Source organism: Microcaecilia unicolor, chromosome 2 (assembly GCF_901765095.1).
Source record: "Microcaecilia unicolor chromosome 2, aMicUni1.1, whole genome shotgun sequence".
In the NCBI taxonomy this organism is placed as follows: domain Eukaryota; kingdom Metazoa; phylum Chordata; class Amphibia; order Gymnophiona; family Siphonopidae; genus Microcaecilia; species Microcaecilia unicolor.
In genome coordinates this window covers 537125815-537245087 of record NC_044032.1, presented here as the reverse complement: position 1 = coordinate 537245087, position 119273 = coordinate 537125815, and the positions used below count along the sequence as shown (strand labels likewise).

The following is a 119273-nucleotide window of genomic DNA, read 5'->3' as shown; positions in this document are numbered from 1 at the left end:
AAGGCAGGAACCGAGCTCAGCCTGCTGCCTTCGCTTCAACGCTGGCCGCCTCGAGGGAAAATTAATTTTTTTAAGGCAGGACGGCGGCGGCAGCAGCGCAGAAAGGAAACCAGCAGGGCTACTATCGGGGAGCAGAGGGCAGATGGAAGATGGACGACCAGGGGAGCGGAGAGGGCTGGAAGATGGCGGAGAGGAGGGCAGGGGGGAGACAGGATTGCTGGACATGGTGGATGGAGGGGAGAGGAGGGTTACTGGACATGGTGCATGGAGGGAGAGGAGGGTTGCTGGACAGGGGGTGGATGGAGGGCAGGGAGAGGAGGGTTGCTGGACATTGGTGGAGGAGGGGAGAGGAGGGTTGCTGGACATGGTGCATGGAGGGGAGAGGAGGGTTGCTGGACATGGGTGCATGGAGGGAGGGGGGAGAGGAGGGTTGCTGGACATGGGGCATGGAGGGCAGGGGGGAGAGGAGGGTCGCTGGACATTGGTGGAGGGGGGGAGAGGAGGGTTGCTGGACATGGGTGCATGGAGGGGAGAGGAGGGTTGCTGGACATGGGTGCATGGAGGGCAGGGGGAGAGGAGGGTCGCTGGACATTGGTGGATGGAGGGGAGAGGAGGGTTGCTGGACATGGGTGCATGGAGGGGAGAGGAAGGTTGCTGGACATGGGTGGAGGAGAGGAAGGGAGAGAGAAGAAATGCTGGATATGGGTGGAGGGGAGGGAAGAGTGAGGAATGAGATGAGAAGAGGGAAAAGGAAGAGAGGAGAATAACTGCAAATGGATGGAGAAAATAGGCAGAAGCTGAGGACCAGAAATGAAGAAGAAAGGAGGTAAGAAATAAATGGAAAGAAGCCCTGGAAACGGAGTTAAGAGGACAGATAGCAGCAGAATCGGATACTGGGCCAGCATGAGCAGAAAAACAGTCACCAGACAACAAAGGTAGAAAAAAAACTCATTTTTCATTATAGTGTTTGGAATATGTTCACCTTGAGAATCAGGCTCAACATTAAAAGTTATATTTATTTACTTATTTATGGCATTTTATCCCACATTAAACATGAATTAGATTGGAACCTGGGATCATTTAATAGTTTTTTCCTGGAGAGAGTAATGCATTGCCCCCCCCCCCGGCTATAGCCAGCTCTGCAATTTGGGGGGGGGGCACAGAGGTGGAGGGGGGGGGGGGGGCGCCGAGGTGGAGGGGAGGGGAGAGAGCCTGTTGTTAAAAATTTACCAGCATACCACTGAGATAGGCTGATTACAGCATTTACTAGCAGATTTTCACATTCACCAAACACTTTTGACTAGTTGTCATTATGTGCACTGCCTCAAAGTTATTGCTTTTTTTTTTTTTTTAATTGTTAACATGATTTCATACATACAACGGTAAATTCTATATATGGCGCTGAAAAAAGTGCTATTCTATAAGCCGCATTTAAAGTTAGGTGCAGTTACAGAATTTTTATTATTTTTGTTACATTTGTACCCCGCACTTTCCCATCGGCAGGCAATGGAGGGTTAAGTGACTTGTCCAGAGTCACAAGAGCTGCCTGTGCCGGGAATCAAACTCAGTTCCTCAGGACCAAAGTCCACCACCCTAACCACTAGGCTACTCCTCCACCTAATAGTGCTTATGCCCAGGAATCGCACCTAACTTTAGCACAGCCATTTGCACCAACTAAAACATGGTAAAAATGTACACGCTTAAACTGAGTGTGTATCTCCCCTTATTCTATAACGATGCACGTAAATGCTAGGAATGCCCCCGTTCCACCCATGACCCTCATTTCTGCACCCTTTTTTTACATGCATAAATTCCAATTAAATCTAATTAGTGCCAATATTGCTTGCTATTCAAGTAAATTGCATGCATTTTTTTGGTGACTTATAGAATTAGGGGGACAGTGTGCGTGAGCTCATAAAAACTTTTTTATACCAACAGATCGTCCTAGATACTAGGTAGATTTAAGGACCATACTTCACAGTTAACATTCCTTACCAGATAAAATCTGCTTTTCTTATTTTTATTTAGAAAACATTTGAAGGCTTTTATTTATTTATTTATTTTAGTTTGTTGCATTTGTATCCCACATTTCCCACCTATTTGCAAGCTCAATGTGGCTTACATTATGCCTTAGTGGCGATCGCCATTTCCGGAGTGAGAAATACAAAGTTCATAGATGATAGATTAAGTTAGACAGTAACTTATAGAGTAAGTTAAACAATCAAATATAGAAAGTTCATTTCAGTATGAGAAATAGAAGAGTGGTAGTGCGTTAACGTTCATTAATGACAGAGTGGCTGAAGCAATCATGTGTAGAGAGTTCGGTTTTTGTCAAGTTTTGGTAGAGTTTCGTTATCTAGTATTTAGGATGGACCCTTGTGGTATGCCTTTTGAACAGGTTGGTTTTCAGTAGTTTTCGGAAGATTGTTAAGTCGTGCATTGTTTTTATGACATTTGGTAGTGCGTTCCATATTTGCGTGCTTATGTAGGAGAAGCTAGATGCATATGTTGATTTATATTTAAGTCCTTTGCAACTGGAGTAGTGGAGATTCAGGAATGTGCGTGCTGACCTTTTTGTGTCACTGGTTAGTAAGTCTATAAGGTCTGACATAAAGGCCGGGGCCTCGCCGTGAATGATTTTATGGACCAGGTGCAGATTTTGAATGCAATTCGTTCTTTTAATGGGAGCCAGTGTAGTTTTCTCTTAAGGGTTTGGTGCTTTCATATTTCGTTTTTCCAAATATGAGTCTGGCTGCTGTATTTTGGGCAGTTTGGAGTTTCTTAATGATTTGTTCTTTGCATCCGGCATAGATGGCGTTACAATAATCTAGGTGGCTCAGTACCATTGATTGTACCAGGCTGCAGAATATTTCCCTTGGGAAGAAAGGTTTTACTCTTTTGAGTTTCCACATTGAGTGGAACATTTTCTTTGTTATATTTTTCGCATGGCTTTCTAGTGTGAGATTTTGGTCAATTGTAACTCCGAGAATTTTCAGGCTGTCCGAATCAGGGAGGGTGTAATCTGGGCTGTTTATAGTGGTGGGTTTGTTCGTGTTATTTTGTGATGAGAGGATGAGACCTTGTGTTTTTTCTGCGTTTAGCTTTAGTTGGAATGCATCCACCCATGAATTCGTTATTTGGAGGCTGTGTTTGATTTCTGATTGTTTTCTGTTAGATCATGTTTGAACAGGATGTAGATCATGACATCGTCTGCGTAGATTTATGTATTTTATGTATTCATTTTATGAATTCAGATCTTGATTTAGTCTGATGTTTGATATGTTTTACATTTTTATATTTGTTATTCTGTAATTCCATTTGATTGAGACGTTTTTCTTTTTGTAATCTACAATAAATCCCTTTGGAGATATGGCGGAATGTAAGTTTAAATGGAATGGAAAAGGATATTTGACATATTAAAATGCAAACATTTATAAATGTACTTCTGAACATAACTGTTATCAAGGGATGACTAGGAGATTAGTAAAAATATTTTAAAAGGATACCTTATTGAGCTTGTCAGGTGTGGCAGCAACATGTAATTCAAATAACAGCTCAGTAAGCCTGCTAACAAATTCTTCTGTCTCGCCTGCAAAAGAAAAGATCTTGTTATGATTCCTGCTCTAATAAGTAATACACACAACTTAAACAGTGTGCTACTGGATGTCATTATCGTTTGGCCTAGTATGTCCATCAGATATTTTGCTTGCAGGTTTCACGATTAAAGTTTCACATCAGATTCATAATCTGGGGGTCCTTCTGGACTCTTCTTTGCCTTTTAGGCCCCAGATTCATTAAGCAAACTCTGCGAGTTATCAAATCAACACAGGCACAAGTAGCCCAGACTTGCAGTTCTCTGTCCAAAAGGTGCTGTGTGAACTTCCAGAGCAGGACAGAACTTCACTGGTAAGCTATTTGCTGGGAACTTGATTTAAACTTGGGGAAAGGTAGACTTAGGGCCCTGTTTACTAAGGTGTGTTAGTGTTTTAGTGTGTCTACACTTAGCGTGCGCCCTAACCATGAAGGCACCTATAGGAATATTGAAGGCATGTACATGATTAACGTGTGTTAAAAACAGGGCCCTTAGAGTTAAATAGGTAACCTCAGTGTCTTTATTTTTAAGTTTCTCTATTTAAAGGCAGTTTAAGTAACAGGTTTTTGGTTTTTTTGTTTAGCATTTAGGACTAGATTCTATAAATCATGCCTAAAACTTCAGCGCCAAAATGAAATTCACCTAAGTACATTCTATAAAGTATACCTTTAGGCGTACTTTACAAAATAAGCCTAAAGTTCCATGTGGTTTATTAGAATACACCGACTGCTGGTCCACATAACTAAATTTAGCCATGGGAAGTTATGCCAACTAAAACCTGGTGTAAATGCTGATGCCTGGACCGGGTGTATTCTATAACATGTATAGATTGTAGGAATGCCCACGGCCACAACCCCTTTTCAACTATGCGATTTAGAATTTGCACGCATCACGTTACAGACTATGCTTAGCAAGTGGTGCACGTAAATTCTAAGTTATGCCAATTGGTGCTGATAATTACTTGTCAACATCAATTATCAGCACTGATTAGTTGTTAACCAATTAGGTTATGCACATTGTTATGGAAAACGCTTTGAGTTCCGTGCAGAAATCTCAGCATGATATATAGAATCCAGGGGTTAAAGTCTCTATATAGTTCCATAGGCTAGCAGTTAAGGGACTATTCTAGAGTTTATCATTGCATCAGTGTAGAGCAGATCTGATAGCCAAAGGAAACCCCAATCTAGAGTTTGAATTTTAGCTTGCAGCACAACTTAGTTTCCAAACTGTAAAACCCTTTCCCACTTAGTGTTAAAACAAACTTTCTGCCAAAGCCTACAGCATTAACAGATAACATCTAGAAGGCACCCAGGTAGTTTTTGTTATCAGTAGTTTCCAGGGGAAAGGGGAAACCAGACCAGTTTATCTGATTCTGTCCCAATAAGTCTTTGCAGCTGTATTTTTTAAAATATATATACATTTGTATCTGATCCATCAAAATCAAAAACTCTGACAATTAAACTCATATCATGCTACAGACAGTACAGACCTCTATACTGAGACCCTTGTTCAAAGACTGTGAGCAGTTAATTTTCCTAAACTTCCCAGATACTACTCAGGTAGTGAATAAGTGTTTAGTTAGTTTAATGTTGATTCCTGTTTAATTTACCTGTTATTGTCTGCTAATTACACCTTATTCATCTGTTCACTGTTCTAACTTGTTATGATAATAAATCAATTCATTTAATAGCTCTGTTTGTCCTGGACTGAGGTCTAGATGCACTAACAAAAATGTTAAAGCCCTTCCCTTACTGATTCCTTAGTGAATCAGTAAGAAACGGGCATGCATCAAGGAAATTGCATGCAAATGAGCTGGTCGCTGCTAGCTCATTTGCATGGGATTTCCTTCCAGGCCAGTCTGCCAGCTGAGCATGTGCAGAGCAGCCAAGCGTTATGCTGGCTGCTCTGGGCATGCCAAGAACATCCTTTAGCTCAGTTAAAAACTAGCCCAAAAACAGTCGTGGCGGTAGCGGATTCAGGTGGCGGCAGCGGGGCTGGGGTCCTGTGCGGCCGCAGTGAAGGGCCCGGTGCTCGGCAGCTGTGAGGAGGCCAGAATTATTGTTAATGTCAGGGAATAAGTTGTTCACACTCCCCAGACACGTGCAGGGATCTTCCTCCTATGATCCCCAGTGTCTCTCTTCCCTCCCAGCTAAATTTGGGACAGGAGCAGGAGAGAGTAACTTGTGCCAGTCCCAACGTACATCCCTGCCCTGTGCAGCTTGCTAGGAGCTACCTTGCTGAGCTAAGGGAGTGCTGAAAGCAACTTCAAAAGCCAAAGGGCAAAGAGAATAAAAAGGAAGAGAGGAACAACAGAACTGGATGTTAGGAGTCAGAACCTTCGTCTTGGAGCACAGTTGGAGTTTATCAAGGGCCAGGAGAGCCCTGTGTAGCGTGGCGAGCCGCGGATCTGCCACTGGGATGCGTGGAAAGGCGTGACGGCTCAGCGGAGCTCTCCTCCGGGCGCTGCTGCCGCTACTGCTGCTAACCAAACCCGTTTACAACGCTGCAGGTAAGGAGGCTCCCAGCCGTCGCTTTATGCAATATGTGAAGGCTGATTTTTATATTATTGTGGTTTGCAAAACGATTAGTGTACCTAGTCTTTTTTTTTGTTTATTTTTTGCATTGGATAATGTTAAGTTGTACCGGACCGACTTAAGAATTTGGTGCATGGGGTGGGGGCAGTGCTGCCTTTAAATACCCACTTTTTTACCCACTTTGCTGCCATTTTTAAAGGTATGAAATGTAAACACACACCCCACCGCCTATCCCTATAGAGTAGAGATGCCCCTTGAACTTTCGCCGGCAAGGCGACAGGAAAGCGGTGATGCTGTCAAAAAAGCCACTTTCGATTATACTAATTTCGCCGCTTTTGAGAAATCGCCGGACATCTCCAGATTTATGTCGGGAAATGGCCGGCGATCACTTTTGAAAATAAGCCTGACAGACATCCCAGCAGAACAATGGGGCAGCCTAGGTGGGCACTGTAGTGAACTTCAAATAAGGTCCCAGGTACACATCACATCATAATTCCCTTATATTGTACGGTGAGCCCCCCAGGAATAGCAAATAATGTACTCTACCCAACTGTACACCATTACAATAGCCCTTATACCTGCAGGTGTCACCTATATGGTTCAGTAGGTATTTGTAGGTTTTGGGGCACACACTTTTCACTCGGCTACTCTAGGGACCTGCCTGCTGCTCTAAGAGGAATGGCCATTATATCTGCAGCTGTCATAGAGCCTGGTATGTACTGGTCATGGCCTGGTATGTACTGGTCATTTTCACTTCTTAGGGGGGTGGGAGCGGGTCAGTAACCACTGCGGGAATAAAGGGGGGGGTCATGCCTTTATCCCTCCAGTGGTCATCTGGTCATCTGGTCAGTTGGGCACCTTTTTGGCACTTAGTCATTATTGAAACAGGTCTAGCAAAAAAGTCCCATTTTTGCTCTGGACGTTTTTACAATGTTCCATAGCCCGCCTTACTCCTTTCCAAAACATGCCTCCAACACACCCCCTTGAGATTTAGATGAACAGCACTGGAAAACATCATAAAAATTAGTTTTGAAAAACGTGTCGATCTGCTGCTTTGTGTTGTTTTCCTGTTTTGAAAATAAGCCCCATCATATTTTTTAGGCTTCTAGCATTTGTATACAGACATTTCAAAGTGTGATTTTGTTTGGAATTTATTTAGCAGTTGACAGGGATAATTTGAAAATATTTACCCTGTTCTCTCCTTAAAAGCTCTTGACTTACTTTTGCCTTTCCTGCAACCACTCTATTGGAATGCTCTAACTTCCTTGTTTTGATAGCACCCTTCAAAGATACCTCACTCCAAACCATGCGCTCCTGGAGCTTCTCCCCCCCCCCCCCCCCCCCAGGTTCTAGTTTAAAAGCTACTCTGTCTCCTTTTCAAAAGCACTGCAGCCTGGTTCCATCTTGGTTAAGGTGGAACCCATCTTTTCAAATAGCCTCCCCCTCCCCAGAATGTTGCCCAGTTCCTAACAAAACTAAATCTCTCATCCCTAAACCATCGTCTGACCCACGCATTGAGACTTCAGAGCTCTGCCTCTTGGGTCCAGCGTGTGAATGAGGAGCACTTCTGAAAACGCTATCCTGGAGGTTGTGGGTTTCGATTTTATACTTAAAGAGCTTAAATTTGGTTTCCAGAATCTCTCTCCCACATTTTTCCTCAGTACTGTCTAAAATCTTATCTAGGTGATACTAGAAGGTCTGCCACCTTCACACCAGGTAGGCAAGTGACCAAGCAATCCCCAAGTCCACTACATGCATAGTAATTTAATTTTCAACTAAAATGGCTATCCTAACCCTTCCATCCTGGGCAGAAACCCCTGGAGATACATCCTTACATCCTCAGTATGAGATATCCCCTAGATGCAGGTCTTGGCTACAGTATTACTTCTAGCCACAGCAAGGTGTGTTCTCCCTTAAGGTACCTTTTTCCTCCATAGCAGCACAGTGGCCGCCAGATATAATTGTCTGCTCCAACTCTTCCAAATCTGCTACACTAGCCTCCAGGGATCAGACTTGTTCACTGAGCGCTAGTAGCTCTTTAAACTGAGTACACACTGACCAGCTGGGAGATAATCAAATATGTGACACTTAGTGCAAAATACTGGACAGTCACCATTTCACTGCTGAATTCCTGTTTGTATCTTAGTATTAATAAGTTGTTAAGTCCTTGCTGTTGTTATTTAGGTCCTTTAAGATTACTAGTTATGTGCTATGCTTTTATTGTTTAAGGTTTCCCTGAAGGATCTGAAAACACTATTGCTGTATTACTGGCTGATGAGGATGCCCTAATTAAACCTTCTATCCTCCCAATTGGCTCAGGAGTTGGAGTAGGTGGGAGTCAAACTGAGGCTTCTTTTATCTGCTAGCTAAGCTTTAAACTGATGTTACACTACGCTATAAAACGTAACAGTTTTTATATGAAACTCTAGCAGAGGCTTTAAATGCTAAACTATAAACTGCCTTTGTTAAATAAGCAGAGTAACTTAAAAAAAAGAAGACACTGAAATTACCTTTTTAACCCCAAGTCCACCTTTTCCCAAGTTTGAATGCAATTTCTCAGTGAAGTTTTCCTCCCCTTAGCAGGTCCTGTCTCTTCAGTGATGAGAACTGAAGTCATATTTAAGTAAAACCTCTTGGAGGTACAGTTCTCAGGCATTTTGAACAGAGAGCTCATTTAGAGGAAATCAGTTACCTGAAGCCACCTGATTAGACGGTTTGAATTCTGCATTCAGCAACAGGTGGCAGAGAGAAGGAGAATGCTGCCTAATATGCAACCAAACTCCTGCACCACTAATCAGTGCCAGGGCAAGAGAGGAGGACAGCCACAGGTGAAAGGAGGAGGAGAAAAGAAAAGAAAGAAAAGGAGGGCTCATGTGCATTGGCAGCACCATTGGGTGGCATGGTTCCTGTGCAAATTCTGCAACGCCTAGTAGCACAGAATTTCCCAGGAGTATACCATTAAAGCCAATGATGAATATGTTTCCAAATTTAGGGGCCGTTTTACTAAGCCGTGTAGGCGTCTATGAGTGCTGAATCCGCACCAAATTAGAGTTACCGCCCGGTTACCACGTGGCCTTTGCAGTAATTTCAATTTTTGTGCACATCCACTACGCGCGTCTGAAAAATATTTCTTATTTTCTTGGCGCGTGTAACGGACGCGCACCAAGTGACATTTGACGCACGTAGGTCCTTACCTCCCAGATTCTTTACTGTTTAGTTCAATGGCTGGCAGTAAGGCCTCAGACCCAAAATGGATGTGCGCAATTTTGATTTTGCAGCAAGTCCATTTTCAGGAAAAAAAAAAAAAGGAGGTCTCTTTTTTTACAGGCGCGCTAAAAAATGGATTGGCGTGTGCCCAAAACCCGCGCCTACACTACCGGAAGCCATTTTTCAGCGTGCCTTTTGTAAAAGGACCTTTTAGTACAGTATTTGTGAATAGTTTTGAGAAAATGAAAAGGATACCATTAACACACTCTTATTATACACATCTGTGCTTAAGTAATCCTTTCAGAAATTAAGTCCCAGCTGAAGGCTTATTATTTTGCCTTGGCTTTCCCTGCTCTGGATACCTGACCTGAGGCCCTCTTCTTGTTATTTTACCCTACCATGCTAATACTAGACAGCACCAAGCTCCTCTCCTTCTCTTGCTTTATGTTCTTTCTGAACAACTGTAAATTTTCCCTTGGTCCGATTTCCTCTTGTGTTCTGTTTTGTGTTCTGTTTATTTATTTGTTACATTTGTATCCCACATTTTCCCACCTATTTGCAGGGTTCAGTGTTCTTTGTGTCTTCCCCTTTTTCCTCCCCTCCAATAGTTTTTTTCAATATTGTAAGCCACTTAGATTTCTCTTTGAAAATTTGTGGTATATCAAATAAATGAACTTGAACTTTAATTACCTGGATTTGGCTCTGCTTGCTGTGTTTCATTTTCTAATTCTTTGTGAAGGAAGATCTCTTTGATTGCAATAAGGTTAGTTTTGCACGTTTTCCAGCTCTTCCCCAGTAAGTGCAGTTAAAAATGACTGAACCGACAAATAAAACATATTAACATTCATATTAACATTTTGGGGGGAAACTCTACCACCTCCTTGAAATGTCAAAACAATACCAAAAACATCAATCATAAAAGAAGCAAAGTTACTTATCTCCACAGATTTTAATGTAATCTTATTAATGTGCGAGACTGCACATGCAAGGTATTAGATGAGAACATTATTTAGCAGAAGGGTTATGAGAAGCAGAAACTATACTGGGAAATGCTTTCCACCCTACTAGGTTTCCTTCCTTCTGAAATCTAAGGAATGACATTCCATTATAGATTATTCAAATACACTAACCAATTACATATGATAGATTGTTTTCTTTTCTTTCTTAAAATGTGATCTCATTATAAAGTACTAATGGGCCCTTTACTAAGATGTGTTAGGCACTAATGCATGCCTAATGCAGCTTAAAATGATATACCATGGGATGTCTGCAGTAAGTGCGAACTAAAAGCTTTTTGTTTGAGGGGGTGGAAAGTGGGTGTTCCTGCAATAATTAGTTAACACATCATTATTATACATGCTAAATGATTAGCGCATGGCCATTACTACAAAAATTAAAAAAGGCCATTTTTACAAATGTGGTAAGCTGGCCTTAGTATGTGGGAAAAACCTGCTCAAGGTGTGCGTTAAGGCCAGTTTATAATCGCAGCTTAGTAAAGGTCCCTAAAAGACTTAGGGGCCGATATTCAGACTGCGGGAGGCAGCCCGGCTAACTCCTTGGCTTGGTGGCGAGACCGGATATTCAATGCTGAGCCGTTTCCGCTGACCAGCATTGAATATCTCGTTTAATTTTGGCCAATACTCAGTGCTGGCTGGTTAAGTTTAAACCAGCCAAAGACAGGCCTGCTATTTTGGAGGCCCAATTTAGCAGCCAACTTAGCTGGTGATGCGCTGAATATTAGCGGATAGCTGGTTATATTGCACTGGCTGGGAATATTCAGCAGCAGATAACTGGCTATACCCTGCTGAATATTTGTGGATATCCAGTTTTTTATTTATTTGTTGCATTTGTACCCCACATTTTCCACCTACTTGCAGGCTCATGTGATTTACACAGTACAGTAAGGCGTTTGCCAAATCCGGTAGAGAACAGATACAAGGTTATGTTGTGTTCGACTAAGGTACATGTATTCCAAGCTCCATTAGGGTCGAAAGGAGGAAGGTTGTATATTGTCCAGTATGGTCTTTGGTTTAGTTGTGTGGCTGAAGTGGGGATTTACACTGGATCTGTAGTGTAGGCCGTTTTGAAGAAGTTGGGTTTTAGTGATTTTCTGAAGTTTAGGTGGTTGTGGATTGTTTTCACAGCTTCTGGGAGTGTGTTCCATATTTGTGAGCATATATAGGAGAAACTTGATGCAAAGGTTGTTTTGTATTTAAGTCCTTTGCAAGTTGGGTAGTGAAGGTTTAGGTATGTACGAGATGATCTGGATCTGTTTTCTGGTTGGTAGGTCTATGAGGTCTATCATGTATCCTGGGACTACACCGTAGATAATTTGTGGACAAGGGTGCAGATCTTGAAGGTGATCGTTCTTTGATTGGAAGCCAGAGTAGCTTTCTCGGAGGGGTTTGGCACTTTCGAAACGTGTTTTACCAAATATCAGCCTGGCCGCTGTGTTTTGGGTTGTCTGGAGTTTTTTGTGAGTTGTTCTTTACATCCCGCGTAGATTCCGTGCAATAGTCTGCATGGCTTAGAACCATTGATTGTATTAGGTTTCAAAATATTTTCCTTGGGAAGAAAGGTTTTACGCGTTTGAATTTCCACATTGAGCTAGAACATTTTCTTTGTTACAGAGTTTATGTGGCTCTCAAGAGTGAGGTTGCGATTGATTGTGACGCCCAGTATTTTGAGGCTGTCTGAGATAGGGAGGGTGTGTTCTGGGGTGGTTATGGTTGTGGGTTTGTTCTTGTTGTGTTTAGATGAGAGGATGAGGCAGTGTGCCTTTTCAGTGTTCAGTTTCAATTGGAATGAATTAGTCCATGAGTCCATGGTGTCCAAACCTGCTTTGATTTCATTGGTTATTTCTGACAAATCATGTCTGAAGGGAATGTAGATTGTAACATCGTCTGCATAGATGAACGGATTGAGGCCTTGATTGGATAATGGACTTGGCCAGTGGGATCATCAATATGTTGAAGAGTGTTGTGACAGTGGTGATCCTTGAGGTACTCTGCAGACTGCTTTCCACGGTGAGATATGTTTGTATGTGATTTAACTTGGTATGTCTGGAGGTTAGAAAACCCTTGTCCAATTGAGTATATTACCATCAATCCCAAAGTGGGCAGGAGTCCTTATTAGTATATTGTAGGTTTACCTGATGTCGATGCGCTCAACATGTCGAATTGGAGGAGAAGTATGCTTTTACCTGTACTATTCCTGCTTGCATTTGGCCAAGAGTGACTAGTACAGTTTCAGTACTATGGTAGGAATGGAACGGAATCCTGATTGTGAGTTCTTGGAATGGTTAAATAGCACTGAATATTGGGGGTTAGACCTTAACGAGATGCTCCACGGGCAAATCGCATATGACTACATAGGTTTTATCCCACGAAATTTGGAGGCATACGAAATATGTATGGACTAAACCAGATACCCAAGTTAGCCTAAACAATCAATCTGTAATTTATAATCTGAGTATTTACAATATTCTTCCATTTAGCCAGCCTTTTGCAGAATAGAAACACATATACCGCATGTTTGTTTGCATGTGTGTGAGTTGTCATTAATTCTCACTGTGCACAGCAACTATTCAGTTTTGTCACTAGAATATAGAACAAAGAAAATGAACCACTAACAGCCATCCAGCAGGAACAGGGGAGTTGCAGTGGGATTAGAAAAAATGCAGAGCATACCCCATGGAAATAGTCTAATATGAGCGTTGTCAGTGTTTTCAGTATGTGTTTGCGGGAAAAGGGGGGGAAGTGTATTATGGATGTTCACCAAACATTTTCAGTTCATTTTTTTCCTGTTCATTTCATAATTTATTTTATTTAAACAATTTGCACACATTAGAACATATAAAGAGCAATTTGCATCCCTTGCTTGCATCAAAGCAAGAAAAATTAGCATTTATTCTATGAGGGCATGTGTAAGAGGTACAGCGTGAAAGTACAAGGAGGGCCTGCACATAGGTGAAGCATGGGGAGGACATGGGCACACATTACAGATTAAGTCATGCACACCCTTGGCATATTTAGGTGCCTGCAATTACACCAGGTTTATGGTTGGAGTAACCACAGATGCCTAAATGTAAGGTGCACCGATATTGGGCTATACTAAATATTCTGTAACAACACATGGGTGCCCAGAAGTCGTTACATACAGAATACACTCCTATTGAGCATTACCAGGGCGCCTATATAGAGTCAACCTCTTGTGGAATTACCACCTTAAGACGCATTAATTAATGCACATTAACTCAATTTAGCACACACATCCAAACAAGATGTATGTGTACACACACACACGTGTACATGCCTGGGTTGTGTGGGCATTTGTTGGCTCTGTCTGTGTCCATGGTCAGAATGATATCTTCTGTTTTATTCTCTACTCCTTTTCTAATAATTCTTAATATTCTATTTGCTTTGTTTGGCAGTTGCAGTATACTGAGCTGAACATTTCAGTGGTGTGGTAGCTGTTAGTCCACTTTTAAAAGTAATAAACAGAAATAAATCAAAATATAGGAAAGAAAATAGGTGATATCTTTTTTATTGGACTAACTTAGTACTTTTTTTGATTAGCTTTCAAAGGTAACCCTTCTTCTTCAGATCGGAAATAAGCAAACGTTGACAAATATCAGAATATATAAGTGAAACATAAAAATGTTCCAATGACAGTCTCACAGGAAGAGGGTGGGGTGGGTTAATTGAGAAACAGGGGTAGCTGGGTGGATGAGAGACAGGGAGAGATGGATAGCTGATAAGAGAGTGACAAAGCAGTACAATTTTATGGTTTATAGTGGGATAGAAAGCCCACAATGACTTCATGATCTTTTCTTGGGTGGTGAGCCCTAAGTCAGAACCCAGCATTTTGTACCTGTAGTTAAGATTATTCTTCCCTATATGCATCATTTTGCACTTATTTGCATTAAAAATGTCATCTGACATTTAGATGTCCAGTCTCCTAGAATTAAAATTAGCTTTTAAAAAGCTGTGAATAATTTGTGTCATCTGCAAATTTGATCACCTCACTCATTGCTTCTTTCTCCAGACCATGTATTTTTTTTTTACTTTCATTTATTAGGCAGAATGATACAACAAACAGAAGAAAAAGAAGTATCAAAGAAGACTGTATGCAGTGGTTTCTTATCTGCAATCTATTGCAAAAGGGGACCTTACTAAAGCTTAGTGTGTGCTAAGCGACACACAGCCAACAAGTATAAAATAGGATGCACAGCATTTAGTGCACCACTGTCCATTAGATTTTAGCAAAGCCTTTGACACAATTCTGCATAGATTACTAATAAATAGCGTGCCTTCGGTATGGGCTCTAAAGTGATTGACTGGGTTAGGAACTGGTTGAGGAAGGTGACAGAGGGTAGTGGTAAATGGAACTCATTCTGAGAAAAAGGATGTTACCACTGGTGTTCCTCACAGCTCGGTTCTTGGGCCAATTCTTTTTAACATTTTTGTAAGCAATATTGCTGAAGGGCTGTCTGGTAAGGTTTGCCTCTTTGCGAATGATACCAAAATCTACAATAGGGTGGACACCATGAGGAAAGACCTAGCGCGATATAATGCTAAAAAATGCAGGGTCATGCATTTGGGCTGAAAAAAGATCAAGATTAGCCTTACCCCGTCTAAAAGCTGTTGGAGTACTGCCGCCTGCTGGATGATTTAAAGACAGCACTTACTGTGTTCCAGTAGAATGTATGCAAAATATGCTTATGGAGCCAAAACCTCTCAACTTCCACTTCATTCCCACAAAAGACTGAGAAAGGGAGAGTGTCTCCCCTCTAACACCGGGCTCTCCCTCTGAGGTCTGCATACTTCCTTTACAGCCTGATTTACTAAGGTTGTTTTCCCATTCTGATGTGCTATCTTTATAACAGACACCTCCTTTGATACATCCGAAGGAACTTAGGGAAGTTCTGATGAATTTACTGTCTGAATTTTCAGTGCTTCTTTAGAGTTAGGAGAGGTGCCGGAGGACTGGAGAAGAGTAGATGCGGTCCCTCCTCAGAAAGCAAAAATAAAGAGGAGGTTGGGAACTACAGGCTATAGTGCACATTCCATCTCCGGTCCTGCCATAAGGTGATGTCACATCTCCTCCGCTATTTTAGGGAACCCGGTGCAAGGCATCTGCGCCACAGGTGCGCCAAAGATGCGTGACCAAGGAGCAGATCGTGCGCCTTGTGCGCTCCCTGGGAATCTCTTGACTCGGCACTCTCTTCCTTTTTAGCCATTTCCTTTCTCAACTTCTCATTTTCCCCATAAACCACTTCATCCTACCATATTCCCCTCCACCCAATCTCGCCTCCCCTCTCAACTTATCCTGGTCCTTCTCCACCCCAGATCCCTCTCCCCCCCATGCCCTCATCCTCTATTTTGCCACTTTTTTTCCCATTCCTCTATCCCTACTCAGCTTTAGGGGCACGAGGTTTCTTTGCCTACTTCAAGTGTAGGAGTTGTTTGTACCTGTGGATAAAAAGAAATGGAAGGCCTACAAAAGTCCCAATCTCATTTTTTCCTTCATCTCTTCTGTAAGTTACAGGAAGCAGATAATTTCTGTACCTCTGGACCAGCGCTGGAGAAGGGGAAGCAGTGCTGGACCCGTGCTGGAGAAGGGGAGGCAATGCTGGACCCGTGCTGGAGAAGGGGAGGCAGTGCTGGACCCACTCTAGAGAAGGGGAGGCAGTGCTGGACCCACTCTAGAGAAGGGGAGGCAGTGCTGGACCCACTCTAGAGAAGGGGAAGCAGTGCTGGACCCACCCTAGAGAAGAGGAAGCAGTGCTGGACCCACTCTAGAGAAGGTGAAGCAGTGCTGGATTCACGCTGAAGAGGGGAAGTGCTGGACCCACACTGGAGAAGGGGAAGCAGTGCTGGACCCACACTGGAGAAGGGGAAGCAGTGCTGGACCCACACAGGGAAAAGGAGGCAATGCTGGAGAGAGGGCTAGAACTGAGGGTGGGGTAGGGCTGGAGCTGAAGGGGCAAAGGCAGAGCTAGAGGGAGGGAGGGCTAGAACCAAGTGAGGGGCAGCACTGAATGGAGGGAGGGTTGGAGCTGAAAGGGACAGCGTCAGCACTGGAGGGAAGGCTGGAGCTGAGGGGATCAATAGCAGTGCTGGACCTAAAATGGAGAAGGGGAGAAGTGATGGACCCATGCTGGAGAAGGGGGACAGTGCTGGACCCATGCTGGAGAAGGAGGGGGCAGTGCTGGACCCATGCTGGAGAAGGAGGGGGCAGTGCTGGAGAGAGGGCTGGGAGGGGCAGGGCTGGAGCTGAAGGGGCACAGAGGGGTTGAACTGAGAGAGGGGCAGCACTGAATGGAAGGAGGGAGTGCTGGAACTGAAGGGAACAGAGACAGTGCTAGAGGGGAGGGAGGGAAGGAAGGGAGGGTGAGATGCTGCTTGCGGATGGGTATATGGAGTGGACACAGAGGGGACAATGCTAGACATGGGAGGATAGGGACACAGGAGTGATGGCTGGACACATGGGGTGGGGATGGGGACAGAGTGGTGATGATGAATGCAGGGAGATGGTCACAGGGGAGATGCTGGGCAGGGAAGTATAGGGGAGACAGAGAAGTGATATGCTGAACATGGGGAAAGATAGGTATAAGGAAACAACAAGTCAAGCGGAAGATATTCAGAAGGACCAGACTGAAGTCACAGATGTTAACAGTCAAATATGATGATTTATTAAGACCCTACACGGTCCGTGTTTCGGCCAAGTGAAACACGAGGCAATATCCTGATTCTGGTTTAAAAACCCCTGAAGAAGGCCTCTTGGCTGAAACACGGACCGTGTAGGGTCTTAATAAATCATCATTTTTGACTGTTAACATCTGTGACTTCAGTCTGATCCTTCTGAATATCTTCCGCTTGACTTGTTGTTTCCTTGTGTGTTTTTGCGGAAGAATTGGACTCTCTTTGTTGTTCTTCGAAAGATAGGTATACACAGAAAGAAATGGGTGGTGAACATGGAGAAAGAAGAAATGTCAAATGGGCAGCAAATCTGCTGCTGCCTGTAGCGCTTTCACACGGAGGCGAGAGGCGCTGTCAGGTCAGTGCAGGGTGCCCGATATGGAGGGGGCGGGAGCGGTGGCGGGGATGGGGAGGGAGGGTGGAGGTCGGTTCACGCGATGTTCATTTCTAGGCGGCAGTGGCGGCGTCCGACAGTCTGACTCCGTTTCCCTCTCTGTTCCACCCTCTGACGTCATGATGTCTTGACGCGAGGGCGGGACAGAGAGGGAAGTCTGTACTGCGCATTTGCAGGTGAGTCGGTCACTTGCTGTTTATATGTTTGATGTTTAGTCGACACTGATTTCAGCGCAGAATTTTTAGGACCATATATAGAATCTCCTCCTAATCCATATCCAACATTGATCTTTTCCTTTCACTGTACTTCCATTTATTATTCTGCTTCTCTGTTCGTATTTCATTCATTCTTACTATCCAGTCTTCAACTTCCCTCTTTTCATTGCAACTTCCTATAGCTTTCCATCTCTTTCTCTCACTCCAGCTCTCCCATTCCCCTTTTTCTTATTCCCCAGTCTTTCACTAAAGCTATCCTTTCCCCTTTTCCATCTAGCATCTCCCCCTCTCTCCCACCCCCTTTTATCTGGCATCTGCTTTTTCCTCCCCTTTCCTTGGTGCATCTCCTCACTCTCTTTTTCTCTACTCTTTCAAGCTTGTGTCTTCCCTTCTTTTTTTTCCTCTTCCAGTCATGTATTTGATATACTATTTGTGTTACAACCAAAGAAGTTTGCATATTACATATAGATACTTTCTGTGTCCCTAGTTTTTTTTGTACCGGAGGCAAAGGAGAGTTAAGTGGCTTATCCAGAGTCACAAGAAGCTGCAGTGGGAATTGAACCCAATTCCCCTGGTTCTTAGCCCATTGCACTAACCATTAGTCTACTCCTCCACTCCTCCTCCTCCTCCATTAAAAAAGAAGCTGTGCCTTGAGTTTGCTTAATTTGGGTTGGATAAAGCATGTTGGATAGTAAATAGGGAATGTTGTGTTTCATCAGGAGCTTCAGCAGAGCTAAATGTGACATTTCAGGAGGGCACATGCTACAATTCAGATACATACATAAAAGCTAATATAAAGGAATGATTTACATATATAAATAGGACTGAAAGTATGTGGATCCATAAGGAATTATGGTAACACAGCCTGAGGATGAAGGAAAAGTCAGTTTTATCTCTTGAAGATCCGACATACATATCTATGTGTTATTACTGTGAATGCGTATATAGTGTATAATTAAGGCAATATAGGCGCCTATATGTCTTTATAAAATAGGCTTATTCAATCACCATCAGTAATCTCTATATATAAAAGGCACCACCAACGTTCTAATGAAGCCTCCAGCCGGAAGTGTGAAGCGCCAGAGATATCCGGTTTCCCCATGAGTGAAGGAAAACAGCACAGCACGAAATCCCTCTCTCTGTAACAGTGAAGGACTCAGAGTGGGGAGGGGAGAGAGACGCCCTCACTCTCTCTGTAACACAAACACAGCACAGCAGGAAACTTAACACTGAAGGACTGGACTCGGAGGGGGGAGGGGAGGGGACAGACAGCACAGGGGAAGGGAGAGAGGGCAGGACACACACACTCCCACATGCACACTCTGAAGAAAACCTTGCTAGCCCCTGTTTCATTTGCATCAGAAACGGGGCTTTTTTACTAGTGTACAAATAAGAGAAAAGTAGCTCCTGTAAGCAAGTACTAAGTTCTGAATGACTTATTGGGGACGTCACTTGTGTGGCAGTTTCTTGGAAGATCATTAGCAGGTGATTTACCATTGCCTTCCCCAGTCATCTTTCTTCCCCTCCCCTATGCTTGTATAAAACATTTGTGTATACCATAACCTTAATCCAGCTTCATCAAACCTCATCCCCGGGAATACTATCAGGCTTATTTTCGAAAGAGAAGGGCACCCATCTTGTGACACACATCACAAGATGAGCGTCCTTTTCACGGGGTCGCCCAAATCGGCATAATCAAAAGCCGATTTTGGGCATCCTCAACTGCTTTCCGTTGCGGGGATGACCAACATTCACGGGGGGGTGGAGGGGTGTTGGAAGATAGCGAAGGCGGGACTGGGGCATGCTTAACACATAGGTGTCCTTGGCCGATAATGGAAAAAAGAAGGGCGTCCCTGACAAACACTTGGACGACTTTACTTGATCCTTTTTTTTTTACGACCAAGCCACGAAAATGTGCCCTAAATGACCAGATGACCACCCGAGGGAATCGGGGATGACCTCCCCTTACTCCCCCCCCAGTGGTCACTAACCCCCTTCCACCCTAAAAAAATTTTTTTTAAATATTTTTTCCAGCCTCTGCCAGCTTCAAATATCATACCTAGCTCCATGACAGCAGTATGCAGGTCCCTGGAGCAGTTTTAGTGGGTACTGGAGTGCACTTCAGGCAGACAGACCCAGGCCCCCCCCCCCACCTGTTACACTTGTGGTGGTAAATGTGAGCCCTCCAAAACCACCACAAACACACTGTACCCATATCTAGGTGCCCCCCTTCATCCCTAAGGGCTATGGTAGTGGTGTACAGTTGTGGGGAGTGGTTTTTTTTTAGGGGGGGGGGGGTTGGGGGGCTCAGCACACAAGGTAAGGGAGCTATGCACCTGGGAGCTTTTCCTGAAGTCCACTGCAGTGCCCCCTAGGGTGCCCAGTTGGTGTCCTGGCATGTCAGGGGGATCAGTGCACTACGAATGCTGGCTCCTCCCTCAACCAAATGGCTTGGATTTGGTTGTTTCTGAGATGGGCATCCTCAGTTTCCATTATCGCCGAAAACCGGGGATGACCATCTCTAAGGACAATCATCTCTAAGGTTAACCTAAATGTTGATATTTGTGCGTCCCCGACCGTATTATCGAAATGAAAGATGGATGCCCATCTTGTTTCGGTATGGGTTTCCCCGCCCCTTCGCGGGGACGTCCTGCGAGGATGTCCTCAGGAAAACTTGGGCGCCTCATTCGATTATGCCCCCCCATAAGCTGATTCAGGCAGACTCTTTTTTAATAATTGGCTTTGAACTTTGGTATATTTTACCATTTGCGCTGACAGTGCCAACTTTGAAGAGATCCTGCAGGGCGGTTATAGATGCTGGTTAGATGCAAATCTGGCAGTATTATGTCCAGCACAATGCTTGTTCAAAATTTCAAGTCTGTATCTTTGTTTGCATGGAAGTTGTTGCGGTCTGAATATTGGTCCAAATATGTTCCGATGAGTCGTGACCAATTTTGATGCACACTTTGAGTCAACTTGTTTGACTGGACTTTGCATCCATAATGTTAAAATGTATTTAATCGGAATTAGCATCAAAAACTGTACAGGATTTGAATTTTGTAGCCATTCTTATAAACGTATTTGGATTTTATTAGACCCCAAAAATAGCATTTTGGTAAATGTCGCGCACTCATGCACTGACAACCTTTCAGAAAAGGGCGTCTAGATCTGCAACTGTTGCAGTTAGAGACCTCAAATTTTGGGAAACTTCGTTTAACACCTGACTCGTGCAACAGATAAAATTTGAACAAAATTGGAGACATGATGGTGGGAAGGTTTAGACCACTTGGCATGGAATGACCCTGCCAGTACTCAGTACTCCCAAGTACCCCCTCAAAAAAAGCCCTGTATTTAGGGATCCTTTCTGCTACCAGTACTCAAGTCAACATCTCAAATAGGAAGTAATTGCAGAATTATCGAGATGGGGAAAGGAGAGAAGACACCAGGTGTCTGATCAGGTTCGTGCCATCAAGTGACCCCCAGGGTTCCTTTTACTAAGGTGTGCTAATAGGATTAGCACATGCTAAATGCTAAGAAGCCCACAGATATAAAATAGGCTTCTTAGCATTTAACACGTGCTACATCTATTAGCACACCTTAGTAAGAGGACCCCTATATATTTCAGCTCAAGTACTGTCCAGCTTTCCCCTGAAATTAAATTATTAGACTATTTAATTTGCTAAATATAGGTACGTTTTGTACTGGAGCAAAAAAAAACATTGACTGTATCTGCTCCTTATAACAGATTTTACCAGTGGGAGCCTATGAAGTGACTATCAATCATTAAGGCAGCAGGTGGGCAAATACAGTAAGCCCATTTTGGGCTTTTCCATCACAACTTTACAACTCTGAAAATAAAGCAACTTTCTTTTATATGTATTCCAAGTACAGCTCAAAAGTCCCAGTGCTGACATTTTCAGTTGCATGCTGTTTTTTGTGTATCATAAAACTAGTAATTACTGCACTCATTTTAACAGCCTTTAAAATAAAGAAAAAACAAAGGCTAAATCATGCAAAAAAGCAAAGATTAGTAAAGTGCACTTAAGACAGTACATTACAAAAAAGAAAACCTTCAACATAATAAAATTCCATGGTAAGTACAAATATAAAGACAAAGAAAATAAATAAGGGAAGGAAGTCAGCAAAGAAACACAAAAATATAGTTCCTGGGCATTTTTGCCAGCTTTTGATTGATGTGAAGATACTGGATATTTCAATCTGTTAACCAGACAGCATATTTTGTTTTAGTGCAGACAGATTAAATGTGAACAGCTGGTGAGATTACTTTGTAAAGCTGGCTATGTAAAACTGGAGTGGAGTAGCCTAGTGGTTAGATCAGCAGGCTGAGAATCAGAGAACCCAGGGTTCAAATCCTGTTTCTCCCACTGATACTCACTATGACCTGGGCAAATCACTTAAACCTCCATTGCCTCAGGTAGAATGGGGATTTTAAGTCCACTTGGGCACAGAAATAACTTGTGTACCTGCTTGCAATATCACTTTGAGCATGCATTTAAAAAAAGGCAAGCAATTAAATCTAAAATGCATATCTAAAGATGATGGTATTAAATCATACACCTGCCAGCTCAAACTCATGACCATCATCTTATTCCTAAAAGGAATCAACCCAGCGCTAACCATACTTTAAATAAATGTAATAACAGGAACATTCAAAGTATGTAGATGACTTATAAGAACCTCAGCGGTGACTTGTTACATACAGGGACACAGCCCTGTGTCTCACTTACTTCATCATTGGTCCAAAATCTTTACTGATAATCTCTCAAATAAAAAAAAAATATGCAGAGATACAGTGTGCATTTTTTTTTTAATTGAGAGATTATCAGTAAAGATTTTGGACCAGTGATGAGGTAGGTGAGACACAGGGCTGTCTCTCTGTGTGAAATGAGTCACCGCTGCAGTCATCTATACACTTTGAACATCCCAGTTTAATACATTTATTTAAAGTTTAGTTAGCAGTGGCTTGATTCCTTTTAGATTTTGATACCCCTGCTATTGAGAATTGTTTGGACAGATTAAGAGATTCATCATCTTATTCCTACCATAGGTGCTTGAATTATGTGGTCTGCTAGCTTTGTGCCTCACCATGCATCCAGAGGTGAGTCACAATGATCAGGTAAAGCACTTTGGGGGAAATTCCATTAAACAAACAAAAATCGCACTTAGCGTTATTTTATAAAACAGTGCTCCGAATTGTGTACCGTTTATAGAATAGCATGTACCTCTGGGATCTGCGCCAAAATTTTAGGCATGAGCAATTGCACCAAATGAAAGCAGTTATAAATCCTGGTGTGTAAATTATTTATTTAACACATTTATACCCCACATTTTCCCACCAATAGTAAGCTCAATGTGGCTTACAAAACCGTAGGGCAAACTACACTTCAATTAAATAACATAACAATGCGATATAGTTCAGTAAAATAACATAATAATGTAATAAAAAATAGTAAACGTATAGGTATCGTAAAGAACAACAGAGATAATAAGAGTGAATAATAAAGGTAAGAGTCCATGGAATTTGCTGTAACAGGAAGAGGTAAATTAAGTTGAGTCATGAAATTTAGGTGCGGATCCCCCAAATTCCATAATACTGTGCACATCTCTGGTAAATGCTCCTGACCCACCCATGCCCCTCCCATAGCCATGCCCATTTTTCAGTAGAATGCTAAAGGAATTAAGCATGTAGCTTTATAAAATTGCTCTTTGAAAGATGCACACGTAAATCCAAAGTTTTGTCAGTTAACACTAATAATTGGTTGTTAGCCCCAATTATTAGCTTTAATTGACTCAACCAATTAAACTACATGTGCAAATTGGGTGCGTGCACAAATTTGCGTGCGCAATTTTGAGCACCATACATAGAATATGGCCCTTTGTGTCATGCTACAAATTTCTGCTAAAACGTTTCATGATACACAGAGGAAGGGATAGTAATAGAACCCCTCTACCTACTATCTCACATAAACATTATGGGGTCCTGTTACTAAGGTGCGCTAAAAAATAGTTTGCAGTAGTGTAAGCATGGGTTTTGGGAGTGCGTCGATCCATTTTTCAGTACGCCTGTAAAAAAACCCTTTTTAAAATTTTTGCCAAAAAAGGACGTGCAGCAAAATCAAAATTGCTGCACGTCCATTTTGGGTCTGCGACCTTACCGCCACCCATTGACCTAGCGGTAAATTCTCACGTGATAATGACCTACGCGAGCCAAATGCCACTTGGTGCGCGTCCAATACTTGCGGCCGAAATTATTTTTGTCTGCACATATCGGACGCGAGCCAAAAATGAAATTACCGCAAGAGCCATGCAGTAGCCGGGCAGTAACTCCATTTTGGCGAGCGTTGAGCACGCATCGAGTCTTATGCGGCTTAGTAAAAGAGCCACTATGTTCCTAAACACGTTTCAGTAAACACAGAATATAGTACCTTGCTTTCACTTTCTTGTGAAAGGATTTCCAGGGCTTCTAGATGCGACAGGCCTTGGAACTCATCGAAGAGCAGTCCATAGTGTACTGTCTTCTCATCTGGGAGCTGCTGAGCCAACCTCTGTTTCTCCTTCTCCTTTGCTTCCCTTAACATCTACAAAGAGAAGGAACAGTTGGGCCAGTAAAACCACAATGTCCTGAGCAAGGAAAGCCATCAATCCTCAATATCCTCCTTGTCTTCCCCAGACCAGTGGAATCACTATTACTTTTTCTGAATAGCTGAGGGACCGGACATCATTTTACAAGGGATTTTCACACAGGTACAGAATGAAGAAATCCTCTGATAAGTCAAAGATATTTTGAATACCTGCATCCATCCATTAATCACTGATTCATGTAACACACACTGGTCATCACATTTTATACTTACTTAAAAGGCAATATTTGCTGAACCCACATATTTAAACCAGAGGCAGTCTCTTGGTTCCCTCTATCCACCGATATTCATTAAGGCAACATTACTATGAGCTTAAGAAGTAGAAGGGATAGGCAGATCTACCAAGATAGCTTTCTTGACCATGGCACGTGGGATAACACAGTGGCAAGCATTCATTCAATTTACTAATGTGACATCTGCTGGTCTGCTACTTACAGTGATATGAAAAAAGTTTTACCCCCTCTTGATTATATGTCACACTGAATTGTTTCTGATTTTTAAACTTATCAATAGAAATCAAACAAAATAAAACATGGAAAAGAAAATAAGATGATACCTTTTTTATTGGACATAACTTAATACATTTCTTGATTAGCTTTCGAAGGTTGCCCTTCTTCGTCAGATCGGAAATAAGCAAATGTGCTAGCTGACAGTGTATATAAGTGAAAACATTCAAGCATTACTATGACAGTCTGACAGGGTGGGAGGATGGGGGTGGGTAGGAGGTATGCATGGGGACATCAAAGCATATCATTGATATTCTAACAGGATGGGTGTGGATAGGTGAGGGGTGGGGTGATTTTTAAACAAATGTAATATTGGTAGTCAAAGGGAACTGGACTATACACATAAATAAATGGCTTAATAATTTAAAATTTGCGTTAAGGACAAAATTATGAACAGGGACATCGTGTAGAAGAAAATATAAAAAAGTGAAGATATAAAAAGGAAGTTTTTTGGCCAATGATGATTAAGCCTGGATTGTGCCTATTTTTACGCTGACTGCATGTGAGCACTACAGACATTTAATGAGGCCTTTTTGTTCCACATGTATTTCTCATCCTGTTTTAAAGTGTTTCCTTAAGCCTACAATATATATTAAAGTAGCAGAACTGTAGGACATGTGTGGTAAGGAAGAAGCACTGTGGGTTAAACTGGAAGAGGAAAAGGAAAATATATTTACATTAGTGTAATATATAGGTCACCTTCACAGTCAGAAGAATTGGACAGAGGCATCCACAAGACAGCCAAGAAAGAGGAAGTACTACCAATAGGTGATTTTAATATGCCAGACGTCAATTGGAGCGTCCCTGCTCTGGGGTCATCTAGAAGCAAAGGGATCTTGGATAATCTACAGGAAGAATTGTTGCAGCAGTGGGTAACGGAACAGATGTGGGATGGAGCTATTCTAGACCTGGTGCTTACAAACGGTGACAATGTTTCTGATTTTACGGTGGGAGATCATTTGGCATCTAGTGATCACCAAATGGTGTGGTTCAATATTAAGACAAAGGAGAAGAAGGCATATTTAAGATTGAAGGTCCTAGATTTCAAAAGAACTAACTTTGCTAAGATGGGGGAATTTCTCAAGAAAGAGTTGGATGGGAACAGCTGAAGAAGTAGAACAGCACTGGGCTAAACTGAAAGGGGCTATCTTAAAGGCTACAAACCTTTATGTTAGAAAACTACATAAAACTAATAGGAAAAGACTGCTCTGGTTCTCGAACATAGTAGCTGAAAAGGTAAGGGAAAGAAGATTAGCCTTCATACATTACAAGAGGACTCAGAAAAAGGAAGACAGGCAAAAATACCTGCAAAAGCTAAGAAAAGCAGGAAAAGCTGTCAGGAAAGCGAAGAGGCAAATGGAAGAAAAGATAGCGGACACTGTAAAATTGGGGGACAAGACATTTTTCAGATATATAAATGACAGGAGAAAGTGCCATAATAGAATTATGAGGATCAAAGCTGAAGGGAAGCAATACGTAGAGACCAATAAGGATAAGGCTGAACTCCTTAACAATTACTTCTGTTCTGAGTTCATGGATGAAAGGCAAGAGGTAGGACCGCAGATGGGGAGAGATATATGGTAGACCAGGACCAATTCTCAGAAGACTGTATTCGTGAGCAGCTAGCTAAATTAAAATTGGACAAAGCAATGGGCCCTGATGGGATACATCCGAGGGTACTCAAGGAACTCTGAGATGTTCTGATGGCTCCACTGTCTGACCTCTTCAATGTTTCCTTAGAGTCTGGAGTGGTCGCAGATGACTGGAGAAGGGCGGAGGTTGTCCCTCTGCACAACAGTGGAAGGAGGAGGTTAGAAATTAAAGGCCTGTCAGTCTGACCTTGGTGATGACTAAACTAATGGAAACGCTTCTAAAGTGGAGGATCGTGAGGTTTCTTGAATTGAATGGACTGCAGGACCCAAGGCAGGCCATGTCAGACAAATCTGATTGATTTCTTTGACTGGGTGACCAAACAATTGGGCATGGGAGGGATGCTAGATGTGGTGTACTGGATTTTAGCAAAGCTTTTGACATGGTTCCGCATAGGTGACTGATTAATAAACTGAGTGCCCTCGGTATGGGACCTAAAGTGACCGACTGGGTTAAAAACTGATTAAATGTGAGGAGACAGAGGGTAGTGGTAAATGGAGCTTGCTCCGAGGAAAGGGATGTTATCAGTGGTGTACCGTAGGGATCGGTCCTCAGGCCGGCTCTTTTTAACAGCTTTGTGAGTGATATTGCAGAAGGGCTGTCTGGTAAGGTTTGTCTCTTTGCAGATGTTACCAAACTCTGTAATAGGATGGACACACCGGAGGGGTCTGACAATCATCAGAATGGTCTGATAATTGGCAATTAAAATTTAATGCTAAGAAATGCAGGGTCATACACTTGGGTTACAAGAATCCAAGGGAATGGTACAATATAGGGGATGAAGTGCTTCTGTGTATGAAAGAAGAGCAGGACTTGGGGGTGATTGTGTCTGATGACCTTAAGGTAGCCAAACAGGTAGAAAAGGTGATGGTCAAAGCCAGAAGGATACTTGGGTGCATAAAAAGAGGAATGACAAGCAGGAAAAAGGAGGTGATAGTGCCATTGTATAAGTCTCTGGTGAGGCCTCATTTGGAGTACTGTGTGCAACTCTGGAGACCGCACCTACGAAAAGGTATAAACAAGATGGAGTCAGTCCAGAGGGCGGCTACAAAATTAGTAAGCGGTCTGGAACACAAAAAATATAGGGCCAGCTTATGAACCTCAACATGTATACGCTGGAAGCGAGGAGGGAGGCAGGAGATATGATAGAGATGTTTAAATATCTCAAGGGCATTAATGTACAGGAAGTGAGCCTTTTTCAACTGAAAGAAAACTCTGGAACGAGGGGGCATACGATGAAGTTAAGAGGGAATAGGCTTAGGAGTAATCTAAGAAAGGATTATTTCATGGAAAGGGTTGTGAAAGCATGGAATGGCCTCCCGGTGGAAGTTGTGGAGTCGAGGACTGTGTTAGAATTTAAAAAGGCATGGGATAAGAACATGGGATTGCTTAGGAGAAGGAAGAGATAGGGGTTACAGAGGATGGGCAGACTGGATGGGCCATTTGGCCTTTATCTGCCGTCATGTTTCTATGTTTCTGTCTTGATTGCTGTCTGCAAGGCAATTTCCAGCAGAGTGAAAGGAATTAGACAGAACCTTCCTATTAAAATGATTGATTTGGATGTTGGTACATATTTATGGAATCAGTACCGCACAACATTGCAGACCATCTTTCACACAGCTGAAAGCGCAGTCTGCTGCAGTAAAAATCCCATATTAAGCGGTCTGTCGTGGCACTTAGGAGTTGACTGAAAGTTTGACTATCATATTTTACAAATAGGATTGAAGTCATGGAGAAAAATTCAATGTGAGGGAGAAAATATTCCGCTAGTAACGTTCAACATTACCCATATGAAGGTGCCTTATAATTCTTCAGCCTTATCTCTTGCTGAGTGGTGTGGAAAGGTAAATTAGGAATGGCTGTTTACCCTTTCAAATAGTACTAAGACTAGGGGGCACTCCATGAAAGAAATAGGAAGAAGATTTAAAATAAATAGAGATTCAGCTTACGATGACCCCTAGTAGCAATACCATGGGACTACCAATAGGGATCATTGGTGTCATTTTGGATTCCAGTGCCTACCCGGGTAGCAGGGAATCGCTGCCACTTAGGGACCACTGGCCACTGATGAAAACCCTTGGGGTGAGACCCCAGAGGGGGTTGGGGTAGAGGGAGGAGGATAGACCAAGGGCAGGGTTTTGATGTTAAGGGGTGAAGTTTTCCAGGAGGGGGCAGGGTTTATGTGTTAGGCTGGATTGCTGAGGGGAGGGGCTTGAGCACTGGATCAGAAGTGTGTGGGTGTGTGTATGGGGGGGGGGATCTTGAGAAATGGATCAAAACAGTAGGTTTCTAAAGTGTAACTGGAGGGATTCTGGGGGAGGAAAACATAAGGGGGAAGAGCAGTCTTGCAACTCCTGTGCTACCAGACTGCCGGTAGCGCAGCTGAACTTACCGCCTCCCCTTGAGGTGGTGGTACGTTCAAGTGTGCTATCTGCAGTTGTAATAGCTAGCATGTGCTACTGACCCAAGCACTAGTAGCTCACCCATGTTACACCCAGATCCTGCCCACTCCCATGACAGGCTGCATAATGTGGGATTTTTACTGCAGCAGACTGCACTTCTGTCTGTTAAGTGGTAAACCCCACTTTTGATGTTTAACAGAGCTTAGCAAAAGGGCTCCTAAGTTATAGAATTTTTAGCTGGAGGATGTGGCCAAGGCAGCTAGAATAGCTGGGTATAAAAAGGGTTTAGATAAATTGCCAGAGGACAATTAGTCATGTAGGCCGGAAAAAACCCCACACTTTACTTCTGGGTGTGAGATCAACCTAAAATGGCCACTATTGGAGATGGGATTATTTGGCTTGATGGACCTTTAATCCAATCTATAATGGCACACTGTATGTTCTTATGACTATGAATGCGGGGAAGAATCTTGATTGTATTGGCTTGTTTTATACATTTTTCAACCATTAATCAAACTAGCTCATGGCACGGAAGTAAAATTTTGAGACACCACAGTCTCACTGAAAGATGGACATTTTTAAGATGTGAATGCTTTATTCGATTCGGTGACTGTATACACCAACAGCCCTTCAGGCTCTTATTCATTCACTAGTTCTCTCAGGCCTGGATTATTGTAATGCCCTGCTCCAGTGCTTCCCCACAAAGATATCCACTGCTTACAGGTAGTTCAGAACTCGTGTATACGCCTTCTCACTGGGGAAGTGCACTATGATCATATTACCTCTCTTCTTCGTGAAAAGCATTGGAAGCCAGTTTCATATCTGGCCAGCCACCTTACTTATCGTAATATCTCACACCTCACTGTCCCCCTCGGATTCTCCGTTCTTCTCAGGACAGTTTGCTCCAGATCCCCTCCCTACGTTGTGTTGGCTTCTCTTCCATACATAAACGCTTATTTAGTATCATGGACCCACAGCTCTGGAATGCTGCTCCTCTAGCCTTGCAACTGGAGACTTCTTTGCCTATTTTTAAGGCTCAGCTTAAGGCCTATTTGTTTGTGGGCACCTTCGGTTCTGGCTGCATTTTGCTGATTGTTGATTCCACTGTTGCCACCAGATAATGCTGCTCTCTGCTACTTGTCGCCTTTGTTGACTTACTGGTATTTCTCTTTTCTTTATTTCTTATTCTTATCTCTTTCCTATATTATATGGAGTTCTTTTCTGCTCTTATTATTTTTTATAGACTTAAGATGCAAACTGCTCTGATGGTTTGTGCCCTGAGTGGTATATCAAGCGATTAATAAACTTGAACATTTACAAACTCCTGTACACAGAAAACCTGAGAAGAAATGCAACTACCCACACAGCTCTATTTTTCATCCTTCACATACAAGAAAGTGCATTATAACTAGGCAAGCTACATGATATCATTAAACTGCAACTCCAAATATAAGGATAAAGACCTCCAAGTCCTAAATGAAACCATAAGATAAAAGGAGCGAACCATAACATTATCCTAAGAAAACTGTATTTTAATTGTAAACATTCAGAAAACCACTGGGTTTGTATCTCTTTTATAATAACGTATAAGAAAGAATTAGAAAAACTAAAGAAATCACGTCCCTTCATCTACTTGGTCCACCTTTACCCAAATTTCCTATTCCTCCTTAGAAAAAACACTTTCTTCAATGCAGTTCACTGTGTTTATATTTATTAAACTCTTGATATACCACCTTTCAATGAAAACAAAAAAAGTAGTTCACAAACAAAATAATCATGGAAAATGAAACGAGCTAAAATAATAAAAAGGAGAGAGAAAGGAAAAAAAGTGAAAAGTAGAAGAGGAAGGCATTGCTACTGTGTCAGCTGATCTCCAAAAGCTAAAGTAAAAAGATGGGCTTTCAAGGTGGCTAAAAATTTTGGAGATGACAGATTAGACCGCAATGGAAGAAGATGAGAATTCCAGAGTGAAGGAACGATCCAAAAGAAAGAACTAAGTGGTGTTGATTCCAGGCGGAAGCAACGAACGGGTGGAATAGCCAGGCAGTGCTCTGTTACAGAGTGAAGAGGACGTGTAGGGGTATAAGGAATAATCAAGGGAGATATGTAAAGAAAGAATCTCTGTATGTAGAACCTTATGGGAAAGTGTCAGAAGTTTATGCTGAATTTGAAATGAAATAGGTAGCCAGTGATGGCAGGCCAGAGGTGGTGGGGGTTGACATGGTCAAAATGTTTAGAATGTGACCAGAAGCAAACTGATATGCTTTGTGCTGTTTGTAGTATTTTGAGAAGAACAGAGGACAGCCCTGCATTTATAATGTTGCCGTAATCTTGTTGAGTGGCAACTAAGGCATAAAGCAGTGTTGGGCAGGCCGCATCATCAACATAACTGTGAATAGTGTGAATACGCTGAAGAGTGAAGAAGCTGGACTTCACTATTGAAGCCACATAGGCATGAAAACACAGTTTGAAGCCCATGTAGACCCCTCGATATTTGAAAGGCGGTATATCAAGATAACATAAATATATTTGATTCTGCTAATGCCACCAACAAATCATTAAAAATCTGCCTTCAATTCAGTACATGGCACAAGGGAAAAGAGAAAAATATTCATGCATCTACACATTTTGGTACAATGTGTGCACTAGCATCAACATTCTTCTAACTAGCAACGCTGAAATATGGGGTTGAGATCCTAATCGAAGTACTGATTTGTTTGTTGGGCTGTTAAAACTTCTGAAGAGCAATTACGTGATCGCTGAATCCACTGTTTGGCAGTAATACAGCCTTCGGCAGTTTAAATCTAACCAGTTGAATTACTATTACTAGCTGTGTAACTATAGTTTCAAAGGCTAATGCTGTGGCAAGTGGACTCACTTTACCTTTCTACAGCCTACACCAAACTTGTTCATACCTGTGATAAGGAAGCAGTACGTTGCATCAAGATCTTGGTTCTCTTAAATCCTGGATCACTTTCTGCGAGGACATCCATTGTCTTCTTCCCAATAAATTCCAAAGCATCCAGCCCACCAGTTAGAACAGTTTTACCCTGCACACACAGCAACACATCACGCTTATATTTTCATATTAACGAAACCAGTAGCTTTGAGAATAATGCAAGTTATTTCTCTCTGTTCTTTTGCCCCCCTCTCCCACATTTCTATTAAAAGTACAGAAAAGAGGCCAGCCTGATGATCCAACATCATTATCTCTCAGCTAGATTACTGTAACTCTTATTTAGTGTGGCATTACTAGTTCTGAAATTAAACTACTTCAGAATATTCAAAACCTATTGCTCAAGTTTGTCTGTAACATGTAAAAGTTTGACTATATCACACCAATAGTGTTTAAGAAACATTGGATTCCATTTCCTTAAAGGAGCAGACTAATCTTAAAGATCTTTTTTACAGGGATCCCCTGCTACCTATATTCGTTATTCATTTTGCTCTCTCAGAGGTCATTTTACTAAAGCTTTGCATGAGCTAAATGCTGCATGTCTTATAATGTCTGTTAGCATGCGTTAAGCTTTAGTAAAAGGGCTCCTTAGGTTGCCACAAGAAAATGTACTGTCGATTCCACCTGCTGTATATGCTTACTTTGAATTGACTAGACCAGGAGTTCTTAACCAGTGGTGTCTGCATCCTTAAGGGGTACAGGAAGAGGTCAAACAGGGTGAGGAGAAGGGTCTTGAAACCGAGGCAATTTATTGAAACTTACTAGACAGAGGGAAGACAGTTGGGGCAGTTTTGATAGTATAACTGTGTACTACTGGAATTTTAGTGACATGTTATCTGCTAGCAGTGTAAACAGTGCCATATGTAGTTGTCTGTAGTCACTGGTGGACAGGTGGTTTAAGAAGTGGGTGTGAGGGTTTTATTGATCAGTTAAAGTAGCAAGAGAATCAAAAAAGGTGAAGAACCCCTAAGATATTTTGCATTCTTATTTGTTACACCTATCTGTGGAATGCCCTACCTCCTATAAAAATGTTTTGAGGTGGCTTTAGATGGACTGAGGGTGTGGTGGCTGGCTGAAGGTTGGCAACCCTATCTTTCATTGCTGTGCCATTTGTTTTAATTCTTGTCTGGTGTTTAGTTTAATTGTTATTAGTCTGTCCTTTCTATAAACTGGCTGTCTGGCATTGCCTCATATTGCTGTGTGTTGATTTCATTGTATACTGACTTCTGCCTGTAAAAGAATAGACAAATAAACTGTGTATTGCTATGTGACAGATCTGGATTCAATTTTTGGGCCTGGTGTCTGGTCTCAGGTTGGTCAGGGGTAGGAATGCTGCACATGCAGTGTTCATACACCTGGAGAGCAAAGGGAGACATGGAGGGGAAGGACAGTGTCTTGCAGAATGGCAACACCTAAAGAACAGACTTAGACAGCATGCACACTGGATTTTGAAGGAAGATATAGGGGCTCATTTTTGAAAGAGAAAAATCTTTAAAAAGTAGCATAAAGCAGAATTTGGACATTTTCTTGCCCAAATGTTCAAATTACTACTTTCAAAACATATTTTGCAGATATGTATCTATGCATTTCGTCTGCAGTGCATCCAAATCACAAGGGAGCATGTCAGGGTGTGTTTGGGGCAGGATTAGGTCATTCCTAACACTCTGGACATTTTCCTGCCATAATGGAGCAAAACAAAAACGACCAGAACTAAAACTAAGATGTTTTGAGATAGACCTGTTTTAATAATGACTAAGCCACAAAAAATGTCCCAAATGAGCAGATGACCACTGTAGGAATAAAAGGAATAACCCCCCCTCCCCCATAGTCACCAAAGGTCATTGACCCTCTCCCACCTCTCAAAGATGTGAAAGAAGCAGTACATACCAGCTTCTATGACAGCATCAGATGTTATGGCCAGTCCAATAAGAGCAGCAAAAAGGTCCCTGGAGTAGTGGTTGGTGCAGTGAACTGTGGAGAAGGGGTCCCAGACCCATAATCCACTCTGTTATATTTGTGGTGAAAACAGTCAGCCCACCAAAAACATACTGTACCCATATATAGGTGACACCTGCAGCCATAGGGGCTACTGTAGTGGAGTATAGTTGGGTACAGTAGTTTTTTTTTGTGGGTTTTGGAGGGCTCACCACACAATATAAGGAGGTAACGGTGAGATATGTACTTGGGACCTCCTATATCCCAATGGCTTGATTTTGTGCATTTTTCACTTGGATTTTTTTTTTCCAAAAAGGGCCCAAAAAAATAAATGTACAGAGCACCAAAACTTCTAGCAAGTGGCCATTCTTTTTTTTTTTTTTGGGGGGGGGGGGGGGGGTGGTCAGCATTTTACAGGACCAGGACACTGTACCAGTGACTTCACAGTGAGAATCCTGAAAGGTAACTTTAAAACCATACAAGAACGTAAGACCTTTGAAGTCAGAATGATTGAATATTTTAACACCCAACAGAAAGGACTTAACAAGGATCTGGGGTTCCTAACCCATTATAAACCATAAAGCTGTATGTCTCTGTTGATCACCCCACCCCTCACCTATCCACACCCATCCTGTTAGAATATCAATGATATGCTTTGATGTCCCCATGCATACCTCCTACCCACCCCCATCCTCCCACCCTGTCAGACTGTCATAGTAATGCTTGAATGTTTTCACTTATATACACTGTCAGCTAGCACATTTGCTTATTTCCTATCTGACGAAGAAGGGCAACCTTCGAAAGCTAATCAAGAAATGTATTAAGTTATGTCCAATAAAAAAGGTATCATCTTATTTTCTTTTCCATGTTTTATTTTGTTTGATTTCTATTGATAACCTTAAGAGTGGACTAACACGGCTACCACACTCCTCTAGTACCTGAAGGAACTCATCCCACAGTTCTAAAGGAACTGAAAAAAGAAACTACAGATCTGTTACTGGCAATTGGTAACCTGTCATTATAAACCACTGTATCTTATAACTGGGAAGTAGCCAATGCAATGCCAGTTTTAAAAGGTATCCAGATGTTATCCTGGAAACTACAGACCAGTGATCCTGGTAGAAACGATTGTTAAGAATGCAAAAAAAACACCAAAAACATGAATAAATGGATTTTGCAAAGTGAAGTCATGTTTTTACTAATCTATTTCCGCATCAGGGTGAGCTAGTTGACATGGAGGGGCATTTTTGAAATGACGTCTGTCCAAGTTTGGACATTGTGCTAAAAACGTCCAATGTGGGGAATATAGCCATTTTCAAAACAGAAAAATGTCTAGCTTTTTTTCAAAAGTGCCTATTTGCTAGATGTTTTTTGTGCTTTATGTGTTTATCTTTTTGGACCAATTAAAAAAAATGTGAAAAAACAAACAAAATCAAGCCATTGGGATGTAGGAGGAGCCAGCATTCTTAGTAGACTGGCCACACAGACATTCCAGGAGAGCAATGAGGCACTCTAGTGGGCAATGCAGTAGACATCAGACAGATGCTCCCAGGTACACATCTCACCGTTGCTCCCTTATCTTGTATGCTGAACCCCGCAAAACCCACTACCCCCAACTGTACATCACTACAATATGGGTGAAGGGGGAACCTATATGTAGGTACAGTGGGTTTCTGGTGAGTTTTGGAGGGCTCATAGTTTCCACCACAAGGTAGGGGGAGGTATGGGCCTCTAAATGGACTCGAGTATTACATTGGAGGCTAGCATAGAGGATGGTAAGTAACGTTTGTAGTTACATTTTTGGGGGAGTGGGAGGGGGTTAGTGACCACTGATGGAGTAAGGGGAGGTCAACCCTGATTCCCTCCAGTGGTCATCTGGTCATTTAGGGCACCTTTTTGTGCCTTTAAATATGGGTCTAGTTCAAAACGTCTTAGTTTTAGTCCTGGACAATTTTGTTTTGTTCAATTATGGCAGAAAAACGTCCAAGTGTCCTTAACACACCTGACACACCCCCTTTTGATTTGAACACACTTCTGACAAACCTCACAGAAAAACGTCTAAAAATTGGTTTTGAAAATACCAATTTGGGTGTTTGTGTGAGAAGAACGTCCAAATGCAGATTTATGTCACTCTGTGGACGTCTTTCTCTTTTGAAAATGAGCCCCAGTGTACCTGTACTTTCAGAGAGCATTTGATAAGTTCTGTCATGAGAGACATCTAAAGGAATTCAAGTCATGAGATAGGAGGTAATGTGCTTATGGTGCTTGGCAAGTGGTTGAAAGGAAAGGAAACAAAGAGTTGGACTAAACAGCATTCTAGAGAAAGGCAAATAGTGGAGTACTCCAAGAACCCTTGCAGGAACTAATGTTGTTTAACATTATATATTTTTAATTGTATATGCTATGACTGACAATATTGTTTATACTATTAAGTTTTGTATTTTATAATGAATATTATAATTGATACGTTGTTTGTATTATTCATTATTATTCTACTCTGCTTAATAGATTTCTACTGGCTAAAGCAGACTATAAATGCCATTTTAGTTTAATTATCAATCTGGCCAATTTTCAAAGCGATTTAAGCAGGCAGGAGCCTATCCTACCTGCTTAAATCACGTACCATCGCCTAAGTGAGGATATTCAACGGCACTTAACTGGACAGTGTCGTTGAATATCCCCACAGACCACCCAACCAAAAAGTGTGCAGGTCAGGGCCGGCGTTGGGGGGGGAAGAGCCGTGGTTTATGCAGGTGCCAGCAGTATTCATTGCCGGCATTCGTATAGCTAAGTAAGTGAATTTAGGATAGCTCAAAAGCTGTCCTAACATCACCTGCTTAGCTATTGCACACCCCGGCATTGAACATCAGCTGGGACCCGCATAGGCTCCAGTGGCCATCCCCATCTAATTTAACCCCCAATATTCAGTGCCAGTCACCAGACATGACCTGGCACTGAATACTAGGGGCTAACCTAGCCATGACTGTAAGCATTTAAAAAACCGCTGACTGTCGCTGGCTGAATATTGGGGGGGAGAATAACAATACAAACAGCACATAAAAATGATGATAATTCTAGCACAAAATCCACACATCTCTATTAAAATTAAGAACATAGTAAATATTAAAAATTTACAATTGTTTTAAATAAAATGCAGACCATACAATTCATAGTACCTTAGAGTACAGATGTACACAGGATTTTCTTTAATATACGTACATAACATTGAACTCTACATCAAAAGGACCTTGGAAAGCCTCAGCTCCATGTGCAGCAGCAGTGAAAAAAGGTAAACAAAATTAAGCTTTGGAAAGGAAGAGAAAATAAAACTGAGAATACCATCATGATTCTGTAAGAAACTACAGTCACCACACCTTGAGTACACTGTCTGAAGTTCCGGTCAACTCATCTCAAAAATGATTTATAGAGAAAGATAAAAAAGAAAGATAAATGGTAAAGAATGATTCTCTTATGAAGAAGGCTCTTCGGCTTGAAGAAAAGAAACCTGAAAGGGGATACGATAGAGGTTTGTTAAATTACAAGTGGGGTGGAGTAAGTTAATAGGGAACAGTTATTTACCTTTTCAAAAAGTTATATGAATAGGAGTCACACCTTGAAGCTAACTGGTAGCCAATTTAAAACAAATTTTGAAATAGTTTTTCAGTAAACACTGTGGAATTTATTGTTAGAAGATATTGGTAATGCTAGTAGCATAAAAGTCACCGGATTTTAAAAACATGTTTTGGCAGTTCTATTAACTATTAGCTACACAGATATTGGGTTGCCACCTCTTGAACTGAACTGCTGGGAGCTAGGAATGAAAAATAGGAAGCGGCTTCCCTCATTAGATCTGCGAGTGCTTCTTTGAGGCATAGTTTGCTGGTAGACATTGGAACCCCCTCCCAAATTCTGCCTTGGCCTTCAGCATGTCCAAAAGTGGCTCTGGGCCCAATAGACCATTGGTCTGACTCAGTATGGCATGTCTTTGGTGCTCTAAAAACACCTGGCAAAAAATATGAGAAAGTGTGTGTTAGTCTGACACATGCCATACTGGATCCCCTAATTCCAAATATCCAATCAAGTAACGGCAAGTGGAGCCTGGCACACCCCTATATAACTTAGAAATGTTGGTGCTATGTGAGAACTTCTAATTGTTTTTCTCTTTTAGTTTTTATTGGCCTTGATAAAATCTCTTACAAAATACCTGGCTTATTTCAATTAATTAAAGCCAGCATCTCTTTAAACAAGCGTAAATTGAAATATGCTAAGCCCAAACCAATGGACAGTGCTGGTCCTCTGAGCACCTCATTTTACAATGACAGTTTTTCTTATCCATTACAAGGAATATTTTTGCGGAATGTATCCTGAGGGGTTGGGTTGGAAGCACCATGTTCTTTTGAACATAAACCAGGGTGGAACACAACAATTCTCCTTTGCTTTTGAAGTTCCTGAAAGCACCATGTGAAGATCCTCCCATCCTAGCGTTCACTCATGCATCTTGAACGCTTATTCTTTTGAAAGATTTTGGATTGATATTCAGTTGCACAGAGTGCACATAATTTTAATTATTTAACTTAGTTATACATCATACATAGATTCAGCAGCCCTATCCATTTTGGTAGTGCTGTGAACAAGTTGGTTCAAATTATAACATCTAAGGCAGGGGCGTAGCTACGTGGGGCCACGGGTGCATGGGCCCTCGTACATTTGGCCCTGCCCCCCCCACCAACTCCTTCAACCCCCCTCTCCCGCCGCCAACCCTCCCCTGCCGTCGGGTACCTTTGCTGGCGGGGCTCCACAATCCCCGCCAGCCGAAGTCTTCTTCTCCAGTGTGGCCACGTTGCAGATCAGCAACGCAGCCGTGCCGGAGAAGAGGACTTCGGCTGGTGGGGGTTGGGGAGCCCCGCCAACAAAAGTACACAGCGGCGGGGGAGAGTGAGCGGTGGCGGGAACAGGGGGTCGAAAGGGTTGGCGCCGGGGGCGGGTCGGCAGCAGCAGAGCCAAAAATGGCAGGGGGGGGGGCTAAAATGTACCCCCTCACCTCGGGCTCTGGACTCCCCTCCCGCCGAAGTCTAGCTACGCCCCTGGGTAGACATTTGGGTGGCCTGCTTGGCCATCTAACTTACCACTTACTAGTATATGTTTAGCACCTGAATATCACCACTTAGATGCCAAGTCCTGTCGCTTCTTTCTCTTTAACATCAGCAAAATTCGTCCTTTCCTTTCTGAGCACACCACCCATACTCTCGTCCACGCTCTCATTACCTCTCGCCTTGACTACTGCAACCTACTCCTTACTGGCCTCCCACTTAGCCATCTATCCCCCCTTCAATCTGTTCAGAACTCTGCTGCATGTCTTATATTCCGCCTGAACCGATATACTCATATCACCCCTCTTCTCAGGTCACTTCACTGGCTTCCAATCAGATACCGCATACAGTTCAAGCTTCTCCTTCTTACCTACAAATGCACTCAGTGTGCAGCCCCTCATTACCTCTCTACCCTCATTTCCCCTTACGTTCCCGCCTGTAACCTCCGCTCACAGGACAAATCCCTCCTCTCAGTACCCTTCTCCACCACCGCCAACTCCAGGCTCCGCTCATTCTGCCTCGCCTCACCCTATGCTTGGAATCAACTTCCTGAGCCCTTACGCCAAGCCCCCTCCCTACCCATCTTCAAATCCTTGCTCAAAGCCCACCTCTTCAATGTTGCTTTCGGCACCTAACCTTTATACCTTTCAGGAAATGTAGACTGCCCCAAAGGTCACTATTCCATCCTCATCCTCCTTGACCTATCTGCCGCCTTTGACACCGTCAATCATAATTTACTTCTTGACACACTGTCCTCTTTCAGGTTCCAGGGCTCCGTCCTCTCCTGGTTCTCTTCTTATCTTTCCCAACGCACCTTCAGAGTATTTTCTAATGGCTCCTCTTCCACCCCTGTCCCGCTCTCTGTTGGGGTTCCTCAAGAATCTGTTCTGGGACCGCTTCTTTTCTCGATATACTCGCTGATCTCATCACATGGTTTCCAGTACCATCTTTATGCTGATGACACCCAGCTTTACCTCTCCACTCCCGACATCACAGTCGAAACCCAGGCCAAAGTTTCGGCCTGCCTCTCAGACATCGCTGCCTGGATGTCCAACCGGTATCTGAAACTGAACATGGCAAAGACTGAGCTCCTTGTCTTTCCACCCAAACCCTCTTCTCCTCTTCCTCCCACTTTCCGTCTCTGTTGACAATGCCCTCATCCTCCCCGCCTCTTCAGCCCGCAATCTAGGAGTCATTTTCGACTCCTCCCTCTCCTTCTCTGCCCATATCCAGCAGACAGCTAAGACCTGTCGCTTCTTCCTCTATAATATTAGCAAAATTCGCCCATTCCTCTCTGAACAGACCACCCGAACCCTCGTCCACTCGCTCGTTACCTCTCGTCTTGACTATTGCAACCTTCTTCTCGCTGGCCTCCCGCTTAGCCACCTATCCCCCCTTCAATCTGTCCAAAATTCCGCCGCACGTCTTATCTACCGCGTGACCCGATACTCTCATATCACCCCTCTCCTCAAGTCGCTTCACTGGCTCCCGATCCGCTACCGTATTCAGTTCAAGCTTCTCCTATTGACCTTCAAGTGCACTCAATCTGCAGCCCCCCATTACCTCTCTACCCTCCTCTCCCCGTATGTTCCCACCCGTAACCTCCGCTCTCAGAACAAATCACTCCTATCTGTACCCTTCTCCACCACCGCTAACTCCAGACTCCACCCCTTCTGCCTCGCATCACCTTATGCCTGGAACAGACTTCCCGAGCCCATATGCCATGCGCCCTCCCTGCCCATTTTCAAGTCCTTACTCAAAGCCCATCTCTTCTCCCTTGCTTTTGGCGCCTAACCACCCTCCCCATTCATGATACCTACACTGACTACATAGTTTGTCACCTTTAGATTGTAAGCTCTCTTGAGCAGGGACTGTCCTTCCCCATGTTTAAACTTGTACAGCGCTGCGTAACAGAAATGCTTAGTAGTAGTAGTAGTAGTATTTTGACTGACTGTACATTTGTCCTTTAGATGGTAAGCTCCTTTGAGCAGGGACTGTCCTTCTATGTTAAATTGTACAGCGCTGCGTAACCCTAGTAGCACTTTAGAAATGTCAAGTAGTAGTAGTAGTAGAAGACACAGAAGTTAGAGGTCTCAATGGCACTACCAGTGCAATATTCCAAATCTCACCCATTTTTTAGGAGAATAATTTTAGATACCTTCAAATTTATATGTCCACAATTATCTGTTCAACCACCAAGAATTTTTATGTTTAACAATTTTTATTGATGACCACACCAACAGTACAAAGCCACCGGAACATGTCAATCTCGAAGCATTTGTATATAACTCAGTGGAACATCACTTAAACAATTATCAGTACATACAGCCATCAAATTTTGTCATATAACATTGTCCCTCCCTCCCCCCAACCCCTATTCTGTATTTATTTTAATAATAAAAGAAGCTATTGTATTGATATTACATTCAATTGCAAATATAATCAATAAACAGTTACCTGATACAACTCTTCGTCTGTTTTTTCCGTTTTGTTTCTTATCATAATCTAATCTAGAATGTCATCAAAGGTTTCATTGAATGTTCCTTTCCCCCCCTTCCCCCCCCCACCCCTCCCCCCCTGTACCTATACCATGTAATTCTATATCAACGTTAACCATGTAACATATAGAGCCATTTATCTTCCCCTACCTTCCTCTCCCATGAGTGTGTTCACCAATAAGCTGCGAGCTCTGCTTGATAAAGCCTGTATATATGGTTCCCAGACTTCCCAAAAACGTTGTCTACTTCTAGGACTACAAGTCATAGCGCGTGCTTCCATTCGCACCAAGGTATGAAGCGAGCTCCTCCACTGCCAGTAGGAGGGCCCTATGTCTTGTGTCCAGTGTTGTAATATACATTGTTTCCCAACTATTAGTACCTTATAGATAAATATGTTTTCTTTATGTCGTAGTGTTGACCCTCTTCCTCTTACTCCAAGCACTACAGTTTTAGCCTCTAACCAAAGCTTCTTGTGCAGCACGGCTTCACAGTATTCCAGCACTGGACCCCAGAACTCTTGTATGGCTGAACATCCCCAAAACATATGATACAGTGTTGCTCTCTGAAAATAACATTTACTACAATGTGTTTCTTGCAATCTACCTGCATAATAGGCCTGTATGGGAGACATATATGCCCTCAGAACAATTCTAAATTGTATCTCCCTATATCGGGCACTCACCACTTTATGTACTATCTCCTTTAGAGATTGGACTATATCTCCACTGCTGATCTCTACCTTTAAATCCTCAGACCATCGTCTTGCCACTGCTTCATAACTACGATGCTTGGCTATCAAATTTAACTGTTTATATAGTAAGGATACCGTGGTCTGTTCTCTTCCCTGTGGTAAAAACAGATTCACCAGCATCTCATATATCCCTCTATCACATTTTTCCCTATGTAGTTTCTCAATATAGCTGTGGATCTGGCAGTAATCATACCATACCACATTCTCTACTCCCACCATGCCCTCTAAGGTTCCTCTTGATATAATCTTTCCCGTGTCCTGCATAACATCGGCCACTAGTACCACTCCCTCCTGTGCCCACTTGGCAAAGTTCGGGCACGTATTCCCTGGTTCGAATGCTCCATTCCCAACCAGTGGGAGGAGATCCGTACATCATGGGTTTTTATTAAGTCTCCTCAATATGTACTGCCATATACTTCTCATTGGGTGCAATAAAACGTGATGTTTCCATTCCTTTGGTATCTTTGTACTCTCAACATGCATCATATAATAAGGGTGATATGGTCTAAACAGTGCACTCTCAATATTCCATTCCGTATGCTCTTCTGTTTCCATAATCCAATCTGCTAAGTGTCTAGCTAGACAAGCCCAATTATATTGTTTAATGTCAGGCAACCCCAATCCTCCCTCAGATCTTTTCCCATAGAGATATTCCAATTTAACTTTAGCCTTTTTCCCACTCCAACAGAATCTAGTCAACATTCCTCGAATCTTCTTTATATCTTTAGTCTGTATGACTAGTGGCAATTGTCTTAGTACATACAGCCATTTTGGGAAAAGTATCATTGCAAACAAACCCACTCGCCCGCTTAAAGTTAAGGGCAGTCCCTCCCATATTGCTAATCTATGCCGCGTATATTGCAGTAACTGGTCAATATTCTGTCTATATAAGCTACTCATATCACTTGTCAATGTTATGCCTAAGTATTTAAATTCTTTGTTCGCCCATCTCAATGGGAACCTACCCTCCCATTTCTCCTTTACCCGAGTTGTTGTGGGCAATCCCTCTGACTTTTGAAAATTCAATTTAAATCCCGAAAAGGCCCCATATTCTTCAAAAACCTCCATCAATACCGGCAGCGATCTCTCCGGTTTAGCTAGGTGAACCAAAAGGTCATCGGCGAACGCCGATATCTTAAATTCTCTGGTTCCCAGATTTATACCTTCAATCTCAGGGTTACTCATGATGTCTCTAATCAACGGGTCTAGCGTTATAGCAAACAGTAAGGGAGACAGAGGGCATCCCTGTCTGGTACCTCTATTAATTACAAAATTTCGAGAGTACGCTCCGTTAACCAGCACTCTCGCCATAGGATTCTTATATAATATAGATATTGCTTGTGTAAAGTACCCTTCAAATCCGTACGCTCTTAGTGAAGCAAACAGGAACTCCCACTCTACTCGATCAAACGCCTTTTCGGCGTCGAAACTGATCAATAAGGATTCTCCACCCCCTCTGCGCACATTCTCTATTGATGCCAGTATCAGTCTAATATTTTTCCCACTCTGTCTCCCCTGTATAAATCCCACCTGAGGGGTCGCCACTATACTTGGTAGCACTTTTGCCAATCTTGAGGCCAGAATTTTAGCTAGCAACTTAGCTTCATAACTAATCAGTGAGATTGGTCTATATGAGTCTGGTATGGTCGGATCTCTCTCAGGTTTTGGGAACACCACAATATCCGCTAATCGCAGAGATCGTGGAAGTTCACCTAATTCGACTGATCTATTAAAGAACTTTGTTAACGGGCCTCCTATGTCCTGCATTAGAATTTTATAGAATTCAGCCCTATAGCCATCTGGTCCCGCCGCTTTATGCAAGGCACTGGCTTTAATTTCTTTGAGGACCTCCTCCGTCTCAATCGGTTTATTTAGCTCCCTCTGCTGTTGTTCTGAGATCTTCGTCTTATTAATATTTTCTAAATATATATCAGGGTCTAGATCATCGTCATCATTTTTGGCATATAGCCTGGCGTAATAATCTTTAAATACATCTCTTATCTCTGTGTCATTATGCACTAGGTTCCCCCTCTGTGTCTTGATCCCCAACACTCTCCTCTGCCCCTTCATCTTCCTCACCAGCCCTGCCATGAGTTTCCCGGGTTTATTCCCAAATCTATGCAATTGATATTTATAATATTCAACAGATTTTCTGGCTCGCTGATGTATCAGTTCATTTAAATTTACCTGAGTAGCTAATAGTTGCTCTCGGATATGATTTGCTACCCCTTGTCCGTATGCCCTCCTCAATTGCACCAACTGCTCCCCCAATCTAATGATCTCTCGATCTCTCTGTTTTTTCTTTCTGACACTGTATGCTATGATCTCACCTCTTAACACAGCTTTCCCAGCCTCCCAGAACAATATTGATGTATCCCTATGTGACTCATTATTTAGTTCATATTCTTCCCACTTTCTCCTAATAAATTGCCTAAAATCCTGATCATAATACAGATCTAAGGGGAATATCCATCTGAACTCTCTGCTTTGCGAATTCAGATCTTTAAACTCAATCGATATTGCCGCATGATCCGAAATTATCGTGGGATCTATTGTTGCCTCTAAGATGTCTGCAAAGCTGTCTTCATCTATCAGTATGTAGTCTATTCGCGATTGCGTGTGGTGAGCTCTAGAATAGTGCGTAAAATCTTTAGTAGTAGGGTTAAGAACCCGCCACACATCAACCACTCCCACAGCCCCACATATCAAATTGATACCTTTATCTATCCCTCCCATCGCACCTGCTATATGATGTGATTTATCTATGGTGGGATCAGCTACTACATTGAAATCACCCCCAATTATCTTCTTCGACACATTAAATTGCTGTATCTTGCCTATGAGAGAATGGAAGAATTTCTTACTATACACATTAGGGGCATATATGTTGCTAATGAGGTAGGTAGTGTTATTCACCTTGACCTGTGCCAGAATATATCTCCCTTCGGCATCCATACATGTCTGCCCCACCTCGACCTGGAGTGATTTATGAAACAATATCACTACCCCAGCCTTCTTTCCCACCGCTGGGGTCTCCAGTACTGTTCCCACCCACCAGGTTTTAAGCTTAAGGTGCTCCTGAGACGTCAGATGTGTCTCCTGGAGAAGTGCTATATCCGCTCTTTTCTTTTTAAGACTATGTAATATTTTCTTTCTCTTAATGGGAGATGATATACCCCCCACATTCCAAGAGTATATCCTTAATCCCATCAGTCTCCTAAGTCTCGCTTATGCATCCGCCACTGTTCCACATTCACATAAGAGCAGTCGCGGTGTCCCAGCAGCACCACTCCCGCTGTTTGTACAAGCAGCCACTCCTCATTCAACTCACTCATATTTCTCTTCTGACTCCATATGTCTAATTGAGGTTCTGTTAACCTAATTTTATGTATCCCCCTATCTCTCCTCCCCCCCCCTCTCTCCCCCCCCGCCCCTATCCTTCAATGCCTCCCTCCCTCCCTCCTGTTCCTAGAACTAGTCACTTATTAACCCCTACACTCACCCTGCCGTGATTATTAACCCCTCTAACTCTTCCCAGTCTTAACCACCAACTTATTCACAAATTCACTTAACATTTTTCGTATACCAGTCTTTGATCATCTGCTTCCACCACATCCTAGCAATGGTTCAGCACCCTGTGCTGTGATTCAGTTCTGTATATTCTTTCGGTCTCATATTGCGTTCCGCCTCTCCATACACATACGACCCTTGCAATTCCATATTATATTCACAGTCCATGTCTGATTCCTCTGTTGTATATATATATCAAATCGTCTACAATATCCCATATATTCAAGCATTGATCAGGGCGTAGCTGAATCTCTGTTTCATCCTTCAATGTTCCATCCTAGAGAAATCAAAAAAAAAAAGTTTTCCGGGGAGGATTCCCCATAGCAAATTAGTTTCAAGTAAGCCCCCGTCTTGTAGAGCTCCCTCAAATGCTTCTGTAGTTATATCCTTCCCATTAGAGGATCTGTTCTCCACCATGTTGTTGAATGTATGTTTTAGCTGCTTCAACTGTGTCCAAAAATTTTGTAACTCCATTTAGCGTGAGACGCAGCTTAGCCGGATACAAGAGCGCAAATTTTATTTTTTTATTGAAAAGGTCCGTACATAAAGGGGCAAAGGACTTCCTCCTCGCCTGCACCTGCTGAGAATAATCCTGAAAACAAAGGATCTTCTTATCTTGGTAGGTGAGAGTTTTGCCTCCTCTTATCGCTTCCAGAATTTGTTGTTTATGCCGAAAGTTCAGAGCTTTTAGTATGACTACGCGCGGCCTGTTCTCAGGCTGTCTCGGAGGTCCAACTCTATGGGCTCGTTCAATACAAAAACTCTGTAATTTGTCCTCTATATGTAATGATTTCGGCAACCAATCCTCCAAAAAGGTAGGCAAATCTTTATCGATAAGCGATTCTGGCAAGCCAACCAAACGCAGGTTGTTTCGCCTGCTCCTATTTTCCAAGTCATCGATCTTTGTCTCCAGATCCTGTACTTTCCTCTCCAGTTTCTTGTTGATCTCCTTCTGCGCCCCCACCGTCTCCTCCAACTCTGTAATCCGCTGTAATCCTTCATCTAGCTCCATATTTATACTGTCTATACGCTCATGAGCCTCCTCCGCCCTATCGAGCAATTGCTGAAGCTTTTTGTCCAAAGCGGCCTCGACCGCCGCTGTAACCTCGGCCGTGATCTCCGTCAGCCATGCGGAGCCCACCGCTAATTCGCCAGGGTCTCGCTGGTCGGCCATCTTGGTTTCTGGCGGTTTCGATTTGTCTCGCTCTTTTCTCACTGATTTCGCTGCCATTCTCGATTTCTTCACTCAGTCTCTACTCGCCAATCGCTTTCCCACCTTTTAGGTTCAAAATTGTGGCGTTTCGCTCCCTGGGTAAGTCAAATTATCTGATTTCCGGGTGAGTGTGCGCGGAGCTTAGCTTTCCAGCGTCAGCCCCGCACCATGGCGTCACGTGACCCCACCAAGAATTTTTAAAAAAGGCACTTTCCTGCAACTGCATTAGTGCTTTTGAATACTGACCTCTTTATTTAATTCTATGTAAACAAAACATGATGCAGCTTATAGTCACATTTAAGTCTATTTTCTGTATCCTTTTTAAGCAGCTTTGTTAGATTTTAAAAAAATCACTGGCCAATGTTAAGCACTGGACCATAAATCAATAGCTTTAAAGCAAATCTTGCTACTAACATCATGGTGACATGGTTCCAATACAACAGTGTCAGATCAGGACCAATATTCCCTCATTCCGTAAATCAGGAAAGTGATTTCAAATTCCAGAATAACTGTCCATTACCATTTTGGCAACTCAGTTAAAAGTGGCTGAACCACCCGGACGAGAACAGGAAATGTAACCTGTGCCATACATAAAACATTATTGCTATTACCTGCAAAGTGACAGCAAAAGAATTAATGCACTTTACTCACTGTGTTCTGTACAGCACTGCTGATAGTTGAGAACATTCCACGAGATCCAGCCGTAGGCGAAGATGGAAGATGCTCTACTGTGCTTCCTTCGGTTTCAGAGGCATGTTCTGTTTTGAGAAAGAACAAGCAAGAATACAATGTGCAAGGTATGCAGTACACATACCAACTCATAAGCAGGAATTAAATGGTAGTAAAGGACGTTAACCCACACTACACTGAGCGATTTTTAATGAATGGTCTCTATTGAAATATAATGGGGTCTCCAATGACCTATTACTGGCTAAATCCAGAGGTCTCTATTCCATCCTCATTCTTCTTGATCTTTCCACTGCTTTTGACACTGTCGATCACAGCATACTCCTCGATACCCTGTCCTCACTTGGATTCCAGGGCTCTGTCCTTTCCTGGTTCTCTTCCTACCTCTCCCTCCGCACCTTCAGTGTTCACTCTGGTGGATCCTCTTCTACTTCTATCCCTCTGCCTGTCGGCGTACCTCAGGGTTCTGTTCTTGGTCCCCTCCTCTTTTCTATCTACACTTCTTCCCTTGGTTCATTAATCTCATCCTATGGCTTTTCCTACCATCTCTATGCTGATGACTCCCAAATCTACCTTTCTACCCCTGATATCTCACCTTGCATCCAAACCAAAGTTTCAGCGTGCTTGTCTGACATTGCTGTCTGAATGTCTCAACACCACCTGAAATTAAACATGACCAAAACTGAGCTTCTCATTTTTCCCCCCAAACCCACCTCCCCACTCCCCCTGTTTTCTATTTCTGTTGATGGCTCTCTCATTCTCCCTGTCTCCTCAGCTCGAAACCTTGGGGTCATCTCTGACTCTTCTCTCTCCTTCTCTGCTCATATCCAGCAGATCGCCAAGACCTGTCGTTTCTTTCTTTACAACATCCGTAAAATCTGCCCCTTTCTTTCCGAGCACTCTACCAAAACCCTCATCCACACCCTTGTCACCTCTCGTTTAGACTACTGCAATCTGCTCCTTGCTGGCCTCCCACTTAGTCACCTCTCCCCTCTCCAATCGGTTCAAAACTCTGCTGTCCGTCTCGTCTTCCGCCAGGGTCGCTTTACTCATACTACCCCTCTCCTCAAGTCGCTTCACTGGCTCCCTATCCGTTAACGCATCCTGTTCAAACTTCTTCTACTAACCTATAAATGCACTCACTCTGCTGCTCCCCAGTATCTCTCCACACTCGTCCTTCCCTACACCCCTTCCCGTGCACTCCGCTCCATGGATAAGTCCTTCTTATCTGTTCCCTTCTCCACTACTGCCAACTCCAGACTTCGTGCCTTCTGTCTCGCTGCACCCTACGCCTGGAATAAACTTCCTGAGCCCCTACGTCTTGCCCCATCCTTGGCCACCTTTAAATCTAGACTGAAAGCCCACCTCTTTAACATTGCTTTTGACTCGTAACCACTTGTAACCACTCGCCTCCACCTACTCTCCTCTCCTTCCTGTACACATTAATTGATTTGATTTGCTTACTTTATTTTTTTGTCTATTAGATTGTAAGCTCTTTGAGCAGGGACTGTCTTTCTTCTATGTTTGTGCAGCGCTGCGTACGCCTTGTAGCGCTATAGAAATGCTAAATAGTAGTAGTAGTAGTAATATCCAGTGTTAAAAGTGGGGGATGGGCTGTCAATTGAAATAAATGTCATTCACTGATAATAATGTGCACGATCGGAAAAAAGGGCACACTAGAGGGCAATTCTATAAACTGTGCCAAAATTTAGCACGTTGCGTGCAAATTTTATAACAACATCTGGGTGCGCAGATTCCATTACAGAATGCTAGTGCAAGTAAGTATTTTACATACTAACATTTAGGCACGCCCACTTACACCATGTCAATAGATGTCTCTTTATTTGGAAGGTTGACCCCTTGTGGTAGTACCACGAGACTACTGCTAAGGGTCATGGCAGCCATGTCAGATGCACTGACAGATGAGTGGGAACAGAGGGAGGCTGTCCCCACTCCAGCCCAATTTAACAAGAATTACCTCCCAGTAAGGTGCCAAGAGTGATGGGAGGTGGGTATAGGGTTCCCATGGACACACATGAGTGGGGTCTTGGTTCAAGGGAGGGATCTACTGAGTTTTGCTGTTCAAGGGGGGGGGGGGGGGGGAGGATGTGATCAGTGGAATTGGATCGGGGCAGTGAAAGTGTAAAGATGTGGATGCAGGGGAAATGGGATGGTGGGGGGCCTGCAGGGGTAGTGTGAGTATGGGGAGTACCATCACAATATCTGTCTTTTTAAATAATAATAATTTTTTTTTTTTGCAAGGGCCACACAGTATTATCTGCAGTGGCACATAGCCTGTGCTGGCACTACATATAATGCGGTTTTGTGTGGTATATCTCTGGCCTGTGTGGTAAATGCTGGGCACGTCCCCTGCAATTACCGCACAGGCTTTGCATTTACTATGCGTTACTTTTTCTCTCTAAATGCATGGTAAGTGCAAAACTTTACACTCTGGTAAAACATGTCCCATAGTGCGCACTACTAACATTTGTTTTGAAATAACAGTTAAAAAAAAAACGACAAAATGTTTCTGGTTGCCTATCCCTAGTTAATAGTTAATAGGTGGTGGCTGTAGCTAGAAGGTTGCTAGGCTGTATAGAGAGAGGTGTGACCAGCAGAAGAAAGGAGGTGTTGATGCCCCTGTATAAGTCGTTGGTGAGGCTCCACCTGGAGTATTGTGTTCAGTTTTGGAGGCTGTATCTTGCTAAGGATGTAAAAAGAATTGAAGCGGTGCAAAGAAAAGCTACAAAAATGGTATGATATTTGCGTTACAAGACGTATAAGGAGAGACTTGCTGACCTCAACATGTATACCCTGGAGGAAAGGAGAAACAGGGGTGATATGATACAGACGTTCAAATATTTGAAAGGTATTAATCCGCAAACTAACCTTTTCCGTAGATGGGAAGGTGGTAGAACTAGAGGACATGAAATGAGATTGAAGGGGAGCAGACTCAAGAAAAATGTCAGGAAGTATTTTTTCACGGAGAGAGTGGTGGATACATGGAATGCCCTCCCGCGGGAGGTGGTGGAGATGAAAACGATAACGGAATTCAAAAATGCGTGGGATAAACATAAAGGAATCCTGTTCAGAAGGAATGGATCCTCAGAAGCTTAGCCGAGATTGGGTGGCAGAGCTGGTGGTGGGAGGCAGGGCCAGTGGTTGGGAGGCGGGGCTAGTGCTGGGCAGACTTCTACAGTCTGTGCCCTGAAAATGGCAGATACAAATCTAGGTCAGGTATACACATAAAGTAGCACATATGAGTTTATCCTGTTGGGCAGACTGGATGGACCATGCAGGTCTTTCTCTGCCGTCATCTACTATGTTAATAGTTGTGTTGGTGAATTGTCTTCAGAGCTTAAGAGTTCATTATACAGCAAAAAGAAAAAAGCATACTAAGAAATAAAAATGCCAAGCACTGAATTCCAAAGGCACAGTTTTCCAGGTAAAGAATAATCCCAAATGGAATGGAAATAACACCTTGTTGTATCACTGTATAGCTTATGTCACAGTATGGTAAGCACGGTAGAGCAAGGTACATATTCTGAGATCCTGGCTTACTTGCTGCCCGATGAGCATGACTGAGATGGGAGTGGACCTTTGCCAGGTAAGAAGTGTCCCAGGGTCTGGCGACATCTTAAGCTTGCCTACCACATACCACCTTTTAAAACAAGCTAAGATGCCGACTATAGCCCACGTAAGGCACAAGCACATGGAGGGTACATGCCTTTCATTGGCCCATGGCAGCCCTCTGTTGTTAATTCTTTTGGAGTTAACAGTTTTTCTGTGATAAGTTGATATGGTCAGGTACAGGAATCCCCAGGTTTATGGTGCTACATTAACAATATCAACAGCTATATTAAATTCCTAGAACAGATAACGCAGCTTTCTGCAACAGTTAGAAAAAAGCCTTTTACAACGTTTGCTTTTAAATGCTTGCTCAGTTCAAAATAAGTCCAAATTAATTCACGATTTGGTGGCGGATTTAGTCTTGGATGTGTTGCTGTCACTGAAACTTGGCTTGCGGTAGTGAACTGGCTACTCTGCATACTTATATATGTCTGCCCTCCTAGTTCAGTCATTAGTACACTCACATGATGATAAATGAGCGAGATAGGATGCAGCTTTAACAAAATGTAGTTTTTTCGGGGGTGGGGGGTGGGAGCGGGAGTAGCACAACAGATCATTAAAGCTGCTATTAACATATTTATAAATGATCTGGAAATCGGAATGACAAGTGAGGTGATTAAATTTGCAGATGACAAAACAATTCAAAGATGTTAAAACACATGCAGACTGTGAAAAATTGCAGGAAGACCTTAGGAAAATGGCAGATGAAATTTAATGTAGACAAAAACAAAGTGATGCACATTGGGAAGAACAATCCAAATCATAGTTACCTGATACCAGGGTCTACCTTGGGGGCAGCACTCAAGAAAAACGTCTAGGTGTTGTTGTAGACAACATGCTGAAATCTTCTGCCCAGTGTGTGTGGCGTCAGCCAAAACTGCAAACAGGATGCTAGGAATTATTAGGAAAGGGATGGTAAATAAGAGCGAGAATACTATGATGCCTCTTTGTCACTGCATGATGCAACCACACCTTGAGTGCTGCATTCAGTTCTAGTCGCTGTATCTCAAAAAAGATATAGTGGAATAAGAAAAGGTTCAAATAAGAGTGACCAAAATAAGGGAGATGGAACTCCTCTCATATAAAGAAAGGCTAAAGAGGTTAGGGCTCTTCAGCATAGAAAAGAGATGGCTGAGGGGAGACATGATTGAGGATTACAAAATCCTGAATGCTGTAGAACAAGTAGAAGTGAATCGATTTTTTACTCTTTGAAAAAGTACAAAGACTAGGGGACACTCAATGAAGTTACATTGAAATACTCTTAAAACAAATAGGAGGAAATATTTTTTCATTCCACAAACAGTTAAGCTCTGGAACTCTTTGCCAGAAGATGCGGTAACAGCGGTTAGCGTGTCTGGGTTTTAAAAAAAAAAAGGTTTGGACAAGTTCCGGGAGGAAAAGTCCATAGACTGCTATTGAAAGAGACATGAGGAAAACACTGCTTGCCTTGGGTTGGTAGCATGGAATCTTGCTACTATTTGGGTTTCTGCCAGGTACTTGTGACCTGGATTGGCCACTGTTAGAAACAGGATACTGGATTAGATGAACCACTGGTCTGACCCAGTATAGTTATTTTTATGTATAGTTATTCTTATGCCATACCAAAGGTCCATCTAGTCCAGTATCTTGCTTCCAACAGCAGTCAAACCAGGGCACAAGTATTTATCTATCTACTAGTAAAAAAGGCCCGTTTCTGACACAAATGAAACGGGCGCTAGCAAGGTTTTCCTTGGAGTGTGTATGTTTGAGAGAGAGAGAGAGAGAGAGAGAGAGAGAGAGAGAGAGAGTGAGTGTGTGTGTGAGAGATAAAGTGTGTGTGAGAGATGAAGTGTGTGTGTGAGTGACAGAGAGTGAGTGAGAGACAGAGTGTGTGTGTGTTTGTGTCTGAGAGAGAGAGTGTGTGAGAGACAGAGTGTATGTGTGTGTGTGAGAGAGAGAGAGAGAGAGAGAGACTGTGTGTGTGTGAGAGAGAGAGACTGTGTGTGTGTGTGTGAGAGAGTGTGTGAGAGACAGAGAATGAGTGCGTGTGTGGGGTTCCGAGTTCCATGACCCCTCCTTCCCTCCCTCCCTCTCCTCCCCTCCGAGGTCCAGGCCCCCCCTCCCTCCCTCTCTCTTTCCTCCCCTCTGAGTTGTTGGCCCCCCTCCCTCTCCTCCCCAGCGTGCTCCATGCCCCCCTTTCCTTGGAGTGTGTATGGGTGAGAGATGGAGTGTGTATGTGAGAAAGAATAAGGGCTCCGAGTTATCATGACATCTCATTGTTTTTTCTGCTACCTCATTGGCCACTACGACTCCGTGATTTGCCACTGTGATTGACTGTCTCTAAGGTAACTTGCCTTCAGCTACAACTGGAAAGGTCTGAGCTAAATCCGAAATCCAATGCAATTATTTTACCACTTGAGCTCTTCAGCTTGGAGAAAAGACAGCTGAGGAGAGATATGATAAAGGTCTATAAAATAATGACTGCAGTGGAACGGGTAGTCGTGAATCGTTTGTTTAGTCTTTCCAAACATATGAGGAATAGGGGGCATGCAATGAAGCCACAAAGGAGTAAATTTAAAATGAATTGGAGAAAATATTTCTTCACTCAACATGTAATTAAACTCTGGAATTCGTTGCCAGAGAACGTGGTAAAGGCGGTTAGCTTAGCAGAGTTTAAAAAAGGTTTGGACAGCTTCCTAAAGGAAAAGTCCATAGACCATTATTAAAATGGACTTGGGGAAAATCCACCGCTTATTTCTGGGATAAGCAGCATAAAATGTACTGAGCTTTTTTGGGATCTTGGATTGGCCACTGTTGGAAACAGGATGCAGGGCTTGATGGATCTTTGGTCTTGTCCCAGTGTGGCAATACTTATGTATTATAAAATAACACCACTTTCCAGAACACATATTTCTTCATACAAATCAAAAAAGTATGCTACAATAACTTTGCCCACTGTACTAACCGACTTCCTCACACCACAGGATAAGAAACAAACAAGTTTTCAAATATTTCTAATACTGAAATGTTCTGCTCAGTGTGCATTGACACCTAGAATCTAGTATCAAATAGATATAATTTGGGTTATTGTTCCCAAAGGGCTAGATTCTACATATCGCTGATTGCGTCCATTTAGGCCATGTTTTACTTGGCTTAAATCCCATGCCTAAATTAGACACAGAGCGGGTGTATTCTATAATAATGTGAATAGACTTTCGAAAATGCCCACAACCCACCCATTCCACACCCATAACCACACCCCCTTTTAACTATGTGACATGGAATTTACACACATCACGTTACAGAATACACTTAGCGAGTTGTGTGCGTAAATCTTAATTAATGGCAATTAGTGCTAATTGCTTAACATCCAATTAACAGCACTGATTAGCTAGTTAACCAATTAAATTACACACATTATTGCAGAATACGCTTCAATTTCCATGTGGAAATTAAGGTACTATGCATAGAATCTGGGGGAAAATGGATCACTTTGCAATTGTCCACATTAAATTTCATCTGCCATTTGGATACCCAGTCTTCCAATCTCATAAGATCCTCCTGCAATTTCTCACAGTCTGCATACAATTTAACAACTTTGAATAGTTTTGTGTCATTTGAAAATTTGATAACTTACTTGTCGTTCTCATTTCCAGATAATTTATAAACATTGTAAAAGGCACTGGTGACAATACAAACCTTTGCAGCACTCTACTATTCACCTTCTTTCACTCTGGCCATTTACCCTAATCTGTTTTCTACCTTTAGCCAGTTCCCAATTTACAACAGAACATTGCCTCCTATTTCACAGCTTTTTAATTTTCTCAGGAATCTTTCACGAGGGCCTTTGTCAAAAGCTTTCTGAAAATATAGATACACTACATTAACTAGTTCACCTTTTTCCACATGTTTATTCACAGCTCCAAAAAAAAAAAAACTGTAGCAAATTGTTGAGGCAATATTTCCCTCATTAAGGGCCCCTTTTACTAAGCTGCGTAGGCGCCTACGCGCACCAAAGTGGAGTTACTGCCCTACTAACGCGTGGCTCTTGCGGTAATTTCATTTTTGGTGCACGTCCGATACGCGTGTCTGAAAAATATTTTTTGTTTTCTGGCGCACGTCCATCTGATGCGCGTAGGTTATTACCACCCAAATTCTTTACTGCTAGTCGATGGCTGGCGGTAAGGTCTCAGACCCAAAATGGACATGCGGCAATTTTGATTTTGCCACACGTCCATTTTCGGCAAAAAAAACCCCGAAAAGGGCATTTTTTATAGGTGTACTGAAAAATAATTCTGTACGTGACCAAAAAACGCGTCTACACCACTGCGGGCCATTTTTCAGAGCACCTTAGTAAAAGGACCCCTTAGTCTCGCCACTAAGCCTTGTCTTCTCTTTTACTCCTCGATGATCTAACGGTCCCCACTGACTCCCTCACTGCTTTCCACTTCTAATGTACCTGAAAAAGTGTTTATTATGAGGAGGATCTTTGTTTTATATTTTCCCTCATTGAAGAATTCAGAGAAGTTATTCACCACAAGTGTTCTAAAGAGGAATACTTACCTTGCTCACAGGCTTCTGGCGTGTCAGGGTGAGCCGCTTCAGGAGATGCTGAATTATTCATTCCGAGTGTAGCTTCCGCTTTTTCTTTTACAGCTGTTAACCCATGGCCTATCACATGGGGAAAAAATATTTTTACTGTTTAGGTGTGTTATGCTTCAGTGCTCAATTAAGTAGTCACAGCTGGTATCTATTAAAAGATAGTTACTAGCAACAGTGCTCTAATTGGTCATCTTGTCACAGAATGTTTTAATATTAAAAGCATGCTTTTAGGGAACTCCATCATACTGCCTGCTATCCTACTCTGAATATTGTAACCAGGTGTCCCTAGGTGCAGCCAAGGATAGAACAATCTCCTCCAGCCACAGGCTCCCGGCACAATGAAGAAACAGATGTCCACCAATAACTTCAATCTTAAGAACTTTTATTCTATGCAGGTTTCTAGTACAGAGTTCCAACAGCAGCATAGCACATACCAGGATTCAATACAGGCTTACAGGCTTCAGTCTGGGCTCTTTATCCAGTGCACAATAAACAGTAATTCAATTCAAACAGTTCTTTCAGTGCATCATCCCAGTTCAGTCACTCAGCAGCATTTTCTACCTTCTATCCTTTTTACCTTCAGGAGAGTTCAATATTTTAGGGACTCCTTCTACCCAAGGGTTTTCCCCTGCATCAGCTTCACAATGAATTCAATACTTTTGGGACTTCCTCTCACCCAAGGAATCTCAGCCTGCTTCAGTACTTTAGGGACCTCCCTGCCCAAGGATTTTCAGCCTGCAAATACTTCTCCCCTTCTCTCTCCTGGACTGAACTAATGAGACTCCTTCCCACCTGCCTAATCAATCCTTGGCTTCTGCCTTCACAACCAATCATTCTCCACTCATTAGCTTCTCTACACACCCATACCAGCTGAGTTGCGCATGAGCCTAATGAGGAGTTCCTGCACACAGGGTTTCCTATCTCTCTTTCCCCCTAGTGGCAGCCAATCTACACATCCTATTAGCTTACACCCATGTCCTCCCTTCTTGCAGCTAGGAGTCCAGTCCAGGTTTTCCATCTCACCCCCTGGCTCCTTGCCTGCAATGCCTTCTGGGACTTGTAGTTCAGACCAACTATCCTGGAGGTGACTTTATCACAATATATGATGCTTTTGTACAGGAAACAAATCACAGACTACTCCTTAGTGACAGCGAAAGGGTGTGGTAGTGTAGAAGTAATATGAAGAAACAAACTGAAAGATATTTTTTCTATTTCATTGACTATCCACTTTAAAAAGGTGTTAAAACAGCTTCACTGGTGGGAAAAGGAAAGGAGAAATAACTCATCACAGGACAAGCTGAATGACCACATCTATATTTTAAGCTTGATAAATATGCATCTAAACATAAAACTCAGTTGTAAGAGGGATGCAAATTATGGCGTGCATCAATGCACATGATAGTTAGTACGTTAACAGCCCACACTTGTCTTCTAAGGAGGGTATGTTTTATACTTTGGATCATACCCAGTGAAACTATGTCATCATTCTACACTATATGGAATGGTGTAATTAACAGAAAAATATACTTTTCCAAAATCATAAAATATCAGGGCTTTGTGAGTGTGTGTCTGTACTTGAGAGTACTAAGGCATCTTTTTATTGCTCTCTGCATCAGCCCCTAGGAAATGACAAGAGAAAAGGGGCTGGATTATTCAGAAGAGTAATTCTATCTGCTCCAGTCATATCCTTCTATCCCCTCTGACCTCTGCAGGTTGCTGCTGAGAAGAGGAGGGCCTAGATGAAATATGAAGAAGAGGGCTGTTCTCTGCTTGGTACTGGTTAACAGAACTGCAGCATCAGCTCTGTATGCTGTGACCAAGGACAATACAGAACAGCACCAGAATCTGGCAACTGTATGAACTATCAACCATTCTGCAAGCTGTAATTTGAATTACTAGCACTATTATGAGGGGCATTTTCAAAAAAAACGTCCACGTTGCGATTTGGACATCTTTGTAAAATGTCGAAATCCAGGGGCGGGGAAAACCGTATTTTCAAAATTCATTTTGAAAATACTGGATGCCCAAATCCTTCAGTTTTCATCCAATTAATAATAGTATACCCCAAAAGAGACCCAATGTTTTCAATTACATTGAAAATCTTTGGAAAAGTAGTTTATAGGATTCTGACACATAAAGAGGCTCATTTTCAAAATAGAAAAACGTCCAAAAAGCAGCACTTGGATGTTTTATTTTCCAAAACATCCAAATCGCTATTTTCAAAACACATTTTTAAGATGTTTTTCTATGCAGTTCATCTGCAGTGCATCCAAATCACAAGGGGCGTGTCTTGGGGGTGGGGTTTGGGTGTTCCCAAAACTTGGGCTATTTTTGCCATAATGGAACAAAACAAAAACATCCAAGGCTAAAAGTTAAATATTTTGGTCTGGACCTGTTTTTAATCATGATTAAGGGGGACCTTTCACTAAGGCACGCTAGCATTTTTAGCACATGCTAAATGCTAGACACTCCCTTAGGAATATATGGGTGTCTACAGCATTTAGCATGCACTAAAACTTAGTGCGTATTAAAAATGCTAGAACGCCTTAGTAAAAGACCCCCTAAGTAAAAAAAAATGCCCTAAACAATCAGATGACCACTGGAGAAATTAAGGCATGACCCCCCATTACTCCCCCCGTGGTCACTGACCCCCCTCCCACTCCCCAAAGAAACAGTACATACCAGCTTCTATGACATCCCTGAGGCTATTAGAGCAGTAAGCAGATCCCTGGAGTAGCCTAATGGTTGGTGCAGTGCGTTTTTCACTTGGATTTTTTTATTTTGAAAATGGTTCAAAATAGATGGACTGTGCAAATGTCCATTGTCAAAACAAAAAGACATTTTTCTGTTTTGAAAATGGCTATGTTTGCTACTGAATTTTTGGACGTTTTTCGCAAAACGTCCAAAATCGGATTTAGATGTCATATCAAAAATGCCCCTCAAAAGTAAGACATTATCAGCATATGCTGAGAACTTCACAACATTACCAGCAATTGAGATCGGGAACAGGAAAAGGGATGGAATACCACATTTCTGTGGTTACAATCAAAGCGGTTTACATATTATATACATGTATTTATTTTGTACCTGGGGCAATGGAGGGTTAAGTGACTTGCCTTGAGTCACAAGGAGCTGCAGTGGTAATTGAACCCAATTCCCCTGGTTTGCAGGGCACTGCACTAACCACTAGGCTACTCCTCCACTAAATATTATATCTCAGGATATCATATATATCCTCAGAAAACATTAAAGCAATGAACAGGGGTTCAAGAGCTAGGGATAAAAAGAGGGGAGAGCGGGCACCCCTGTCTTGTACCATGTGAGAAAAAAATTGGGATATTAATGCGGAGCTGATGTATAATCGAGCAGAAGGATTAGAGTGAAGTACTTGACCATATTTATAAAAACCTCACCTAAATTAAACCAAATTTAAAAGGAATATAGTCAATATAATCACAGGCTTTCTCAGAGTCCAGAGAGACCAGGCATGCTGGCCTATTTAGATGATGAGCAGTTCTTAGAACATGACAAAGAAGTCTTGTATTATAAGAAGCAAGTCTACCTCTGATAAACCTTTTCTGTGATAATCTCACTGCTAAGATCTTTGCATATATTTTACTATCGTAATTTAGTAAAGAAATTAGCCTGTAGCTTTTAGCAAGCCTATTGACCTTATTGGGTTCTTCAAGAACAATAATATTAGCTTTGGCAAATGTACTTTGAGTATTAGAGATAAAGGCATTATATAGTCTCAACAAATTAGGGGTACAAAAGTACATAAGTATTGCCATACTGGGAAAGACCAAAGGTCCATCAAGCCCAGCATCCTGTTTCCAACAGTGGCCAATCCAGATCACAAATACCTGGCAAGACCCCTAAAAGTACAAAACATTTTATAAGCAGTGACGATGTGTTCTTATAATAATCTATAGTCAGACCATCACCTCCAGGCGCTTTCCCAGCTTTTATAGCAGAATTTATTTCAGCTAAGGTTAGTGGTACTCTTAACTGAGTAAATTCAGATTCACTTAATCACGGTTTTTTTAAACAATTTAAAAAGTCAGAAATCTGCTGGTCTGAAGGAGATTTCTGGCAACAATAAATCTGAGTAAAATGTAATGAAATGGTCAAGAATATCACTATTCTTAATTATTTTGTCATTGGCTTTTGATAGCAGTAACACGAGTGGCTTTTTTTCCTAGTTTTTAAGTAATTCTACCAGTTCTATTAAAACTTGAAAAATAGGTAGCTTGCTGAGAAAGTGTCTGATGTATCATTCAACTCAAAATAGTTTTGTACATTTAGTAAGATTTGTTCTAAAGTCATCATCCTATAAAAGATAAGAACTGAATCTCCAATTCCTGTGAGAGGATTCTTGTTGAGGATATCCAAAGAAAGAGTTATGCAGGTGTGATCCGAAATATGGATAGGTTCAATCGTTGTCTTAATAATAGACAAGTGAATTAGATATAAAGAAATAATCCAATCAAGAGTAAGATTGGTGAGATGCAAAATAGAAGGTAAAGGATGAGACAGCCTCCATGAATCAGACAGATTCCAGGAGGAAAGAATCTGATGTAGGGCTAAATTAGATTTTAAGGGTCTAGCTTTAGTAGAGGATTTTCTGTCAAGGAGTATGTCAAGAGGCAGATTCATAAATCTGCCAATGATGATAAATTCAGCTCCATTCCTTGCAATTTGGATCTACAAGCTGCTAATGAAGTTTGGATCATCCACATTGGGTGCACAGACATTTAGCTGCGTATAAATGTGTTGGTCAGTGTTCAAAACTAGCAAGATCCAATGTCTTCTATATCTGTAACATGCGAGACAACTGAATAATCCAAGGATTTAGATAACCAACACAAAAAAAGATCCCTTATGCAAAAAAGAAGAAAGCTTGGGTGTCCCGCACTAACAGTGTCAAATAATTTAGATATCGGAAGGAAAAAGCCTCAAACAGATCCAGATTGCGAGATTTTATAGAGCTAAAAGGATCGTGAACGATACAAAATTCATCATTGGCTGAAAAAACACTCCGTAAATAAAGATTGAAAGCACATCACATTATCACTATTCATAAGCGCACCAAAATAATGTGATTTCAACCTAACACAGTTTTATGAAAAAGCTTGCAAGAAACTCCAAAGCACTTCTTCTGACAGCTCAAGTGGCTTCCTTCTATGTCTGAAGCCACCCACAGACCAATGTTGGCCAGTGTTTCACTTGGCTCACATTCGCCCTGCTGCTTCAGGGTCTTTCAAGTGCGGGGTATATGGAAACGGCCCTTTTTTTGTGTTACACTGAACTTGTGCATTTGGATTCCTTTTCCACTGTGTTTTGGTAAGATTTAGATAACAAAATGATGACACGATTTTCTTTTCCTTTAGCTGGTGAAAAGAAACAACCTTGTATCTAGTCTTACTTTAATTTTTGAGCTTCAATTGCTGCCAAATGAGACTCTTGAATAAAGACAATGGATTCTATTTCAGTTACCTGTTATTGTTTTGCTGATTGCACATTTTCTGTTCATTGTTCAAAATTTTTCTCACAATAAACCTTTTTTAGTTTATTGCCTCTGCTTGTCTGGACCGACTAAGAATCCTGGCGATTTGTGTGTTGGGTCTCTGGGTGCTTTCTAGGAAGTGTGGGACCACTGAGAAGTGTGGCCCCAGTAACCTTGAAATCACTGTGGAACACCCTGAGAGCGGGAGACTCACCCAGAAGTGGCTGGGACCCAGTCAGCGGGAGGTGGGTGCTAATGTAAAGCACAAGTGGCAGGTGCAGGCGGACCTGAGCTGTGCTAGGGATAGACACTCTAAGTGGCTGTGGGGTAACCCCAGGCGGGTAGCTAGGCGTTTCATGACAGTATTATTACATAATACAGTTACATACATAGAAAAACAGGGCTAGTCAAGCATTCGAAGTATGTCAGGTCTGACGTGATAGAGATTTTAATTTGAACATTGTCGTTTGTGCACCCCAGAAATGAATTTCCCTCCGGAGTATTTATACTGAGTTGGGTTTTAAATATACTACATGCAGGCTTCAGTCTTTCTACCAATGTTTGGCTAAGTTATGTTTGCCAACATCTGGCTGAGCTGTGTTTTGAAAATACTACATGCAAGTTGGAGTTTTTTTTACCAACATCTGGTCACTATCAACTGAGTCACTGGGAACACCATCTTACTTGCCAGTTTTTGTTTTTTGAGCATCTTAGGGCTCGTGCAATGCAAGCCAAAAAACTGAAGATGTTATGAACATTGGACTCAGGGTAAAGAGGTAGTATTTGAACTGGAGGGTGGGCTGTTTTTATTCCAATGGCATATTGAAAGTAGTTTTGTGGAATAAAGATTCAAATATTGTTAAGTGGTAATAATTTATGTTGATGCATATTCACTGGGGGAATCCTGAAAACCCAACTGGATTCTGGCCCTTGAGGACTGAGGATGGACACTCCTGTTCTAAAACATCAATGGAGACAATTTAGCAATGTACCCGTATAAATGTAGGAACTTACATGTGTAAGTTGGTATTTCAGAAGTCCAAAACAGTAGACCCAATGAAGAAAATGTACCCAAGTCAGAGGCTTATAATAAACATATAAACACTCGGGTGCATAAGGAGAGGGATGATCAGGAAAAACAGAGGCGACAGTGTCCTTCTATAAGTCTCCAGTGAGGCCCCATTTAGAGTACTGTGTGCAGTTCTGGAGACCACACCTACAGAAAGATATAAACAGGGTGGAGTCTGTACAGAGGATGTCTACAAAACTGGTCAGATGTCTCAGTCATAAAACATATAAGGATAGGCTCATGAACCTCCACATGTATACACTGGAAGAGAGGAGAGAGAGAGAGGGGATATGATAGAGATGTTTAAATACCTCAGTGGCATTAATGTATAACAGGTGATCCCTTTTTAAATGAAGGAAACCTCTGAAATGAGAGGGCATAGAATGAAGTTAAGAGGAAATAAGCTTAGGAGGAATCTGAGAAAATACTCTTTCATGGAAAGTGTGGTGGATGTGCGGAATGGCCTCCCAGTGGAGATCATAGAGACAAGGATTGTGTCAGAGTTTAAGAAGACACAGGACAGACATGGGATCTCTTAGGAAAAAGAGAAGTTAGTTGTTACTGAGGATGGGCATACTGGATGGGCTACTTGGCCCTTATCTGCCCTCATGTTTCTGTACTGCTATGGATTTACAGCCTGCTTCACTAACACAGACTACTCAGTAATTACTGTGGATTCTTTTGGATTCGTATTAGGTAAATGAGACCTTTATTAGAGGTTCTAAAATCTAAGATACACAATGATTTATATATATATATATATATATATATATATATATATATATATATATATATATATATTGTGGTAAATAAGAGGTTGTCCTAGCCGGGGCAGGCCACTAGATGGCGCTGTTCCCCTAAAATTGTCCAGGATGTTCAGGGTAGGCCACTAGAGGGCGCTAGGAGAATAGTTGGAGGTCACTAGGACCGGGGAGAGCCCTGGGAGGTGCACAGGTGTAGGAGGTTATGGGCTGGGTCCTGTGTAGCTAATTAACCACTTTATACCCCACCTGAGAGGTGAAAGGAAAATAAGAGAGCTGGTAGCGGAAGAAAGAGAATCCCCCTGGCAAGAACTGGCTAAACCCTATGGATTTGTGGTGGACTGTGTGCTCAAGGAAGAAAAACAGGCTGGGGTAAGAAGTCCCTAAAGCATTAGTGGTGGACTGTGTAGCCTCAGTACTTAGAGGAACTGTGTGTTCAAAGAAAGGACTTGGTGTCCAAGGAAGGAAGGACTGAGTGTCCAAAGAAGAAGTAGGGCTGTGTGTCCCAGTACTGAGAAGCAGGCTGCAAAGCCTGGGGTTAGAAGTCCCCAAAGTATTGAGGTTAGTGCTGAGCCCCGGAATCTGTGTGGGAAGGCTCAGTGAGAAGATATGTAAGTGTATAAAGTATTTAAGCTAGAAGAACTGTGCCCAGGGGCTGGAATAAAGAATTGCCTGAATATGCTGTTGGTAAGACCTGTGTAATTTTGCCTCTGGAGAACCAGGTCACCCTGACCGTAAAAGGATAACATGCTAATCTGCATATAATTTGCATACTGAGAACCAGCTCACCCTGAGTGAAAAAGGGGCCCATGAGCTTGAGGTTGGATTGCTCAGGATGCTAGGAAGAGACTGTTCAGAGGCCATAGGCCAGTGAGACCTGCTGAAGAGTGGGAGCAGAAGCTTCATCTTCACAATATATATAGTGATTAAGCTATATAACTGAAAAGAAACAATACCTATAAACAATCATTACATCACTTGTCCCTAATCTCTACATCCAAGCAATGCAAGGAGTTTCTAGACCAGGAAAAGAAGCAATAATACATTTTATTATACATACGTCCATCACTGATCATTACATCATCCAGGCTCTTATCATCAGCTGGGGGGGCCCTGTTCACAGCAAAAGCCAGGAGTTTCTTTGACCAGGAAATATTGTTCTCTGCGCAGTTCGTACGTTACTCACAGACGAGCTCCCAATTTCACTGATAGAAACTCCCTTTTTAATTAGACTTAGAACTCATGTTCAGAGCTAAGGAAAATTACAGAATGCTTGAGAATTCTTCTGTTTAGGTAAACAAGCCATACTGTGGGAATGTGGTCACATGTTTCTCAGTCCAGGTGGCCAGTCTGAACTTGAAACAGGCTCCACCTCTCCCTTCACATACCATATTAATTAGAGCTGTGTCTTATCTTCTACATTCCAACTTATTTTCACACAAAGTTAAACAATAATTTTTAAGCAGAATTACTTCTAATAAAAAATACAGACCAGACCCCAAGTGCACTGGTCGGTAAAGGCAGAGTTGAAAAACAATCTTTAAAATTCACTTCCACTACAGTTTCTAACTTTCTTTTTTTTTTTTTTTTTTTATCCTTCTTGACTATGCCATCCTTCAACAATTTGATCTGTTCAGTTGTTTCAGTATAATATACCCTAGTATCACAGTGTCCCATTGAAGATCTTTTTTTCTACCATATAGTACCATATATTAATTTCTCTAATTTTATTTTTAGACTTCTGGTATTCCCATATAAGCAACTCAAAGTATGTATTTTTTTTATATACTTATAACCTGCATAGCAGTTAATAGGGATAATTTTAGAATAATTCAAAATTATTTATTTGTTCTTCATTTTTTTAAAACTCTATTTCAACATGTTAGTGGTTTTTTTCACTAATACAATAGTGAGACCCCACAGTAAATTACAATAGGCATACTGTAACACCTTCCATACACATTCAGTTTCCCACTAAATCCATTCAGATTACTTCATCCTTGACCATAACTTCTCTATAAGAATATTCAAACTTTCCAGTTTTGCAGTACTCTTTGAAGATGCCTCACTCTGCACCAAGTGCTCCTTTGTAAATGTTAGTGCCAGGAGCTGGGCTCCACCCTGGTTAATTCGATGTGCATCCTTCTGAAATAGGCTCCCCTTCCCCAAAATATTTTCCAGTTCCTAATAAATCTAAAGCCTTCTTCCCTGCATCATCATCCATCCACACAATAAGAATCTGGAAGTTTGCCTTTGAGGTATTGCACATGGAAAAGAGAAGATATCTGAGAATACAACCCTGGAGGCTCTGGTTTCAATTCTCTACCTAAATCCTAATTTGTCTTCCAGAACCTCTTACATCTTCTTATGTTGTTCGTACTCACATGCCCTATTACAGCTGACTTCTTCTCAGCACTCCCTAAACTCTTATCTAGATTACACATGAAGTCTGCCATTTTCGCACTAGAGAGGCAAATTACTATGTAACTTTCATGCTTCATCAACCACCCAGCTACCTATGGGGCCCTTTTACAGAGCGATGGTAAGCCCAACACGGGCTTATCATTCGCTCTTCCGGGACTACCACCAGCCCAACGTGACCACTGGTGGTGGTAGTCCCACCCCGAGCGCAGCAACATTTCCGGGGGAAAAAGAAAACCCCTGGAAGTGGGTGGCAACCTGGCGGAAATCAGGCATTGGGTGGCGGTAAGGGCTCCCCATCGCCTGGCCATGCGGTAAGAGTTCTCTTACCGCATGGCCATGTGTGCTGGGGGCTTTTTTACCCACTGCAGTAAAAAGGGCCTTGACACACGGGAAAAACAGCCCCCGCTGCTACCGCAGGGTCCTTTTTCCCACAGCTTGGTAAAAGGACTTCTATATTCCTAACAATCAAGTCATCAGCTATAATGGCAGTCTTGACCTTTGTTCCTGGGCACAAGTCCCTGAAAACACATTCTTGTTGCAAGAGGTTACTGAATCACCTGGAGGCAAATCCTAGCTGCAGAGCCAGCTCTAGATGCACACATGCTCAAGATGCCTCTCACCAACAGACAGATAAATCATACATGTGGCACTTGGTAAAAACTCTGGATAGCTCCCACCCCACTCATAAACAGAATATATGATAGGATTTTCCTGATATTTGTTAATGGTTAAATCAGTTGAATAAAAAGAGTTATATAATAGGGAAACGGAAATGGAATTGGGACTTGATATACTGCCTTTCTGAGGTTTTTGCAACTACATTCAAAGCGGTTTACATATATTCAAGTACTTATTTTGTACCAGGGGACATGGAGGGTTAAGTGACTTGCCCAGAGTCACAAGGAGCTGCAGTGGGAATTGAGCCCAGTTCCCCAGGATCAAAGTCCACTGCACTAACCACTAGCTACTCCTCCACTCCAGATCACACTTAGGGATTCTGTTTAATGCAGATGATAAAACAGCTATTTTTTAAATTATTTCTCAATGTTGTGAATAATTCATTGAATTTCTGCTTTTCAAAGCGTTTTGACAGTTGTGTGGTTTTTGTTACAGGATAATTTCCTTTTGTTTAAATTTCACTTAATATTTGTTTTCCATTGCAAAAAGGTTTGAACCATGCAGTGGAACTGCCCTCTATAGACACAGAGCAGAAAAACAAGCCAATATTTTATTTATTTATTTATTTATTTTTATTACATTTGTATCCCGCATTTTCCCATCTATTGGTAGGTTCAATGTGGCTTACATGGAACAGTGAGGACGGTTACAATGGGACAGTTGCAGGAACAAGTGGAATAACAATTATCGGAAGGGGTTAACAGTTCGAAGATATAGCGAGGGTTTATACAGGACTCTCGTAGAAGTAGTAGGTTAGGCAATGGCTTTGGGAGAATCATTTTGGCTAGCATGTTTTGCTGGAGAATTGCGGAGAATGGCAAGTAGAATCGTAATAAGTTGGGTTGTGTTGACTTGATAGTCTGTCTGTAGTAATGAATAGGGGTGTAAGATTGATGAGTTAAGGTAAGTGTTTGGGTACGGCTAAGTTGATATGATGTTGTGCCTTTTTCGCTCCATTTGCCAAGTTTGTGGGTGGTTTTGATTAATTCATTTGATCGGTTAGGTTGGTTTATAAGGGATCAAGTGTAAGATTCCTGCAAGAGTTGGCAAATGGCCCATCCTGTCAGTGATGGCAGAGGGAAGGTAAAATACCATAAGAACTCAAGAAATCAGGGGACAATAGTGGAGGTGGGGAAGGGGTTAAAGCTAGAGTCAAGTTGGATCACCGATACTATAGTAGGTAGGGCAAACAGGCCAAGATTAGATGGGTCTCATGATCTTTATATGCTCCAATTTCTCCCTTTCTACATTTACTTGCCTCAAAATGGGTTGTTTGAAAATAATTAAGCTAAAAGATTCTAAGGTTTTTGCAGAGGCATACTAATGACATTAATGTAGGGAATACTCACCAACTGTTGCAGTAGCTGTTGATAACAAAGACTTGCCCCAGGAGCCCCAGGCTCCCCACCCCCTTTCTTTCATGGGGGAACCAGAAACCTAATGAATTAAAAAAATAATAATTTAGATACAGTCAGGGATAAATGCCTTCCCCAAAACTGGATGAAAACTGACAGCTGAAATTGATGGTGCTTGTAACATATCATTATATCACCTCATAAAAAGACTGATAGATTTGAAACACTGCCAGGAAAGAAATGCCTCTAACACAGTTTAGTGATGCCAGCTACTTTGATGGAGATATTGCACCGCCAAAAACATGGCTTGGAAGAAAAAAGGGTTGTGCTATTTATCTTAGCAGCAATGCTCTCTTCACTCCTCCTCACTATATACACACTTTACTATATTTTAGCAGCAATTTTCTAGGTGGAATTTGGAGCTTCTGTATACATATCAAAACTGTTAAGACACCCTACAATTTTACAGTCAGCAGTTCAAACCAAAGCTACTTAAACCAACAGTGATAGGATATATACATATATATTTTGAAACAAATTCAATTACAGTGAAATTAATTCAGGCTGTAGAGCTGGGCTGATTTTTGGACTGTGAGGCCGCAATGAACATAGACTGATCGGAAGTTTTCTGATTTTTGATTGATATTTTCTGGTACAAATAAAAAATAAAAAAAAATCAGTCTGGGCAAACTTGTCTTTTTGTAATCTGTACTGCTTTATGGAACAAAAAATACTGATGGGGACAATTTTAAATGTTGGTGCCTTGACGACACACAGTGCAAGTCTATTCTGTAATGGCACCTGGCTGCTTAGATTCTGTTATAGAATGGTAGCACCTGCGAGGCACCTGCAATTACACCGCCTATAGACACAGGCAACTGCAGGCACCCACTCGCAACAAGAACATGGGTAACTTACTGTATTCTGTAAATTGTGCATATAAGTAGCAGCCCTGTCATTGCCCCTCCCATGCTCCACCCAAGTGGTGTGTAAATGTGGGTGCCCTGTTATACAATTGCACTTATAGGGAACCCCAATCTGAAAAACAACAGACAACAAAATAACCTATTCCAAGAAATGCTCCCAGAATTAACATCACGGTAAACTAAGAACAAATGAATAGCCATACTGGGTCACAATGGTCCATTTAGCCCAGTATCCTGTTTCCAACAGTGGCCAATCCAGGTCACAAGTACCCTGCAGAAACCCAAATAGTACCAACATTCCATACTACCAATCCCAGGGCAAGCAGTGGTTTCTCTCATGTCCATCTCAATAACAGACTATGGACCTTTTCCTCCAGGAACATGTCCAAACATTTTTTTTAAACCCAGATACGTTAACCGCCGTTACTACATCCTACAGCAGAGAGTTCCAGAGCTTAACTCTTTCAGGAGTGAAAAAATATTTCCTCCTATTTGTTTTAAAAGTATTTCCATGTAACTTTATTGAGTGTCCCCTAGCCTTTGTACTTTTTGAACTAAAACTTGCTTATCTGTGGTTGGTGAAGCGATACTGAAGTTCCCTATCATGAACAAAGGCCTGGATCTGACTCCTAGGCTTGGCTTCTACTCCTGAGATTAGATGAAGCTGGGGATGCTGCAGAGCCATTGCTCAGAGCCACTGGTGGGGAGAGTCTCAGCCATCGCTCAACAGTGAAAACTACTGGTGTCTGTGAAAAAATGAACATCGTGAATGGTAATAGTAAGGTCTAATGCAGGGCTTGATAAATCATAAAAACATTTTAAAAACTACAGATAGACAATAATTAAGAAGAAACACGTTGATGTTCCACGTAAACATAAATTAGAAACCACACAGCATTAAACTTATTTAAGGAAATGAAGCCTGGTTAGGATCCCAAAATCAGTTGTTGTTTGTTCAGACTGCAATTGGTGTGGAAACCTTGGATAAGCATTGTGGTCCATTTAAACTTATTATTGTATTTGAATTTTGTATTTTTTTTGCAGTATCTATTCCTTTGAATATATCTTGTCAACTGATGTGTAAAAATGACTCAAAATACTGATTTGCGATTAGTCTCTTTGAATGTAAAGGGATTTAATAATCCTTTTAAGAGCAGGAAGATCTTGATAAAGTAAAGCCTACATTTATTTTTATGCAAGAAGCAGATTTGAGGGCTGCTCGTGCTAACTATCTCTCAAACAGGCACTATTTTTTAGTGGCTTGTGCTTCAGCCGATGGTAAACATAATGGTGTTGATGTATTGGTGCATGCTGGTGTATTCTATACTGTTATAGAACAACGCTCTGATCTGTTGGATCATTGGATAATTTTGGTAATGACCCTGTTTGACACCATTTATACTTTAGTTAATTTATATACTCCAGTAGCAGATACGCCTGATTTTTTAAAATGATCTTTCTGTGCAAGTGGCTAAAGGGATCTTAGTTGGGAGTGGGGGATGGATTTCAATTTACCTCTAGATCCTTTGTTAGATAGACAGAGAATCTCAGTGTGTGGAAAAATCTTTAAAGTCAAGAATGGTATTGCAGTCTATAATCCAGACATTTGTGGCTAGTAGATCCTTAGAGTCCATTATATCCCACAGCTAAGGAATGCACCTTTTATTCAGCTCCTCATCCTTCCTATTTGGGGTTGGATTATTTTCTAGTGTCTTCCTCTTTGCTCCCTTTAATTAAACAAGCCATTATAGAGCCAATCCTCATTGAAGATCATGTTATGGTGTCCTTAATGTTCAGGAATTCCATTTTCAGAGTTGTTGGACATGGATGGAAGTTAAATACAAGTTTATTGGAGGATGATTAATTTTGTGATCTCATTAATAAAGTTTCCGAGGACTACTTTCATCAAACTAGTATAGGAGATGCCTCTCCAGAGAGTTGGTGGGTTGCTCATAAGGCTATCATTTGTGGGGAAATTATATCATATACTGCAAAACTAGCCAAACAGCGTAAATTGTTGAGGTCTCACAGTCCGAAATAAAGCCATTTAGGGGCTCGTTTTTGAAAATGAAAAACGTCCAAGTGTCATAAAGCACAATCTGGATGTTTTTCTTCTCAAAACATTCAAATCGGTATTTCAAAATCTATTTTGCAGACATTTATCTATGCAATTCATCTGCAGTGCATCCAAATCACAAGACGGTGTGTCTGGGACGTTTTGAAGATGGGATTAGGGCGTGCCTAACACTTGGACGTTTTACAGTTGTAATGGAACAAAACAAAAACGTTGAGGACAAAAACCAAGATGTTTTGGTCTAGACCTGTTTTTCAGAACATTTAAGGCACAAAAGGTGCCCTAAATGACCAGTTGATCACTGGAGGGAATTAGGGGAAATGCCCTAATACCCCCCAGTGGTCACTAACCCTCTACCACCCCCTCAAAATATAAATACAAATATATGACTTACCAGCCTCTATGACAGTTTCAGATATTAAAAAGTCATTTCTATTAGAGCAGCATGTAGGTCCCTGGAGTAGTGTAGTGGTCGGTGCAGTACAGAGTGTGGGACCCAGGTTCCTATCTCCCTCTACCTGTCACACTTGTTTTGGAAACTGTGACCCCCTCCCAAACTCACCAAAACTCTACTGTCCCCTTCACCTATAAGAGCTATTGTAGTGGTTACAGTGGGGGGCAGTGTGTTTTGGGTGGGTTTTGGATAAGGAAGCAAAGGTGAGATGTGTACCTGGGAGCATTTTTATGAAGTGCACAGAAGTGCCCTCTAGGGTGCCCCACTGCTCTCCTGGGTTGTCTGGGGGACCATTCTACTAAAAATGCTGGCTCCTCCTACATTCCAATGGCATGAATCTCTAGGTTTTGCACTTACTTGTTGGCTTATTTTACCCCAATAAATGGACCACAAACAAAACGTCCAAAGCACAAAACCTTGTTCAAAACAGTATTTTCAGAAAAAGAGAGACATTTTTCTTTTTCGAAAATGACCTTCTTTCTTAATTGGATTTGGACGTTTTGCACAAACTGTCCAAAATTGGACTTAGACATCATATTGAAAATGGCCCTCTTAGTAAATCGGTTGCTAAAGGATCTGCTTCTGATCTCAGAGAGGATTCCTTGTCTCCCCACCCCCCTCAAACTTCACTTTGGACAACGTTGGGTATGTATAGAGGAGAAATGATATAGGTTTCAGCCTCTAGCTCCTAAGTTTTTGGGTTGGCTCCTAGATTCAATGTCCTGTCAATTTAAATGTCATCTACCTTCCTCTTGTGTTATTTTAGTACCTTATTTTAATTATTTGTAAGAACCCAATAATATATGTGGAGGGGCATAATCAAACGGGGCGCCCAAGTTTTCCTGAGGGCGTCCTCGCAGGACGTCCCCACAAAGGGGTGAGGAAACCCATATTATTGAAACAAGATGGGCGGCCATCTTTCGTTTCAATAATACGGTTGGGCATGCCCAAATCTCAACATTTAGGTCGACTTTAAGAGATGGTCGTTCGGCGATAATGGAAACCGAGGACGCCCATCTCAGAAACGACCACATCCAAGCCATTTGGTCGTGGGAGGAGCCAGCATTTGTAGTGTACTGGTCCCCCTCACATGCCAGGACACCAACCGGGCACCCTAGGGGGCACTGCAGTGGACTTCAGAAAAAGCTCCCAGGTGCATAGCTCCCTTACCTTGTGTGCTGAGGCCCCCAAAACCCACTCCCCACAACTGTACACCACTACCATAGCCCTTAGGGATGAAGGAGGACACCTACATGTGGGTACAGTGGGTTTGTGGTGGGTTTTGGAGGGCTCACATATACCACCACAGTGCCTGAAGTGCACTGCACCCACTAAAACTACTCCACGGACCTGCATACTGCTGTCATGGAGCTGGGTATGATATTTGAGGCTGGCATAGAGGCTGGAAAAAATATTTTAACATTTTTTTTTAGGGTGGGAGGAGGTTAGTGACCACTGGGGGAGTAGGGGGAGGTCATCCCCGATTCCCTCCGGTGGTCATCTGGTCATTTAGGGCACATTTTTGTGACTTGGTCGTTAAAAAAAAAAGGACCAAGTAAAGTTGGCCAAGTGTTCATCAGGGACGCCCTTCTTTTTTCCATTATCAGCCGAGGACGCCCATGTGTTAAGCAGGCCCCAGTCCCGCCTTCGCTATGCTTCCGACACACCCCATGAACTTTGGTCGTCCCCGTGACGGAAAGCAGTTGAGGACGCCCCAAATCGGCTTTCGATTATGCCGATTTGGGTGACCCTGGGAGAAGGACGCCCATCTCTCGATTTGTGTTGAAAGATGGGCGCCCTTCTCTTTCGAAAATACGGCTGTAAGGCTCTCATTTTCAAAGCATATGAACAGCTCAAAAGGTCAAAATGGACATCCATGTGCTTGAAATGTCCAAATTATCAAAGGCAGAACAGGAACATCCAACATTGCAGTACATCCAAATAGCAAGGGGGCATGTTTGGGCAGGACTAGGAAGGACCTGAAATCTGGACGTCCAACAGGGAATAACAAAGGGGAAGAAATTTCTCCCTTATATGGTAGGGAAGCCTAGCCCAGAGCATCCCAGGATGTACTGGGAAGGGCAGGGCTCCACCATTCTGGAGGCGGTGCTGGAAGGAGGAGGGAGTGAGGCTCCCTCCTGTCACTTCAAGGTACGGCGTGGTTCAGGAAGGGGCGCTAGACCACCGGGGGGGGGGGGGGGGGGGGGGGGCTGGAGGTCCACCAGACCTCCAGCCCTATCTTTTGTCGGGTGGGGGGGGGGAGGAGGAAGGACGTCCAGGGAGAAGGGGTTTCTTGTGTCTGGAGATGCATGCTGGACAGGGCTCCCCATTCCTCCCTAATGCTCTGCAAACCCTAATGCCAGCTCCGAACTGGTATACAGTTTGCCACAGCAGCAGCGCCCTTCTTTGCATGCTTCCTGCTGAGCACTGAGGAGGAATTGATAATGCCTTGTTTATTATGCACTTGCATGCTATTTGCAGTCAGAGCTGGTGAGTGCATTGTTTCACATGATCGCTGGCTCTGATCATGCGGTGGAAGCAAACACGGTCGCTAATATGGCTCTAATAGCCTCTTGCGCCCGTGTTTGCTTCTGATCATTGTCCTCCAAGAGAGCTCATTGAAGTGCAAGCTCCATCCTCTCTTATGAAGTCAAGAGGAATAACTTGTATCATTTTTCTTTGTCTAGCACTGTAGTTACACCATCTAACCAGGTATTACATATTTTTTGACCTGTGCTTTCAAAGAAAACTGCAGAAGTAGCTTAATGACAAATCACTGCAAGCGCTACTGCAGTTGACCACAGAGAGCAGTTGGCCTGATTGCAGTCAATATTCCCCTTCAAAAAACAATTGTTATTTCAAGGAAGAAATATATACCTGATCGGGCTCATTCTCCGTAGATTCAGTTTCAGGTTCTGGTTCCAGGCTGACTAACTCATTGCACTCGGCAGAAAGTCCTGTTTCAGCCATTTTGACCTCAGGAGGCTCGTTTGTCACCATTCCTTTAGTAATTACAACAAGTTCAGTTTCAGTCATGGCTCCATCCTGTTCAGGCCCCGTCTCAGCCATTTCAATCTCAGGAGTCTCATTTATCACTGTACATTCGGTAGTCGCAACAGATTCCGTTTTAGCTGTTGCACCATCCTGTTCGGACCTCCCATTTTCCTTTGAAGTCTCAATTGGCCCATCCCCAGAACATTCCATCATTACATCTTCTTTAGGATATGGAGGTCCACTTTCCACTGGCACCAAACTACTATCATCTACCTTCTCCACATCTGTTTTGATGTCAGGACTTGCTGTATCTACTGAATCCTCAGACATGTTTAGATGCACCTGGAACAAGGGTTCAAAGATTAACGGGTTTGCACTTGTTATTCAAAAACAAGTGTAAAACAACTGCAAAAAAAGAACAGTATCATGCAAGGCTGTGACTATAGGATCTGGAATAAGAGACAAATTTTGAGATTTTTGTATTTATAAAAGTGTGGTAAAACAACAGCAGCTTGAATGGTGCAGTAGCTAAAGAATTAAAAAAATGACAGCACTTGCGACAATATATAAAACCATTAGATGTCTGTCACTGACAACAGATTTGAAAGATGGATTTTATAGTTGAGCCACAGGGTGCCACTGTCTCATGGCCAAGGCCCTATTAACAGTATAGTGTCTAAGCAAACACGGACCCCTATTTAATTCGTCTCAACCTTCACATCGTGTGTCATTCATTCTTTCCCTGTCCCTGGATCTTTTTATGCCTCCCCCCTCCCTACCCTCAATTCTTTCCAGAAGCAGTGTAGGGAAAACTGCACAGTCTAGTTCTGGGTGTGGTCACGGCAGCAGATTGTCAGTGAGTATGAAGTTTGTACAAGAATATGCTTTGAACGGAGTGGTCCAGGGGTCAGAGCAGCAGGTTGACAACCCAGGGAAGCTGGGCAAGTTATTTTCATCCTCCATTTGGAGTGAATCACCCCAAACAGCGAGATTCACAGGTAGTGTCCAAAGTATAAATCTAGAAAAATAATTGCATATCAAAAAGGCTTCATAAATGCAAAAAAAAAAAAAAAAATTACCTTTTTTTTAAGACCCTAAATGATGTGAAGCCCTCTTACTTTGTTTACCTAATTATATTATTTGTTACATTTGTATCCCACATTTTCCCACTAGATGGCAATAAATACTTCCATTATCAGAAGTGATGCATGTCTGTGCCATGTTTAAGAAATTTGATATCAATTTGGAAAAATTTGCTTCCAGTAATACAGATCTGTTAAAATTACAGCTGTGATGACTATTAGCTTAATAGGTATATGTGTGTGTAACTACATTATTTACTAAACTCTAATTATTATGGGCCCTGTTTACTAAGCAACATGTGGAGGAGCATAATTGAAAGGGGCGACCAATTTTTCCTGAGGACGTCTTCGCAGGACGACCCCGCAAAGGGGCGGGGAAACCCGTATTATCGAAACAAGATGGGCATCCATCTTTCATTTCGATAATACAGTCGGGGACGCCACTACTGCTACTACTACTATTTAGCATTTCTATAGCGCTACAAGGCATACGCAGCGCTGCACAAACATAGAAGAAAGACAGTCCCTGCTCAAAGAGCTTACAATCTAATAGACAAAAAATAAATAAAGTAAGCAAATCAAATCAATTAATGTGAACGGGGAGGAAGAGAGGAGGGTAGGTGTAGGCGAGTGGTTACAAGTGGTTACGAGTCAAAAGCAATGTTAAAGAGGTGGGCTTTCAGTCTAGATTTAAAGGTGGCCAAGGATGGGGCAAGACGTAGGGGCTCAGGAAGTTTATTCCAGGCGTAGGGTGCAGCGAGACAGAAGGCGCGAAGTCTGGAGTTGGCAGTAGTGGAGAAGGGAACAGATAAGAAGGATTTATCCATGGAGCTGAGTGCACGGGAAGGGGTGTAGGGAAGGACGAGTGTGGAGAGATACTGGGGAGCAGCAGAGTGAATACATTTATAGGTTAGTAGAAGAAGTTTGAACAGGATGCGAAAACGGATAGGGAGCCAGTGAAGGGTGTTGAGGAGAGGGGTAGTATGAGTAAAGCGACCCTGGCGGAAGATGAGACGGGCAGCAGAGTTTTGAACTGACTGGAGAGGGGAGAGGTGACTAAGTGGGAGGCCAGCAAGAAGCAGATTGCAGTAGTCTAAACGAGAGGTGACAAGGGTGTGGATGAGGGTTTTGGTAGAGTGCTCGGAAAGAAAGGGGCGGATTTTACGGATGTTGTAAAGAAAGAAACGACAGGTCTTGGCGGTCTGCTGGATATGAGCAGAGAAGGAGAGAGAAGAGTCAAAGATGACCCCAAGGTTTCGAGCTGAGGAGACAGGGAGAATGAGAGAGCCATCAACAGAAATAGAAAACGGGGGGAGTGGGGAGGTGGGTTTGGGGGGGGAAATGAGAAGCTCGGTTTTGGTCATATTTAATTTCAGGTGGCGTTGAGACATCCAGGCAGCAATGTCAGACAAGCACGCTGAAACTTTGGTTTGGATGCAAGGTGAGATATCAGGGGTAGAAAGGTAGATTTGGGAGTCATCAGCATAGAGATGGTAGGAAAAGCCATGGGATGAGATTAATGAACCAAGGGAAGAAGTGTAGATAGAAAAGAGGAGGGGACCAAGAACAGAACCCTGAGGTACGCCGACAGGCAGAGGGATAGAAGTAGAAGAGGATCCACCAGAGTGAACACTAAAGGTGCGGAGGGAGAGGTAGGAAGAGAACCAGGAAAGGACAGAGCCCTGGAATCCAAGTGAGGACAGGGTATCGAGAAGTATGCTGTGATCGACAGTGTCAAAAGCAGCGGAAAGATCAAGAAGAATGAGGATGGAATATTGACCTCTGGATTTAGCCAGTAATAGGTCATTGGAGACTTTAGTAAGCGCAGTTTCGGTTGAGTGGAGAGGGCGAAAACCAGATTGTAATGGGTCAAGAATAGCATGTGAGGAGAGGAAATCAAGGCAGCGGCGGTGAACAGCACGCTCAAGTAATTTGGAGAGAAAAGGAAGGAGGGAGATGGGTCGGTAATTAGAGGGACAAGTAGGGTCAAGTGAAGGCTTCTTAAGGAGAGGTGTGACCACAGCATGTTTAAAGGCAGCAGGGACAGTTGCAGTGGAAAGTGAGAGGTTGAGAATGTGACAGATAAAAGGAATAAGAGTAGGAGAGATGGCATTAAGAAGGTGGGTGGGAATGGGATCAGAGGAACAGGTGGTACATTTTGAGGAAGAAATCACAAAATTTAGGTCGACCTTAGAGATGGTCATCCTCCTTAGAGGTGGTCATCCCCGATTTTCGGCCATAATGGAAACCGAGGACGCCCATCTCAGAAACGACCAAATCCAAGCCATTTGGTTGTGGGAGGAGCCAGCCTTCGTAGTGCACTGGTCCCCCTTGACATGCCAGAACACCAATCGGGCACCCTAGGGGGCACTGCAGTGGACTTCACAAATTGCTCCCCAGAACATAGCTCCCTTACCTTGTGTGCTGAGCCCCTCAACCCCCCCCCCAAAATCCACTCCCCACAACTGTACACCACTACCATAGCCCTAATGGGTGAAGGAGGGCACCTATATGTGGGTACAGTGGGTTTATGGTGGGTTTTGAAGGGCTCACATTTACCACCACATGTGTAACAGGTAGGGGGTGGGGTGGCCTGGGTCCGCATGCCTGAAGTGCACTGCACCCACTAAAACTGCTCCAGGGACCTGCATACTGCTGTCATGGAGCTGGGTATGACATTTGAGGCTGGCTAAGAGGCTGGCAAAAAATATTTTAAAAGTTTTTTTTTAGGGTGGGAGGGGGTTTGTGACCACTGGGGGAGTAAGGGAAGCTTATCCCCGATTCCCTCCGGTGGTCATCTGGTCAGTTTGGGCACCTTTCTGAGGCTTGGTCGTAAAAAATAAATGGACCAAGTAAAGTCACCCAAGTGCTCGTTAGGGACGCCCTTCTTTTTTCCATTAACGGTCGAGGATGCTCATGTGTTAGGCACACCCCAGTCCCGCCTTTGCTACGCTTCCGACACGCCCCCATGAACTTTGGTCGTTCCCGTGACGGAAAGCAGTTGAGAACGCCCAAAATTGGTTTTCGATTATGCTGATTTGGGCGACCCTGTGAGAAGGACGCCCATTTCCCGATTTGTGTCGAAAGTTGGGCGCCCTTCTCTTTCGAAAATAAGCCCGTAAGGGAGCGTTAGCATTTTTAGCACATGCTAATGATGGCTGACTCTAGCATTTAGTGTGGCTAATTTTTGCATGCACTAAAAATGCTAGCAGTTTAGTAAACAGGGCCTATGTATTGTGTCAATTTAGAATGAATCTGCTTATTAATTAATATTAAAGAAAGAAAGGTGAGGAATCCTTTACCTAAGCTGTGTTTCTAAAGTAAAACAATACAAAACTATTTAGGAAGGCTATATATTTAATTTAGAGAGATTTTCAAACTTTAAGGACATCTTAATCAGAAATGGTTTATGGGGAATGCAGTTTATTCGCTGTTTTTAACTTCATAGTTAATCATGAGTTATCTACATTCTGTGTGTGTTATCTCTAGAAAAAAAAAACAGATTGCAGATAGAGCACTGACTGTAACAAAGAGTTCACTGAACACAATTTTACATTGACATTCCTTTCCTCCGCCAAAAAAGAATCTCACCAAGCAGATTTAAACTAGTCTCTTTGTAATTCAATTTAGAAATGTGTAAAATAAGTAGCATGAATGTATATCCCCTAATTCTATATACAGTGCTCAAAATTACAACACACAAATCTGGTGAAACACCCAAATTATGCACATAATTTAATTGCTTAATGAACCAATTATCACTGACAGAATGCTAACAATTATTGGTACTAATGGGCAATAATTAGAATTTACGCATGAATCTTTACAGTTGCTATTCTAGGATGTGTGTGCAGTATTATAGAATTTGGGGGATCTGCACTTTATCCTCACGCCCACAATTGGGCGCAGATTCCAGAGCCAAGCGCTATTCTATAAATGGAAATTTCAGCACTGTTTATAGAATAGCGCTTAGAACGCATTTCTTTTTTAGTGCCCAAATTTGGGCTCCATTTACAGAATTAAGTCCGTAGTGCCTGTATATTTTGGGGTTAGATGATCTGCAGCTTTATTATATTTTCTACTTAGCTTTTATTTGTATTGCCTGATTCCTTACAAAAATGTGTGAGTGATGAACAGTAATAATGTATCAACTTTGTGACCTACTACAAAAGTGGGATGGACTAGATGTAAGTGGGTGACTCAGAAATTTGGAGCTTCACATTCTCAGCTCAATAAAGCTGCAATATTTCAAATGCCTGCTTTTACAATCATGAAGATACTCCACCCTATTCTCAAAAGCTCAAATATTCACTTGTGCAAATGTGTATATTTCAATGTCAATATCACAGAGCAGAGTGGCATGAATCCAATCAGGCACGTGGAATACTCTCAGCTTTATTAAGCTGAGAGGGTGAAGGTCCACATTTCTGACTCACCCACTTCATCTAGTCCAGTAGCCACTTATGTAATATGTCATAGAGTTTCCAGGAACCGACAAGAGGAGGAGCCATTTTAGATCAAGTCCTTGGTGAAGTGTAGGGCATAGTACAAAAGGCAACGGTGTTGGGTCCACTGGGAAACTGTCATCATAACATGATCAAGTTTGAGATACTATCTGGAATGAAGCCACAAAGGAAATCTACTGTAACAGCATTCAATTTTCGAAAGGGTGACTATGATAAAATGAGGAAAATGGTTAAAAAGAAGCTAAAAGGATTGGCAGCAAAGGATAGGACATTAAAACAGGCATGGACGTTGTTTAGAAATACCATCTTGGAAGCCCAGGCCAAATGCATTCCACGTATTTACAAAGGTGGAAAGAAAAGAAAATGACAGCCAACATGGTTAAAAAGTGAAGTGAAAGAAGCTATTAAAGCCAAAAGAACATCCTTCAAAGAAAGAATGGAAAAAGGACCCAAATGAAGAAAATAAGAAGCAACATAAGCACTGTCAAGCTAGATGCAAAGCATTGATAAAGAAGGCTAAAAGACAATATGAAAAGAAACTTACCACAGAGGCTAAAAACTCACAGTAACAACTTTTTCACGTACATCAGAAGTAGAAAGCCTGCAAGGGAATCTGTGAGACCGTTAGATCATGAAGGAGCAAAAGGGGCACACAGGGAGGACAAGGCCATAGCAGACAAACTGAATGAATTCTTTGTTTCGGTCTTTACAGAAGAAGATGTAAGAGATCTACCTATACCAGAAATGGTTTTCAAGGGTGATGAACCTGGAAGACTTACTGAGCCAGATCGAGAAATTAAAGAGTAGTAAATCACCTCAGCCGGATGGCATGCATTTAAGGGTACTCAAACATGAAACTGCTGATTTGCCGTTAGCAATCTGTAAACTGTTGTTAAAATTGTCCGTAGTACCTGAAGATTGGAGGGTGGTCAATGCAACGCCGATTTTTAAAAAGGGTTCCAGGGGAGAGTCAAGTGATGCGTTGAGAGCGTCGGCAGCGTAGTGGCTGAGCTCCAGCCACTTGCCATACAGCCGAAAATCACGGAAAAAATAAAGAAATACAATTTCTAACCTTGTCTATAGCTGCGGGAAGGTGCATGGACCAATATTTGGTCGCGATGCTACTACTACTATTACTACTTAGCATTTCTATAGCGCTGCCAGGGTTACGCAGCGCTGTACAAGTTTAGACAAGGGGAAGGACAGTCCCTGCTCAAGAGAGCTTACAATCTAAAGGATGCCAGCTGGAACAGCGAAACACAGCATGAAAACAGAGAAGGGGAAATCCTCACCTCCACCGGCGGAACCTAAAATGGCGGACGGAGCACAAGTGGCACGAGATGATTTCTCAGAACGCCAGCTGGCCCAGATCTCAAAGGTGATAGAAGCAGCCCTGGAAACGAGGTTCGACACCCTAGCAGTCCACCTGGGAAAATTGGATGTCACTATAGAGGGGTTAGCGACGCGTACCCAAACGCTGGAACAGCGTGTGTCGGACATGGAAGACACGTGGCATGCTACTGAACCGAAGATCACAGAGTTGGAAAAACAGGTTAGCACGCAGGGAGCAAAAATCGATGATTTAGAAAATCGAGCGTGACGATCCAACTTGAGGCTGGTGGGCATTCCCGAGTCTGTGATGGAGAAAAATCTGGGGCCTGCACTAGAAAAATGGCTACAGCATGAATTTGCATTATCAGACAGTAGGGGAAGCCTCAGCATTGAAAGAGCCCATAGACTGGGACGGTATCAGGAAGGAAGGAAGCCTCGTGTGGTTATTCTTAAAGTTCATAATTATATCCACAAAGAGGAAATCATGCAGGGATTTAAGTCCAAACGGGGCAATCTAACATTTGAAGGACATGAGATTCTGATTTTTCCAGATTACTCGGCTGGGTTACAGGAAAAGAAAAGGAGATTTCACCCAGTATGCACAACCCTAGTGGAGAAGAAGATTCGCTTCACACTGTCCTACCCTGCTGTCCTCAAGATCTACAGGAATGGGAAATGGCATAGCTTTGATTCAGAGCAGCTGGCTACAGCCTTTGTAAACAGAGAAATTGATGACCAGGCTCCTACTCCATGAGGAATGCCAGCCAGCCAATTTGGGATGATTCTACCACATGGAGGAGTGGACTTTGAACAGTTTTTTTGGGACACTTATGTAGGTAAAAAGTCTGGTGAAAAGGGTATGTGATGTTGAATAATAGTGATATAATTTTGAATTTGGGGAGTGGGGTCCCTAGCAGATGAGTGACCCGAGTGACACCAGAAGATGGTGTACAAGAATGGTTATGGGGAGGGGGGGGGCTGGGGGGGAGGGGTACGGGGGGGTAGGGGGGGGGAAAGATGGAGTGAATGAGCTGGAAGTGAGAGTGGAAATGTTGGCAATTGTTCTTGCTGGGAGAATGGGAGGTAGGGGAAAAGATAATCAAAGGCTTGGCAATTGGAGGCAGACAACCTTGGGGGAGGCTGGGCTCCCGGGGTTACTCGAGATGGGAGGAATTGGGACAGTTCAATTCTTAATTTTTAGAGATTCAGGGTAGAGTTCGGTTGAATATCCTTTCTTGGAATGTAGCGGGGATTACTTCCCCGGTGAAGAGATATAAAATTTTATCACAATTGAGGGCGCATGGAGCGGATATTGCCTGTCTCCAGGAGACAAAATTGTCCGATGTAGAGCATGCCAAACTCTGTCAGCAGTGGGTAGGGGAATGTCACTACTCCTCCTCTGGGAATCGAAGAAGTGGAGTGGTTGTCTTGGTTAAAAAAGGTATCCCTTGTCACTCCAAATTGATATACAGGGATACAGAGGGGAGAGTGGTGCTGGTGCATTTCAATTACCAGGGAACAAAGTTTTACCTTTGCACTGTTTATGGCCCAAACACTTATTGCCCGCAGTTTTGTCAATCTTTAATAGCCCTGGGATTACAATATGCGGATGCCCCGTGGGTGTGGGCGGGGGATTTCAATCAAGTCATAGATCCAGAGTTGGATAGATCTTCCCCAAGGGCTATAGCAGCGCTGGGCCGTAGGAAGGGTTTGTCGGCCTTGTGTAGAGCCCTGCATGTGGTCGATCCTTGGCGCTTGCTGCACCCTGATACCCGGGATTATACTCACCAATCTAAAGTACACTCTACCTGGTCCCGGATTGATTACATTTTGTTGACACAGTCCTGGTTTTTTAGAGTAAGGAACGCTTTCATAGGTCCCACTGAGATTTCGGACCACGCTGTAATTGGGTTGGAGTTGGACTTAGATGTTAGAGGGTCCGGTAGCAGATATTGGCGCTTCCCTTCCTATCTTTACCAAGATCCAACATTTCTAGATCATATGAGAAATCGATGGCGTTTTTATGTAGAGACGAATGCACAACCTGACGTGGCGCCAACAATATTTTGGGAGACCTCAAAAGCAGTTCTTCGGGGAGAGGTCATTGCCTTTATGAGCGCCCGCAAAAAGCGTTTGGCGACGGGTATCACGGCATACAGGGTTGCAAAGAGACGCCACATAGCTAATCCAACTAAGGAAAACCAAGAAAACATGGCAGCTGCTTTGGTAGCACTGAACACAATGATTCATGAAAAATATCAGAGTTTATTCTATGCTAGGCGGCTTAACTTTCAAAGATATGGAAATAAGTCCGGTAGGCTATTAGCACAAGTAGCTAGAATTAAGAAAACAAATCGATTTATCTCATATATCCAATTGCAAGATGGGTCCCGGCTCTCGCAGCCAGCAGAGATTGTAACTGCGTTCCAGAAATATTTCACAGGGTTATATTCTGAAACGGGGGAACATCAGGGCCCGCTGATACAAGATTACCTTAAGGATGCAAGTATGCCACGTTTGGAGCCGCGAATTCGCGATTCCTTGGCACTACCCATCAGGGCGCAGGAAATCCAACAGGTGATAAAGTCCCTTCCTTTGAAGTCGGCTCCGGGCCCAGATGGTTTTTCGAGTGAATATTATAAAATCTTGGGCCCGGAGTTGATAGGGCCCCTAATTTCATACTTTGATGCGGTGGTGGAACGAGGCTGGTTTTCATCCGGTGAAAATGAAGCACTTATTACATTGATTCCTAAACCGGGTAAACCCCCAGACCAAGTAGAAGCCTACAGACCCATATCATTGTTAAATATGGATATAAAAATCTTGGCCCGAGTTTTGGCAGACAGGCTTGCGCGGCATTTGCCATCCCTAATTGGAAATTACCAGGTGGGTTTTGTTAGGGGTCGTCAAGCAACGGTAAATGTACGAAAAGTGCTGTTGTCTATTGCACGCAGTCATGCCATGGGAGAGCGGCTGATGTTGGTAAGCCTGGATGCCGAAAAAGCATTTGACAAAGTGCAGTGGGCCTACTTGTTTCAAGTGCTGGATCATGTTGGCGTAGGGGGCTGGTTCATGGAGGCGGTTTCAACACTATACAATAACCCCTCTGCTCGAGTAGTTGCAAATCGGCTTCAGTCTGCTCCATTTCAGTTACAGAGGGGTACTAGGCAGGGCTGTCCTTTATCCCCATTACTGTTTTTATTATACTTAGAGCCACTGCTTAGAACGATCATGAGGGACCCGGATGTTGTGGGGATAAGCATGCCATCGCTGGAGGTCAAAGTGTTGGCATTTGCTGATGATATCCTTCTGACATTGACTAATCCTGCCTCGTCGGTGCGGCACTTAATGGCGAATTTAGATGAATTTAGTTTTTTGACGGGGTTTACCTTAAATTATCATAAGTCCGTGGCCCTCCCTATTCAATCGGACATTAGAATGCAGTGGGAGGGAAAATTCCCCTTTCAATGGGCGAACTCCAGTATTAAATATTTGGGGGTATATATTCCCGCAGATTTAGTGGAGCTTTATGAACATAATATGGGGCCGATAAAGCAACGAGCGGTGGAATCTTTGCAGAGGTGGCAGGCACTCCCTATTATTTTATTGGGACGAATAGCGCTTTATAATATGGTCCTTTTCCCCAAGTGGACTTACGTATTTCAAATGTTGCCATTTCATTTGAGGCCCCGGGATGAACAATGGCTGCGGAAAAAATTGACACATTTTTTATGGCAGGGAAAGAGGGCCTGTTTGCCATTTTGTAAAGTACTGTTACCACGCATAAAGGGGGGTTTGGGACTCCTAGATCTAAAATTGTTTTCCCTGGCTAGCAGTATGAGACATCTGTCCGACTGGTTCCGCTCTACAAATTTTTTTCTCTTGTACAGGGGCAGAAGTGGCAATTTTTGGAAAAATGCAATTTTCTTATTGGCTCCATGTGCCCTCCAGAGAATTACCAGGGTTGGGCCCTTATCGACCGATCCTTTCACCATTGAGGGCCGCATGGAGATGGATGGGCAAGATCCTGCGGTTAGATACAAGGATTTCGGCTTTACTGCCCCTAAGGGGTAATTTGGCTTTCCCGGCGGGTGGCTCTTTGGTCCCTTTCCAGAGGTGGGCTACAGTGGGAATTAGGTACCTATTCCATGTGGTAACTGAGCAAGGGACATTAAAAACATTTGAGGAATTGAAGAAAGAGTATGGTTTGAGTGTGAATGACTGGTTAGCATATACGCAATTACGGCACTATGTAAATTCTTTACCAGCAGAATCATTAACTAACGTTTCCTGGGAAAAATTTAATAAAATATTGGGTCTTGAGGCACAGTCGCGAGTGCCCTTGAGCTATTTTCACTGTGGTTTGAGGGACTCTTTGCAACAAATTGACTGTCACCGGGTGGCGCAAGCCTGGAATGAGGAATTGCAGATTAATCTACATCCTGAGCAGATTGACAAATGCCTTAAGTCTATCTCTACCATCACAGACAATGCTACCTGGTGGGAGCTACAATATAAATTTTTGCTTCGGTTACACGTATCCCCGCACAGAGCATATAAAGCCACGCTTCGAAACTTGGACAATTGCCCAAAATGTAATGGTAACACGGCTCACTTGGGGCACATGTATTGGACATGTGCGCCGGTTAAAGCCTTTTGGACTGAACTGAGCAAACACGTCTCCCAAATTTGGAATCATACATGGAGACCAACTCCTAAACAACTGTTTGATCTCTTTGAAACACAGAGGCCTGCGCCGGCAGGATTCACAGCATTTTTGAAAAGGGCAGTATTAATGGCAAAGCGTGTCATATTGCAATTGTTTTTGGTAACAGACCATCCGAGCATAGCACATTGGAAGTCCACAATGATTCAAGCTTGTGCCATAGAAAAGAAAGGTATAAGAGACCTAGCCTCCAAGAGAGGCGATCAGTTTTGTCACACTTGGTCTCCATTTTGGGACACTCTCACTCCAGTGGCAAGAAGCAAAATCCTGAACTCTTGAAGTGATTTGGGGAGGGGGGGGGGGGGGGGATAGGGTTAGAGGGTAGGAAGGGGGGGAGGGGCTGAGTTAAAAAATGTTAAAAAGTTCAGGCAGACCAAATATTATGTTGTAATTTCCTTTGCATTGTGTGAATATGTTGAATTGCCTGAATAAAAAGGATGATATATAAAAAAAAAAAAGGGATCCAGGGGTGATCCAGGAAATTACAGACTGGTAAGACTGACATCTGTGCCAGGTAAAATAGTGGAAATTATTATAAAGAATAAAATTACGGAACACATAGACAAACATGGTTTAATGGGACAGAGTCAACATGGTTTCAGCCAAGGGAAGTTTTGTCTCACCAATTTGCTTCATTTTTTTAAAGACACGAATAAACATGGGGATAAAGGTGAGCCAGCTGATGTAGTGTACTCAGAAAGCTTCTAAGTTCCTCATGAGAGACCCTTGAGAAAATTAAAAAGTCATGGAATAGGAGGCAATATTCTGTTGTGGATTACAAATTGGTTATTGGACAGAAAACAGAGGGTAGGGTTAAATGGCTATTTCTCTCAATGGAAGAGGATGAATAGTGGAGTACCGCACTGAGACCGGTGCTATTTAACATATTTATAAATGATCTGGAAATCAGAATGATGAGAAAGGTGATTAAATTTCAAGATGATACAAAATTATTCAAGGTTGAACACACGCAGACTGTGAAAAATTGCAGGAACACCTTAGGAAATCAGAAGACTGGGCATCCAAATGGCAATTGAAACTTAATGTGAACAAATGAAAAGTGATGCACATTGGGAAGAATAATCCAAATCATAGTTACTTGATACTAGGGTCCACCTTGGGGGTCAGCAGCACCCAAGAAAAAGATCTTCTGCCCAGTGTTCAGTGGTGGCCAAAAAAACAAACAAGATGCTAGGAATTATTAGGAAAGCGATGGCAAATAAGGCAGAGAATACTATAATTCCTCTGTTTCGCTCCATGGTGTGACCTCACTAGTATGGCTATTCTTATGTTTTCAAAAGCAAAGAAAATATCTCATATCTTTCTAGGGATCTCTTCTATGCATTTCCTTAATTTTGACCACATGCTCATATGTAGGTGCTTCTTCTATAAAAAGTAAGAACCTATTTTCATAACCAGGCATAAAGTTCAAAGTTCTGTTATTAACTTTTCAAGCACTGCAGGTTGGTTTCTTGGATTATTGTCTAACCTCATCATACCTTAGGCCCTACACGGATTTTGAGAAAGACCCCTAAATACAGATGATAATTTAACCAACTTTTAATAACAAAAGTAAAAAAGATCTGGAGACAGACTTAATCAGGTAGGGCAGACAAATATCCAAAGAGCAATATGATGTGCTACATTTGTTAAATGGCAGCAGAAACTCTTCCTCTGATATTCGTGAAAAGTTTACCCAGTATCTATCTACTGGAATAGGCTCTTTTTAATCATATGTCTTACCTAAATCAACATTTAAGTTCTTAAATGTTGGTGTATCTGTTGTTGTATTCAGTAAATAGCACTGAAAATCAGGCGCTGGGAAAATTCCATGCTCAGCACTATTCTATAAAAGGTGCTTTGGTCAAGGGACTTACACCTGCTGAAAAAATCTGGTGCGCAAGTTCAGGGTGAATCCCTGGTATTCAATAGCACTGCACCTAAATCCTGTGTGTGCCCCTTACCCGCACCCCTCCCATGGCCATGCACCCATCTGAGTTGCATTTGAGCCAATTAAGGCGTGCAATGTTATAGGATAGTGTATCCAGATCCATGCGCAAATCACAATTAGTGCCAAATAAGTACTTGTTAATGCCAGTGATTAAATGATTACAGATGGTCAACTAATTATTTTGTGTGCGGAACTGGGATCCACACTAAAATTTGGGGCCTAACTTTTGGCAACCTATATAGAATCCAGGGGTTAGTGGATCCTTCTCCACTGCTATTTCGCTAATAATCGGAGTACCCCAGGGTTTTGTCCTCGTCTCTCTGCATTCCTTCTCTTCATGCTCTGATGTTTGCCCACAGAGTATGATCTTGCAGATCTAACTTCCAGCACCAGGACTTTCACCCAGAATTCATCCCAAACTTCCATCTGCTTATCCGACATTGCTACCTAAATGTCCCACTGCCACAATGAACTTCATATTGCCCTCCACTGCCCCATGTAAGCTGCATTGAGCCTGCCATGAGTGGGAAAGCGCGGGGTACAAATATAACAATATATATATATATATATATATATATATATATATATATATATATATATATATATATATATATATATATTGTCAATACAAAACTGTATATCTTTACTCCAAAGCTCGCTTTCCCATTTCACTTCTTTCCATCTCCCCAAGTAACACTGTCATGCTCACAGCGCCTTCAGTATGCAATCCTGGGGTCATATTTGACTCCGTTCTTTCTCGGCAGAAATTCAAAGCACTGCAAAAATATACGTTTCTTTCTTTATAACAGGTGCAGGGAGGGCGGTTGAATTTATGGTTGCAGCTCCTTTCTGGATTCTAGCTGCAACATCATTCTCAGGGAAGCAACAAAAGCACTGCATCTGCCTTGCCAATGAACTGCTAACTCATGGCTCCATAAGGCTATTAGTCAGTTTGAACCATGTAGAACCCATGTCCTCACACTGTTATCACAATGATTAAGGTGCAGAAGCAGACCCTCATATTTATTTATTTATTGCATTTGTATCCCACATTTTCCCACCTATTTGCAGGCTCAATGTGGCTTACAATTTCCGTCATGACATATGCCATTTCAGAGTGCAGATACAATTGGAAATATATATAGAAACATGGATGATATAATGAACAATTAGGTACAAAAGAGAAGAACATGCAACTGGTATTATATTGAGCATAGAATACATAATAAATTAGGCAATACTATACAGGGAGAAAATAATCTAATTGTTAAGTATATGGTGGAGAATTACAGTCCCGTTAATTAGTTATGGGCCAAAGTTACTGCAGTGAGTCACAAGGCTGAGATCAGAAAGCAAAAAATTAGGGGTTGACGGCCCATACGGCTAGAGGGGAAGATTGATAGGATAGTTCAGCAGTTGGGAGCTTGGGGTTAGGTTTTTTTTTTTTTTACTGGATAACGCAATAGTCTTAGAAATGAGTAACATGTTGAGTACACATTATTCCCCTAATTCTATAAAAGTCGTCAAAAATTGTGTGCACAATTTAAATGAACAACAAGCTAATTCGTGCCAATAATTGGCTTTTTTAGCAAGCAATTGTTGGCACCAATTAGATTTAATTGGCATTTACACGCAATCTGAAAAAGGAGGTGCAGAATTAGGAGGGCCATGGGTGTAACTGGGGCATTTCTAAACCTAACATGTGTTCTTACAGAATAACAGGGATACTCGCCTAACATAGGTGTGTACATTTACATCACGTTTCAATTGGTTCAAATGGCCACGCCTAAAGTTAGATGCGATTCCCGGGCATAAGTGCTATTCTATAAACTGCACCTAACTTTAAAGTGCAGTTTATAGAATAGTAATTTTTTTGGCACCATATATACGATCTAGCCCTCTGGGGGTGATTCTGTAAAAGTATGCTCATATGTAGGTGCTTCTTCTATAAAAAGTAAGAACCTATTTTCATAACCAGGCATAAAGTTCAAAGTTCTGTTATTAACTTTTCAAGCACTGCAGGTTGGTTTCTTGGATTATTGTCTAACCTCATCATACCTTAGGCCCTACAAGGATTTTGAGATCATTGAATGACCATTGTTTTGTTCTTCCTTCCCCTTCGCAGTCGCATTGGGAATCCATCAGATCAAGTGCCTTTTTCCTTTTAGCACCCTTTCTCTGGAATTCATTGTCCCCAGGACTTTGTGCCGAATTGTCTTATAAACAATTTAAGATTAAAAAAAAAATACACACGTTTTTACTGAGGCATTTCAGACCTATTAAGGAACCTGATGGGAGACCGATGGGGGTTGTTTATTGTGCTATGGTTTATTGTTTGTATACCGAGTTTTATTTCTCTGGGTGGTTGCATGTCTATCTCTCCTTTTTTTTACCGGAGTTCTTTTCTTTTGATGATTTTATATTGTACATCACCTAGACTTGATATGTTCCAAATCTGGCAATCAAATGTTTATAATAAACAAACATATATGTTCACATATGCACATCGACTATAAAGCTGGTGTGTGTGCGTCTAAGGGTCGGTGATATATGTGCTAATTTACAGTATTCTACAAGTTACATACATAAACATGCACCCCACTCAGTCTGCCCATGTGTATGCCCACCTATAAAACATGAGCTATATAAGATATGCACAGATATACAGAATGCTTACAGTAGCTGTGGTATCAAGCCCAATATCTTTTAATGGGAACAAGTTAAATATAAATAATTTAACAACTATTTATCCAATATTTTAATATGAATTGGACCATTACCGAGTGGTTGAAGGAGCCGCTACCCTGCAGCAGTTCAACAAAACGTAATCATGTTGCGGGGGGAGGGGGGGGGAGAGAAGCTGCCTGAGCACCACAAATATTTAAGATAAATGTTTAAACTCATTTCAAGCCTTCAATTTTAAGTATTTTTTTTAAATAATGTTTTATAATAAATTTTAGAGACAAATTTTGAAAACCTTTTAAACAAAATGAACTGCTGAAGAAGTGAGCAATGGTGTAATCTTGAAATATAGCTGTCATTTTACCATTACCATCTGACAGTCCAATTCATATTAAAATATTTATGGGATAAGAAGTTAAACTATCCCTATTTACAGAATAACACAGAGGTACATATCTGGCATGTATATGCTTTATGCACATATATGCTAGTATTCTGAACATTTACACACATAACTGGCACATGTTAGCCCCTACTTTACAGAATGACCCCATATATTTAGAACCAAATTGTTCCATCACTACTGCAAAGCCTTCTCAAAACCATCCCTTTTCATTCCTCACTAGTTTATTGCATGTAAATGGAACCTAACTCAGCTACTTCATACTACAGAAGAGAGAGAGGGCGCAGGGCCTGAAACATTTGTGCTGAAATTAATTAATTATTATTTATTTGTTGCATTTGTATTCCACATTTTCCCACCTATTTGCAGGCTCAATGTGGCTTACATAGTACCGTGATGGCGATCGCCAATTCCGGTGTGATAAATACAGAGTGGTATTGCATTACAGTTCATGAGTGACATAGTAAATTAGCAAAACAGGGATATTAGCTGAAGTAGTTCTGATGTTGGATTGGTGGGTGCTGGCTTGTGGTTTCCACAGAGCTTGCTCTGTTGATGGCACTCAGAAGATCAAAGTAAAAACAACAAAATTTTTGAAAACCTCTCCGTTATCTGTCATGGTGGTCATGTTTTAAGTTAACTATGTGATAGCTCTGAAAGAATGACAACAGTAAAGCCCTTTCGGTCCTACATCTCCTGTGTGCTCTGTTGCCTTAAGAGACCTTGGACTCTCCCTAGAGCAGGAAAAAAAAAAACAGGCAATGTCCTCCCTGTTAGTCATCATTACTTAAATTACTTCCTTTATTCTTGGAGCCCGTGGAAATAAATCTTGACAAAAATATAATAAGATGACATCTTTTTATTGGACTAATCCAATATTTTTCTGGACTAGTTTTGGGGTGCTCTCTCCCTTTTATTAGGTCAACACAGAATGAACCTTTAACTTGATGATGAATAGTTGCAAAAACAATTGATGTAGCTTGCCCGTTTACTTTGGGGGGGAGGGAGGGTTTGGATGGCACAAGGGGCCCTACTTACTAAGCCACGCTGTAGGCTTGCACACATTTTAGCAAGCGCTAATGCTAGAGACACCCATAGGTATATAATGGGTGTCTCTACTGAAAGTGTGCGTGACTACGGCGCGGCTTAGTAAACAGGGCCCTAAGACTTATTAGCATTTGGGGGAGAGGGAACCATGAACCACTCCAGCATTTGTACTGGCAAGACCACCCCACACTGCACCTGTGCTGAAAACTAAGCTAGAGAATATTAAGTTAAATTAAAACCCTACTCTCACTACATTTACTACAGCTTATAATATTCTCTTTAAATTCTTTTGATTGTAATTGTAATTATTTACTATGTAAGCCACGTTGAGTCTGCAGTGTGTGAGAAAGCGTGGGGTACAAATGTAATAAATAATAATAAAAAGTATCTCTTTATATATTTCTGCTGATCCTTATTTCTGTGTACTCTATTTGATTACACAGGGCAATTGCACTGTTTAATTATGGATTCTAAAAACAACACAACTGTCCTTCTGTTCACCCAGTGATCAATAAACCGTGTTACTGTAAAGTTAACATTATTATAATAATTATTAATAGGTCTCCCCCCCCCCTCCTTTCACAAAGCCGTCGGAAGGGGATGATTCCCAACCAACTTTCCTGCATCGCTGTCCCACAGAGAAGGTGCGACACGGCACAAATACCTGCAGCCTGGCACTCAAGGAGGTTTATGTCCCGAGGCTGAAAACGATACTGTTTTTTTTATCTTTCAGTTTTGCTTTATAGATTAGCCTAATGTTCCAGCAGCATTGCTGAGTGAGCGGTTTTCTCACCAAATTAAGCTTCCCTTTATTTTACCTCGCTCGCTGCCGTTGACAATGAGCCCCAGCTCCCCTCTTTCTCCCTCCTCGCTTCTGCATTCAGCTGCCACGACTACAGGAGACGGGGAGAAGGTGGGACGAAAAGACCGGCTCCTCCCGGCGCATGCGCATTAATACACGACGAATGTCCCTGCTTCTGCCGCCGGTTCCAGCATTACTACTACTGCGCATGCACCTTCCTTGTCGCGCGGCGCCTTTGGGCACAACGGTTCGGGAAGCCTCCCTGAAGACGAATTGGAAAGAGATCGAAGACTTGCTTATCTCCGAACTGTGATCGTTTCCTCTTTCTTGTTGGTGCAGTGTAAGTGTCTGTAGGCAGGTTGTGTGCATTGGAAGTTTGCGCTTGTAGTTCAAGCTCCGGATTCTATTATGCTGGTGCAGTGCGTGGAGGGCAAATGGGTGCCAGACTTCAGGGGAAGGGATAAACGGGCATTAAAATGTCTGGGATCAGTGAGGCTGATAGGTTAGTGGTAATTTTCCGGATAGCTCTTGACTGTTGCCCTCCCGTCTAGCAGGCCTCCACCTCGTGACCGTGACCCTGAGGTTACAGAAGGTGCTAGCGACGGGCACCCAGAAAGTTTTTTTTGTTTGTTACACTTGTACCCCGCTCTTTCGCACTCATAGTGAGGTTCACTGCAGCTTACATATTATATACAGGTACTTATTTGGGGCAATGGAGGGTTAAGTAGGAGCTGCCTGTGCCTGAAGTGGGAATCGAACTCAGTTCCTCAGGACCAAAGTCCACCACCACCTAACCACTAGGCCACTCCTCCACTGCCAGCTAAGGTCCTGCTGATCCTGCCTATGCCTCAGAGCAGGGCCAGCAGGACCTTCATTGACTGCCTGTGAGCACATTGGCTGGCTCTCTCTGATGCTCTTGCCACTCTCCATCCCCAAAGAGGCAAAATTCCCTTCTTCTACTACTGAAGTACCACAAGGCTGCCCGTATCATGTGTGGGGTACGGAGGGAGGGAGATCTTGCCTCTTTAAAACACTGACCATCATAGGCCGGGTATCCATTTTTATTTACAATTTGGAATGCCAAAACTGATATTTAATTTGTGTACACTGTTGCATACAGTTATGCTGGGAGTGGGGGTGGGAAATGCAGTTGAAATTCAAATTTGATGGTTGACGCCTAATTTTTTGAAATTTTTTTTGTCTAGTCCAATGGAAACGAAAATGAAGTCTCTGCTTAATGGTCAGTTTACCTTCAAAGATCGGCAAACTGTGATTTGTAAGTTTTGTAAAAGCGAATTCAAGTATCATCGCAGCACATCATCTCTATCCTACCATCTCCGCTCTAAGCATGTGTTTTCTTCATCCCGACAACAGTTGAAGGCTTCTCCTTCTAGTCAACGACATCAGCCTACCCTGTTCCAGTTACAAGAAAAGAATCAGATGAAGCTGATGGATCCAATTAAAAATGAAAACATTACAAATGCTGTCGCCAGGTGGATAGCCAAGGATGGTCGCCCCAGTAGCATTGTTTCTGATGATGGCCTCCAGGAAGTTCTGAGGGCTGCAACAGGATGTCAAACCTACATACTTCCGAGCAGACCAAAGATTGATGCGTGCGTCAGAGATCTCGATGTTGAAAAGAGCAATGCTCAAGCACTTGTGGATGAAGCAAACCAGGTTGCACTTACAGCAGATTACAGGACATCAGTAGCCAATGACAGCTAATGAGTTTTGCAGTTCTTAAGACAGTATGTGTAGTTGTTTACTAATGCTGAATGCATTTTTTGCCCGTTCTTGTTCTTACGGTTATTTTATTTATTAATAAACACCATATTGTTTGTTTTTCTTGCTTCCTTTATTTTTAATCAAAATGCAGCTCTAATCAAATTTTTAACTTTGTTAGTGTATAAATATGTGACTCATCCCCCACTGTATCTTGCAGATCATCTAGTTTTACTTTCCCACCGGTCCTCTTTGATCCTCCTAGGCAACGTTGTTTGCTACTCTTCTACTTCCTTCTCACATTTGTGTAGATGTTACTAGAGATTCTGCCTTTAGCTATTTTGGTCAACACCTAAGGAATTCTCTTCCTTACTATATCCATATTTAGCTTTCACTCCAGCAATTCTGAAAAGCTGTTAAAACTTGGCTATTATTAACCAGTCTTTGGCTTATTTCTCCTCGTGTTTTAAACTCTGCCAGTTTTACTGTATTTCATTTGAACTTGTGAGCCTTCTCCATACACTCTTTCCTTTAATCCTCTCACCTTCCTTTCCTTCTTTCTTGTCTCTCATTTTCTCCACCTCCCTCCTACCAGTTAATTTTATTGTAAACAGCCTCAATGGACTACCACAAGATTGGTGTTACAGTAAGGTTATACAGATCTTTGTGATATCATCAAATCTTGCCACTACTAGGCACATTGTGAAAACAATATAAAACCTGAAGTATTCCCACTCAACATACATGTATCAGCAACCCTGACATACAACAGCAGCACTAATTCCTGTCATTCAAACAGCAAGAATCCTATTTATGAATAGGTACCACTATACGTTTTCCAGTGTGCCCTAAAACACCAATACACCTACTACTGGAAAACAATTTTTTACTTCCAAACAGAATACCGCACCTTGGTATGCAAAGGACAGATGTACATTCACCAAACAAAACCTAACTTATGCTTATATTTTATCACACTTGGACTATTGTAATATAGTTTATGCAGGTCTTTCAAAACTTAACGTAAAATGACTACAGATGATCCAAAATACTGCAGCTCACATTATTTGTAGAGCTTCAAAATATGTCAGAATTACTCCACTGTTATATCAATTGCACTGGCTTCCAATGGAAGCTAGGATAAAATTTTAAATTCTTACACTGACACACAAAGCATTCTACTTATCTAGTCCATTGTATTTGTCTAATCTTACTGTCCCTTATACACCAGCGCGGACACTTCGGTCGTTGACAGATAAATAGATTGGTAATTCCATCTCCATCTAAAGCTAGATGGGAATCAACGCGAACATCTGCATTCTTCTTAGCCCCTACCCTTTGGAACTGCCTTCCTAAAGAACTTAGGCTTGAAGACTCCTACACTCATTTCTGCAAAATTTTAAAAACGCATTTTTTGTGAAGATAATGTTTAATATAAAATTAAATATAAAATAATAGAAAGGGATAGGAGAAGAAAGAAGAGGGGGGGGGGGGGAGAAAAGGGGAAAGAAAGGTTGGGGAAAAAAAGAGAATATATTTTTCTTTTCTTTTTTATTATTTTTTTCAGATTTTATTAAATGTTTTTATGATTATAGCTTAATGTAATTCATATGAATTAATTGACTGGTTAGCTGTGCTTTCCTATCATAAATGGATTTCAGAGTATGTTTTACAGTATTTTAACGTATTTTAATGTTATATTACATTGTAAACCGTTCTGACTTACTTTTGTAATAAGTGACAGTCTAGTAAATATATAAATGATAAGGAATCAAAATTAGAAATAGAAACATGAAGACAAAAACTGAATTGGGAGCCCCATCCCCAAGAAGTCAAAATTGCATGTATACAACAGAATAAAAACAGAAATACATTTCCTGTTATGCTGAATGTATTTCAAAGACATCTTGATGTGCTGTAAGAGAACTGAAACTTAGCAGTTACAAAATAATCAGCCTTAATAGTAATCTAGGTATAAAAGAAACATTGTTATAGGATCCAAAAATACTAATAGTATGTGTGCTCTGAGCAGTCTAAATAGATTGCTACTCTGGGTCTACAGCTGCCTTACTGATCCTCTGCAATTTTAATTGCTGCACCTTCTAAAGCGTATAATTAGGGTTACAGGAAGGCTGAAAGATGAGACATTGTTTTAATCATGAAGAAATTGAACTTGTGTAGACTGCCAGATTCAACACTGGTCACCTTTTAGGTGGACTGGATGGGGCTGTGCAGGTCTTTTTCTGATGGCATTTACTATGAATCCTGACTTGTTAGCTTGTCACCTACTAGTCAAACAAGCCAAATTCTTTCCTTCCAGATGTCTCTTTATCTAATACAAAGATCAAAGGAGTCTTGCAAAATAATACTCTGATTACTTGTTAATATAGAACAGAAAAAAAAGAACTAAAAAATCTAAAATGGACCCACATAATATACACATTTCCCAAAGTTAACATATTCTAGTTAATAAGTATAAAATAAAATATCCTTTTTTTTTTTTTACCCTTTGGGCATTTTATTTTTCCAGTCATATTGGACCCAGTTTCTCTTGCCTGCTTTCCTGTCTGTCTTCTGCTAATTTTTTCTAATGGCTGCTGTCCATGTGTTGTGCTGTCTTCTATTCTCTCAGTATATTTTGCCTATGACATATCAATATTTCTCTTTGAGCTTTCTGCATCTGTCCACTCAGATTTCATCCTCTCTTTCACCCTTAAATCCTCCATCTCCTTATTTCTGCTTTTTATCGGCCTATCAACTTTCCATCTCTTCCTCTCACTTGCCTGTCCCATCTTCCCTGTTTCACTCCTTCCCCACCCTCTTATTCCCTTCTGTCTTTCACCCACTGCCATTACCGCTTTTCTTCCCTCTGTGCTTGCAGTTCTTCTTCCACTGACCACCTTGATACCCCTCCATGACCTTTTATCCTTTTGCTGCCCCTGGCCCCCAGCCTCAGCCCCAATTCCTCTACTGGTATTGGATAGGCTGGTAGTGGAGAGAGACCACCTTTGTTTCCACTACCAAAACCACCAGAAAACCCTAGTCGCATATCGGGGCACCTTCCCAAAATTGTCCTGTGTTAATCTATAGCAGCGTTTTTGACCCAGTTCTTGGGACACACCTAGGTAGTCTGGCTTTCAGAATATCTTCAATGAATATGCTTAATCTAATGACTAATAATGATAAATTTAAAATAAAACTCAATATACAATGGTGCTCAGTACATCCCTACAATATCTGGGATATTATGGATTCCTGATGATAATCATTTCACCATGAGTCAATAACATAACAGATTTTCAATCAAACTGATAATTGAACTTTATAACATTACTTAGCTTTGATCTTCATGGTTCGAGTTGACAAAGAGGCATATTTTCAAAGCACTTAGCCTCCCAAAGTTCCATAGAAACCTATGGAACTTAGCCTCCCAAAGTGCTTTGAAAATATGCCTCAAAATGTACTAATACTCCCAGACTAACAACTTCCACACCAACGTGTTAAATCCTCAAAATTGTGAAATTAGATAAGAAAAAGCGTTCCATGGCGAGTAAATGTTCACTAATTGCCAAATGGTTCTTTGAGTACTAATACACTATCAAAAATCGGTTCTCAAATGTTTCTCTTCATCTCAAAAATACAAAATTGTATCCCTTCAATTCTCACACATGTGAAATAAGTTGGCATCAGATCAACAATCCCTTATTGTTTTACTGATGTTCTTTATTATCTTCATGCATCTTTCAAATTTTCTTTTTATACTGTTCCAGCAACGTTGAAGTCACATATTCAAAGATCCCATTTTCAACTTGCCTTACTCAGCCTCAACTTGGTTCTGTGTTTCACATATTGCATCATCAGGAGACCAAATTTTCAGCTACATAAATCAAATGAGACTCCATAAGCTGCACAAACATGGTGTCTAATTTATGAGTGTGTTAAATCATTATTTCATTATTAGATTGATTATGCAGAGGAGTATATGACATTTAAATACTGATGCAGCCCAGTTATATAAATATATGAAATACAATGAATATGCTTGAGATTGACTTGCATGCACCACCTTTGTTATAGGCAAATATATCTCATGCATATTTAACGTGTTTCGCCCTATTCATCTCAAGTGTCATGAATTAGGAACATCATTTGCAACCTTTGGGCAGTGTTGTCCTTCCATACAGGTTTTGAAAATATCCCTAGATTTGCATATTGCAGGGGATGTATTATTGAGTGTTCCATATCATCAAGCTGATCAATCCATAGACTGGTGGGTTGTGTCCATCTACCAGCAGGTGGAGATAGAGAGCAAACTTTTGCCTCCCTATATGTGGTCATGTGCTGCCGGAAACTCCTCAGTATGTTCTCTATCTCAGCAGGTGGTGGTCACACACAGCAGCAGCTCTGGCTAGGCCTCCAAGCCTAATTCTTAGGTTTTGTTGAGTGCCTGGGGTTGAGGGCTCTTTTGAGCAAGTGCAAACCTGGTGGTGCCAGGTCCCTCCTTTTCTCCCCCCTCCCGCTGGCTCCGTTTAAAAAAAAAAAAAATTTTTAAACGTCTTTAAAGGCGTTTAATTCGACGTTTCTTTAAACGTTCATTGCAGCTACTCACTGGGACACCAGTTCGTTACAGCTCGGAGCGGCAAGCAGGTAATTTTACCTTTTTATAGCGGGCAGGGGGTTCCCCGATTCTTCTCCTCGTGGCAATGGCGTCGGAGGGCGAGGGCGCAAAGGGTCGCTCCCCGGATCGCTGGAGCGCTTCTAGAGGGGATGCGGGGGTTTTACAACCTGATTCGCCCTTGATGGGTGATAGTTTAGTGACCGATGAATGTCCCGGTCGTTCCTCCGGCGTGGCGGTTTTTTCCCGCCATAAACGCCCATCCCCCGCTCCTCGCCTCCGCCATCTTGGCCGGCCACGCGGCTCGGACGGCTTCTTCGGGGCCACCCTTGAGGTTGGAGACATTAATGCCATGAACGCCCTTAATTTGGGCGACGGCACAAAAGCGGCTAAAGTTAAGCGCCGTTCTTCCCGCGCGGCTCCTTCACGGAGTTTCGCGCCGGACGCCATTTTGGATGCGCAGCATGTCTCTCCCCCGCTATTGCGAGCGCCGGTTGAGAGTGCGTCTAGGGCTGTTGCCCAGGCTGCGGAAGTGCACAGTCTGGGGGGTTTCTCCCCCGAGTTTGTTTTGCTGCTGCATCAGGCTTTCCTCATGCAAAACGCTGCCCCTGCTCCCTCTTCGGATAAAGAGGTTGAGGTTCCCAGAGGTAAACGCCCTCGGGTTGATTTCCAGGCCTTGGAGGACTTTTGTCTCCTCCGATGTAGATGAGGGCAGCGTGTCTGAGGTCTCCCAACGATCCTTTGCGGATTCCTTGGAGGAGATAGATCCCCGCTCGGATGGAGCGGATGACCCCTCTGCAGCGCGGCTTTTTAGCCCAGAGGATTTGCCCAACCTGTTGTTACAGGCCATGGACACTTTGAAGATTTCCTCTCCGGAGGACGTCTCTCCCTCAGCCCCTGTTGGCTCTGCCATTATGCTGGGGACGAAGCGCCCGCCTAGAACCTTCCACGTGCATGATGCCATGCACACCTTAATTGCGGCTCAATGGGATGTCCCGGAAACGAGCCTTAAAGTGGCTAGGGCTATGTCCCGCCTCTATCCTTTGGCTGTGAGTGAACGTGAGGCCTATCTGTGGCCTACCGTGGATTCTTTAATCACTGCGGTGACTAAGAAAACGGCGTTGCCGGTGGAAGGTGGCACGGCCCTAAAGGACGCCCAAGACAGAAGATTGGAGGCGGCCTTAAGGTCGTCCTTTGAGGCAGCTGCTTTAAGTTTGCAGGCCTCAGTTTGCGGCTCCTATGTGGCCAGGGCGTGCCGGACTATGGTGCAGCGGGCTTCCCCCTCGGATCATTCCTTGAGGGCTGATTGGCCGGCCCTGGAATCGGGCTTAGCCTATTTGGCAGACTTGCTGTATGATGTCTGGAGAGCCTCAGCTAAAGGCATGGCTCAGACAGTCTCTGCGCGGCGGTGGCTTTGGCTGAAACATTGGTCTGCTGACCACGCCTCTAAATCCCGCCTGGCTAGATTGCCTTTTAAAGGCAAGCTGCTCTTTGGGGTCGAGCTGGACAAAATCGTGACCGATCTCGGCACGTCTAAGGGCAAGAAATTACCAGAGGTCAGGGCTCGGGTTAGTACTCGTCCCGATACCTCCAGAGGACGGTTGCAGGAAGCCCATCGGTACCGCCCGGGCAAGTCGGGTTCCTCTGCCCCCTCTTCCTTCAAGAGGAATTTCTCCCCCAAGCAGCATTCCTTTCGCAGAGACCGCCGTCCCGGAGGTGCTCCCTCCGGTCCTCCCCCAGGGTCTCGTACCCAATGACGGGGCCTTGGTCCACGCCCCAGTGCAGATTGGAGGACGGCTGTCCTCGTTTCTGGGCGAGTGGACCACTATAACTTCAGACGCGTGGGTGCTGGAAGTCATCAGAGACGGCTACAAGCTAGAGTTCTGCCAACCCTTAAGAGACGGGTTTGTACTCTCTCCCTGCAAGTCTCCGGTCAAGCTGTGGTAGTGCAGCAGACCTTGGACAACCTGATCCGCCTGGGTGCGGTCGTTCCGGTGCCAAAAAAAAAAAAAATCAGATTGGCAAGGGACGTTACTCCATTTACTTTGTGGTTCCAAAGAAAGGAGGTTCTGTCCGGCCTATCCTCGACCTCAAAGGGGTCAATCGGGCCTGGAAAGTGAGGCACTTTCGCATGGAGACTCTCCGCTCTGTTATAGCGGCAGTGAAGGCAGGAGAGTTCTTGGCTTCCTTGGACATCAAGGAAGCGTACCTGCATATTCCCATCTGGCCTCCTCTCCAATGCTTTCTGCGTTTTACAGTCCTGAGACGACACTTCCAGTTCAGAGCCCTCCCTTTCGGGTTGGCTACTGCTCCGCGGACCTTTTCCAAAGTAATGGGGGTCATAGCGGCCTTCCTGCTAAAGGAAGGAGTACAAGTCCATCCTTATCTGGACGACTGGTTGATCCGAGCCCCCTCTTATGCAGAGTGCGGCAAAGCTATGGACCGGGTAGTTGCTCTTTTGAGCTCCCTGGGATGGATCATCAACTGGAAGAAGAGCCAGCTGCGCCCGACTCAGTCCCTGGTGTATCTGGGAGTTCGATTCGACACCCAAGTGGGCAGAGTGTTCCTGCCAGACAATCGGATTGTCAAGCTTCAGGCTCAGGTGGACTAGTTCCTAGTAGCCTCTCCTATTCGGGCTTGGGACTACGTGCAGCTGTTGGGCTCTATGACGGCCACGATGGAAGTAGTGCCCTGGGCAGACAGACAAGTTGTCTGCAGGATTGCCTCTGGTGACCCCGGAGTGGATTGTCGTCACGACAGACGCCTCTTTGATGGGCTGGGGAGCCCACTGCTTGGGAAGGACAGCGCAGGGGCTCTAGTCTCCTGCAGAGGCAAGTGGTCTATCAACCTCCTGGAACTCAGAGCCATTCGGTTGGTGTTATTGGAGTTCATCCCGGTACTGGTGTTGAAGCCTGTACGGGTCCTGTCGGACAATGCCACGGCTGTGGCCTATATCAACCGCCAGGGAGGTACCAAGAGCGCCCCTCTAGCCAGGAGGCTATGAGTCTTTGCCAGTGGGCGGAAGCGAACCTGGAGCAGCTTTCAGCGGCCCACATTGCCGGAGTCATGAATGTCAAGGCGGACTTTCTCAGTCGCCATACCTTGGAGCCCGGAGAGTGGCAACTATCTGCTCAGGCGTTCTTGGACATCACGAAGCGCTGGGGCCAGCCGAGCCTAGATCTGATGGCGTCATCGGCCAATGGCCAAGTGCCGCGCTTTTTCAGCAGAGGACGGGACCCTCGATCCCTGGGAGTAGATGCTCTTCTCCAACAGTGGCCGACACAAGAGCTCCTCTATGTGTTCCCGCCCTGGCCCATGTTGGGCAGGGTGCTAGACCGGGTGGCAAAGCATCCCGGCAGGGTAATCCTGGTGGGTCCGGATTGGCCCAGACGTCCCTGGTATGCGGACTTGTTCAGGCTCTCAGTCGACGATCCTCTGCGGCTGTCAGTGGAGCAGGGCCTGTTACATCAGGGTCCCGTGGTGATGGAGTATCCCTCTCCCTTTGGTCTTACGGCCTGGCTATTGAGCGGCAGCGTCTGAGGAAGAAGGGCTTCTCAGACAAGGTCATCGCCACTATGCTGAGAGCGAGGAAGCGCTCTACTTCTACTGCTTACGCCAGGGTTTGGCGTATCTTTGCAGCATGGTGTGAAGCAGGCTCACTTTCTCCCTTCACTGCTCCAATTTCTTCAGTGTTGGCGTTCCTGCAAGAAGGTCTGGAGAAAGGCCTGTCGCTCAGTTCCCTTAAAGTCCAGGTAGCGGCTCTGGCTTGCTTCAGGGGCCGCCTGAAGGGTGCTTCCCTGGCTTCGCAGCCAGATGTGGTGCGCTTTCTCAAGGGAGTTAATCACCTGCGCCCTCCTCTGCACTCAGTGGTGCCTGCGTGGAATCTCAACCTGGTGCTAAGAGCATTGCAGAAGCCGCCTTTGGAACCCTTGTCGAGGGCATCTCTGAAAGACCTGACGTTGAAGGCAGTCTTTTTGGTGGCTATCACTTCAGCCAGAAGAGTTTCCGAGCTCCAGGCGCTCTCATGTCGAGAGCCTTTTCTGCAGTTCACTGAGGCAGGAGTGACTATTCGCACAGTGCCTGCCTTCCTGCCCAAGATTGGTTCTCGCTTCCATGTGAATCAGCAGCTCTGTCTCCCTTCCTTTCGTAGGGAGGACTACCCAGAGGAGTACTCCGCTCTTGAATATCTGGATGTGAGACGAGTCATCATCAGATACTTGGAAGTGACCAATGATTTCCGGAAATCGGATCATCTGTTTGTCCTGTTTGCAGGTCCTCGTAAGGGTCTGCAGGCTGCTAAGCCTACAGTGGCAAGATGGGTCAAGGAAGCCATTGCAGCGGCTTATGTGGCCGCGGGGAAGGTGCCGCCTATCCAGCTGAAGGCTCACTCCACGAGAGCTCAGGCGGCCTCGATGGCAGAGGCCGGATCCGTCTCCTTGGAAGAGATATGCAAGGCGGCAACGTGGGCTTCGGCTCATACATTCTCCAAGCATTACCGTTTGACTGTGGCTGCACGGGCGGAGGCCCGGTTTGGAGCTTCAGTGTTGAGGTCAGGGATTTCTATGTCCCGCCCTGGGTGAGTACTGCTTCGGTACATCCCACCAGTCTATGGATTGATCAGCTTGATGATATGGAAGGTAAAATTATGTATAATCATACCTGATAATTTTCTTTCCATTAATCATAGCTGATCAATCCATAGCCCCTCCCAGATATCTGTACTGTTTATATTCTGGTTGAATTTTAGGTTCAAGTTTAGCCTTCAGTTACTTCAGGAGGACTTCGTGTTCAAGTTCTTCTTTCACTTGGATTCTTCAAGAGTTGAGACGAGTTTGTGTTACAGTGAGCTGCTGCATTCCTCTCCCCTCCGTTTTACGGGGCTGGATTGAGACATAAATTCTGCCGGCACTCCCTCCCGCTTCGTGCGGCTGTAGGGCAGCTTTGTACCCCTCCCGCTTCGGCGGTGTTAGGGTCAGTCAGCTCCTCCCGCGGTTGCGGTTGCAGGATAAGCCAGATCCCCCCGCATCGGCGGGTGTGGTGTCCCTCCCCCGCTCCGCGGGGATGAGCTGGACGGATTCCCCTCCCCCACTTGTGTGGGGATGAGCTGGGTTAATTCCCCTCCCCCGTTTCGGCGGTGGTGAGCTGGGCAGAGTGTCCCTTCGTGGGTGTAATTCTCTAAGTGCTGAGTCCTGCGGATGGAGCTTTGATATCGACATACTGAGGAGTTTCCGGCAGCACATGACCACATATAGGGAGGCAAAAGTTTGCTCTCTATCTCCACCTGCTGGTAGATGGACACAACCCACCAGTCTATGGATTGATCAGCTATGATTAATGGAAAGAAAATTATCAGGTATGATTATACATAATTTTACCTTACACAGAATAAGTATGTAGTACAAACTTCTCAGAAAGGTCACTTTAAATGTGGACGGTGTGTTTATTGTCAACATTGTATAGAAACGGATTCTGGGATTATACCTAGTGTTAACAAACAATATAACCGGGGGGGTCACGTGATGCAGTGAGCGACGGTGGACGTAAGTTACCTCGTGGCTCTGGAACCCTCTGCTAAACCTTGCTTTTAGCGCTCTTCAACCCCGCACAATTTTTGAAAAACGAGCTTATAACTGGCGCGGGAGTATATGGACAAGTTCCTGACTCCTCAGACAATGTCGGCGAGCACGAAATTAACCAAACGTAAAGACGAACGACTTCGGGGTGCGGAAAACAAAATGGCGCCTGTATCGCCGGTGGTGTCTCCGGCGCCGACCCCCACAGGTGCTTTGGTAGCGGAGATCACTGAAGCGGTGGTCCATGCGCTAGACGCTCGATTTAACCAACTATCGGAACAGATAGCGGGACTTACAAACATAACATCAGAACTCACACGCCGCACGGGAGAGCTTGAAGCCCGAGTATCAGAAGTGGAAGACACCCAGCAAGAACAAGGGTCCAGTATTGATAAGTTGGAGCAACTAACGATGGAATATCAACAGAAATTAGATGAACTGGAGAATAGGTCCCGTAGGGAGAACCTACGATTTATAGGTTTCCCAGAGTCTTTGGCAGATGGGCAATTAAAGAACACCCTGGAAACATGGCTGCAAGCCCGCTTCCCGGAGGCCCGGGAAGGCAGACCCATTCGCTTAGACAGAGCGCATAGGATTGGGCCGAAGCAACAGCGGGAGAATCGCCCGCGAGTGGTCATAGCAAAATTCCATGACTACTCACAGAAGGCAGCTGTACTTCGTCTTTATAAAGCGAATAAGGAAGAAGCGAAGTATGAAGGTGGCCTTATAAAAGTATTTCAGGATTACTCAGCTTCTCTTACGGCACGCCGCAGGGCATTTACAGCAGCATGTGCGAAACTGGTGGAAAAACAGCATAGATTTATATTACAATACCCAGCCATATTGAAGGTGCAAACGTCTAATGGCTGGAAATCATTTCAGACACCGGAAGCGGCTTTGACTTGGATAGAGAACTCACCAGCATGATTGAAGGAGAAGAATCGTGGGTTGTGATGTTCAGGGACTATGGTAAAATAACAGCTGGTCAATTGTTTGCCCGTTGGAGTGAATGTCTTCGGGTGCGGGTGGAAGAATATTGGTGAACCCGCAACTTCGAGTGAACATGGCCGGAGGATGGACTTCCAGGTGAAAGAGAAGAACAAGCTCCTACTTTGTAAGAGACTGTATAAAGGGGATAAGATTTGATATGATTATGCATAATGTTAAATGATGAGCGCAAAGGGTGTTATAAGTATGTTGTAATAGTTTGGTGGGGGGATTCCATGTGCATCAGACAGATCCATGCCAGCTATGGGTGGCAGGAGGGAGAAGGTAGGGGAAGATAGTAAAGGGAGTAAAGGGAGTAAAGGGAAAGGAAAAGGGAGAAGGGGAGGAGAAGGGGGGAGGGAAATAGGAGGGAGGGGGGGAGGGGTTGGGGGGGATAAACAGTCTTACCCAGGGAGGAAAAGGAAAATGATATGTAGAAGATATGATATGGATAAACGAGCTATTTTAATGGTGAGAAGCGCCGGGTCATGGCTGGGAGACCTGGGGCGTGGATTAATGACTAAGTTTATTGTACTTGAAATATGTGCAAAAGGTGAATGGCTAGAGTTCCCCCTATACGTTTGATCTCTTGGAATGTTTCGGGAATAAGTTCCCCGGCGAAGCGGACCAAGATATTGACATGTTTAAAACGTCACCAAGCCTCCATTGCATGTCTCCAGGAGACCAAGCTGACTGATGAAGAACACCAGAAACTGAAACAACAATGGGTGGGAGAATGTTATTACTCATCTGCGGTAGGCCGTAAAGGGGGAGTGGCAATTCTCATAAAGAGAGGTCTCCCCTGTGAGGCACAGGTAGTGGAAAGAGATAAAGAGGGTAGATTTATTTTGTTACACCTAAATTACATGAGCCAGAAATATTATCTTTGTGGTGTCTATGGACCTAACATGCGTGACCCTGGTTTCTTCCCAACACTGGTAAAATTAGGATTAAAATATGACACAGCCCCATGGATATTGTTGGGAGACTTTAATCAAGTTTTAAACCCGGACCTTGACCGGTCATCGTCTAAGGCCTGGGGGGCAATGGGCAAGGGAAGAGGCTTGGATTATTTGTGTTCAACTTTGGAGCTGGTTGACCCCTGGCGGCTGTTGCATCCCACTCAAAGAGATTATACTCATCTTTCAAAAGTCCATCGAACCTGGTCTAGAATTGATTATATTCTTCTGTCGGACCGCCTGTTCCCGACAGTGCATTCTGCGGAGGTGGGACCGATGGAGGTATCGGATCACACGTTGATTTGGGTGGAAGTAGAGATGGGGCCGCCTGTGGAACAAAATAGGCGATGGAGATTCCCGGCATATTTGGCGGGAGACACAGAATTCAAATCTTATCTAGAACAGAAATGGGATAATTATGTAGAGGCTAATACATTACATCAAGATACACCCGAACTGTTTTGGGAGACATCCAAGGCAGTGATGAGGGGGGAGATTATCAGTTATGTGGCGGCCCGGAATAGGAGAATATCACAGGGCATTATTCTATTAGAGCGGCAATATATGCAGTCTAAGCGACGACACCAGCAACACCCAAACAATACGACATACGAGCAAATGAGGGCAAATTTGGTAAGCCTTAACGCGCTGATCCATGAACGGACAAAGAAATTATTATTTAACAAGCGCTTTCATTACTTTAAATTTGGTAATAGAAATGGGAAGCTGTTAGCAAAAATGGCGAAAGCATGGACAGCTAAAAAATTGATTCACACGTTAAATGCTCCAGATGGCACACAGAAACACAGACCAACTGAAATCTTACATCTCTTTAGAGATTATTTTACAGAGATATACAGTGGTGGAAATAAGTATTTGATCCCTTGCTGATTTTGTAAGTTTGCCCACTGACAAAGACATGAGCAGCCCATAATTGAAGGGTAGGTTATTGGTAACAGTGAGAGATAGCACATCACAAATTAAATCCGGAAAATCACATTGTGGAAAGTATATGAATTTATTTGCATTCTGCAGAGGGAAATAAGTATTTGATCCCCCACCAACCAGTAAGAGATCTGGCCCCTACAGACCAGGTAGATGCTCCAAATCAACTCGTTACCTGCATGACAGACAGCTGTCGGCAATGGTCACCTGTATGAAAGACACCTGTCCACAGACTCAGTGAATCAGTCAGACTCTAACCTCTACAAAATGGCCAAGAGCAAGGAGCTGTCTAAGGATGTCAGGGACAAGATCATACACCTGCACAAGGCTGGAATGGGCTACAAAACCATCAGTAAGACGCTGGGCGAGAAGGAGACAACTGTTGGTGCCATAGTAAGAAAATGGAAGAAGTACAAAATGACTGTCAATCGACAAAGATCTGGGGCTCCACGCAAAATCTCACCTCGTGGGGTATCCTTGATCATGAAGAAGGTTAGAAATCAGCCTACAACTACAAGGGGGGAACTTGTCAATGATCTCAAGGCAGCTGGGACCACTGTCACCACGAAAACCATTGGTAACACATTACAACATAACGGATTGCAATCCTGCAGTGCCCGCAAGGTCCCCCTGCTCCGGAAGGCACATGTGACGGCCCATCTGAAGTTTGCCAGTGAACACCTGGATGATGCCGAGAGTGATTGGGAGAAGGTGCTGTGGTCAGATGAGACAAAAATTGAGCTCTTTGGCATGAACTCAACTCGCCGTGTTTGGAGGAAGAGAAATGCTGCCTATGACCCAAAGAACACCGTCCCCACTGTCAAGCATGGAGGTGGAAATGTTATGTTTTGGGGGTGTTTCTCTGCTAAGGGCACAGGGCTACTTCACCGCATCAATGGGAGAATGGATGGGGCCATGTACCGTACAATTCTGAGTGACAACCTCCTTCCCTCCGCCAGGGCCTTAAAAATGGGTCGTGGCTGGGTCTTCCAGCACGACAATGACCCAAAACATACAGCCAAGGCAACAAAGGAGTGGCTCAGGAAGAAGCACATTAGGGTCATGGAGTGGCCTAGCCAGTCACCAGACCTTAATCCCATTGAAAACTTATGGAGGGAGCTGAAGCTGCGAGTTGCCAAGCGACAGCCCAGAACTCTTAATGATTTAGAGATGATCTGCAAAGAGGAGTGGACCAAAATTCCTCCTGACATGTGTGCAAACCTCATCATCAACTACAGAAGACGTCTGACCGCTGTGCTTGCCAACAAGGGTTTTGCCACCAAGTATTAGGTCTTGTTTGCCAGTGGGATTAAATACTTATTTCCCTCTGCAGAATGCAAATAAATTCATATACTTTCCACAATGTGATTTTCCGGATTTAATTTGTGATGTGCTATCTCTCACTGTTACCAATAACCTACCCTTCAATTATGGGCTCCTCATGTCTTTGTCAGTGGGCAAACTTACAAAATCAGCAAGGGATCAAATACTTATTTCCACCACTGTATAAAGCAGATGGCGACACAATAGGACCGGAGCCCGGGGACTATCTCGCAGATTCTGGGCTGCCACGTCTCCCCCAGGAAATTAGAAATCAGCTTAATGCCCCCTTGCGAGCTCAGGAAGTACAACAGGTAATTAAGTCTCTTAAAGGGGGCACGAGCCCGGGACTAGATGGATTTTCTACGGAATATTATAAACTTCTGGAACACAGGGTGTGTGGGTCCCTTACATTACATTTCGAAGACATAGTAGAGCGTGGAGCCTGGCCCCCTGGAGTGAATGAAGCTCTAATAACTTTGATACCTAAACCTGGTAAATCCCCAGAAACTTTAGAAGCATACAGACCAATTTCTTTATTGAACATAGACCTCAAGATACTGGCTAGGTTGCTGGCGGATAGGCTAGCAAAGCATTTGCCACTGCTGATAGGAGACCATCAAGTCGGCTTTGTGCGGGGGAGGCACCCGGGGCTAAATGTCCGGCGGGCTTTGTTGGCGCTAGCGCAAAGCCTAGACCGAAAGGACCCACTTCTATTAGTGAGTCTTGATGCGGAGAAAGCGTTCGACAAGGTCCGCTGGGACTATCTTTTTGAGGTATTGAAATATGTGGGATTGGAGGGATGGTACTTAAATGCAATTTCAACTCTGTATACATTACCTACTGCGCGTGTCACAGTAAATAACATGATCTCCACAGCTTTTCCAATACAGAGAGGAACACGGCAGGGCTGCCCCCTATCACCTCTTCTTTTTTTGCTGTATTTAGAGCCCCTGCTGCGCTCGGTGAGCAGTAACAAGGAGATCTCTGGAGTACTAGTGTCTCAGCTTGAAATTAAGGTGTTAGCATTTGCGGATGATGTCCTGCTTACACTCACAAATCCACAAAAGTCCCTAACTGGGTTATTGGACACAATAGAGGAATTTGGATTTTATTCGGGATTCAAATTAAATAAGCAAAAATCAGTAGCCTTGCCCACTACAGCGGCAATAAAAACACAGTGGGTGGGTCGTTTTCCACTACAGTGGGGCACAAAAGCGATTAAATATTTGGGAATCCACATTCCAGCCCAATTGAATCAGATACACTCACTTAATTTACAACCATTACGGGACACCACAAAAACAACCCTATTGATGTGGCAAAAGCTGCCCCTCTCTTTGTGGGGGCGGATAGCGCTATACAATATGATTCTAGTACCTAAATGGGCATACGTGGTACAGGTGTTGTCCCTATTTTTGACACACAAAGATGAGGTAGAACTCCACAGGATGCTCTCACGGTTTTTGTGGGATGGACGAAGAGCCCGAGTGTCATTTACACAAACATATCTTCCCAGAGACAAGGGGGGACTAGGAGTGTTGAGTGTGAAATGGATGTCTGTAGCAGGTTGCATGCGTCATATCGCAGACTGGTTTAAGGGTACATCACATTTCTCCTTCCCTGAAATGGAGTGTACGTTACTGGGGAACACACACTTCAGTTACTGGTTACATGCGGGATTGGGACAGGGGACGCCGCCAGGAAAAAATATATTGACAATATTTAAGCCCATGAAAAAGGCGTGGAAATGGACCTGCAAATTGGCTCGGTTAAACTCGAAGGTGACACCATTTTTGCCGTTGGGAGGAAACAGGGATTTCCCTGTGGGTAGCACTTCTGCCACCTTTATTACTTGGAGAGCGCAGGGTGTTTTCTTCCTGTTTCAGGTAATGAAGGAGGATGGCACGTTGCTGACCAAGGAGGAACTGCACAGCCGCCAGGGACTCCAGTGTCGGGATTTTCTGGCATACATGCAGTTAAAACATTACCTGGCTTCTCTCCCGCAACGAGCATTGACTTCGGAAGTACGTAGTCAGCTTACAGAAATCTATGATTTAGAGGCACAGAGGGTGGTCCCCCTTAAATATTACCATGCACAGATTAAAGAGGCTCAACGGCCAGTACAATATGTCAAATTGGCACAGGAATGGGTAAGGGAACTAGGGTCACGTATGGGGGAAATAAATATACAGTCCTGCCTACAGATTTGTAGTCAGGAATTTGAGCCTGCAGACATTAGAGAAACCCAGTATAAATTTTTGATGAGATTGTATGTTTCACCCCATAGAGCTTATAAAGCAACCTTACGGCCAGACGATGATTGCCCAGGGTGTACTGGGCGAGGAGCACATCTAGGACATATGTTTTGGCATTGTCCGCCGGTATTAACCTTTTGGTCAGCATTATGTACACAAGTGTCTAAAATGTGGGACATTCTTTGGAGCCGACACCCTGGTCTGCTATTTGAGAGGTATACGACCAGAGGAAGAAAGAAAGCAGGTCACAAAGCCTTCTTACGGAGAGCTGTGATGATGGGGAAGAAATCCATACTTAAATTGTGGCTAAAAGAGGAGGGGCCATCGATACAGTTGTGGCGATCATACATGATAACACTTTGTGCCATGGAGCGGAAAGGCTTGCAAGATCTAGCGTCTCCAAAAGGGGACAGATTTTTTCAATGTTGGCAGCCGTTCTTAGACACCTTAACACCGTTAGCTCGGAGTAGAGTACTAAACGGTTAAATGAATAAATATATCACATCAGGGATTCCTGGGAAGACGGGTGGGTGGGAGGGGTAGGAGGAGAGGTGGGAGGAGGGAGGGACAAGGGAGGGATTAGTGTAGAGGGCAGGGAAGGAGGGGTAGGGGAGGTATGAAGGAATGGGAGAAAATAATAAAATATGTGATGATGTGAGAGGGGATGCTGTTGAAAGTTTTGAAAATGTTGTATTTATTATGAATAAGTTTAGACTGTTTCCTATTACAGCAATCAATAAAAGTTTATATAAAAAAAAACAAACAATATAACCTGTATTCTAGAACAGATTGTAACACAAAATGGTGCTATATGGCATACAATGCCCATGTTCTAAATAGTATCTGGGTCAAACTAAGAGATCTGTCAAATTTCAGCCCCATTAGTTGATCATTGGGCGCAGTATAAGATTTAAGATTTATTGTCAAATTATTAAGAGGAGGTGATATATCATCTGTACTTGTGAAAATAGAACAATGAATGATTTATAGGTGGTGAATAGTTGAGCCTCTTGGTTTAAATAAAGAAGTGGAGTGGATTTAAACCCTTTAGTTGCATACTATTTAAAAGGGCATCTTTAAAATTACTGACAGTTCTAGTTTACCAGGGAGGGCTCCCTTGAGCAGTTCGAGCCAACTCTCGGAGTTCCTTGTTCACTGGGAAGTGCCCATGAAAGATTTAATTGAATGTTTTGTAAGTACTTCATAGTTATTTTTAAGGTAATAGAGTATAGAGGAGAATGTGTAATTTTGGAATATTAAGATAACTATATATGTTTACATATGCTTTTATTCTTAGTCTGGACTCCTGAAGATGCCAAAGTTGGCAAAAAAAACATGGACCCATGTTGATTCTGGTTTGGGCATGCGATGAAGCTTAATGTAGTAAATTTAAAACAAATCGGAGAAAATCTTTCTTCACTCAACATGTAATTAAAGTCTGGAATTTGTTGCCAGAGAATGTGGTAAAGGTGGTTAGCTTAGCGGAGTTTAAAAAAGGTTTGCCTGGCTTCCTAAAGGAAAAGTCCATAGACCATTATTAAATCGGACTTGGGGAAAATCCACTGTTTCTGGGATAAGCAGTATGGGATGTTTTGTGCTTTTTTGGGGATCTTGCCAGGTATTTGTGGCCTGGATTGGCCACTGTTGGAAACAGGATGCTGGGCTTGATGGACCTTTGATCTGTCCTAGTATGGCAATACTTATGTACTTATGGGTATTAAAGTCAACCAGGCTGGGCAGATGAACGACAGTTGATTGGATTGGAGTGTTTACTGCACAAGAACGTAGCTGTGAAAATAATTGCAAAGGTTTGGGGATCTAAATATGATGAACAGAACAATATAATAGGATTTACATAAAATGCCAGGAAAAGATGAATTTTTTCAACATATAAGAATAACAGCTTTGAAGACAAGAACAGTTGATAATTGGATCACAGACTTTGGACTCTTGTTTTCAAGATAAGTATGATCAAAAATTGAATTAAGGAAATGCATATAAGATTGAGATTTTGTAAAAAATCTATGACTACCAACAATCACTACTTGTGCCTCTGGACAGCAGGGGTTAAGTCTGGAGGTTTTACACTAGTGGGAGGAGAAATTTTAGGATTTTTTTGTAAAGTAATAAAATTTGAATTTTTGAAGAGTTCAAAATGGTAAGATATTTACTGTGATTAGTAACCATTAAAGTGTTTGGAACCAACACTTTATCATATTTATACATACATTTATACATATTTATCAGAGATACCCTGAAAACCAGACTGCCTGCCTGAGGACTGGGTTGAGAACGCTCCAGAAAAGAATGAAACAGTGGTTATACTAGCAACTCAAAAACAAAATAACCACTGTGCATGAACTATACAAGCATATAATAGTGCTCATGACAGCTAACTGGAATTATTATTAAAATATCAGTTCAAATTTTCATTAATGTAAAAACTTAGAGTGGAAGAAAAAGCCTCAGATCCCAGTCCAGAACCTTAAATGTTCTCATAGACTTCAAGTGGGAAAACCTCATAGGCATCGTGAAGGGGTCTACAAAACACTACCCTTCTCCCTTAGGGAAAGTCCCTCTGATAGCCAAGGCCACCTTAAGAAAGATCCTTCTATAACCAGGACCACCTTAAAAGCACAGGTCCTGCCAGAGATGAAGTGAGCCCAGTGGGGCGCAGTTGAGACCAGGGAGTTTAAAAAGGAAGGGTCAGAAGGAGGGTTACAGAGAGCCCAGAGGAGAGGCCCCAGTGTATGCCTTGACTGAACACATCACAATGCTGTGACCGGGCTGAGGTAAGCCCTTACTGCTAACTGAACTTTGCAAGTTTGCTGGAAGTCTGGCCAGAGCCAGACCTGACAAGTAAAATAGAACTGAAAGGCTGTGTTTGGGACATGGCAATCTCACAGCCAAGGACTGTGATTGAGACTACTGCCAGCGGCGGCTTACAACTGTTTGCTGAACCAATCAGGGTTTTCCCCTTCTATGCCCCGGGCTCTGTGAAGAAACAGGCCCGGGAATTTCTGTTCTTGAAAATAAATACTTATTTTTGCATTCTACTTTTTTGTCCAGCTGTATTATTTCGGCCACACAACCCCCGCTCGGGGTCTCACAAGTCATGGCAGCGGTGGGATTCTGTGCTTGTCCTGCTGAAGGAAGCCAGATCCTGACCTCCGGGGCTCTAGGTCAATTGTAGAGACAATGCGGAAACAGCAGGCAAAAGGGACTAGCCCTGCCCTAGTCGGGGGGGGGGGGGGGGGGAGTTTAGCTAGTGCCGGACAGGCAGGTTTTTATTTTCCCGTGTATTGCATGGTCCGAGCAGCTTACTGAGAAACCATGGCGAAGTTACTTTAGGCCTTGGTGGAGGGCCAGCGGCAACAACAGGTACAGCAGCAGTAGCAACAACAAGTACAGCAGCAAATGTTGCAGAAGCTCATCAAGTTACAACAGGCCTCTCAGGCCCAAACAGGGATAAGCTCCCAACCAACCAGTTTATCAGCAGCCCCTCTGGCTTCCGTGTTGAAGAAAATGGTACCGGAAGATGATCGGGACTACTTCATGACTAATATCAAAAGGACCACCCACTTTGCTGTTTGGCCAGAAACGTCATGGACAGCATATTTGGGGAACCAACAGCAGCAAGATGGCATTCCAGGATGTTAATCCCGCAGGGACAGCTACCTATGCGGAGGTGAAAGTAGCCATCCTGGAGAGGGCGGGCTGTACCCCTGAGGCCTATCGGCAGCGGTTCCGGAAGAGTTCCATGCAAGCCAAAGAAAACCCAAGGAGGTCACCTGAAGATGGCTCCAGATGGAGAGAAAAATGGGACTGGAGATTGCAAGAATCGTCCTCCTGGATCAGTTCATGGAGAGATTGCTATGGGCTATGAAGCAGTGGGTGCGGCAGTTCCCCAGCCTGACTCCCGAAAGTATGTTAGAAGTAGCCGAGGTCTTCTATCAAGCACAGCCAGAGTAAGAGTCTGACAAGGAGAAGAAGCAACCTGAAAGCCCTGTGAAGAGACAGGAGAGACCCAGACCAGACAATCTGAGGGTTCGGAGACAGGGTCCTAACCAGGGGTCTCCAAGGAAGGGGTCGAAATGGTGGAATCCCTCGACCCCATGAACATACCGTGGCCCTTTTTCCTAGGCACGGGAATGATACTCTCCCATCTGTTTCAGATGTGGAGGAAAGGGTCATATGGCAGAGACTGTCCAGATACAGAGAAGGGTGTTATGGATGTGAATTTGGTGGCCACTCATGACTGCAGTTTTGTGGAAGCTGCTCATCCGGGAACCAGAAATTGTGTATTTCCAGTGGAGCTAGAAGGACACTTGTCAAGCATTAGTAGACTCAGGCAATGTCAAGAACCTTGTCCGGAGAGATGTACTTAACCAGTCACAACTAAACTATGAGCAGGTTGTGACCTTGGCCTGTATACATGGGAAGCCAAACAGAGAGGGTAACTAGCATACATAGAAAGTACACACAAAAAAAGTACACAAACAAAAAAAGCAACACTGGGCCTTGAAGACTGAGACAACAGGAGTATTTTATTGGTAAATGACCCGACATGGGCCGTGTTTCGGCGTTAAACAACGCCTGCCTCAGAGGTCAAGGTTTGGGTGTAAGTTGTGTGAAGTTTGTATGTTTCCAAAAATGGGGATAGAAAGAACTTCACACGATGTTGTCATATAAGACAGCCGCGATGTAGGAAAACTCCTGTGTATGGAACTTTCTAAGGCTAAGTGCTTTGAAAATGAGCCCTTAGGGCAGTCTGGAGTTTCTTAATGGTTTTTTCTTTGCATCCTGCGAAAATGGAGTTACAGTAATCCAGGTGGCTCAGTACTAGCGATTGCACTAGTTTGCAGAATAACTTCTTTGACTTGCACATACACACACACACACAAAAAATAACCACTTTAAATCGGTTTTAAAAAATCACGATAAAAAATGGCAAAACCAAATATGGCTGCCGACACAATATATATATTGTTTGCCATCCGGGAAGTGCCCCAGAGTTCAACAGGGTTCTTTTCCATTCAAATTGCTGTATGGGAGAAGGCCTAGAGGAATCCTGGATGTAATCCGAGAAGCTTGGGAAAAGGAACCCAGTCCAGGGAAGAACTTGGATGAATATGTACTCATCATGCAGGAGAGGCTGAAGAAAGCAGGTGATGTTGCCAACCTTTGACTGGAAAAGGCTCAGACAGGTCAAGCCCAAGCCTACAACCAAAAGGCCGTTCAGTGAACCTTCCAGCCGGGGGATAGAGTCTTAGTCCTTCTACCCTCTTCTGAAAGCAAGCTGCTATGTAAGTGGCAAGGATCTTATGAGATCATGGAAAAGACAGGGTCTGTTAACTATAAAGTGGCCAAATCTGACAAGAGGGATAAGGTGAAAATCTTCCACATCAACCTATTGAAGAAGTGGATAACAATGACAACAGCTCTAGTGCAGAATGATGATTTTGGCCCGGAAGTCACTAGAGCCTCCGGACCCATGCAAGTTCCATTGGGTGACCAGCTCTCCAACTCACAGAAGGCCAACCTGGAGCAGTTAGTATGCTAAAATGAAGATGTGTTCTCCAAAGTGCCAGACTGGCCCCACCTTGCTGCTTATTTTTATTTATTTATTAGGATTCATTTACCGCCTTTTTGAAGGAATTCACTCAAGGCGGTGTACAGTAAGAATAGATCAAACATGAGCAATAGGCAATTACAGCAGTAAAAATATTCAAAAACAATACAAAGTATGGCACGGTATACTAACAATGTCAACACAATACGTAATAGAACATTATAATTGATAGTGAAGGGTAAAGCAAAAATGTAACATATAGATAGGTAAGAAAGTAGGATGAGTTAGAAAGTAGGATGATTGATTTAAAGAAAGTTGTGCATGAGGTCAGAGAAATGGTTAAATATTATTTCAGCTAGGGTAGGAGTGGATAAACATGTCCTGCTGCAGTATATGCAGCCTGAGTCACTCCTTGTGTGTGTGAGTGATACTAACGAGTTAGTTACTTCCTCCATTAAAGGCCTGGTTGAAGAGCCAAGCTTTCATCTGCTTCCTGAAGTAGAGATAGTCTTGTGTTAAGCGCAGTCTTTCAGGCAGTGCATTCCAGAGTGTGAGGGCTACTCCGGAGAAGGCTCGCTTGTGGGTATCACATTGTGTAATGTCTTTTGGAGAGGGTGTGATTAGTGAAAGTGCTTGGGAGGACCTTAGTGTCCTTGGTGGTGTGTGGAGGATCATCCTATTTTTCAGGTACTCAGAGCCATTTCTTTTGAGGGCTTATGACATTATTACAGAACCAGGAGTGGTGGTTTGGCAGTGTCCCTATCGAATCTCAGAAGCTCGGCTGCAACTGGTGGCAAAGGAATTTGCTTAAATCTTTAAAATGGGAGTTATCGAGGAGTCCACAAGTAATTGGACAAATCCCATTGTATTGGTAGCTAAACCGGATGGGAGCATCTGGTTTTGCACTGATTTCTGCAAAGTGAATGCTGTGTCCAAGCTAGAGGCCTATCCAGTTACAAGGATGGATGAACTCATTGAGCGACTGGTGGGGGGCCTGCTTCATTTCAACCCTAGACCTGACCAAGGGATATTGGCAGGTACCTCTCACCCCAAAGAAAAGACAGCCTTTTCAACACCCCAGAGTCTTTTCCAGTTTACGGTTCTCCTGTTTGGCCTTCATGGAGCCCCAGCTTTCAGCACGTTGTGGACCGCCTACTCAGACCCCATGGCGACTATGCGGCTGCCTACTTGCATGACATTGTTATCTATAGTAAGAATTGGAGGCCCCATCTTATCCAAGTAGAAGCCATACTGGATAACCTATGGACTGCTGGGTTAATTGCAAACCCCAAAATGTGTTTCCTTGGAGGACAAGAAGTTCAGTATCTGGGGTACTCAGGACAAGTGAGACCCCAGATCCAAAGGTGGAGGTGATCACCCAGGTGCCCATCCTTCAGACAAAGAAGCAAATTTGAGCCTTCCTCTAGATCATGGGATAACACATGGAGGAATACCAGATGAAAATGAAAGAAGCCAAGAGAGAGATACGACTGGCAAAAGCGCAAGCGGAAGAACAAATGGCTAGAAATGTAAGGAGGGGTGACAAAAATTTCTTCAGGTATATTAGTGAAAGGAGAATGACTAAAAAGGGAATTGTGAGACTAAAAGATACTGCGAACCGCTATGTGGAAAATGATGAAGAAAAAGCAAATTTGCTAAATAGATACTTTTGTTCTGTTTTCACTGAGGAAAATCCTGGAGAAGGACCGCGATGGACTGGAAATAATACAATTGAGAATGAAGTGGATAGAGCACCGTTCACAGAAGAAAGTGTGTATCAACAACTTGAAAAGCTAAAGGTGGACAAAGCCATGGGACCGGACGGGATCCACCCCAGGATATTGAGGGAGCTCAGAGAGGTTTTGGCGGGTCCTCTTAAAGATTTGTTTAATATATCCTTGCAGACGGGAAAGGTTCCGAGGGACTGGAGAACGGCAGAGGTGGTCCCTCTTCACAAAAGTGGTGATAGGGAAGAAGCTGGAAACTACAGGCCGGTAAGCCTCACTTCGGTTATTGAAAAAGTAATGGAAACGATGCTGAAGGAAAGGATAGTGAATTTCCTGGAAGCCAATAAGTTGCAAGATCCGAGACAACATGGTTTTACGAAAGGGAAATCGTGCCAAATGAATCTCATTGAGTTCTTTGATTGGGTGACAGGAGAATTGAATCAGGGACGAGCTATGGACGTAATCTACTTAGATTTCAGCAAAGCTTTTGACAAGGTTCCCCACAGGAGGCTCTTAAATAAACTGGATGGGCTGAAGATAAGACCTGAAGTGGTGAACTGGATTAGGAACTGGTTGACGGACAGACGCCAGAGGGTGGTGGTGAATGGAATTCGCTCGGAGGAGGGAAAGGTGAGTAGTGGAGTGCCTCAGGGATCGGTGCTGGGGCTGATTCTGTTCAATATATTTGTGAGTGACATTGCCGAAGGGTTAGAAGGTAAAGTTTGCCTATTTGCGGATGATACTAAGATCTGTAACAGAGTGGACACCCGGGAGGGAGTGGAAAACATGAAAAAGGATCTGAGGAAGCTAGAAGAATGGTCTAAGGTTTGGCAATTAAAATTCAATAGTCACCACTTCTGGGGTATAGATCTCCCTTCAGGGTTTTTTTTATTTACCAAATGTAAACTAATAACCCCTTCTATTATATAACTTATACAGTGTATCTTACTAAGTAACTCTACTTCACCAATCACCAATCGTTTTTTTTATATATGTTTTTTCTCTTGCATTCAAAATAGTGCTCAGTGACTGGAAAAACATTTACAGACTGACTAGCAGCCATATATAATGCTTTCCTTGTGGTACA

The 119273-nt window shown here is 43.1% G+C and overlaps 1 protein-coding gene across 1 annotated transcript; it reads right to left on the bottom strand.

Moving 5' to 3' along the window:
* Positions 1 to 21515: 21515 nt before the first annotated feature.
* Positions 21516 to 92615, bottom strand: LOC115462177 (protein NOXP20-like). Its single transcript, XM_030192195.1, has 8 exons — positions 92525 to 92615; positions 73901 to 74359; positions 67564 to 67651; positions 55738 to 55845; positions 47530 to 47636; positions 31781 to 31915; positions 24092 to 24244; positions 21516 to 21623 (listed from the first exon to the last, which is right to left on the bottom strand). The coding sequence occupies exons 2-8, from the start codon at positions 74345 to 74347 to the stop codon at positions 21516 to 21518; spliced, it is 1146 nt and encodes a 381-aa protein (XP_030048055.1). The 5' UTR covers positions 74348 to 74359; positions 92525 to 92615.
* Between the last annotated feature and the right edge of the window lie 26658 nt (positions 92616 to 119273).

What these genes read in the sequence shown, in the direction of transcription:
- LOC115462177 (XM_030192195.1), bottom strand. Translation starts at nt 74,347, where the DNA reads ATGTCTGAGGATTCAGTAGATACAGCAAGTCCTGACATCAAAACAGAT. An exon ending in CGGAGAATGAGCCCGATCAG is followed by an intron (nt 67,652 to 73,900) that starts GTATATATTTCT and finishes TTAATTCATTAG; the next exon opens with GTTTCTGGTTCCCCCATGAA. An exon ending in GCCAGAAGCCTGTGAGCAAG is followed by an intron (nt 47,637 to 55,737) that starts GTAAGTATTCCT and finishes TTCTCAAAACAG; the next exon opens with AACATGCCTCTGAAACCGAA.